This window comes from Onychomys torridus, chromosome 16 (genome assembly GCF_903995425.1).
Source record: "Onychomys torridus chromosome 16, mOncTor1.1, whole genome shotgun sequence".
NCBI lineage: Eukaryota > Metazoa > Chordata > Mammalia > Rodentia > Cricetidae > Onychomys > Onychomys torridus.
Window position 1 is genome coordinate 50,303,101 of NC_050458.1, and position 110,601 is coordinate 50,413,701.

The following is a 110,601-nucleotide window of genomic DNA, read 5'->3' on the forward strand; positions in this document are numbered from 1 at the left end:
CACCTCTGATGTCATGGCTTTGGCCAACTTCTGCAGATGGTGGACATTCTGTCTCTTCTTGAGGACTGTTACCCATACCCACCCCAGGGTTGGCAACAAGATGGCCTGTATACAGCACTGGTGAGTGCGGTTATTACAGGGAAACACTGGGGAGGTTTGCCGGAGGGCAGACAAGAAGAGACCCCAGTGTACTCAGGGTCAAATTCCAGGGGCTATCTGAACTCTCTTCTCTGTTGCCCTGGATCAAGATCCCTAGGAGTGGAAGCCATGGCCAGGCCTAATGCACCTCACCCCATAGACCTGCTCTAGGGGTGCTATAGACAGGGTGGAGAGGTAATGTGTAACAGGCTAGGCGGGCAGGGTCGCAGGAACATTAGTTATTTTGAATGACTTCTGCATACTCTTAAGCGCAGGGGATTCTGCTGCAGAGGATGATCACTTCTGAGGTGCAGAGTCAGTGCGGGGGTGACATTCCAGTGGTCCGTGGACACTCAAAGGCCTATCCAAGCTGGGACTCTGCTACCTCTTAAAAGTCACCTGGCCCAAGAGGGCACACTGTCCTAAGTAGGGAGGTGTCAAATGTCATGACATAAGGAGGATGCACTCTCTCTCTCTCTCTCTCTCTCTCTCTCTCTCTCTCTCTCTCTCACTCACACACACACACACACACACACACACACACACACCACATTTTAGTCAGTGGCCAGCTCCGTATGTCACAGGCCTCCCTGAGATTGTGATGGACCAGGAAAGTCCTGTCACCTAGTGATGTCATAGCTCAGTGTTTGGGGCAACACCATATGAACAACCCTGGTGCTGTCAGTGGGATAAAAGCTCAGTGTGTGTTCCACACATGGAGGGTGTCCTCAGCACACCAGGCTGAGCTCTGTCGGAATCTCACTGCGCTGAAGTCAGCCTCACCTGGCTTGTGTTTACAGCATCTCTGGATGGCACTGAGAGAATGACCTAGCACCATCTAGGGCAGTGGGAGATGTCTGCTTCAGGAGCACTGACTGCCCCAGGCCTGATGCCAAGGCCATGCGTGCCCCTGACCCCGGAAAGAGACTCATCCCCAGGATGAGGATGTATGTGTCCTCTCCACCTGACCACCATGTTGCCCAGAGGTGGAGACTTCCTGGGGCCTAGAAAGCATCTTGGGGACTTCAAGGCTGCAGGGAACTATAGGCAGAGCCCCTCCAACCATGATACTTTCCAAAACGTGGTGTTGACCGTTTCTCATAGTTAACAAGAGTGTCTCATAAGATTTGCCAGAGAGCTGTGAATGACAGATAGTCAGTTGGAACGAGCAACACCTGAAAGCAAGTCATTAGGAACAGGGGGTATGCTAGGACTCTGCACTTTCTGCTTAGTCTTTCTGTAAAGGCAAAACTACTCTAAAGAGAGATTGAGTCTACTCGGGAGGCAGAGGCAGGAGGATCTTTGTGAGTTCAAGGCCAGCCTGGTCTACCAAGCAAGATCCAGGAAAGGCACAAAGCTACACAGAGAAACCCTGTCTCGAAAAACCAAAAGAGAGACAGAGAGAGACAGAGAGAGAGAGAGAGAGATTCTAAAAAGTAAAAAGCTTGAGATTTAGCCACACAGGACAGCATTAGGAACCCTCGTACAAGTGCAGCACAGATGTTCCTGGGAACAGGTACATGTGAGGGTCAGACAGGAGATAGGAAGACAGTGTCAGGAGGCCATGTCTTTCTTGTCAGGCATGTACCCTCAAGGGGTCAACAGCCAGAGGGTGTCCAGGCTTTTGGGTGATGTCCACCTTCTGGATGGATGGTTACACGGAATATGGTTTCTATCTCTCTGGGCTATCCATTGGTTCCATATCATTAGAAAATTCCAGGAAAAAAAAATAGGCTTGGTGGAAGGGAAGTGGAGATCTCAGACAGGACAAGATGTGTGCTCCTCACTAAAGGGGACTTTGTCCCTCACAGCTGAGACCCAACTGCAGTTGACATATGGCCTCATTCACAACTCTGGTCCTGATTCTGGCTGGGGAAAGGGTCTCTTTGCTCACAAAGATAGCTGAATTTAGGGTCAGCAGCCCTCCAAGGATGAATCACAGTGTCTTGGAAGGTTGCCTTCTGATTCAGGAAACACCTCCTCCACACAGTCTCAGCTCACCCCAGAAGCCAGGGAAATGTCATCCCTGCCATACCCCAGAGTCTCCAAAGTTAATGGTCTCAGTTACTAGAAGGGGAAAGGTAGGCACCTGAATTCTCCCAGAGCACCTCTTCCAGGCAGCTCTGAGTTCCCCCAGGGCACACTACATCCCTCCCTGGTGGTGACAGGGCTAGGGCTGGGCCAGACCAGGCGGTGACATCACGAAAAGAGCTTTGCCAGTACTTTCCCGACCTCGGAAACCCCAGCATCCCGCTCCAGGAACTGGCCTGCGGCACTGGCTTTGGCTGGCTGCCCCAGGAGTGTGGCAGGGAGGCCCGGAGGGCCCCCCCTTGCTCCAGAATCTGCTCCTTCGGTCTCTTCCCTTCCAGGGCCTTCCAGGGATCCTGGGCCAGTGTGAGAACCAGCAGGGTCAGCTCCTCCATCCCACCGCTGCCCTCTCCTTTACTGCAAGAAAAATAAACAGCCGTCCTGCCTCTGAGACTGGAAACCCCGTCACTGTGCGGCCTCTGCTGAGCCCAGCTGTGGGCTGACTCATAGCCTGCCTGGGTGGGGGCAGCACACAAGGGCCCAGGGTTGCCCCAGGAGCCCCTCAGAGACCTTGGGACAGGCCCATGCCTCTCCTGACCTCACAATCTTGCCTATGCCTGGCAGGCAAGAGGAAGTGTCCATCCCAAGACACCTGGGCTGAGCCACACAAATCTTGTATTCTCTCCGGCCAGGCCCGACCTCTTCTCTCTCCAGTGGCTTCCTGGCCTCAATCCAGAGGCCAGTGCTGTACCTCTGACTGTCTATGGTGTGGTCAGGAAGGAAGGCTGGAAGAAGAGGAGTTGATGTGGTTCAGGGTCTCCTGAAGGCCACGGCCGGGCTTCACATGGGGCAGGAAAACACATGAGGTATAACGATGGTTAGCAAGGGTGGGAAAGGGGCCTATGAGCCCCTACCATCCACCATCAGGTTATTGCTCACTGTACCACCATTGCTCTGGCTATCACTCCCTCTTCATCCCTTCTTCCCACCCTCCTTCCTCCTCTCCACCTATAGCCTTCAGTCTCACCAGCTAGTAAGATGCGATGGGCAGCTTGCGCCACCCTGTCACCATGTTGGGCAGCTCTTGTCCCTCAAGCCAGTGGTCAGCCGACCTAGGTGGGAGAAAGAGAAAGAGAGGGGCTTCCACTCTGCCAGCTGGCATCATTGGAGAGGTGGGCAGCCTTGACAGAGATCACGGGGTGTCAGCACAGGACAGCATGCCTCCTTGGGACGACACTGTCACTCCTGTCCTGAGCAGGGCTGTCTGGAGCTCCGGGGCTCCCCAGCTGATGGAGGAGCTGGAGGCTCAGCAGAGGTCCTGGTGGGGCAGGGGCCGAGCAGAGGGCCACTGAAGCCCCGCTGGGTTCCCACGCTGGACAGCAGGGCAGGTGTGGCCTCGGGGTCAGCGAACGGCAGGAGGTACGGGAAAGCCGGTGTCTGGCCTCTGGGGCAGGGACATCAACCAATTAACCTGTAATCGCCCAGGGAGAAGCTAAGAGGATTTGCCTTTTGTCCGGCTAATTATTCTGCACCAACACTTTCCCTTTCCTGGGAGCTCAAGCCCTCTGCAGAACTTTAATTAAAAAGAAGCCACTTTCTCAATGGCTCCCAGGGTGGAGGTGCCCGCCTCCAGCCTTTGCTGATGGTCCGGGCACCTTCTCTGAGCCCCCACACCCAGGACTCTCTTGCCCACCCCACCCCAAATGCTGTCAGGCCCCTTGGGTCCCCTCTAGCCTTACAGCTTCCAGAGTGAGACTCATCCACTGATGACTGTGTGGACTGGTGGGGAGATGGGATCTTAGGGGGCCCCTGGAATCCCACACCCCCTGACAGCAGAACCATTGCTTTCTGGGCACCTCAGATCTGTGTAGGGGATGGGTGGATGCAGGCATGATCTTCATGTTTAACAAATGATGTTGAAGTCTGTGCATGTTCCAGGACCCGAGCAGAGCCCATAAGCCCTCATCCCCACCAGTCCCTAGTCCTGCTGAACACCCGGAGGATTGAAGGTCCATTTCTCCAGAGGAATAACACACACTTTGCTTCTTGTGAGCAAAGCTGTTCTGGGTTCCTCAGGACCTCTTGCAGCCCTGATGTCAAAAGATGACTCCCCTAATGAAAAGACAGGTCCCCGGGGGTGTATAACTGTCTTCTCCATTTCCCCCAACAACTTCCCTTTGGGGTGTTAGGACTCCAGGATTGCCAGGAGCTGCTGTGACATGTCCCCCGCCCCCGACAGAGGCTGAGGACCTATGGGAAGCTGGACTTCCAGGGCCTTTTGTCCATCCCTACAGGCTCTCCCCGAGATGAAGATGGTCCAGCAGGAGACATACTCAGCTCATCTTACTCAGGGTAACTGTCTGGTACCCGCCATTCATGAGCAGAATAGGCAGAGGTTACCTTATACCTCGTGTGCCTCCTGAGGGTTAATGTGTGCAGAAGATAACCCCACTTTATAGATGAAGAAACTGAGGCTTAGCATACTTAAGAGGTGGGGGAGGACCAGGTGCTGACCTTAAGGCCACGTGTTCTTGCTATGCCTTGCTCTATCCCTGGATGGCTGTTCTCTGATTCACCAGGCCAGCCTAGAGTAGGCTTGAGGGGAAGGAGGGATCCTGTTCACAGCCCCTGGAGCTCTCTCCAGGGTACCTGCTCCCTCTTTTGTCTGTAGAGCACTGGCAGCCTCCTGGCGGAGGCGATGCATGGAAGTGTCTTCATGAATGAAAAGGAGTTAACTGGATGGTCGCTTTGAGCAAAAGAGAGCCAGCCAATGGATGGGGAATGTTTGTGTGTACGTGTGTGTGTGTGTGTGTGTGTGTGTGTGTGTGTGTGTGTGTGTGTGTGAGAATGGGTACAGGTGCCATGGGGAGGTGGGAGGAAGATGTGAAACATCTTGCTCTATCACTCTGCCGTCTCTTGAGGCGGGGTCTGTCACTGAATCACAGCTAGAAGGGTCAGCAGCCCCAGTGACTGCTGGGTCTCCCTTCCAGACAGTGCTGAGGTTACAGACATGCACACAACACATCTGGCTTTTAATTTAGGCTCTGAGAATCCTTGTGCTTACACAACAAGCATTCTTACCGGCTGAACCATCTCTTTAGACCATTGGCGGTTAGGCCAATGGTTTAGACCATTCTTTGAGACAGGCTCCAGCTACATAACCTAGGTTGGCCTTGAACTCTTGGTGATCCTCCTGCCTCAGCCTCCCGAGTGTTGGGATCACAGGTGGGTGCCACCATGCCTGGGTCTTTCTTTCACTCATTGGGAGGTCTGGGGCATTTGCTGCTGTGACCCTCTAGGAGAGACTTTCCCACCAAGGAAGCCATTAGCAGTTCTTTCTTCTGGAGGTTTGGTCTGTCCTTAGATACATTTATTTTCCAGGATTCTCTGGCTGTTGAACCAACATGTGGAAACACCATGCATTGGCTCAACACCCCACATTCCTACCATGCTTTAGGCTCTGTCCTGAGCAGTTGCAATGATAAACCAGTCACCATCCCCAGCACAGCAGAGACAATGGCTTCAAGAGCAGCCCGTGGATACAGAGGGTAGCCTAAAGGTGTCTAAGAGGACTCAAGGTGGTGGCTTATCCTAACCTCCACATTCTTGAGGTCTCCCTGAGTGGCAGCAAGGACAGAGAAATGCAGAGACAAGGGACAGATCACTTTTGAATGGGGGAGATGGGAGCGACTGAGGTGAGCCTTGATTCTCTCTAGGGAACAGCACGGGAGGTTATTACAACCTTCCCTGCTCCATGGGGGGGGGGGGTTCAGGAGGTGAGGAGGGGGTCGGAGGGATGGGGACTTGTTACAGTTCCTGATGGAGGTCAGATAGTCCTCACTCAGAAGAATAGGACCGAGCCACTAGCTCCTGGACATACCCTTGATACCAACACTGTACAACCATGATAAACTTGGCCTGGCTCAGGGCTGCACCCTTTGCTAGCCCACAGGCCCAGAGATGCTCATCCAGCCCCATGTATGTGACTCCTTCCACTTATCCTCATCATGCCCCTACCACCCCACCTGCCAGGCTGTGTGCTTTGGTCGTAAGCCTTGCTTTCCTCCCCAAACCCAGATTGTGGAGGCAGCAACCAACAGCGTCTGTCAGACGCTCTCAGTCCTTGACTGAGGGGGAGCCTGGGTGAGAGTCACAGCCTTCAGGGAAAACACAGGGCCTGATCCCCAGGCTCAGGAAGGTTCCCCTAGACAGTGCATGCAATTCTGTTCGGATTGCTGAGAGTTACCCAGCATTTCCTAGGAGATTCCTGACATGATCTTAATGACTCCCACACGGAAGGCCAGAGACAATATAAGGACAGGCAGTGGCAGAGGCATCTAGTATAGGGACAATGGGGTGTGTGAAGATGTCCCTGATGGTTGCACCAAGGCAGCCACATACAGGGACACCTTAGTTCCTGAGCTGAACAGGGCAGACACACTATTGGAGTGGACAGATTTCTGCACTGTACACATCTTGACTTCAGACATCTGCCCCAGCAAAATAACTGCTGCTTTGAGACCCCAGAGAGTGGCCACTTATGCCAGGGTCCCAGAGAGCAAAGGCCTTGTCTCCAAGGTGGTCTTTACACGGGTTCTCTTAGTGTGGAGGTTCATCTAAACTTCTCACACCCTCCCTGAGGCCAGAGTGCCTTTGGCACCTCAGTCTTGGCTGGATCCTGGGAAAGATACAGGGTGATCCTCATTATCAGACCTCATCTGACCCTCATTCTCCTCGACTACAGCTCAGGAAATGAGCCATGGGGTGTCAGCCTGATAAAGGATGTCTGCATCCCAGGCAGCCTTGGGAACCGTTGAGACTTCTTCTGATCCCCTGTATTCAAGCAGGCACTCACTTCAGGCCCCAAACCAGCCATCTGCCATCCAAGTCCTTTTAAGAATAAAAACAAATATTTGTTAGGAGTGTTGTATGTGCTGGGGTTGAGGTTGTTGTTTTTTTTTTTTTCCCCTTGAGGCTAAAAATAGAAGCGTCTTGGGTCCCATCCCTGTGGGGAGCCCTCCCAACCCACGGCCTGGTACAAGGTCTGGTTTGGCCTCTGCAGTGTGCCAAGTTTGACTTCACTGTCAGTTGGAGGAGGAGGAGTTTGGAAAATGGTGACAGGCTGAGGTTGCCCATCTGGGTGGTTCACAAGGAGATTTAGTTCCACAGGGCTGTGCACACCCAGATGTGTGAGGGGCAGAGGGACCCAGGGAGGTGTTTGAACACCATCTCCCAACAAGTGATGGCCTAGCAAGACCAGGCGAGCCTGGTGAAGGAGGGGCGCTCAGGGTGTGCAGCAAAAGCCAGTGGTTATGCTGGGCTGGTGTCGGGGAGGACACAAAACCTGAGGAGAAGTCAGGAAGCTGTGGCCAGTTGCCTAGAAGGATCTACATCTTCAGGCTGGACCCAGTGAGTGGCTCTTCAGAATGCAGCTTGGTGCACAGTCCAGGGACTTCAGAGGGCCTGTGAGGATGGGGTGTTCTTCTCAGGAAGTAGTCCTGGGGAGATTCCTGAAGGGAAGGGGCTTAAGTCTGCTGTTCCCAAGAGGCCCTAGTACGTTGGACATGCACTCCAACTGCTAATCCTCCAGGCTGCCCCATTGCTGCCCTGAGCCTTCGACAGTCTCTAGAGACAACACTGTCCTTGTTCCGACACCGTCCTGGGTCCCGGCATCTCTCTACCATGATCTCGGCCTAGAGAAGAAGTGCTCACAGAGGAGGAGACTGAAGCAAAGCGGGGTCTGTGTCACATAGCCAGCCATGATGAAACCTGGCTCCGAGCTCCACCCAATCCAGAGTCCCTGATCTCAACCTGTCTCCAAGGCCAAGTCTGGCCTTCTACCTGCATATCACAGAGGCTGAAGGAGGTCACATGTCTACAGTCCCAGGCCTCTCTCTGAGCAAGAGGCAGCCCCCCCCATCCCCCACTCTTCTCCATCCCCTGAAGGTGATCCAGACGTACATCCCAGGGATAGCTGCTAGCCATCAGCCTGCCTTGACCTTGTCCTCTCTGGGATCCATTCAGAGCCTGCCTACCCCGCTCTTGGAAATCACTTTGCCTGCAAAATATGCACGGAATCCCACTATATCCCCTGTGGCCACACCACACCTGAACCTTTGCAGTAGACCCCACCCTCGCCCATCTCAAGGCCCCCTTTTCCTTTCCTTCAGAACAGCTAAAGGGTCCCACAGGTCACCTTCTTGCCCTTACAGTCCAGCCACTGGGAGAAAAGGCCAAATCTTGAGCCGGAACTTCCTGCCATCTAACTGCATGTTTATCCCTCCCCTCTCCCAGGCCTCGGGCCTTCCTGGTCCCCCTGCCCGGTCCTCCTGCCTGGCATGCCATCTACCATAAGGATACGCCTCCTTATCTCCTCCAAGCGTGTGCTCAGCCCCAGTCTTGCAGCCTGTCTCCCAATTCTACTTAATCCATCTACCCATTCAGCCCCTAGGCGCCTGGCCGTGAACTACACTGACTGATCCTCCTCAGGCTACCCTGTGCTTTCTGGGTCTCCAGAACACTGTCCTGGCTTTGCCCTGACTCCCTGTGGGATCATGGGTAAGGGGAAGAAGGTGAAGGAGCTTCTGGTGCTGAGACCGACCTGGCAAGGTCAGGGTCAGGGGTCATGGTCAGACTCCCCAGAGCCTCTCAGCACTGTCTCCCTGACCTAGCAGAAGTGAGATTTCGGATGCCTTGTGCCTGAGCATGCAGTCTCATAGGACCTCAGAACCATGCAATCAGAACAGCTCTCTCCTTCCTGCAAAGATCAAACTACGCTTGACCTTCTAGTGACAGTTAGGCTCAGCAGACCTAGGAACTGTGGCCTGAGGTCATCTCCAGTCCCAGACTAGACCTCTTGGTCCATCCCAAAGTCCCCAAGATGAGAGACACCCACAGACCTTGATGTCACAATGCTTCCCAGTAGAATGGGACCTTAATACGGTGGAGTGCCACTCCCTGTCCTGTTCCCATGATGTCCCCAGTGACTCAGCTGTTTCTGCGGCTGCCATCCCCTCCACAGTGCTTGTCATCGAGATGGAATTGATCCCTCTTGTCTGGGGACTAGGGAGGGGACATGGAAGTGGGTCACCCTTCCACATGTCGGGACCACTGATAGACTGGCAGGCACCATCCCATCCTTCAGTGTGGTTGACAAGAGCTCACGGCCTTTGACAGTGGCCTTGCTAGTGTAAGGGGCAGGCTGCTCAGTGCTGCACTCCCCACCCCACTGACTCTTAGTACACCTCAGCACCTATGTCCTCCTCCTCCCCTCCTCCACCCTGGCTTCTGGTGTCAGCCTCAGGAGGCCACTGTAGAACCTCCACAACCCTTGCTCCCCAGTTTACCCTGCTGCCATGGGAGGCTCCCCACTCTCAGGAGGGACCACAGGAGCAGTCTGCCTCCCTTCCCCGAGCCTGAGACTCTCTGAGGGAAGATGCCCATCTCGGACTCAGCTCTGAGCCCTCACAGTGGTCCACCGAGCTCCAGGCACCAAAGACCTTGTCAGTGAAGAAATGAAAGGCTTGAGACAAACATGGATGCTATGTCCCATGCCCCACAGATAAAGCTGGAGCTCAGGATCCAGAAGCCAGGGAAGGGTCATGGGTAAGGCTCCTAGCCTGCGTTGCAGTAGCAGGTGGAGCCAGCAGAGCCTCCAACTAAACGTAGCTTCTGCAGGGAGTTGGGGGCTGGACCTCAGACAGCTCATGCCAAGGGCTTCTTAGGAGTTCAGCCATGGCTCTTTACAGGGCTCATCCAAATATCAGGGTCCTTCCGTCACCCTCCAGCCTCAGGTGAACAGGATGCTCACCCAGGAGGGACCAGCTGTCTAGGAAGCGCGTGTTTCTGGCCCCTGGAGATGAGCCAGCCAGGCTGCCCTGCTGCTGAACCACTGCCTGTAGGTGGAGCGAGAGAACTCCCAATGGCCTTACCTGTAACCTCCTTGAAAGGCCACGGGAGGCTCCATTGGTCTCACAAAGAGCTCAACAAAAGAGGCCACTAGGCAGCCTCCCTAACATGGGCTCCTTTTGTCTGGAGGTGGGGTAGGGCCATCTCCAGCTTAGCCCCTCCCCAGTGCCTTCTTCAGACAACCTGCCTCCAGGCTGTTCCTGCCCATTGCGGTGGCATCAAGCTTATGGCTCCCTGGGACCCAGGACTCGAGTTCTGTCCTGGGATACACAGTTGAGTGGCCCTCAGTCACAGAGTCCTTTGGGTTCAAGGACTTGAAGAATAAATAGGTTCAGTCTCAGTTGCGGCCCGAGGAGAAGGACAGAGGTGTTGGTTCGGAGGCCCCCAGTGGCGTTAGCTGTACGTCCTGGTTCTATGGCAGGGATACTCAGGAATACGAGGCAGGGTCTGCCACTCTGTTCAGGGAGGGACTCCTGATTTCCCTTCAAACAGCCAGAGACCCATTTCCATCCCCCTCTCTCATTCTCTTATCCCCTGCCTCCTTGCCTCTCCTGGTCCTAGACCTCAGCTCCACCCATCCACCCAGAACACCTCCTCTTCCTCCCTTCATCAGAGAGGGTGGCCCACAGCAACTCCCTCTTGACCTCTCTCCAGCTCACTGAGAGATCTAACCTAGGTCTTGCCTGCTTCTTAACCTGGTCTTTGCTGCTCTGTTCTTTTAGAGGACATTGTGGGGGTTTCTCCTCTGAGATCTGCCTCGGCCATTCCTTTCCCATTGTGTGGTCTTAGACCATGTCTTTGAGTTGGCATTTTGCCGGGTAGAAGAATATGAGCTGGGGAGAAAGAAGACTCCAGAAGATCTGGGTTGAAACCTTGGCCCTGGCTCTCATCTAGATGTTTCCCCATAATTCCTGGGTCTTGATTAACTAACCCATCTGTGAATGAGAACTTGCATGGGAAGGGTTGTTGGGAAGCTGTGGGGAGCAGTAGACTGTCTAAGAAAGGCTTGGCCTCCGGGGGTGTGCTTGAGATTCAATAGACTCCTTGGCTTATGAGGAATCAGCCTGCGTGGGAGACAGAACATCCCCTTTACCCACCTATGAGGCAAGAGTGAAGTCAAGGTTGCTCAGGTGGCCGGAGAAGGCGGGTGTGGGTGTGAGATGGGAGATAGTAGGAGAATGTCCCAGTGGAACACAGTAGGGAAAAGGAAGCAGGCAGGTGGCCCTGAGCTGGCTGGACCGTCATGCACATGGTCAGGGTGTCCTCAGAGGAAGAGGAAGCCTGGGGGTTGGTACTATAGATCATTTGTCTTCTGACACCCGAGGAGGGAAGATGTTAGATGCTTCCTCCTCCCTGCAGGCTGCCTCCACTCGCTGTGAGCACTTGTTTCTGGGCTCTTTCCTGCCTTGGAATTGTGGGTATCACCTGAAGTAGAGGATGGGGCACATGGCTCGAGCCCTAAGAGGTCAGAACTCAGCCTAGTTAAGGTAGGACTATAGGCATGAAGGAGCAGGGATGATGGGGGGCAGTGGGCTGGCTTTAATACAACTCCAGGCTCCCCAGTAACAGTGTCCCTAAATATTTTCTGGAGTCTACGTGATTCTTGTTGCTGGGCAGCCTCTGTGTTCTTGGGGCACAGAAGGCAGGCCATTCAAGGAGGGAAGTACCGGGCATGCTAGAAGAAAGGCCCCTGGGGTGGGCAGTACCCAGAAAGGTGCAGGGTTGACTAGAACTGAGGGGAAGGGGGTGTCACTTGAAGGATGACAAAAAGCTACTGGGGACACCTGGGCTGGCCCAGGTGAATGCTCTCACAGTGCCTTAAGGTAGAACCGGGGGCCAGGCCGGGCAGTGCGGACTCCATGCCTCAGGCAGGGCCCCCAAGGATGTGTGCCCTGGCCCTGGGAGGCCGGGTTGGGATTGAATTGCAGCCAAGAAATAAGTACAGTCTGGGCACCCGGGCCAGGGCATTCTCAGGGCTCCTTCCTCATTCCTGGCCCTGTGGGAGTAGCCGGACCCTGTGCTCCCTTGCAGCCGCCACTGGGGATTTGATGACTGTCTCATGGGGACCCAGGGCTTCCTGCCAGCCTGCCCAGCCCTGGCCTGCGCCCCAGGCATGCTTCAGCCTACAGATCATCAAGCCCCAGCCTTGGGCCACCTCTTGCTCTGATGGAGAGACGGAAGCCGTGCCTCAGGGAGGATCATCCCAAGGCTTCCCATGCATCAGGAAAGAACAAGAGTCAGATGTAGGATCCTGCATACCCCCTTTTGAAAAGCGAGCTGGAGACTCCTCCAGGAGACTTGGATCTAACCATGTTCTGTGGGTGCCTCGCAGGGCACATGGCTGGCTGTTGGATCAGCAGTTGCACCCAATGCCAGGCTTCTCGGGACGGCGGGCAGTGGCCAAACCAGCCCTGCCACATGCCTTCTGACCCTGGGTAGAGATGCCATTCACTGTGGGCAGCGCGTGGTCACCACAGATTGTAGCCAGGCAATCAGTTAGGGTTGCAAGCCCCTAAGGACTCTGGGCTCAGGCCCTGTGAAAACATGAGGCCCCTAGAAGCTCACCACAAACAGATGGGGAGACCCAGGTCCTCAGGCCTAGGAATCTGAAGTCGGAAGGGAATGGAAGTAGAGACAGGGCCTTCTACCCACCCCTCCAGCGGAGGGCATACTGGGCCCAGATCCATGGTTAATTCCTGGATATCAGACGGTTCCTTAGGCCTTGTGTCCTTTGCAGCCTGAATCCTTTTAGAGAAGGCCTGTGTGTAAGCATATATCCAGGGATTCTTGCTGGCTGCTAAAGGCAGGCGAGCCTGATGGTCCCAGCTGAACCTGGCCATGGGCCTCAAGAGCAGTATGGAAGGAAGCAGGCCTCTTAGGAAGCAGAGGAGGTGAAGGAGATGGGAAAGACTAAAGAGCTCAGCTTTGGTGCAGAGTGTGTGTCCCCACCCTCAGGGCAGGAACTGCAGGGGCGTCCCATGGAGACTACACACATTCACGTTTCTGATTCCAGCTTTTATTGGGGCCAGGTGCTCCCCTCCAGAGAGGGCAGCAACACAACCCATCAGAAGTAGGGCACTTCAAGGACATGTGGTGCCCGGCCACCTCCACCCCAGCACACAGCAATGGGACAGCCAGTGCCCTGCCTGGGTCCACTAACCACCTCTCTCCCCTAGGCAAGGTCTGCGGCTGACCGAGTGCAGGCGCAGGTGCCTGGCAGCCCAGGGACAGTGCGAATCGCCTCAGTGGCATCAGGGGCCCCCGAGGGTCTGTTTCAAGCAGAAGGAGGAGCCTGGCTTGGGGGACAGCAGCCAAAGCCATCCCCCATCCCCTCCGGTACCCAGTGTAGGTCACAATAACTTAAGAGATATGACAGACGGGGGACGCTATATAACAATATAAGTTAACCAGGCTCCTCACAGGGGACACTGGGCTATGGACTTGGGCATCCCAGGACTTAGGATGAGGAGATGGGGCTGGGATCAGGGTGGGGCATCTCCAGCGGCCCAGAGGCTTGGAACATCCTGACATGATAGGGGGACACACAGCTGGATGCAAGGCAAGGGTAAACAGGGGTCACTTTCCCCAGGTCAATGTTCAGGCCACCTGGCTTGGGGGCCACCAAACCCCACATTCCCCTGGACTTCTGCTATGAAAACCTCTTAGTGTAAGGAAGGCTGTGGGCAGTGTGCTACCAGCCCTGGCAATTCCTTACCTCTGCCATGTGTAGTATAGGAGAGGGAGGGACATGCCCAGGTCGGAGCTCTTGTGTCCCCATCTGGAAGATCCTGAGGAAAGAGGACATCAAGCCTCCCATGGACCCCTGCTTGAGGGTCCCATGTCCTCATGATGTGAGGACCCTCAAGCAGGGGTCTGTGGACAACAGGCAAGGGGCCTGGTAGACACAGTTCTAAATTCTGGATGCCAATTCTCTGGCATCAGGGTCAGAATGGAAGGACAAACCCCACGGTACCAGAAGAGGAAGCAGCCTCTCATCACCTCAGCTACTTCCAGAGTTTGGGCTGGATGGGGCTTAGGGGTACAGTTCACAGAGCCATGGGGTCTCCAGTAAATATTCAGCTTGCTCTGTCTCCATCTGTCATGTGGGGCCACTGTCCCTGACCTCTCCTGAACTTGTGGGGCAGTCTTGGGGATCAGGGTGGCTCCAATGTAGAAAGGGATTTGTAAACTGGAGGCTGAGGCTGGCAGCGGGCTGGGAGGGGGATGGGCTAGGAAAAGGAAGAGGCATGCCTGGAACCCGACACTAGCCACCTTTGATTTGCACGACAGTTTCCAAATGGAATGGAAGATGGGCTGTCCTCTGGGGCTGTCTCAGGCCTTATAGACCCAGCAAGCCCCTCCCAGGGTGCTGCTGAGGAGTTCCCCCCACCAGCCAGCTTCGAGCCAACCCTGATACCCCTGGGTCCTTCCAAGCAGTAGAGGACCCTCCAGGGAGGTGCCAGGAGAAGTGAGTGAAAGGGGATGGTGGTGGGACAACCTTGAATCGAGTTAGGTTTGGCTACCCGGTCGTTAGTACTGAGTCCTCATCTGATGCTAAGAAAACATAAATAATTTTGTCAACATCCATCCACACTGTCCGGGGCTGGCAGGACACAGCCCAGGAAACAGTTTTGAGTGTGACTGGTGGGTGTGGCCTTTCTGTGTCCAGCCACCAGGCAGAGAGGTGACCCTCAGAGTCTCGTGGTCACCTTGAGGTTCAATTTTCCCCCGGAGAGAAGTAAAGGAATCTGTCTCCATTGGGTACCAGACTGTTGCGTTGGCCTTGGATGCTGGGCGGGCAGGGCACTGCCTGTGCCTCTAGAGGGGACAGAGCAGGTAGGAAGGAGCCTGGAGTAGCCCGAACTCCCCACCCCCAACTCTATCCTCCTGTGCCCACAGCTGGCAGCTCCAGAAGCGAAGAAGGATGTGCAAAATGGCGAGGGCCGCGGGGTGGGTGGGCGCCGTGTGCGCCTGCGCGGCAGCCTCACTTGCAGGTGAAGACCTCCGTGCGCTCGCTGCACGTGTTGCACTTGACGAAGCAACACCAGTGGAATTTGCAGTTGCACTGCCACACCTTGGTGTACTGGTGCGTGTTGTAGCCGCGGCCGCAGCACATGGTGTCGCAGCCGTCGGCGCCGGGAGAGGTGCGGTTGCACAGGCGGCCCTGCGTGCCCACGCTGCCCGTGGCCGCGTCCTCTTCGCAGTAGTTAGGCGACTTCTCGATGTACACCAGGTCCGTCTCCATGGGCTTCTGGTAGCTGCGCAGCTGCTTGATGCGCAGGAAGGTGGGCTGGCGCAGGCGGCTGGCTCGCACCACCTCCACCTGCACGGCTGCGTTGTATTTCTCCTTGAGCAGGTGGCCCACCTCCCGGAACTTGGGCAGCGTGGTCCAGCAGGTTTTGGTGGTACACGAGCCCGACACACCGTGACACTTACATTCAAGCTTCATGCGGTCCTCCAGAACCTACCAAGTGACAGAGTACAAGCTCAGCGGGGGATGGAAGAGACTGGGTGCCCTCCAGTCTCCTCTATGAGCTCATTCATTTAAGCTGCTAAAAATGGGTTCCCATGTGCGCATCCAGTAGAGTGTGGTGTATTTGATCAGACTTATTTGGGTAAATCCAGCCCTAATGAGGAAATGGGACCGGGGCCACTTTCAGGGCAGCAGGTAGAAACGCTGTGCTGGGAGAGGCCCAGTCACAGCAGGTGATTAATAAGCATGGACGGGCCCTCCGTGTCTCCATCTCCCTGCCACCGCCTCATGCCTGGTGCAGGGCCTGGCATGCAGTCAGAGCTTAACAGCCAGCTGCTTAATGACAGCCTGGCGTGCCAGTGATGGAGGGAACTGGGAGGGTGAGGGCACGGGTCAGCGAGGCCCAGTCGTGCCATCCTCTGGGAAGCCCACAGCCAGGCTTAGCCGGTTGTTGTTCTTTCTCCCAGAAGCATGAGGGCCCGGGATGGGTGCAACCCTGTGTTTTCCTTGGGCCTCCCTCTCGCCCAGGAAGGCTGGTTCCCAGAGCCAGCCCTGACCCCAGGTACTCATTTACCCAGATCGAAAGGGCCCTGCCAGCCGGCCTGATGAAAGATGGGGAATTACTGTTAACTGCAGCCCTGTGGCTGCCGAGGGGCTATTTGTCAGCTGTCCCTGCTTACTGGCCTCACCTCCACAACCCGGGCCTTCCGGCATTTGGCCCCTAGCCCCACCCCCCAGGGTAGAACTCACTGTCAAGGGCACCTGTTGTCAGCCCCAGCTCTGCCCTAGACAAGAAGCTTCCACAAGTGAGTGAGTGGATGGATGGATGGATGCATGCATGGATGGATGGATGGATGGAAACAATGGGTGAAAAGAAGACTCTCACAGAGACTGCTTCCATCTCAGCATCTTCCCTGGACCTCCCAGAGGACCTCTGGGACACATGGTCCAGTATAGTAAACACAAGGAAACAGACTCACGACTCCCAGGGCCTGTGGGAGCTCACAATCTTGATCCACGATCAGGAGACAGAGAGAATGCTGGGAATGCTGAGAGTCTTTTGAAACCTCAAAGCCTGACTCAGTGACACATCTCCTCCAATAAGGCCACACCTCCCAATCCTTCCCAAACAGTTCCTGTGCTGGGGACCAATTATTCAAACATATGAACCTATGGGGGCCATTCTCATTCAGACTATATCTGTGCGAAGCAAGCCAGTGCATGCAGTTACCTAATGGTACCTGTGGGGCTTCCTGGAGAGGTTGATGCTTATGGTGGGTGTGGGTGGAAGGATAGGCAGGGGGCTGGAAGGAGCATTCTAAGAGGGCCTACCAAAAGATACAACAGTGCGCTAAGAATTCAGAGGAAGATGGAGCTTTACATCTCTCATTGTTGGACGGACCCTGGGCAGGTATCACCATGGTTGTTCTACAGCTAAGTGAATGATGGCCTGTAGCAAGGACCAGAGAAGCTGGTCAGGAAGAAGGGAGGGGCTGAAGTAGGTCTGGCTTAGGTATCATGTAGAGAGGAAGGGGAACAGTGTGGGGTTCAGAATGGGTCGAGTGGGTGGGCTAGAAATGCCTGAGAGTCAGGCCGGAGTGGTCTCATCCATACTTGGGACCTGTTGCTTACATTCCCTTGTCCATCCTGGTGACTCTCCTGCCCCTGGTTCAGCTCTGTTTGGCTCTGTTCCCTTCTACTAGTCTCTATCAATCCTGGTAAGTGCCCTGCCATGGCCACCTGCCCACCAGTTAGCTAGAATGGCCCTCCCAGGTCCCAGGTAGGAGCAACAGGTCACTCAGGGCCTGGCTGATAACTCTCCTCCAATGGCTGAGACCAGTGGGGGTCCAGGTTGCGGCCATGCTGGCCAGGTGTCAGCTACCACTGTGGCCTGTCACTGCGGCCTGCTGGACACCCCTTGCCCGGGCCGTAGCTCCTGAGCCTCATCAGAGATCTGTAGCCTGCTGTTCACTTCTACCCGTGTGCATGAGGACATCAGATCCTGCACAGCCCTACCGGTGACAAGGGCAGATGAAGTTGATTGGGCAGGTGTTTGCAGAGTGAGGGGCCGAATCCTCGCTTGGCTGGGTCCCCTGAGCTGGAGCCTCGCCGGGAAGTGATCACAGGATTCAAGAATGTGCCGTTTCCTTCTCCAGAGCCCTCGCCATCAGGGCGACAGCAGCAGTGGCGCCAGGGACAGGCAGGAGCTTGGGACACGGAGAGCAGCCCAGGCGCTCAGGAGACACCTGGAGGTTTGCAGAAAGGGTCTCCTGCCTGAGGCTGACTGCTCTGCAGTCCTGGTTCCCTCCAACACACAGGAGTGTGGTGATAACTGCACCCAGGGGGAAGGGCCAACATGGAGGACCCAGGGCCTTGGAGTATCGCTCCTTTTGACTAGGCGAGGGGAGTCATGAGGCTAGGGCCAAAGTCCTTTAGAAGGGTGGATAGCCCAGGGGAGTCTAGCATCCCTCTATCCCAGCGGGGCAGCCCTGGGTGGGGAAGGTGCCTCACATTCAGCCTAGGAGCAGCTGAGGTCTTGGGACAGGCTGTCCATGGGGCTCTCATGCACTTCCCGTTTCCTGAGCCTGTGGGTGGCCCGGCCTCTCCAGGGATCTTGGAACTGTAGGGACGTGGCCTTTTCCTGCTGTTCTTTGTGACTCTGGGCCCAGGAATGGCTGTGGGTCTTGCTGGCCTCAGAGCAGCAGCCACACTCTGGGCTTGGTGTGGATTTTCCTCCCAGAACTGTACAATGGGACTAATAAGCTAATACATCTAATAAGCTCACCCAGGGCCACTGTCGAGAACCCTTGGTTAGGACATGGCCTGTGACCAGCTGATAGGGTGCTATTCCCCCAGCTCCCAGCAACAGCTTCCAGCCTGGTGGGTATCAACAGAAGGACCCCAGTGCTGTCCTGACCCTCCCACAGGAACAGCCCTGGCCATCACCATGTCTGAACAGAGGAAAGAAAAAAAACCATAGGTCCCGCCTTCTCAGGCATTCACTCCATCTACCTATTACCATTGCTCCACACTCTGGTGGGGACCATAAAGGGGCAAAACTGTTGACCTGGCTCCCTCACAGTCTCTTTCTGCCCAGACACCAGAGGGCACCTCTCTCTAGTGACCGGCACAGCCCATGAGGTGTCTGGGGAAGAGAAGCAGGGCTGGGTTGGTGGCCGTGGTGAGCTGGGCTCTGAGCTCAGCCCATCTCACGCCAGCCCATGCAGACTCCCAATCCCTGTCTAAGTCCGTGCAGCCTGAGGAGAATGGGGAGTGAGAGAGTTGGAGGCTGCTGCCCAGGACTCCTATCACAGGGAATCTTCTAGAAGTGCTATCAATAGAACCAGACCAAAGTGAAAAGGAACTGGAACAGGGTGGTCCACAAAGCAGTGAGTGTCCTCCTATGAGACAGAAGAAACAAGAAACAACAGAGCCGGGTGGTGGTGGTGGTAGTGGTACACACCTTTAATCCAGCACTCGGGAGGCAGAGGCAGGTGGATCTCTGTGAGTTCAAGGCCAGACTGATCTACAGAGTGAGATCCAGGACAGGCACCAAAACTATACAGAGAAACCCTGTCTTAGAGAGAGAGAGAGAGAGAGAGAGAGAGAGAGAGAGAGAGAGAGAGAAAGAGACAGAGAGACAGAGAGACAGAGAGACAGAGACAGAGACAGAGAGAACCGCCCCACAGAGGCCACACAGTCAGCAGCAGAAGCTGGAACAACACACAGTCACAAGCCAACAAATGCTGGGCCCCGGTCAAGGTAAACAGGACCCTGCCCCATACTCTGCCTCCCGGAGCCTTTGGAGAGAGCGTGGCCCCACCACACCTTGATGATGCCAGTTTTCAGCGCTAGAAGGAGTGGGAAGGCATGTGTCTGTGAGTCTGGGGTGCTCTGAGACATCTGTCTGACGCCCTAGGGTAGGTTCAGACCCTGCATTGGAGCAGCATGATAACCCAGACCCTCAGCCCCGCACGCTAGCTAGTGCCAGCATCACGGTGCTTGGAAGAAAAGGCTCACTTGTAGCCACCAGCTGGCTTTCGGGGGAGGAGGGGCCACACCAAAGTGTGCTGGCAGTTTCAGGGGACGGGGCCACTAGAGGGGCAGCAGAGGAGTCTGGCAAAGTATCCAGCACCTATGGTGCCGATGGGGAGAGACTAAGGCTCAGCAGAGGGGTGGGGTCAATTCCTACACAACTGAGGACAGAGGTGGTATAAGCACTGTGGCCTTTAATCTAGAGGAGGCAGTGTCTTGCTATGTCGCCTTAGCTGGCCTAGAACTTACTATGTAGACCAGGCTGGCCTCAAACTACTAGAGATCTACCTGCTTCTGCCTCTTGAGATTAAAAACATATCCCACCACATCTGGCTCTTTCTCTTTTTGAGACAAGATCTTGTTATGTAGCTCAGGTTAGAGTAAAACTCACAATCGCCAGGCAGTGGTACCACGCCTTTAATCCCAGCACTCGGGAGGCAGAGGCAGGCGGCTCTCTGTGAGTTCGAGGCCAGCCTGGTCTACAAAGAAAGTTCTTGGAAAGGTGCAAAGCTACACAGAGAAACCCTGTCTCAAAAAACCAAAAAACCAAACAAACAAAAAAACCCCTTCACAATCCATCTCAGCCTCAGTGAATTGTGCTGCCCATACCTGGGTACCACTGATCCTCTAACACCCTTTTCCTATGGCCTCCCTGTTCCTAACCAGCCTCCACCTTTCCTGCTCTCCCACGGCCTGTTCTCCATCTTGGTTCGTGACACTGATTTCCTTCAAACCCCTAATATGATGTCTGGGCTGTTCGTATGCCCTTGTCTCCTCAGCCAGCTGCTGACAGGACTCACCCTTCATCCTTCATTTTGGTCCCTGGTCTCACCATCAGCCTCCGTCTCCCCTAGCTCCAGGGACCACTGATGTCTTAACCTCTTGCACCTTTTTACCAGATCAATCCCAGACCTAATCTGGAGATAATCCTAGCTGGTCCTCACATAGCCCTTTGCCTGGAATCCTCATCCCCATGAACAGACCAGAACTCAGGCCTGAGGGGCTCCTTGGCCAGCTCTGCAGCAGCTCGCCCTGGGGCTCACTGTCCTTATCTGCAGATGGGGGACGGTGGAATCTTCCTCACAGAGAAAAAAAAATATCTGCTCAGAAACAAGCCACTGAAGAGACTCAAGGGGCTCCTACAAGGGTCCAGACTTGCCCATCCTCCATGTTAGAGCTTTAATTATGTGCTAGGAACCAGCGTTTATCTGGGGATGTGTGGCTCTCTGTGAATGCACTGGAGGCCACAGGGCCTCTCTTCTCTCATCTGTGTGTCAAAATAATCTAACAGCCCCCTCTGGGGGACACCTCACATCAACCCTCATCCTGTTTCTATGCCAGCTCCTCCTTCCTTGGGCCTGACTCATCCACCTATCCTGCTCCCATTGGCTGGAACTTCTTTCAGCCATGCCCCAGGATCAGCCTTGCCTTTCCCCTGAATGTCCTTCAAGACCCCATTCCTAAGCCACCTCCTCCAGGAAGCCCCTGTGCCTCCCCCTGAATGCCTAGGTCCTTTATACCCTTAGGTGATCCCAGACACTCTAGTCAACTGGATTCCTCTCTGCTGCTTGGCACAGGAAAAGGACAAAGTGCTAACTGGATAAATGAACGAGATACTGGTCTCGGCCACATTCTCCGAGGGGGAGACTTTTCTTTGCCTGGAAAGGCCAGTTCATCCAAGAAGCCCCCAGGCCCTGCAGGCATGGGTGCAGCCCCTAGAGCCCAGGAGCCAGATCCAGTCCATGTTCTGCTCGGCTGGCTGCCCTATCTTGGGCCATCTTGCCGCCGTGGCGGCCGCTCCTCCTAGCACATTATCTGGGGCCCTCATCTCCCTGCGGCAGCCGGGCTCACTCTGACTTCTTCCCTAGGTGTGTCCTGACCTGATTGTCCTCCATGCCTGCCCTCACACTAGTCCGCCCATATGCAAACCTGACTGTTTCTCCAGAGTCCACAGCTGACGCTACCTGCCCATCTACAGACAGTAATCTCCCTTCTTCCTCTGGCCTCAGCTGTCTGGGTTTTTCTGTTTTGTTTTGGTTTTGGTTTGGGGTTTGTTTATTTCTTTGATTGATTAGCCTCTAGATCCAGGGATGTGGGCTATTATGGCCTAGGGGCTTAGCCCATCTGCAGGTCCCCAGCCAGGCCCAGCTCATGCTTGACATAGAAACGGGTCCCACATGTCCAAATCCTAGATGTTACACCTGTAGATGGGGCAGGAAGATTGCCTGGGGTTGCAGAGAGATTCAGAAGTAACACTAAGAGGACTCGGTGCAAGTACCACCCGCCACGCCCCTATACCCGCCACGCCCACTATGTCCACCACGCCCACTATACCCGCCACACCCACTATGCCCACCACGCCCACGAGTGCTACCTTTCTGCCTGCCTCATTGTTGTGGAGGTTCATGAGACGCCTGGCATTCTTCTTGATCTCACGAGCATCCACGAAACGTCGGGAAAAGTCAATGCCGTAGCGCACATCAGCCGAGCAGCCTCCCCACTTCCAGCCTTCCGCCTGGTTGTAGTAGCCTTGCTTCTCACGGTCACAGCCGCAGTTGCTCAGGTTGCCCTGGCTGCAGGCAGCGGTAACCGCATGTGCCACGCCTGCCGCGGTGATGGCGTATGTGAAGGCAGCCTCACGACTCCCTGTGGAGAGAGACGACGGGTATGGGTGATGAGGCCGTAAAGTTCTGAGCCAGGTGGTCACAGGGGATGTTGTCCATCTACTGTATGACCCTGGGCTCAGTACCTGCCTTCTCTGAGCTTGCAACTCACCAAACTGGGGCTGATGAACCCCACCCTGAAGGGAGGCCATAAGGGCATTTGCATGGTATTTGTGTCTTCAGTGACTCACCAGCACACACCACTGTCATTTTCTGTCTCCCTATTCCCAAAGGACGGGCCATTTGTGTTCTGGGCAGAAGGCGGTATTCTGGGCCATGAGCGAGTACAGAGTCTCTGTAGTCCTAACTCCTCAGAGCTCAGGGCCTACCTCTGCTCATCTTCAGTCCATTTCAGGCCTTGGCCTCCCAGGTCTCCCTCTCCTTCCAACCTCTGGGCAGCAGCCACGCATCACTAGCCACCACCCAGGTGTAGTCTAGGCAGGGCACCCCCCTACCCTAACATTTTCACTGGTTCTCCGCTGCAGAGCTACGCCAATGACTGACAGAACTGAGACGGGAGGCCAGGCGGCGGTGGCGGCGCACGCCTTTAATCCCAGCACTTGGGAGGCAGAGGCAGGCGGATCTCTGTGAGTTCGAGGCCAGCCTGGTCTACGGAGTGAGATCCAGGACAGGCACCAAAACTACATAGAGAAACCCTGTCTCGAAAAAACAAACAAACAAACAAAAAAGAACTGAGAAGGGAAGGCCCCCATCCCCCACTCCACCCCTGCTAACACCTGCTTGGCTTCCCCGGTTCTCTCCCCATCCTATGTCAGGGATGATGACTCAAGCCTTCTGGGTGTGGCTCACACCTCCTGTAGATTTACTGGTCTTTGGGGTAAGATCCCCTTCTCCTCTTGAGGCCTGGCTCTAATGCCTTCTCCTCCAGGCAGCCTTCTCGGGATGATATCCCCACTGCTCAGATGGGGACCCTTTCTACCAGGTTAGCCCTATAAGGCTCCCTGAATTCTTGTGGGTCCAAAAGCTCCTCAAGTGGGCAAGTTTCCTGCCCTGTTTTCTTCTTTATCTACCACAGCCCCAGGCTGGGCTGTGCAAGCCTTCCCTCTTGAACTCATTTTTCTCAGGTCCCTCCCCGTTCACCCACTCTCTATTTCTTTCAGGATCCCAGCTCATGGCGGTGTGTGGGTGCCCAGCAGGCTTATGACGGCCACCTCAGGAACCTAGGGTAAGCTCCAATGAGGGATGGCTCCCTACCATCTCATCTACAGACAGCAGGGTCAAGGGTCAAATATGGCTAGGGTGGTGGAAAGCCCAAGACCCAGCCTTAGCAAGGCCCCATGCCAGCACCTGCCTGTCCCAGCCTGTCCCTGGTACCTGGCTGCAGGCCCTGCTCCCGGAGGCTGTGTCTGCTGTGACCCACCACTACAGAAAAATGGTTCCAAGTCAAGTCAGGTCCAAAAACCACACCAAGAACCAACTCTTTGCCTGGCTTAAGTCTCCCTACCTACCCACCAACCAGCTTGGAGGGGGGGGGGGTACATGAGGGCATCTTCCTTCCAAAGAGGAGCTCCCGGGGGGGGGGCTCTTCCCTCAAGGTGAGGACAGGGTGAAGCCCACTGTCTGGGGCCTACAGCAGTCTCCACTTCAACCTTCTGTCCTGCTTGGCTGCTCTCACCCCCAGCCTACCCTCTCTTGTCAGAACACAGTCCCAGGTTCTGTGGGCTCTGGGTTCTGATTATGATAGGAGATGCAAGAGATATGAGACAATCCTTAAGCTCAATGGACTCTGCCCAGTCCTGTATAGTTAGTGTTGTTCTCAGAGGCCCCTGTCCTGTCCCCACACTGGTAGAGGCTGGCCAGGAGTTCCAGACAGAGCAGAAACTGGAAAGTACAGGAATCTATGTCCCCAGACCCTAAGGAAAGCCAGAGGTTCCCTTTCCCCTCCAATCAGGCCTGGCAAAGTCAGCTGACGAACTGTTGGGGGACAATGGAGGTGGCCAGTCCAGGGTGGGTCTTGGGGTACAGGGGGACTAGATAGCCACTGACCACAGGATGGGGGCCCTGTGGAGGCCAAGCTGACCTCCAATGCAAGGGCCTAGGAAATTCAAACCATTGTACAGTTTTGCAATAGGGGTAGACAGCGGTGGGTGTCATCCACCACCACCACCACCACCACCACCACCACCACCACCACCACCACCACCACCACCACCCAGGCCCAGGCAACACCAGAGATGTTCAACCTCTTCCAGACCAATCAGAAAACCCATCTTGAAGCCCCAGGCAAGCAGGCAGGTGCCCTGGCTGGCAGGTGTGTTTCAGGATGACCCAAGGCGTCTCGCATGGGTCCCACTTTGGGCCTCAGCTCTCACCTACTTATGCCCACACTTGCTCTGACTCAGTTACTCAGCAGTTACTCATCAGGCTGCCACTCCTGCTAAGGCCGTTTTTTATTTGGTTTTAATGAGCCAAGCCCTCCGTCTGTTGCCATGGAGATGGGGGGGGGACGACAAGAGGCCAGCAGTAGTCTGTGGAGAACAAGCCATGTGAGGTCAAGCAAGAGGGGCTGGAGTGGTCTGAGGGTCCCTGCAACTAGTGTGCTGTGATATGTTCGCTTTTGAATCTTGAACAAGCCCTGGGTGCTGGCTCAGTGGGCTTGGTAACTCGCCCCAGGCTGTGACATGCCCAGGTGTTGAGCAGGGAGGGAGGGGTGACTCTAGGCTTCCCCATCCCTCCTGGGGCCTTGGCTGGGGCTGCCCAGGGCCCTTGCCTGCTTCCTCCAGGACAGAATAGTTGAGAACTGACTCAGAAGGGCCCATCCTTTTCAGATGTAGACAACCTGGGCTCAAGGACCTAGTTCAATACCATTGATGGCTCCCAAGATCTCCGAAATGACTTCCAGTGTCCTGGCCTAGGTCCCACTCTCCAAGGCCTGATAATGTGCCCTCTCCCACCATGAGCTGCAGCCCAACATGGCCAGGGTGAATAGTGGCTCATCTGTGGATAAGTCTAGTCACCTTAGTACAGAAGACCTATTTGTGAAGAAAGGAACCCCCAGCTCCCTGTCTCCTGCCTGGCAGGCAGCGGCAAACTCTGCCTTTAGGGATTTCCAGTGTCCCCATGTCACAGGCAGCTGGGGCTATCCCTGCCCCAGAGTGTATCCTGGAGGCAGGGACAGCTTCCTCTGGGCAACAACAGGGTCAGTTTTCTCACACATCCCACAAACCAAGGCCCTCTCTCTCCCAAATCCTCAGACACACACGGGTGGATCTGGGCACTTCATTTTATCTTATCTTGCCAACAACCCCGAGAATGGGTCATTTTAATCGGACACATTTCTCAGATGGGAAAACTGAGCCTCCTAGTGGTAAACTATTTGTTCCAGACAGTGGTTGCTGCCTGGGCTCAGGCTCTTTCAGGAGACTGTTGTAGCAGAAGGATGGAGTAGATGATGACATCATGCCCAAGCTGTTGTGCAGACACCAGCTGTCCTGAGAGGATACTTGGCTCCCGGAGACCTAGGAGCCCTTTGGGATCTGAAACTATTCCTGCACAGGTCTGCACCATAAGCACTGGAACCTCCAGTCTCCCTGGAAAACACCAGAGATGGTTAAGTAGGGCTTACAGTGGCCACCCTTTATTCCTGGCCTTTCAGGGTCCCTGGATGGTTTTCTGAATCGTGATGGTCCTTGAGGGACCAAGCTGATACAGAGCCCCCTGTCCACAGTGTTTGGTTACATCAAAGGAAGCGCCATTAGCTGAGGGGCCCTGGCCAATAAAGAGGAAAGCAGAGAGCAGTGTGCAGAAAGGCTTGGGAGAAGGGAGACAGACAGAGGAACACTGCGGGGGTGAGGGTGGAGGGGTGTGGGCAAACCACAACCCCTCTAGAAGCTTGCAGGACTAAAATGTTCCCATCTGTCTGGAACCAGCTATGGGAGCAAACAGGACCAGCGACACTACCCCATCACCACGAAGAAGAAGAGGGTTGAGGGTAGAGGAACCATAGTATGGCCAGACATTTCTCAGGGTTCAATAAAGCTGGCTGGGAATACCCTCCTCCAGGCCTGGTACTTAGAGCACTGCCCACCAGTCTCCACTGCCTTCATCCTAAGTAAACCTAGGTTTTTCAAGGCATCAGGTTCCGAGACCACTACCCTATAGGTGGACCACAGCTGTAGAGCAGAGGCTGGCCCAGCCACAGGGGACTGCCCAGAGTTAGGTATTCAAACTCTAGCCTTCAACAAGCACATGGGCTCCCCACCCCCAGCTAGCACAGGCTGGGCTCGAAGTACAAAAGATACAGCCCCTGCTTGCTACACACCTCCAGTGTCAGACTAGAACTGAGTCTTCAGTGCCTACTGTCCTCTCACACTGACCCCCAGGGAACACCACTAGGCAGAGACAATGGGCCAGCTGCCCAAAGCAGAGGCAGGACAGGGCCCCCTGCCTCGGGGCAGAGCTGGGGCTAAGCTTACCCCCAGACCTATCAGTCAAACTACCTGCCACTTCCTGGCATCTACACAGGCCACACACTATTTTTAGAATGCTATAAAAGCCAGAATTGAGCTCACAATGACCCCATGAGCTACACTGGGGAGGCCAGGCTACAAAAGTCCTTGGCTGTCTCTCAGAAGAGGAGCTGGGGATCAGGAAATCAGTTCTGGGAAGGGTCTTGAGGACTTTCCAGTAACATACCTTAAGCAAGGAGACCAAGTGAGGCCCAGAGAAGGATGGCATACAGCCCCATACCATAAAGCAGCTCAGGATATGGCAATCCCAGGGCTCACAGGTGGAAGTCACTGAGGTCAGAGGTCAAAGGTCTGGAGTTACCCAGAGCCTAGAGTTCTCAAGAAGTCCAGATCCTAAAATTGGCTATTTGGGTGATGCTGGCCCAGGGGCTTTTCTGTGTCCCTGTGACCACACACAGTCCCCAAGACAGGCTGGCCTAAGCTCCATACCCACATGTTACACACACAGGTTCTTTGTGGTATACACATGCTTGAGCCACCCCATGTAGTGTGTGTGTATCACAAGTCCACACACATGTATTTGGGTATACATGAGCTTCTGTTTGAACTCAGCACCTGGGAGTGCACACGAAGGTGGGTGCCTGTGTGACCTATATTCAGGACCAAGGCAGCCTCACTCACCTTCTCCTACCAACCTTGCTCCCTCCTTTTAAAAAACATCTTCAAGTCATTAAAAAAAAAAAAAGAGAGAGAGGCAACCAATTAAAAATGGACAAATGGACAAAGGAAGGGTATGAGCATGGCCCAGTGGAGGGTACTTATCTAGCATGCAGGAGGCCCCAAGTTTCATTGCCAGGATTGAAAAAAGGGGGTGAGGGAGTAGAGAGGTGAGTGTGGGTGCAAAGAGACATTTCTCAAAAAGAGCATGAAAATGCCCGATAAACACATGAAAAGATTCTTAGTGTCCTTAGCAAATCTAAATCACAGTGAGATGCAGCTCCTACCCACCAGGGTGGCTGAAATCAAAGACCACTAATATCACATGCTGGTGAGGGCCTGAAGCCTCAGATTCCTGGACTTACCTGCGGGGGGGGTGTGTGTGTGTGTGTGAAATGGGAAGCCACCATGGAAAAGTCTGGCAGGTCCTTGGAAATGTAATGGTTGAGCTACCTGATGCAGTAACTGCACAGCTAAGAAATGAAGTCACACCACAGAATCCCACACATAAACGCACGGAGTGGCTCAAAGTGGAAACATGCCAAGCACGCACCAGTGGTGGAGAAAATGCGGTATACTGGGGCTAGAAAGGTGGCTCAGAGGTTAAGAGCCCTTACTGCTCTTGCAGAGGACCCAAGTTCATTCCCAGCACCCATGTTAGCTGGTACAACTGCCTGTAACTCCAGCACCAGTGTATCTGACATGTCTGGCCTTCCTGGGTGCGCGCACACACACACACACACACAATTTTTTTTAAAAAAGAAGAAAATGCAGTCTCCATATAACAGACTATTATTCAGTCTTCAAAGATAAGCAACATTAGTGCAAAGTCTTGGGCCTTGAAAACATACGAAGTGAAGCCAGACACAAAGGCCCCACACTGCAGGTGCCCATTTACAGAAATGCCTGCAGCTAGCCAGTCCATAGAGAAGTGAACTGGGGAATAGTTAAGACACAGAGTTTCTTCTGGGGCTGAGAAAATGTCTAAGGTCGATATTGGTGTGGCGCTGTGGGGACCCCAGACCTGCAGTACCACCCACGGAGCTTTATGGCTGCAGCCTGTCACAGAAGTACAACATCTGATGGTCTGAAGGGTTCCACACACCTGGTCCTACTCAGTCTGAGTCCTCACAGGGCTCCATCAGCCTCAACTAGGTCCTCAGCTCTCCATTATGACATGGAGCAAAGAAGAAGCCAGTGACTAGCCTGAGGGCACACAGCGGATGAGCCTGGAGTCTGACCTGGGAACCCTGAGCTCTCCATGCCTCTGAGGCCTAAGTGCCAAACTGGAAAACTTGCACCCTCTGCCTCCTGCCCGGGACCCCATACACCTATGTCAACCCAACAGCTCGCTCTCTCCATCATATGCTATGTCGCAGTCTGTGTGTCCCACACCACCAAATGCAGCTAGACTGACCAGAGCCCTGGGGAGACATCTACATGTGCACCCCCATCTGGCAAAGCTTTTCAGAAGGCCAGCCACAGGAAAGGACAGCATGGTGGCGGGGGATGCTGTCCCAGGACAGACAGGTTCCTGGCTGCTGAGGCAGAGGGCAACAGTCAGACTGTGCAGGGGTCAGCTGGAGGGCAGTGGGGGGCTAGGAGAGCCAGTCCGGAAATGATACTGAAGGTGAGTCCTCAATGGTAGAAAAGAGAACAGGTAAAGGCACAGGGGATAGCCAGTGCCTTAGGCAGGTGGACCATCAGTGCTGAAGTCCCGAGGAGGAGAGAACCGAACACCGAACACCCAGAGTTTTTCTCAAGAAAGCAGTGACGATTCCCAGGGGCCCCACACCATTGCTCCTGGGAGAAAATCAGGAAGGTGTAGGGCTTTCTTCTGAGAAGACAGGGCATCCTTGGGGGTGTGGCTCTGAGCTGAGCTGAAGGGAACCCTCTGGCCAACTGTAGGGATTTGGAGGCATCAAGGAGAGGCAGGTGCAAGGGTTTCTGTGGGTGAGCCAGTGGGATGAGCAGGGAAGTGGCGGAGGGGATAGAAGATTCCTGAAGGCCTCATATGTTGGAGGACATCACCAAGGGGGGGATCAAGCCTAAGGGAATCAAAGGGAACCTTAGCTTGGGTGGTTTAAGGAGTCTGAGGACAGGAAGGGAAGAGGAACACGAGCTTAATCTCAAGAAGACAGCCCTGCTGTGCTCACCCCTCACCAGCCCCAGGAAGCACTGGGTCTGTGCTATGTGACCCTGGCCAGCCCCTTCACTCTTAGGCCTCAGTGATCCTGGGTGCAATGGGTCCCCTTTAAAATCTCCTTTAAAAGGTAGCTGTACTCTTCTGAATCTTCCAGAAGAATTCCTAGGCTGCAGTGGGCAGGCATATAAGACAGTGAGCCTGGGCAGTAAGACATGGATAGTGATTTCCTACCCAAGATCCCTTCCCTCACCTAGCCTACCAGGTCCCCAGCATCCTCAGAAGTCTAGAACTGAGCAGGCAGGATACTGTCTCCAATAGGATTCATCAACACATTGAGAAACTAAGACCCACAGAAATAAGGGCATCCCTGGACCTGTGGGTAGCTCCATTGGTCAATGGGTATAGTGCCTACATTACAGGGACCTTCTCTAGACAGGGCCCTGAGTGGCTACTGGACACAGGAGTTGGGAAGGGGAAGCTAGGAAGATAGAGCATCCCCAGTTATGTCCCTTATGGGTGCCCAGGCGCTAGCTTGGCTTCTCAGCCCAGCATGGACTCAGTCACCAGAGTCTAGATGTAAACCCTGCCTCAGTGGGTCTCAGGCCTGCACCTTAGTACACAGAGTCTCAGGCTGGGGGCATCTTTGTACAGCAGGGATGGGGTGGAAACAGGGATAGTGAGGTGGGCCATCACACAGATACCTCTGACCCCACGGGGATCTACAGGCTCTGCCTGGTGCAGGTTAAGCAGGCTGCCTTGCACCTCTGTCTACTTGTGCCCCAGTAAAATGAGGTATTATCAAACACCCCTTGAAGAGGCCTCTGATAGAGATAACTGGAGAGGCATTGCATGTGCCAGGGCCAGAGTACCATGGAGAAGATGGGTAACATACTACATGTGCTACAGATATCACCCCTCTCAGAGAGGGTCTGACCCTGGGCCTGCATAGGTGCTATATATTTCCATGTGTGAGTGAGGAGTATGCATATGTATGTATGTGTGTGTGTGCGCACATATGCGCACATGAACTCGCACATGTGTATACACGCACAGAGATGTATATTAATTTTGTGTGCATGCATAAATGTGAATGTAGGTATATACCTGTGTGCAAGTCTGGGAATCTGTGTTTGTCCATGGCATACATCTATGAGCATATACAGATGTATCTGTATTGATGCATATGGTGTGTGTGTGTGTGTGTGTGTGTGTGTGTGTGTGTGTGTGTGTGTGTTTCCATGTGCCTATCTGCCCTTCTCTATCTCTCTGGGTCCCTCTGTCCCCTCTGGCTCCCACCCCACCCGGCCCCACCCAGCTTGGCTGAGTCAGTGTCTCCGATCCACTGTAAGCTTCCTCACTGCGGTTGTCATAAACAGAGCAGCAGGGAAAGGCTTGCCAGGTCCGAACACGCAGGCCTGCCTGCGCCCCAGGCTTTTGTTCCGACCCAGGGTGGCCCGCACATGCTGCTGTGCAGCCCTGGAGATAGTGCCCCAATTGGGGGCATTGAGCCCAGAGGATAGGACCTGGCTATACAAGGGAACGTAACGTTGGAGTCCAGGGGTCTGTGTCTCTTTTAGGTCCCATGGAGCTCCTGAGGGAAGGCAGACAGCCCCTGGAGAACCATGGCCTCTCATCCATGCTGCCCTGGGACAGTGTTAACCACCCTCCATTTCTCCTTCCCTTGGGGCTGCTAACAACAACAACAAAAAAAAAAAAAAAAAAAAAAAAAAAAAGCCAATGCCCTGGGGAGAAGTGGGATTTGGGCCTCAGCCCCTCCTGACACAGGAGGAAAAACTGAGGCCCCAAGGACCTGAGGCTATACACTCAAGGTCACCTGGGTAAGCTAAGCCACTGGCCCAGGAAAGATCTCCCCCCCCCCACCCCCCCAGGCCTGCCTGACTATACTCCTGACAGGGCCTGCCAACGAGGTGCTAATTCCAGTCCTGGACAAGTTCCAGGTGGCCTCTGAGGGGCTGAAGGATGGCCCAGGCCACCACACCCAGCTGCTGAAGGCTACGGAGCTCAGTGACTATGACAGTGGTCTTCTGGGAGCAGCCCTCCCATCTGTGAGCTGCCTCCAAGCCGGGATAGAGTCCAGGCAGGAGACTGGGGCCCATCTGCATCCCAAGCAAGCAGCTGACTTTCAAGTTCCCGAATGTCCCTAGAGTGCCGGCGAACAGGATCCTGGGCCTAAGAAATGTCTGTTCTGCTGCCTTGGCTGGTCCTGGTATTGGCTCAATGGACCATATATGAGATTCTCAGACCAGGTGTCTCAAAACCCTCAAGGTTAGGGTCCCTCTAGCCCTGTCCACCCCACCCCCACCCCAGTTCACTTAGGATGCCCTAGGCAGAGTCCTGGCCACCATACTGCAGGTGTTCAATGCTAGCATATTGAACCACCCCAGGGTCTGATAATGGCAGCCACTGTCCCTCACACCGCCTTGACTCATAAGGCCCTGGGAAAAAGACCATCAGATCTCAGTTCAAATGTTCTCTTTGCCCTGGCCAGGTGAGCCAGGTCACTTCCATCCCTTCTGAGAACACTGTCACCAAACAGAAATCTCAAGCAAGCCATAGGTATCTTGGGAGGTTTCTCAATGGTCACAGTAGGAAAAGTATAAATAATGTGGGATGTCAATGTGGGCGATGTTTTCTTTAGCCAATATTTGCCAATAGTATCATCCTAATATACTGTAGGATAATGGGACGCTTACTTTTGGGGTCTGAGCCCTGTTGTGTCTTACACTACTGTGCACTCAGTGGAAGTATATCTGCCAGCAGAGGCCTCCAGCTCTCAGGAAGTCAGGGCAGTCAGTGTCCTTCTGGGGACAGTCTCCCCACCCCACAGAGGCCCACTTGCAATGCTCTGGAAGGGCAACAAGTACATGTGCTGAGGAAACACCCTCCCTCCGCAAGGGCCCTCCATTCTCAGATGACCTAAAAAAGCCAATCTACCCCCTCAGCAAGGGCCCTCCATTCTCAGATGACCTAAAAAAGCCAATCTACCCCCTCCCCAAGGGCCTCAGCTGCCCTCCTGCCGCAACACTGGTGGACCTGGCTATAGGGACACTGTCCCTGTAACAAACTCACTCATAAAGCCAGCAGGAAGGAGTCAGCCTTGGTCTGCTCACGTGAGCTCAGATTAGGGGTGGCCCTTATGCCTGGTCATGTCTGAGACCAGCACATGATGGGCAGAACTCTGCATGCTGGAGCTGGGGACTGCAAAGCGCAGTCCAGGCCAGCTTAGTGGGTCAGAGGCAGTGGGCTCAGGAGGAACTGGGGCTCATGCATGCTTAGAATCTTCTGGATGCTCTGAGCTCTTTCAGGGAGGGGGCTCATGGCATTCCACCTGTCTTTCCGCACCCTTCAGCCTCAACTCTCCCATACCACCACCCCCAGCTTGCCCCCCAAAAAGCACCTGCCCTTCAAAAAACACTCTCTGCTTCCTGGCCTCAGGGCCTTGGCACATTCTGTTCTCTGCATCTCCTCCCTGGGCTCTCCTCTGGGGAAGGCTTTGCTGAAAGTCCTGGCTTGATTATGGTGACTGTTAGCAGCTCCCACACTTGCAAGAGGACCCAAATTTCTAGCAGCTTCCCTGGAATATACAGGTATCCCCACACATATTCTCCCACACCTCACCTCTGTCCTGCCCTGTCCCCCACCTCCCCCCCCCCCCACATCTCAGGGCAGAGTGGGGCTGTACTTAAAATGCATCAGCCCCAAGTTCATTCTCAGTCCATGGAAGAGACCAGTTGGAAGAGCTCTGGGCTACCACCCTCTCTGGAGTCTGCTGGAGTCTGGTGGGAACAGCACCAGACAGGCTAGAGAGCAGAGTGTCAAGCATGGGATACCACACATCGGGGAATCTAAAGACTGTCTTGATCTTCTCAAAAGAACAAAGCCACTATCAACCTCAGTGTGCCACACAAGGCTACTGTCGTGGTCATCACGAGAGTATTGAGCGTCCCATCCATGGAGGTATACGAGACACCGCAAAGGTGTTGGAGAAGAATTGCAACTTCACAGAGGGGTCTTGCTGTCTTAAGAGGGTTTCCCTTCCACATTTACGTTTCTTTAGGACTGGCCCAAGGTCACAGGCAAGGCCTAAAGGGGGCTGTCCCACCATCCAGACCATTGCCCCTCTCAGGGACAATCATTAATTGGCCCTGCTTGAGAGGCTGCTCCCACGAGAGCTCCCCGGCTGCCTGCCAGGTCGGAGCTTGGCTTCCGGGCGTGTCCAGGCACCCAGCAGGCCTCTCAAAGTGGCCAGCTCACAGTACAGCCTGCTTGCTGCTCCTGCCGCTCAGCCGCTGAGAATGGAGAAGGAGCCTTCTCATACATACAGGCAAAGCCCCTGCGGTTCCCGCCCCTGCTCCATCAGTTCGGCCTGTAGCCAGAGCTGCCCTGCTTGAGTGCAACAGGAAGCTACAGGAGGCTACGGCAGGGCAGCAAGACCCAGGCTGGGCTCCAGAGAGCCTGCCCATCCCAGGGCTGGAAGGGCTAGGGACAGGCACAGGCTGACCCAGCTTGAGGGTGTGGAAAAGCCCCCCAGGAGGGAGGCAGATGAGCTATAAAGAGGTAGAGCAGAGGGAGAGGCCTCTCGGGCTGAGAAGCGAGACAGGGAGGGGTCTGGCTTACTTGGGCAGACAGAAAAAGCCAAATGTGGCTGGGGCTCTGGTGGGAGAAAAGTAGGGTGAGGGCCTCTGGGCTAGGAAGGTAACCTTGCCTTAGGGCAGTAGAGAGTTACTGCAGAGATTAAACATTGCTGGCTTTTTGTTGTTGGCAATGGATTTGAAACAGTCTCATACAGACTAGGTGGGCCAGATGGGGATGACAGGACCATACTGCAGCACCCTGGTTTAGGAGGTGCTGGAGAATCGAACCCAGATCCATTAGTGTACTAGGCTAGACATCTACTCACAGAGCAGAAAGGAAAGGACACAGGGTGGCTTCTGTCTGGCCCAGTAACTGAGGCTGTGGAGGCCAGGAGACATTCACAGCTTCCAGAAGAGGGCCAGAGAAGAGGCTTCTGCAAGGGTGAAGGCGTAGAGGGGTGGAGAGTGGAAATGCCCCCAGGTGGTCAGGTGGGAAAGGGGAGCTAGGCACAGCACATTTGAGGAGCCCGATGCCACGCAGAAGAGCCAAGGTGTCTGTGGGTCAGTGCGACTCAGAACATCAATGAGCTTTCAGGGCACTGTGAAGAGAGTCACCCATGTGTGCCTCGGGGATAGGACATACCTTATCTAGGGCAAGGCAGAGAACAGGTAGAGACGGAAGAGAACCCAAACTGATGAGTCAAGTGGGAGCCAAGGAATGGGACAGTCAGCAACACAGGCCACTTACGACCTGGACAAGAAGCTATGTGGAAGCGGACAGTTGTGGGCTGGGGTATAAGAGAGTCCTTCCAAGGACTCTGAAATGTTCTGGAAGGCAGGATGAAGTTCCAGGTTCTCCCGAGGAGAAGCACCTGAGGCAGGAATGGTCCTCTCAAGAGCAGGGGGCACGAACAGTGGGAACTACAAACTTGGACAACAGCCACGTTTGCAGCCTGGTCCCCAAGGGAGCAAGGAGCAGGAAGGGCACCCAGGGAAGTCCCCCACCTCGGCGGCCTCCTTGCTGTGGGCAGAGCTGTGCCCTCCCGGCTGCTGGTGGGCCCAAGGCCACTTCTCAAGGACCAGCTATATGCTCGTCAAAAGGTAACACCGTATGGTAAAGGGACAGCTGTGGGGCCAGCATTGCTCCTGAGAGGACAGTGGGTAGAGAGAGTCACTGGGATACTGGGGAAGGCTCAGGGCTGTCACATGTCTCTCTCCTTGTGTCTTGTGTTCCCAAAGTTCAAGCCCCCACTTCCCTGAGGCTTGCCTTGATTGCCAGATGAGGTGGCAGACTCCGGGTCTATACCCCGGGCAGGCTGAGTGACGGCAGACGACCTTAGAACAACACTTTCCTCCCTGTGGGTCGGGTGCTCACAGATGCCTCCAAACATGGCACCTGGGTAAGTGGGTGGGAAGCCACACAAGGCGGGTACCTCTGCCCACTACTGCCCTCCCCACCATTCCCCCAGCTGGCACCTGGAGGGAGTGATCTGCACTTGGGTGGCAGAGCCCCAGGGAGGGGGCGGTGCCATGCTCCTGGCTGCACTAAGTGCCACCCACAGGCTGCTCACCACAAAGGGGCCCTCGGGAGTTTTCCCCTACACTATCCCCAGTCCCATGCTGGCATTGGCAGCCCTGTAGAGCTGGCTCCTGCCTGGGTCCTGTGGCAGCTGCAGCCCTCTGGGGTATGGGGGACGCCGTGGGCCCGAAGGCTAGGTAGCCAGCAAGCCTCAGACTGTTGTCTCATCTACAGGGCAGATAGTCCACAGGGCAGCCGGAGTCCTTGTCTCTGTCCACAGGCAGCCCACAGCATTTATTGAGCACCTACTGACTTCAGGCATTGAGACCCAGACAAGAGCCTACTGGCTCGGAGCTCACACTGCAAATGAGGAGACCAAGGCTTACAGTAGCCCTGAGAGACACAGCCAAGGTCACACAGCTGGATTCAGGTCTAGATACTTTCTGGAAAATTCCTTTTAAACCTCTTTCTAATCCTGAATGGGGTCCTCCCTGGGACTCATTCTCCTTATCTGTAAAATGGGCACCATGTAGCCCAAACAATGCTTCAAGGACAGGCACCACCATGTACCCCTAAGGGCTGTGCCATCAACAACCCCGCCCCCCCACATGATCATCATCTTCAAATGGAAGACCATCCCTGCTCTGCCCAGATACATCCCTGTAGCTCTGTGCGCTGGAATCCCTCAGCAAGGAGCAGGTGGCATCTCATGGTCCTCTCTGGGTGGGCTGCAGTGCTAACCCCATGTCAAAGCCTCACACATTCTCCCTGCTTTCCAAATGGAAACCACAGAAAGTGGAGCAGGGGCCTGGGTCCTTGAAACTACAGAACAGGCCCACCCACTGCATTGACTCCCTAGCCTCTGGTTCCTGTCTACATGGGTCACTGTGGCCCACCTCACACCCAGGCTGTGTGGGTTGTCTGACCTGGACTTGGATTGGCTGGTGGGTGACTTGGCCCCCAGCCCACAGGCCCAGAGACACCCTTACCTACTCGGAGCTCTTGACCGAAGACGGTCTTCTCGCCCAGGGCGGAGCAGTTCCAGCGGCCAAATCGGAACTGGTGCTGGCACTCATTGATGCCCATCTGCGCCCCCTCCCCGATCACAATGATGGCATCGGGTCGGCTCTGGCAGATGGCACGCTGCCGTGGGGCCAGGCCAGGAATCTTGTTGCAGATGATGTTGGCTCCTAGGGCCACCACGGACGACAATGCTCTGTGGAGGTAGAGAGAAGATAGGTGTTGAGAACCCCTCAGGCAGTCTGCTGTCCCCTACTGGCACTAAACACCTCCCTCCATGGAGCCCCACCAGCCCTGGAAGTGTTAGAACCACAGACGAGCTCACACCTGCAGAAGCCATGGTCCCCAGGCCTGAGTCAGACACACACATTCTCCAAAGCAATGTCCCACCTGGGATCTGACTGCCTTTGCACAGTCCCCAGGTGTTTTGGAGCGGCACTCCCAATTCCCAGACCATTGGGCTTTCCTCTCTTCTCCTTCTGAGCCCAAAGGACACAGCCTCTAGCTCCTACCTGTGTGTGACCTTAAGCAGACACTCTGAGCCTTCAGAGTTTCACATTAAGGGAATGGGCAGAGACACCTGCTGCCCCCAGCATACAAACAGACACACCTGAAATAGTGCCCGCTCCACTTCCAGAGGAGTGGGTGTGCTGGGAACAGACAGGATCTGACATGAGGTGAGCACCTACTGTGTGCTGGGCTGGGCTCAGAGCCTACGGCTGCCTTTGTAATGACTCCTGGCAACTCCCAAGGAGGAAGCCTCTTGCCAAGTTCACTCTGAGCTTAGAGTATTATCAACACAGTTGTTTGTTTTTGTAATGAGGGGAAATTCACATAACATAACATTAACCATTTAAAAATGTACAGCCCCGTGGCCTTTAGCACACACACAGTATTGTACAACCTCCGCCTCTATCAGGTTCCAAGCTTTTCTCAACGTCCCAAAAGGAAACTCTGTACCCATAAGCAGGCACTCCCAGCCCCCCCTCCCCCAGCCCCCGGCAGCCACTAATCTGCCTCTGTTCCCACGGGGCTGCCGCTCACTCGCTCGGACAGTCTGTGGAATCTTACAATACGTGTGGTCTTTGGAGCCGGATTCCTTCCACTCTGTGAAATGTTTTCAAAGTTTATCCGAGTCACAGCATACATCAGTGCCTCGTTCCTTTTAAAGGCTGAATAATACTCCATTTGCACAGCGGGCCCTCACTTATTGATCCATGGCCCAGGGAAAGACACCCAGCCCCACCTCTCAGCAGTGGCCATGAAGGTGCACAAGCCTGATATTGTCTGAGTTTCCGATCTTTTGAGCACCCACCACTGGGGATGGACTTCCTGGGTCATCTGGCGATCCTTTGACCTCCTGAGGAATTGCTAAAGGGTTTTTCCACAGCCGTTTTACTGATCTTTTGGTTCTAGGTACTCAGAGAAGGAACATCAAGAGAAAGCAGAGAGCAGCTAGTCTTCAGGTAAATGGCCAGGGCTCGGGCTCAGCATGTGTAAAGCCCAAGGCTCAAAACATAGTAACACATAAGCTAGATGTGGCGGCTCATGCCTGTAACCTCAGCACACTGGAAGTGGAGGCAGGAGAATCAGTTCAAGATCATTCTTAGCTACTTAAAGCTTGAAGTCAGTCTGGGCTACAGGAGACCCTTTTGTTGTCAAAAAAACAACAAAAAAAGTCCCAGGCTTTAAGACAACGGACTGAGCCAGGCGGTGGTGGTGCACGCCTTTAATCTCAGCACTCGGGAGGCAGAGGCAGGCAGATCTCTGTGAGTTCGAGGCCAGCCTGGTCTACAGGGTGAGTTCCAGGATAGCCAGGGCTGTGTGCAGAAACCCTTTCTTGAAAAACCAAATGATGATGAAGATGATGATGATGATGATGATGACGACAAAGCAGAGTTGAATTGCTTAGGAAGGGAGCAGTGGTGAAGAGGGGCTGCAGGGGCCCCCAAAGCTGACAACTAGGCCCTGGACCTTTGGCAAGATGGGGACCATTTCCTGGCCACTGCCTGTGGAAGTTCTCTGAGAACGCTGTGTTTTTCCAGGCTACCATACTCCCCCGGCAGCTGGGCAGTCCCCGTGTGGCCTGAGCCCCCAGCATGTGCTACAACCTCAGTGACACTCAATCTCTGTGTCCCGCCCGCCTGCTCTACCTGCTAATCTGGCCAAGAGCCCCCCTGGGTCTCCCGTGACACAATGGGGTGAACACGCCCCAGGCTGGCGTTGAGGAAGGGCATCTGGGCGGGTGGGGCTGGGAGCGGGCTGGAATCTGGGGAATCTAGCCCAAAGTAACTGTAGAATCCTCAGAAACCGAGCTGGGGAAACGAGATGGATGGGAACGCCACCAGGCACCACCATGGGCAAAGCAGTCACTTTGGTACCAGACCTTAAGGACACTCCTTGTTCCCAAGTTTCTCCAACAGGCTTGGACCTCAAAGTCTCAACTGCCTACCTGCGAGAGAGCTCAGATCATCAGGCTAAACTGTGGGGGCCTTAAGGGGACACAGGGTGAACTGGGGGCAGCAGGAAGTCACTGCAGTGGCCCCCAGCCTACTCTCCCACCTACAGGCAGCCCCCTCTACCACCCAGATCTGACCACATCACTCCCCCTGCTCAACATTCATCCATAGCTCCCCACTGCCCTCTGCTTAGAAATACAAGCCTAGGGGATCGGCTCTGAAGATTGTTCCCTTCTACCTCCACTGTCCACCTCGACTGTATCCACATATCCCTCTGTTAGCATGCTGCCCCTTCTCTCTGGCTCCATCTGGAAAACTCTACTCCTCTTTCCAAGTACATCCCTTCCATAAGCCCTGGCATCAAGGAGAGGAACAGCAGGCATTTGTTCTGAGAGTCTAAATCTCATCCCTCTGTGCCCTGCGGTTCCTGTCTTTACACCACCTCCCAAGGGTCAGTGCCTTGAGAACAATGCCAAGTCCTAGTTGAATTTGTGGCCCAAGAGTGACCTGCAGAGGAAGGGCCCTCTTCAGCTCCCATAGAAGAGAGGAATAAAGGAAGGAGCAGACTAGACGCCTGAGTAGCACACAGGAAACCACTGCTGGAATTCGGCACCCAGAAAACAACCCCGTTTTGTAAAGGATTTGACACGTTTCCCCAGAGACTCAGGAGAAGCAAGCAGTGAGATGCAACCTCACACATCCTTCCAGGAATGCAAACCACTGCGCGCCCACCAGGATCCCTGTGAGCAAAACCAAGAAGCTGTAAAAACCGGGTGCGGGCGAGGAGGTGGGGGAGCAGAGTCCTCCCGCTCCACAGTCGCTGTGGGCAGCAGCAGTTTGGCAGAGAGTTAAAAGTCACACAACAAAGCTGCCCGGAAATTCCATTTCTTGGCATAGATCCAAAAGAGCTGAAGACAGGTGTCGAAACAAAACCTTCTGTATGAATGCTCCCAGCAACACTATTCACAGTAGCCAGAGGATGGAAATAACCCAATTCTCCATCGACGGGTGAGTGACCGAAAACAAAATGTGGTATGTCCATGCCATGGAATATTATTCGGCCATAAAAAGGAATGAGGCATGCATTCATGCCCCAATATGGAAAAAGTTCGAAAACATTATGCCATGAGAAAGAAGGCAGACACAGAATCCCAGATGTCACCTGAGTCCGTTTAAAGGTAATGTCCAGAATGGGCAAACCCACAGAGATAGAAAACATGTGAGGAGGGGGTGGGGGAATGGAGACTGGCTGCTGAGCAACTGTGGAATTCCCATCTGGGCGATGGAGCTATGTAGGCTGATGGTATTGTGGCGATATGAAAACATGAGATGCCACCTTTCTGTGGCTTAAGATGGATAGGGCAGTGAATTTCATTTGATGTGCCTCTCAACCACAATTTTTTAAAACAACTGCAATGCACAGGACTCTACACACTTCAATGTAAAGGACCCACCGGAGGTAGGCCATCGCCCCATGTGGGTATTGGTGCCGCCAGAACAGGAATTCCAGCCCCTCAGCCCAGTTTGTGCCCATACACTCTCACCAGTGTGTGAATCACAGGCTATAGTGACCAGGTACAGTCACAATTTGAAGACGACACAAACTTGTCTTCCTTTGTGCTAGCAGGAGACCCGCTGACACTACTCAGCACTCCCCTCTGAGACCAGGCTCTGTGGGGTCTCTCCTGACATCCCAACCCCACAAGGACTCTGCTTTGCAGGGGCAGGGGTGAGTGCTCAGAGGGTTTGGGGAGCTTAGGAGGCCTCCAGTCCCACTCAGAGCCTGCACTCCACTTTCAGAGCTCAGGGGTGGAGGCTTAACTAGGTGTTGGGAAACCATGCAAAGCTGGTAAGCCCTGGGAGGAAGACCTGAGAGTAGGTATGAAAAATCAGGCCTTCTTCCTATTTCTTTTTCTCTTTGAGACAGGATTTCTCTGTGTAGCTTTGGAGCCTGTCCTGGAACTCACTCAGTAGACCAGGCTGGCCTCGAACTCACAGAGATCCGCCTGCCTCTGCCTCCCGAGTGCTGGGATTGAAGGCGTGCGCTGCTGCCGCCACCACCACCTGGCACCTTTTCTTTTTTTTTAATCAGAGGTTTTATTTATTTATTTTAGTGCGTGTATATGTGTGGATGTACCACAGAACATGTACGGAAATCCTTGGTCAACTTGTGAGAATCCCTTCTCTCCTTTCAACTTATGGGTCCTGAGGATCATGTTGTCAGGTCTGGTAGAAGCACCAGTATCCACTGAACCATCTCTTCCATCCTTTTTTTTTTGGGGGGGGGGGGGGGGGACAGGGTCTCACCCTGTAACCCAGGCTGACCCTGTACTCACTCTATAATTCTGCCTCAGCTCCTTCAGTTGGGAGTTGTAGGAGAGTGCCACCCTATCAGGCTAGGCCTTTTGAGTTTTGTTCTCAAAACCCAATCTGAGCGACCTCCTTGCTGAAAAGCCCTTCATTCATTCATTCATTCATTCATTCATTCCTTCACTCATTTGGCTTATGGTGGAGAAACCTGGTTGCAGTTCTCCATACCATAATCCCTGGCACCACGGATCAGATCCCAAGCTCCTAGAGCAGGCTAGACCCTGGCCAATCCAAGCTTTTGGGACAGAGGAGTGGGCTGCAGGCAGAGCCTGTGAGTGGGAAACATGGTTGAAACTCTAAAAACTAAGCAACTGGTGCCAGCAGAAGGCTAGTGGCATGTGGGGCCTTGCCGAGGTTGTTGGCAGTGGGATGAGAGCATGCCTGGCACCCTCAGCAGGCCACCCTGCAGGTGGGCCCCGGCTCTCATCCCACATTGGGAAAACCCTCTTCCCAGCCAGCAGCTGCCTGCTCAGGTGTCCAAGTGACCAGACCAGGAAGGCCTGTGAGCAGAGGAGCCTGGCTGGCAGGGCTGTGTGCCTTTGTGGTTGACTTTTTCCGTGGAAAAATTCTGTTCTGGGCTTGTCCCTCAAACTGCTCAGGGGCCTTAGGACATGGGCAAAGTGCCAGGAACGGTGGGCCACACTGTGAGTCTACAAACCTTCCTCACCTCTGCCCTGGATCCGGCTCCTAGCAAGAGCTCAGAGGGGCTGTAGATAAGACCTCAGGCTCAGGCCAGAGGCCAGCAGAGGCCAGGGGGACCTGAGTCTTGGGATGCCCAGCTCTGGATTTAGGCTGGGCATCATGACAAGGAGGACTGCCCTGGACAAAAAGACCTTTCTATCTACCAGATGCTTAAAGGGATGGGACTGTCTTCCTGACAAGGGAAGTGAAGGGCAGAGGAAAAGAGCTCAACCTTACAGGCACTGCCCAGTGGTAGACACCAGGCTACCGACACCCAGTCCTCTAACGCGGAGCCTAAGGCCACAAATCCTGCTGCTGACAAGCTCTGTGGGAACCCTGAACATGCATCTTCATGGAGGAGTAGGGAACACTCAGGTGCATTCCCTAACCTCTCTATGCTTCAGTTTCCTCCTCAGTAAAAGGGGTGTGAGAGCATCCTGGACACACGGCAGAGCTGGTGACGAGACTCGCTGGGGGCACATATGCACTCACACCACAGCTAGTATGCGGTGACATTTTGTGTGTGAGGTCATCTCTAGCCTCCAGGCCTGAGGCTGGGGTCACTCTGGTCCTTCACTGGACACACATGGTGGACACACTCCTGGCTCCATCAGTCCCTCTGGGATCAGCAGGGCACAGTACCTACAGTGGGAACCTGAACCAGTGAGCGCTCACTGTGGCCTCCACGCCCACCCAAGGGGCCATCCTCAGGCTTCTCCTCCCTCCAATCTAGCCATGGTCCAAGAACCGAGGGAAAACAGTGTCAGTGACCCAGCCATGCATGTGGCCATGCATAGGGGGCAGACCCCTTCTTCAGCCAGGCCTCACCCTGGGGTCTCCTTCAAGTAGCCCCCCTTTCCAACGTCCTTGGAGAGCACCAGCTTATATTAAAAGGCTGGGGGGAGGGTGCTCCCTAGGATCAGGACTGAGGTAATCTTGTTCTTACTTGGTGTAAAGGACACTTACACTTCCTTCAAGAAGGAGGCCCTCCAAAGCCTGCCCCCACCAGGGGGCGGAGCAGGAATCTCTTCTAAATCCTCCATGCTGCTAGAGTTTTAAAGTGCTTGAGTCAGAAAAGACCTACTGTGTGCTAGCCTGAGCTCCAGGTCCACTTAATGTCCCTATATGAAAACATCAGGGGCCAAGTATGATACAAATTGTTATTCTTCTCCCCCAGAGGCCCAGAGAGGTTTGGCTTCCTGGGCTGGCAGGCAGGCAGGGAGTGAGGAATGCAGCCCACTGCGCCCCCCCCCCTCGTGCCTCAGTGGGTGAACGAATGAAGGATCTGAGAGGGAGGGATGAAGGCCTCCAACCAAGCGTCTCAGAGGCACTGACACACAGCAGAGGCCCCTCACAGGACAGCGACCTGGCCCGTGGCTCACATGCCAAGCTGAGTGAAATGTGGGGGGGGGGCACCCTCAGTATAGTGGGGCAGTTAATGGCTATAGGGGAGTTATGGGGTTCCCTCTCTTCATCCTGGGTAATAGATCAGTGAAGCCATGCCATTTACCTTGTCCCTTTCCACTGAAATGGCCAGAGAGAAATGGTGTCATGGCTAGCTGCAGAGATGACCAATGGAGCAGTCTCTCCCACCCAGAGGAAGCTTCTGGCCCCCTTCAAAATCCATGGATGTGTCCTAAGGTGGCCACAGAGCTGGGTTTCTCCACCCCAGTATTCCTTTTAAATCTCTACCCACAAGAACAAATGATAGCAAATACCCATAATAGCAGTGACCTCTGCAGGGCTCTTCTCTTTGGCCCAAGCCTTTTCCACACGGGACCAGGCTGCCCCCAGGCTGCTGGGCTGGGACAAACACACAGGAGGGAAGTCATGGGATCCAAAGACTGTTTAGAACCAGAACTGGAACTGAGCCCACCTTGACCTGGAGACACTCAGGGACCTGGCACTCCTCTCTGAGAAGTAGGTGCCTCTTAAGAGCTCCCCCAGGACAGGCCCCTTAGCCCTCCTGACTCTCCACCCTCACCTGCTCCAGCTCCTGGCCTAGCCTGGAGCCCTGTCTGCACTGCATGCAACCTGCTCCATCTCAGGGCCTGGCCCAGCCCTCCCAACCTCAGACACAGCCTCCCGAACAGCCGCCTTCTCGCTCCATCCTCCCTATCCTATGGTGCCAGCATTAGATCTCTCTCTTCTCCCCGCTGCTGTGCCCTGCTTTCAGATCTGCTCTCCCACCGCACACACACCTCCTCCAGCCCCCTTGGGATCCCTGCACTCAGTGTGTGACCCTAAGTCCCGTCCAAAGGCCATTTGCAGCAGGCTCTGCCTCTCGCCTGCTGCTGAGTCCCCAGGGCACGTATTCCCCACCTCTGCCAGGTAACTGACTAGTCTTAAAAGGGCACTGGGTTTGAAACACCCACTCCTCATGTTTTCCTGCTCCAGTCCTAACTCTGGAAGGTAGGGACAGGCTGGTCTAACTTCCCTCTGGGCCCCCCAGACTTGGCCCAGCCAGCTGCCCAGCTGCCCAGCTGCTCAGCAACTCCAACCCACGCTCCTGGCCCAGGGCACTTTGTAATTCTTCCTTCTTGGGCATCCTCCGGCAAAATATTTGAAGAATGTTCTAATTATCTATGATTGGCCAGGAAGGCGGGCCTGGGTCCACTCATCCAGGAAGTAACTCAGCAAATCCCCTGGAGGGTGGCGCTGAGCTCTCCCTCGGGTGGGCAGGTGTGTCCAGGGCTTTTCCAGCCACTGAGGGGCCCAAGGGCTCTTTCCAGACTCTGGAGCACAGAGGGGTACTCAGGCGGTGGCAGGTGGGGGGTACTGGTTGGGAGACAGGGCTAGAAGAACCTCAATGTTCTTGCTAGGTAAGTGGGGATAGGAATGTCTCCCCAGTGTAGACTAGCCTGAGCCCCCAGATCAGAGTGCCCCTGACACACAGACATTAGCTACACTCTGAATTAGATAAGACTGACCAAAGAGAGCTCACCCAGGCCAGAACTGAGCACAGCAGGTCCCCTTGGCAGGTCTTTAGAACAGAACTGGCTGGGTGGTGGTGGCGCACACCTTTAATCCCAGCACTCGGGAGGCAGAGCCAGGCGGATCTCTGTGAGTTCGAGGCCAGCCTGATCTACAAATCGAGTTCCAGGAAAGGTGCAAAGCTACACAGAGAAACCCTGTCTCGGGAGGGGGGGGGGGGGAGAGAACAGAACTGGTCAGAATGGAACCCAGCAGGTGCCAAGGTTGCTGCCTTCAGCCCCCTGTCCTCCCTCTGGTCCTCCTTCAGCCTTCCCTCTGCTGATAAGCCCAGCTCAGAATCACGGGCAGAGCGTGCAGCTCTAGAGCTGTGTTCTGTTTCTCCCCGTGTCCCTCCCCATCTCTCTCTCTGTCAGGGTCTCAGGTAGCCCAGGCTAATCTCAAAACCACTAAGTAGACAAGGACAACAACAAACTTCTGATCCTCCTGCTTAGACCTCGAAGTTCTGGGGGTGCAGGTGTGCACCACCTCAAAAGGAAAGTACCTGGACCCAGGTGAGGCCCTGGAGGGAGTGTCAGAGGGCAGGTCTAGCCTGGCCATCTAACTGGCCCTTTAGAATGCCCTGACACTGAGCCTGCGCCTATAAACAGAAAGCCAGTCACCCACCCAGTTCGGTTCCCACACTGTTCTAGCCATCTTCACGGTGGCTCCTCGTGGTGGACCTTGAAGCCCAAACTCACAGAGGGGGAAACAGACAGAAATAAAGCTAGAAGGGCCCTGAGGTAACTAGGAACTGGAAATGGCTGAGAGCAGGTACCTCTAGGGCTCTGCCTAGGAATTCAGCCACCCCAAAGCCCCTTCCCTAACCTGCCTGGGCCTCAGTTTCCCATATCAAAGGCTGAAGGCAGGTACCTCTAGGGCTCTGCTTGGGAATTCAGCCACCCCAAAGCCCCTTCCCTAACCTGCCTGGGCCTCAGTTTCCCATTTGAATATCAAAAGGCTGAGGTGAAAGTCAGGATACCTGAGGCTAGACCCTAAAGAGGGCTTCTGTGGCTGTGGGGACTAGGCTCCAGTCCTGCGCAATCTCTGAATCTTTCTGACCAAGCTGGGCCAAGCTGGGCCTCAGTCTACCCATCTGTCAGGAGGGTGTACACTCTGCCATGGTTGGGTCTGCTGTAGGTAGCCCTTCCCCTACAGCATGGGTCCCAACTTTCCAGGCCACTGCTCCCCTCAGCTGCTCCTGGTGTTCCCAGGCAAGAGAGCAGAGATTCTGCTGAAGGTTTTCCCACCCTTCTACATAGCTGGCATTCCATCCAGGCTTCCTGGGACCCCACCCTGGAGAGAAAGAAGGCAGTCTGGGAGAAAGCAGACAGTGAGCAGGAGGCCTGGGTAGGTTGGGGCTGATGGAGATGGGAAAGCCACAGCCTCAGAGTGGTACAGCGAGGCATGGGCAAAGGGGTCAAGGGGGGCTGATGGATTCACTGAGCCCTTACAGGGGTCATTTTAATTCCAATGACCTCCAGCTTCAGACATTTCAGGACCTCTCCTGGCACACAAGGCCCACCGTAACCTATTGGACCAAGTCTTTGCCCTGGGAAGGGCACCCTGCCCCTCCGACAGTCAAACAGGACTCCATACCCAGCTCACTGCCTCCACCTCCAGGAAGCCTGCCTGACCCTGCTTCACTGTCACTGCTGGCATGGCCATGTGTGCCAAGCCTGGCACAGGAGCTGAAGTGGCTTCTCTCTACTCTTACCCCTGGCTTTTCCCTTTGCTTCCCACAGTACAGGTGGAGATCGCCACATCCAGAGATGCCAGGGCCCCTGAGGCTGTGAGGCTGGTTGAAGCTCAGCTGGAGCTGAGACCCCCATCAGCCCAGCATAGCACTTACTATACAACCTATGTGATATGGGGTGCCCTGAAGGCATGGCTGGCCAAGATGCCAACCCGAGACCCAGCAACAGATGGACAGGTGGGTGTAAAAGGTGGGAGGGAGCTGGCAGGGCCCCACTGGCTGACTGCCAATTTGGGAGTCTGAACACTGGATGGCTGAACCAGCACTTCCTGGGACACTCTGAGAATATTCTGAGTTTTAAGTTTGGGGACCAAGTCCCACACACAGAGGATAGCAAGTCACCATCTGTCTATAGACCTCAAGGCAGGGCTGAGCTCTTACCTAGTATAAGGTGGGAGACAGAGCCTAGAGAGGATGGGGCCCACTGGCCACACAGCAGCCAGGGCAGTGTGAGCGTCAGCCAGGGACCAGACCCATCCTTGCTGTCTGCTGTCATCACAGCTGGGGCCCTGTCTGAGTCAGAAGCCCCCTGGGCACTGCTCCCTGATCCCTCACCTTATGGCTTTCTCCATGACCCAAATGGCCTCCCCAGCCAATTGCCTTAGAAATCGAACGCCCTGGGAAAGGAGCCACTCAAGCCTAGTGGCCAGCCTGGCAAGGAGTTTATTATTCCCATTTTCCAGAGGAGGCTCAAAGAAGGACAGTGTTTTGTCCAAGGCTGAAGAGCAGCTTGGCACAGATAAAGCCAAGTTGTTGCCTCTGCGTCCTTGATACCCTCCCACCAAAACTATGGTGAACCCGTTACTTCCCGCTACAGGAATCCCCACCTTGAGCCCCAGGGGAAGATGGGGCTCAGTTCTGCCTGTACACCCCGCCCCTGCACTGCTCTGTGAGGGGTCCAGAAAGAAACACTGACCTGTAAGCTGCCAAAGGGCAACACCGGCCTCTCAAACTATGCTGCTTTATAGGCAGGGCTATCAATCACACGAAAGGAGGACTTCCCTCCGGTGGACTCATTATCATGTACTCTACTGCAGACACACCAGGAAGGCAGTGCAGAACCTCAGGCAGGGGGCCAGGAGCCCCCCACCACAGGTACCACAGCCTGAAAGGAAGCTGTCCAGCCCTAAGACCTCCTGCTCCCGCTGCAGGAGGATAGCATAAAAATCTAAGCACTTTTTCCTCTGGCCATCCTGAAGGCTGTGTCCATAAGGTCCCTCAGGCCATGAATCTCTGTCCCAGAGCTCTGGCAAGGTAAAGAGAAGCTAGAATTGTCAGGCCCTGGCTAGTGATCTCTCCACACCACCTACCTGCCCAACCAGCTCTAGGCTCTCTCTATTCAGTCTTAGACCATGATGTATCTTAGCTCAGCCCATCAGAAGGTCACTCTGGGAGGCTGGCATGCTTAATCTGGTGTTCTACCCTGTGGCAGCACCACCGAAGGGAACACCAGCCCTGCTTGGTCTACAGGAAGGCCACACCAGCACTTTGGCCCACAGCAGCATATATGGTGGCTTAAATTCATCCCTCCCCCAAGAGCCAACCTGGTCTATAGTGACACACATGTCCCAGGAAAACAGAGATGATGGAGACAGCAGGAGGCAAGGGGGCAAGTCTGTTTCCGGGGAGGTGGGGTGGTCAGCGGCACTTGGAAAGTCCCAGCACTCCCTGCCAGAGGTGAAGTCACCCCCAGAAGACCTGAGTCCCCTCCCGGAAGGTGTTCAGCCAGCCCTCAGTTCCTGTTTCAACCTGTGTCCCCCAGGTTGGTAGGGATGACTTCTAATGCTTCTCAGGTCACCCTATACTGGAAGTCTTTCCTTGTTCACCCCTACTGAGGGTCAGGGTGCCTGCTGTAGGGCTCTGTGTGAACTCAGAGGAAGGTGGACTGGAGGGCTGAGATAAATTAAGGGCATGTGAAGAATCAACTGAATGGGCAGGGCTAGCTAGAGGGCGGCTCTAGAACCTCTCTCAGATGGGAAACCAAGATCTAGAGAAGCCAAGGGTGCCCCAAATCCAGGCCCAGCCACATCTGAGAGCATATCATCAAGCACATACTAAACCTACACACAGGTCCCAGGCTGGCTTGTTGGCCCTACTTTTCTTCCTGTTAAAGCTGGCCTCAGATTTGCTGGAGCAGAGCCAAGACAAGCAGGGACATCTCCACATCCTCTGGGAGCATCGCATCTCTGTCCCCAGGACTCAAGCAAAAGCTAGCCCCCAAGTTGTTGAGGAAGCCTTTGCTCAGGGACCAGCGACTCCTGGTCCACAGATCCTTGCAACCAACTTCTCTCGTTGGACTCTTCATAAAATGTAATGGACGTGAGAGAGGTAGCAGTGTTGGTTAGACGCTAGAGGCAGCATGGACAAACCTGGGTTCAAATCCAGCCTCAGGTGCCCGGACCTGAGACACACCTGGCCCTGACGGCCCCACCCTCACATCCCTATGCCAGAGGTAGCTTGGTTTAGCCCTGTGCCAGCAGCCTGGGAGCACAGAGACTCAAGAGCAGACTCCAGACAGGCTGTGCATGCCAGGACCACAGGACAGGTCCTTCTGGAAATGTGAACCCTGGGGCTTGTGTTCCCAGTCTGGAGTCAACAAGACAGCTGGTCCATTCTCACTCTGAAGACTATTGTTTGAGACAGGCCTCAGTATGAAACCTGGGCTGGCTTTAAACTCATGATCCTCCTGCCTCAGCCTTGTATGCCAGGATAACAGGTGTGCAACCCCAAAAGGACTTTTAAAATCTGTTTTACCCTCAACAGCCTGCTCCTGGGAGCAATCTGGAGTCCCACTTGTCTTCATCCTTCCAGGGACCAGGCCACATGTAGCAGCTTCACCTGGGTTTGGTGGCAGCCTTCTGAGCACAGAGAGATCAGGAAGCCCAATGGGAGAGGGTTCTGGAAGGTGATAGAGGTGCTTAAGTATCACCTGATAGGACTCCCAGGAATTCTGGCTTTTCTTCCACCTATGTGCTATGTGCATGCCTGGGTGATCACCATGGTTCCCAGCCATGCTCCAGCCCTTGGAAGGCTTCCCAACCGATAGCTGTAGTACTGGCTAGTTTTTATATCAACTTGATACAGGCTAGGGTCATCCCAGAAAAGGGAATCCTGATTGAGAAATGCCTCCATAAGACTGACCTGTAGGCAAATCTGTGAGGTAGTACCTTGATTAAGGATTGATAAGGGAGGGCCTATCCCACAGGGAGTGGCCTCAGATACTGCAAGAAAGCAGGATGAGCAAGCCACAAGGAGCAAGTCAGTAAGCAACACTCTTCCATGGTTTCTGTTTCAGTTCCTGAGTACGGTTCTTCTTGCCTCAATGGTTTTCCTCAATAGATGGGTCTGGGATCTGTAAGCCAAATAAACCCTTTCCTCCCCAAGTTGCTTTTGGTGATGGTGTTTATCACAGCAACATCAAACCTAACTTAAGATAGCTACCGTGGCCACGCCGGGGCCGCTGCAAGCCAGCATCTCCTACTCCCAGGCTCAAGCATGGTTGCAACATATCTGCACTGGTGCAGTCATTCAGCCACACACCTAACTGCTTACACTGTGGGCCCAGAGCCCTGGATTCCCTGGTATCATGCTTACAGCTACTTGGATGCCTCCAGGACCAGGAAGCTCTTCTCCCAGACAGCAGCAAGTCTGGCCCAAGCCTGGGGATCCATACTCAAGGGCAAGGTGACTCTAGGTGGGTAGGGGGCTGGGGGGAGGGGCAGACTGAGCCAGAAGACAAGGAAAGAGAGGGAGCCTGGAGTGCACCTGTACCCACCCCCACCCATCGGCCAGCCTGAGGGGAGGCCCCCAGCCCCACACCAAGGAGAGAGGACAAACGGCCGTTTTGTCCTTGGCCAGCGGGCGGCCTGTACTACACAATGACCCTTTCATCAGGCTGAGGGAGCCCTGGGCCGGGGTTTCATCTGACAAGGGAGGGCGCCAGCCTCTTGTCCCCTTGGGAGGGGAGCTGAGCCCTATCCCAGCCGGACTCAGGACTGTGCAAAATGGAGGCCTCCGGGGAGCCCTGCTGAAACTGTTTCACCTGCCTGGGAGATGGAGAGGTTAGTGGACTGGCTATGGGCTGCACAGAGGGGCCCTGCTCTGGGCACTTCCCCCTGACCCTCTGCTGACAGACAGCCTGGGTTTGAAATACCAGTATCCATCCCAGCCCCTCTGCTACTACCAAGCTCAGAAACACTGGCTCAAACCTCAGCAGGGCATCCATGTCCACCAGGATACCTGCAGCAACATAACCCTGGTCCACGTGCCCCTCCAGGCCAGCCTGAGGCTTGGAGGCTCTGCAGGAGAGCTCAAGGGTAGAAAGGTGGCAGAGGCAGAAAACGTCATTTCTAGACATCTCCCTTCCTGGCAGTCACCTGCCTCATTGCACCGGTGACTGCGGGCGGTGCCACCTCCCTGCTCTGGGATGGATCACCGCAGGGAGAGCCAGCCATGTAGGGGGCTAGAGCCAGGAGGGCAAGATGATGACCCGGGGTCTGGGGGACCTCATCTCTCAGGACGCCGCTGGTACTGTGTCTGCCTCTCCATCTCCATGGGGACCGGTGGGTGGATGTGTTGGACAGCCATGTTCTCTCATTCAGGAGTCTCTACTGCGATCTTCCTTAGTTTGGCCAACACTCTTCAGTCTTTAGAAATCCTGTTCAGATCCACCTGCAGAATGCCCTCTAATACACCCAAAGAGCACACCATTTCCTCCTGAGTACACTATTCCCTCTACAACTCCCTCCGTGTCACTAGAGGCCAATCCCACCCCCTTCCTGCTACCCAAGATCCAGCCACCTGTCTCCTAACTATCCCTTACATCGGGATCTGCACCGAACACGGGCCCCTGAATCTTCTCTGAGCGCTCCAGGCCGCCCTGAGGTTTTCGTGACCTCCACAGAGTCTCCCTGAGCAGAGGCGTTAGCTAGGGTCAGGATACAGCCAGGAAGGAAGAGGTAGCGCTGGTATGAAAACCCAGATTTGGCATGCCTCATGGTCTCCAGGACTCCAAGGAAACCAGGTTAGAAAGGGTCCCACGCTCTAGCTTCCCCCACAGCCAAAGCCCAAAGAGGCAAAGCCCTCTGCACACACAGGGGCTGGGAAAAGTCCACCCCAGCCTGTACCTCACTCCCCTCTCAGCTACTGAGTCTTACCATACCACAGTGGGTTTGGGGGTGGTTTTCTGTGGTTCCGGGGGCTCCAGCTGGCAGGTTTCCTGGGAGTTACGCTTGCCCTCGGGTGTTCCAGTTCTAACTCTGTTGTGCCAGTATGGGGTGTCACATGCTTTCAAACCCAGAGACAACTGGGTCTGACCTGAGACTCCTTTCCCCTGTGCCTGGTGAGGAGACTTGGGCCCAGACAGACATCACCCTCCAGGTGACCTGTCCATGTTGGAGTCCTGTGACCCACACTGCCCCCCTGGACTGTGATGCCACAGGAGCAGCCTGATTCAGCGCCCATCTCACCAAGGGTCATACCCACAGGGCTTTTAGGACTGTGGTCAGCACCACCGGCGAAGCCACAACAGGAGTCAGGAAGAGGCCTGACAGGGCCTGGGGAGGACAGTGGTGAGCACCCTCTGCACCCCCAAGCCAGGTGGTCGGTGAGTAACCATCCTGTCACCCATGACTCACTCGGCTCCCCAGAGCAGGCGGTTACCATGACAGGCTATACCGGAAGACATGGGGGGGGGGTCATCACAGACAACTACCACATCTAGGACAGGGAGGCCAAGAACGGAAGGGACCTGCCCTTACAGTAGCCCAGGCTGGTTCTGGCTCCAGGCTTGGGCCTGGCCCTGACACCAGCTGACCCAGCACTCCAAACCCTGCTTGTGGCCTCACCTCCCATTTGCCTTCCCTTGGTCCCTTGTGGTTTCCCCACTTGGCCCCCACCCTCCAACATGGGTAGAGGTGGTCAGAGCTACTCTCCAAGCTGGGTCATACTTGGAGTCTGATGGGAGCTCAGGGCCCTTCCAGGCCAGCACACCCGTCCAACATGATCAGCAGCAGGGGCCCAGGCATGTGTCTGGGATTCACTGTGTTCGGATGATAGCCCAGCATGGGGAGCTGGGAGAACAGCCCAGTTGAAAGGGGCAGGATCAACTCTTGGCCGGTGTCTGTGATCCCAGCAATGGGATGCCTTCTGGAAAGTTCTCTGGAACAGAACACAGCCTCCACTCAGGGCCCCTCCTCGCTGTGGCATCCTCTGGGACATTCCTGTAGTGTTAGGAGTGGGGTGTCTCACGCTGACCCCTACCACCTTCCCGTTAGCAGAGTTCTGCACCGACCAGCTAACCAAGTTCTGCCACAGGGGAGCCTGAACCGTGGTGGGCTAAGGCACCATGCTTTCATTCTAACTGTAGAGGCATGCTCCTTCCTAGGCATCTTAGGCAGCCAACCCTGTGATACCCAACAAAGTGAGGAAGGCCCAGCATCACAATCATGGGCCCTCTCTTTCTCTTTCCCAGGAACAAGGTTTATGAAAGGCCGAACCAGCGCTTTCTCCCCATCTTTCATAGCTGAACCCCAGGCAGGGTTGAGTGATGAGGAAGGGACCTCGTCTGCCTTACCACCTCCCACCCCAACCCCCACTCATGTTGGCCCCAGCTCTGGCCTGGACACACTTGAAAAGCTGCTCCCTTGAAAGAATTTCAGCCCCCCAGAGCTGGCAGCATAGTCAGGGACAAACCTATGTGGGTTCAGATGGTGGAGGTCACCACAAAGCTGGAGTGGGTCCTCCAGGAGAAAACTGGAGGCCTCAAAGGTACACTGGCTACCATCTGCCAGAGCACCCTGCAATTGCTGTGTGGCAAATCATCTTACCATCCTCTCCTCTCAGACCCAGCTCCTGGCTTCCACCCCTGGACACCTCCCCAGGAACACCAAACCTCAGCTGCTAGCTTTCCCAAATGATTTCTCAGAGTTAACTGCAGGCTTTTCAGCAAGGCTTAAGACTGAGATGGCCAGGATCTGGGGAAGGGGAGGCCTCAGGAGCCCCAGAAGCAGGAGCTTTGGGGTCCTTGGCTGATCCATTTCAAGGAAGGACATCAGAAACAGGATTCTTTTGGCCAGGTCCCCACTGATCAGGCCGGGCAAACGGGCCCTGCGCCCTGCCCCGGGAGGCCTGCTACTCCCCACCCCAGGCGATGCCTCCGCAGCCAGGGCTGCCGCCGGGCTTGGAGCGCTCCCTCTGCCCGGACCTTGTAATTATGTTCCACAGCCGGGGAAACCGCGGGCCTCGCAGCATCTGGCTGCGGTTGCGAACTTTTGTTTCAAGATGCGCGACTATTTATAGAAGGAAAACTGGTAGGATAGTAATTTCCTAGGAGCTGGAGGAGAAATTGGCCGCGTCTTTATTAAAAGGGGTGGGGGCGGGGCAATTTATCAGGACTGTGGCCGCGGGGCGGGGAGGGGGTGGTGCAGGGAGCGGGAAGGCGGCTGCTGCCTCTGGCCGCGTTAGGCGACCCCGGACGTGGCCCGCGTGTTAAGGAGGGGGGGGGGGAGGGGAGGAGAGGGAGAGGGAGCGCTGGCTCTGAGGTTTAATCAGTAGCATCCAGCTTCAATTCCCCCAAACGGCGGTTCCATAAATCAAACTTCTTTTTAAATCGGAGGCCAGAGCATATGCGTCCTATTAGGAATCGGGCGAAGCTACCGCTGTGAGGACGCGCCCCCTCGGCTCGCAGGACCGCCTTGGGCCCTGCCCCAAGCTTCCCATAACCTGGTGGGCGCTGCCCAACCCCTGCTTTGCGCACTCTCTAGGCCTTGATACCTGGGCGCTCTGCAGCCTGAGTGCGCACAGCGCGCGCCCTCCTCGCCTCCAGGGAAAGCATCTAGTAGAACAGGGGTCAAGGCCTCCAGGCGCAGCAGGATGGCACGAGTGACCAGAGACTTCGGGGAACAACCTTGGCGCGCTATCTGGTGGGGCGCAGCATGCACGTGTCTGCCAGTGCTGGGAAGTAGATGTGTGCATGTAGCTCTCCTTAGTATGGCACGCCGCATGGGTTAATATGGCCTAGGGAGAAGGTCTTCCGCTGATCCAGGATCCTGCTCGGACGCGAAGGAAATCTTCACGCCGACTGACTCTTGCGCTCGGTGCATACAGCCTAATCTGCAAGAGCAGTCGGACCGCTCTAGAGCCACCTTTTCTCTGACCCCAAAGCTAAAATCTCTCATTGCCACAGCTGCCCCCACCCCCCAGGTGTTCTACATCGGCGGCTGAGGCCAGCAAAGTGACCCAAAAGTCCCCAGCTTCTGTGTACGCAGGGCACCCATCGCCGCACCCCGGGACCCTCTTGCCACCTCCCCCGCCCCCCTCCTTACAGCAGTAGTGGCTAGGGGCTACCCTCTCGCCCACCCCACCCGCCATCCGCGGCACTCACAGGTAGCTGCCGCTGGACAGAAGGAGAAAGATCTGCGGGCAATAGACGGAGACCAGCGCGCTGCGCGGCGACAAGAGGAGCATGATGGGCCGGCGCGCCTGGCTGGGCTGGACAGGCCCCACCCGCAGGGCTCCTGAGCCAACCGAGGCTGGGGTCTCCGCGGCCCTCCCTGATGCAGGGCAGCAGCGTTGGGCGCTAGGGGCCAGGGCTCGGGGGCCGGGGGACAGTGGTCGCCCGTGTCTCGACGCCAGGCCCGCACATCGTGCTGTATCTGGGGCAGCAGCAGGCGCTGGGGCTGGAGTTCGGGGCGGGGGCCCGGCGGGGGACAGTGGGCACGCCTTAGCGGCTCTCTGGCCCTCTGTCCGTCTGTCGGTACGAACGGGCTCTGTCGCTCACTCTGGCTCAAGTCTCCAAGTCTCCCAAAGCGCGCAGCTGCCATTGGACAGGCCGCCCCTACATCCGCCTCCTCAGCGGGCGGGTTTTTTTTTTTTCCTTTTTTTTTTTTTTTTTTTCAAGGGGAGGTTGACCAGAGTGTGCAGCGGGTGCCGCCCCCAGGGTTTGCCCAAGTTGCCTTGGCCGGGATACCCTCGCCACAACCTTTGGCTAGAAACACCGCTACGGAGAGCGCATCTCCGGGAGGCACTGCGCGGAGGCGTGTGCGCCTCTTAGGGGCTGTGCTCAGCAACATGTGCTCATGTGTGCATGCATGTGCTTGCATGTTCCTACAGGAGCATGGGCGGTTTAGGAGCCCGCAGGTGTGTGTGCACAGATGCCCTGTGTGTGTTGCCCCTCTGCCTGCATGCAGCTTGGTTAGGGATGGCTGGGTGTGGGTCCCTCTCATTGCACCTGGGCCAGCCCTGCTCTGGAGCTACAGTCTGGTGCCTAAACCACCCCCTTCATGTACCTCTTTGGAGAAGGCAAGAGAAGGCCCCCAGAGAGGGCACTCACCTCTAGCTTCTTCATCTTTTGCTCTTTTTTGAGGAGTTGGTTGGAATGGGTGCGGAGAGAGTCTTCTAAAGAACTCTCCCTCTTCTAGTAAATACTTTTCCGAGCCCACAAACAGATTTTGAGTCTCATCTCCTGCTTCTGCTGAGCCTGGCTGTATTAGAATGCACTTATATAGAGGCAAATGTCAGCTGTGAGAAGTCTCAGAGCAAGGGGTTGGGGGTGGGCTGCAGGAAAGGGTGTGTGGTACAATTGTGGTCCTGAAGAGTGGATCCTTGGCTCCTGGGCTTGGCAAGGCTATTCCTGGGCATCCAGGAAGCAGGAACCTACCTCCCTTACCTGCAGACCTCCCTGTCCTTTCTTTGCCCCTCTGGTTCTCCTGACCACAACAGCATGAACAAGCCTAGGGCAGGGCTGGTCCTGACATCTCAGTGACCTTAGCTGCTCCCTATCCCACCTTGGCCTCCTTCAGGACAGCAGCTCCATCTGTGGGGACTTTAGGTCAGGCATTGTGACTCCCTGATGCCATTATGCTTGAAACTTACTGAGAATCCAAGGTGCTTCTGGGGTTTTGAGGGCTGAATTCTGGTCCCTGCTGTTATGGGAGGTAGGCATGTGGGATGAATGTACTGGGCGGGATTTCTGGAGGCCCCACTGCACGTACAGACGTGCAGCAGAGGCAGATTTGGGGGCTGAAATCACAAAAGACCCCCTCCTCAGAATAAACTATCTGGGGAGGCCCCAGGGTGGCTCCTACACCTTTGATCTCCTGGTCATTGGTGGGAGCCACACTATTCCACCACTGTTACTTAAGGTCAGGGCAGAAGCCATCAGAACTAATGCCTCAGCCGCCTCAAAGGAGGTTAACATCACTCCACCATTTTCAGATGATGGTGAGAGACTGCTCTGGGGTAAGAGTGCACAGAGGTACCTTCCAGAAGTGATGAGATGCCCCCTCCAGAGAGATCTCAATGCCCTAGGCTTCCACACCATCTATCCCTTTAGGTCACATGGTGGCCCAGCAACCTCTCCTGCCTACCTAATGGAAGATACACACACACACACACACACACACACACACACACACACACACACACACAAGGAGGAGAGAGAGAGAGAGAGAGAGAGAGAGAGAGAGATTGAGATTACAAAAAGGTCCAAGCCTCTCCTTTGCAGGTCCCAGGGTGAGTCTCTGCCTATCCGTCATTCCTTTTGGTCTTTGGAGTTTTTTTAAAAACTCGGGGAGGAGGGGGGATTTTCTGGAGGGCAAAAAGTTCCCCTCCTGGGCTCATGTGCAGGGCTGGGACCATGAAAAGGAAAGCTTGTTCAGTCCCAGAAGGTAGTGGTCGTGGGCATTAGGAGCCCTCCCCCCCTGCCCCCCAGAATAGGCTAGAAGAGAGAGACCTTGGGTCTCTCTCATCCATTCTCTGCTCAACACTGACCACCATGCTGTGCATAACAGCCGGAGCCAAAGTCAGGCTTCCAGCAGCTGAAGGAAGATGTACACAGATGAAACCCAGAAATCCAGGGGGACCCCCAAACTCGGGAACCCAGGTCCTTCTATCTGACACCTTTTCCCATTTGCTGGATAGGGGGCTCTTTCAGAAGCCTCTTGTTGAAGGACTGGTGTTAAGGAAGACTGGCCAGCAAGGGAACCCCGAGCCGGTAGAGTCGGACACCCAACTCAGAGGCCTCCGTGCCAGAGCCAGGTAGCTGGGACCAGACTGAAGCCTCTCTCCCCAAAGGGCCGGGGATCCGATCCTTTGCAGGCCCAGGAGGATCATTACAGACTATTGAGAGTCCAGGAAGCCGTGGCCTGCTCAACCCGCCCCCACCTCCAGCAGGCTCAAAGCCGGCACCCCTCACCTTCATAAACAAACACCCAGGGACACAGCCTACCTACACAAACCTACAATAAACACAACCACCAGCAGCCGCAGACACTCCCGCCCAGGACTGCAGGAATAAAGCTAGGACCGGGGACTTCCAACCTTGCCTCTGAGGCCACCAGGCTTGGTCCCTGCCCCTCTCCGGGCCTCAATTTCTTCACCTGTAAGATGGCGGAGGTGCAAAGGGCTGGGAGGGGTGCTGATCTTCAGCTACTGTTTCTACCTCTCGCTTGGAAAGCCAGTCTCCCAGGTACCGGAACCTGCCCCTCCTACAGGTCTGGTCACTGGCCTTCCCAGGGCCAAGATGAGGCTGGCCTCCCAGGCCGGGCGGCGCGTAGTAGGAGCGCGGGCGCGCGGCGGGGCGCAGATGCCCGCAGGTGCTCGGAGTGGGGGTGGGAGTCTGGTCCGGGCCACCGAGAGTGACTAAGGCCCGCGAGGTGCACTGCGCTCCGTTCGGTCACACTGCCCCTCCACCCCCAATCCGGGGAGGCCGAGACAGATTCCGTCTAAAGGAGATCGCGGCTCAACAGGTAAGGACTCGGCTAGGTTCAGGAATGTGGAAATACGACTCGGAGCAGCTACGGCGGCGAGCAGCGAGTGCTGCCCGCCCGGAGCCCGCCCGGCCGCGCCAGGGGGAGCGCGGCGAGAAGGGGCCGGGCGCAGGGCCCCGGGCGGGCGGGGGCGCGGGCCCCGGACGGAGCCCCGAGGCTGCTGCGCCAGCCCCGCGGCCCATCCTGAGCCAGCCGGACGAGTTGTCAAGGTAATTTCAACATGTCCGGGTGATGGATAGAGACGCAGGGCCGCAGCGGGTGCGGGGGCCCGCGCGCTCGCGGCGGGTGCACGCTCCGATCTCCCCCGCCCGGGATGCCCCCCGCCCCCCGGCTCGGCGCGCCCTCTGGGCGGCGAGCGCTCGGCCCGGGCTCGACGCCCAGCGCAGCCCGGGGGAGGGAAGGCGCGTCCCACCCCCGGGGCCTGGAGCCCAAACAGGTGAAAGTACGCGCCCGGCACGCTCGCCGCTACCCGCGAGCCCCGCTGCGGCCGTCCGCGGGCCGCGCTGTGCCTGCTGCGTCCTGGGCTCCGCGCCCCTCGGGAACACTCCTGGCTCGGGGTGGGGGGGGGGGGGGTCGGATGAGTCTGCGAGGCTGAGGCGAGGGCCGGCCACACGGGCCACTCAGAAACGCCCTTCCCCCCAACTCGGGTCCCTAGGTCTGCTGGAGGAGGCTCCCGAGGCTGCCGGCTCCCCTTCTGCCGCCCCCGCCCACAGGAATACTCACCCGAGCTTCACGTAGAGGACGCCAAAGCAGAGAAACACGTAAAAGATCCACTTTCGAAAGTTTCTGTGCATGATCCAGGGAGGGGGGCTGCGCCATAGACAGCTGCGGCCGGAGGGGACGCGCGGGCGGGCAGGGGCCGGGCAGGGGCCAGGGGGCTGTGGGAGAAGCACACTCAGCCGGCGCTTCGGCTCGGACGGCGGGCGACGCGCGGGCACCCGGCACGCGTTGCCACCATGGTGAGCCCAGGGCGCCGCAGCCGCCCCGTGCGCCCGGGGGGGAGTGACCCCGGCCGGGAACCGCGACCTCGGAGCCCAGCGGAGTGACCGTGGGGCTCTGCGAGCGCAGGCCGGGGCCGAGCGCAGCGAGCGGGTGGGTGGGCGGGCGCTGCCTCCACTGGGCTCAGCCGCCTGGGGCCGTGCGCGCCTCGCGGTGCGCCGCGGCGGCCAATGTGTCCGCACTTGTCCGCCTCCCCAGGTGACTCGCGGCCCCGGCAAGCGAGCTGCGAGCAGGCGAGCGCGCCCCAGGTAGGAGGATCCGCCTCCCGCCCGCCCTCCTCGCTCACAGCGCGCTCTCGCGCGCGCGCTCCCGGGCTCTCCCCTCCCTTTTCTCCTCCCTCCCCCGTGACACACGAACGCATCTAACCCCGCGCCCCCCCCCCCCCCCGCCCCAGGCCAGCTCCCTTCCGATCGCCCTCCCAGGACTGCGTGGGAAGGGGGGAGGGAGGGGGAGAGTGCGGCTCTGTAGAGACACCTGCGCTCCTCTGAACTAGGGAGGGTGGGGGTAGGGGCGGGGGCTAAGAAACTCGCGCGGGGCCTGGTGGTCACTTGGTTTCCAGTTTCTAGTCGAAGAGGGAGAGACCACCCACCACCATCTCCTTTCTAAGGGCAGACACCCCCTCCCCTAGACATTACTCACATGGGGGCTTCCAGGGCCACACACACCCCGGATCAGGCATCGCTGCCTGCCCAGCAAACTCCGCTGAAAAATCAACGCCCAGCACTGCAGAGCTTGGGACTTAAAGGCTGGTAGGCACACGAGCCTGCCCACCATTAAGAGTGGCACCCTGACAGAGACTCAGAGAAGGGTATCAGAAGGCGTCCCTGGAGAGTCCCAGTCTGGGGACTCTCTGTCTCTCTCACTCTTCAGGGTTGTCTGATGCGGGTCTCAGATCTGATTCATGTTGATAGGCCAGAGTGGGAAGTTAGACTAGCCTCGGTGCCTGGCACATCCTATGTGGGTCTGGCTTGATTCTATTCTGGACAGGTGGGTGCCAGGGACCCTGCCTGCCAAAGCCAGGTCTGTCCTATCTCAGTGGACCAGCTAGTAACCAGATACCCGCTGGGGGGGGGGGGGGCCCAAGCCGGGTTTCCAAGTGTCTTCAACCCGGAACAGCATCAAATGGAGCCATTATGACAGAAGTGCTCAGTCTTTAAGGACTAGCCAGTACCCAGTTGCCTGGTGTGGAAATAAGGAGAGTATGAGGTGGTTCTGTCCTCAGGCCTGCATCGCCCAGCTCGGCCAGGAACCTCGATCTCAGAAGCTATCTTCCCTGCCCCTAATCCCCTTTTAATCTCTCCAAATCCTCTGAACTGTTGCCATGACCTGGGAAGAGCCACTCCTGGCCCCCAGGTTCAGAGGCCAGCAGGTGCAGCTATGCAGAACGTTTTGGATTGGAAGACCCTGTAGAAAGGAGATTTTGGACATCACGAGCAGGGAAACTGAGGCACAGACATAAAACAGCAGTATCAATCCCACACCGCAGTCTCCTGAAACCAAGAACTCTGGACGTCGCACAACTTCGTGGGTAGGGAGCTGAGCTGGGCCGGATGGCGGGAGCGAGCAGAACTACCCCGGAGCTTAGCAGGCGGATGCTGCCACCCCGTGGCGACAGGGAGTGACGCTTGCAGCTGGAGCTGGACTTGATGTGCTTAGGGGTTCCCCACCATGCCTGGGAATCTGGGGGCCACTCCACCCGTCGCCGCCAACAGCCTCAGTCTTGGAGTCGGTTAGCGAGACAAAAAAGATTTGTGTGGCTGCAGCGGCGGGGGTGGAGGGGGAGCTGAAATAGCGAGATCATCCCCACGGGTGCTCCATTTGGGGTTTTGGGATTCCCACCCCACCTCCAGCTGAGTCAGATCCGGAGGCCTAAGGGTTGGTCTGCGATTCTCCAAGAAGGATGTGGCCGAGAAAAGTGGGTGCTTCTGTTGGTTGATGGGGATCCGACCTGCTTTTATGCCTTAGTTTCCCAAAAACATAATGCCGAGTTGCTAAACATAGCGCGGAGAGTCTGCGGCACAGCGTTATGCTGCCCCCTGCCGGCATCAGGTGGGAAGCGACATCGCCTAGGCTTTCTAGGGGGCCAGTTACCACCTACCTACCATTTGACCTTGCTGTTTTAAGAAGATGGTTAAGGTTTGGCTCCAAGATCCCGCCACAACTACTTGTGGGACAAGGTGGAGACTAACTTTTGCTGGTGGTGGGGAGCTTCTCTCCACAGGGCTAGTTTGGGATTGGTGTGAAGAAGACATAAGTCTCCAGAGTCAGGACAGCTTCAGGGCCTGGTTTTCCGTGGGTTCGGCCAGGCTGAGCATCCTTACCTGTATGACTGCAAAATTTTCAACATCTTCAGCCTGGAAATACTCCTCCTCCTCCTCCTCCTCCTCCTCCTCCTCCTCCTCCTCCTCCTCCTCCTCCTCTTTATTCCTATGCTCCATGGTGTTGTTCTGATGTGTCCACCTCCAAATGAGTAAACAGTGATGGGTGGATGCATGTCTGGATGAATGGGTATGCGGGTAGATGATGCATGAGTAGATGTATGCATACATGAATGCAGGGATGAATGGACTGAGAGGTAGGTGCATGGATGGGTTACATGGATGCATGGGTAGGTGGATAGGAGTGATTGATGATCGATGCTTTCATTCCTAGATGGATGGTGTCTTAGGTGGGATTTCTATTGTGATAAAACACCATAACCAGAAATCATCTTGGCGAAGTTTATTTCAGCTTACAGTAGCACATCACAGTCAATCATGTAAGGAAATCAGGGCAGGAATTCAAGGCAAGAAAGAGGTAGGAACTGAAGCAGAAGGGTATTTGCTCAGCCTGCTTTCTTGTAGCACCCAGGACCACTAGCCCAGGAGTGTATACAGGCACTGCCCTCAGTGAGCTGGGTCCTCCAACAGCAATCACCCACCAAAAAAGGCTCCATCAGCCTGCCCACAGGCCAGTGTGGTGGGGAACATTTTCTCCATTGAAGCTCCCTCTTCCACAATGACTAACTTGTGTCAAGATGACATAAAATAAGCCGGCACAGTTGGTCCCTTCTCAGCATCACTGTTTGACTAGATTTTTCCCTTTCTCATGTCCCTAAGGTGGCATAATATTAATTCCACAATATAAAACACTCCAACTTTGTTTTTGTTTCTGTTTGAGTCAGAGTCTCTTTATGTAGCCCTGGTTGGCCTTGAACTCACAGACATCTACCTACCTCTGCATTCTGAGTGTTGGGATTAAAGGTGTGCACCACCATGCCTGGTAAACATTCTAATTCTGAAAAGTTCCACAGTCCTTAAAAATTCAAACGCGTTACAAGTTCAGTCTCTTTAGATGATTATCCAAAATTTCTTTAAAAGTTCAAAGTCTGTCTGAAATATGCAAAGTATCTCTAAAATTCCAAAGTTTCTCTAAAATATCCAATAACTTCAGGCTCCTGTAAAACCAAAAACCAAGCTAAATACTTACTCTAAGAGGGGAGAAGCAGGGCACAGTCACATTCAAATAAAAGAAAACCGAAGTCCAACAGTGTAAAGTGATTGACATCTGGGACCCACTCACGATCCTCTGGCCTCCAAAGGCCAGCTGACCTGTGACACTTCTCTGGCTCTGCCGTCCACAGCATACACCGCTTGTCTCTTAAACTCTGACCAGCTCCACTCCACTGTCCTTTGCTGTCCTTGGCGGTCATCCTGTGATACTGGCATCTCCAAATGCTGGAGTCTCCCTGGCAACTGGGCTGCACTTTTTCTAATGGGCTTTCCTGGATTCTCATCAGGGACTGTGACCCTACCACACGATGCCAAACCTCAATTCTCCATGACCCCTTCGATCCTGGGGCTTTACTTCAACTGAGGCAAGTGCTGATGTGTGGATGGGTGGGTAGATGGATGCAGGTATTTATGGCCTCTCCTGGTCTCTCATGGTGCCAAGCCCCTTCATGCCTTCAAAGCTAGTACCTCTTGGGAGACTCTTACACATTATCAAGTTCAGCTACCAGCACAAAGTACAGCTTTGGCTCCCTCTGAACCACAACTTCTGTGGATTGACCTTGAGGAAACATTTCCCAGAAAATTCATCTTCAGTGATGCTGGTCTCTTAATCACAACTGATTCTTCAGCTCCAACTGACCAGTACCAATTGTCCTAGCAAAGAAAATGTTTTACTTTAGTGGTTCTTAATCCAAAATATCACATAAATGGCTTGATACAGCCTTTGTCTCCCTCTGAAACATCACAAGCCAGGCTTCCCTTGCCTGTATTGCTCTCAGTGTGCATTGCGTTCCAAGTTCCTGCAACTGAGCTCTGAGCACTCAATGACTTTCGCAGCCCAAAGTTCCAAACACCTCCACAATCCTTCCCAAAACAATATGGTCAGGTCTGTCAGAGCAATACCTGACTCCTGATACCAATTTCTGTCTTCCTTACAGTTTCTATGATTGTGATAAAACATAACCAAAAGCAGCTTGAGGAGCAAAGGATTTATTTCAGCTTAGAGTTCTGCATCATAGGTCATCATCGAAGGAAGTTGGGGCAGGAACCTGGATTCAGGAACTGAAGCAGAAGCAGAAGCCATGGAAGAAGGATTCTTACTGGTTCGCTTCCCAAGGCTTGCTCATCCTGACTTCTTATAATAGCCAGGATCACCAGCCCAGGGATGGCACAGCTCACAGTGATCTAGGTTAACATTAGTCATCAGCCAAGAAAACACCCCATAGACCAATCTGGTGGGGGTGTTTTCTCAATTGAATTTCCCTTTTCTCAAATGTCTCTAGCTTGTGTCAAGCTGACAAAATTAGCTAGCAAATGGATGGATGGGTGGATGGTTGGATGGATGGATGGATGGATGGATGGATGGATGGATGGATGGATGGATAAGTGGGTAGATGGATGCATGTAAGGGTAGATGCATAGATGGATGAAATAATACATGGTTGGATAGGTAAGTGAGACATAGATGGATGTGTGCGTGCAAGGATGAATGAATGGGTAGATAGGTGGGTGGATGGGTACATTAATGTGGTGATTGAGAAATTATGGGCAGGTGGGTGATTGGATGGATGGTTAATGTATGAATGGGTATGTGGATGAATAGACACATGGGTGGGTGGGTGGATGGATGGATGGATGAGTAGGTAGTTAAATGGATGGATGAATGAGTGGGTGGATGGATTTGTTGTGGGAGCATGCAGGAAGTCATCCCCATGTGGACCACTGTGAGCTATGAAGATAAATTAAGTCTAGGTACTTTGCCTGGGACATTCCCAGGTTTCTTGTTTGTTTTTGTCTGGTTGGTTTTTTGTTTTGTTTTGTTTTTCTTTTGTTTTTGAGATAGAGTCTCTCTCCATAGTGTGGGCTGTCCTAGAACTTGCTATGTATAGCAGAATGGCCTTGAATTCACAGAAACCTGCCAGCCTCTGCCTCTTGAGTACTGGGATTAAAGGTGTATGCCACCAGGACTGGCAGATTTAAGCACCGAAAGTTCCCCATCTCAGGAACTCGTCAGTTCTGGATAACCACCCCAGACCTCAAATAAAAGTGAAGAAACCAGAATTCTCAAGTAACTGATTTCTCTGGGACCCTCGCAAGAAGTGCCTGGAAATGATCTCACAGGAGATGAGGGCATATGAAAGGTAATGTAGCTCACATTTAGTTGGCAGGCGTGGTGTGTAGCATGAATCTTAAAGAGTCTTATTAATAAAACAAACACGGAGTCAAGTATGGGGTCAGTGCTAGAAGATCAGAGAAGCAGAACAAGCCACAGCCACCTCACCTTGCCAGTTCCTCAGCTGATCCTGTTTCCTCAGACTGGAAGCTTCTGAGTCCTCATCCAAATAGATCTCAGCTGAACTGCTGCTCAAGAGCCTAAAAGCTTAACCAGCCTTAGTTCCTGATCCTCACGCCTTATATACCTTTCTGCTTTCAGCCATCACTTCCTGGGATTAAAGGCGTGAGTCACCATGTCTGGCTGTTTTCAGTGTGGCTTTGAACTCACAGAGATCTAGGTGGATCTCTGCCTCTGGAATACTAGGATTAAAGGCATGTGCTACCACTGCCTAACCTCTATGTTTAATATTATGGCTGTTCTGTTCTCTGACCCCAGATAAGTTTATCAGAGTGCACGATATTTTGGGGAACACAACACCACCACAGCTGTGTGCTGGGACTCTTGCCTGTGCAGCTCCTCTGAGTCCTCACAAGACACCACAAAACAAGTTTCCCTTATCCATAGCAGAGTGCCTCGAGTCCAGTCTAGGTCAGGCAGGGACCTGGAATATGGAGGAGCAGATGGATGCATGAAGTAACTGCATAAAAGCCCACCTCCGTCTCTCCTGACATCTCTGTCCTCTGTGTGCTTGGACACTCCAAACTAGTTTCTGCCCCAGGACCTTTGTACATGCTGTCCCTTCCAGCAGTGTTCTTCCTCTGGATCTATCTGGTTCTGTCCTCCGCTAAGCAGTCCATATCAGAGCCCCCCCTCCACATCCTTCCCCCTCAAATATAGCCATTGGTATTCTTTAATATGACTCTGGATACTCCTTTTGAAGAAAGATGCCATTGTGTTATCTGTCTGGCTTCCCTTGGCATATAAGCTTCACAGGGACGGACCATTGCAACGTCTTGTTTATTGCTCTGTCCTGCCTGGAGGCATAGAGTAAGTGTTCTATTAAGTGATTATTTGAATGAACAAAGGGGTGAATGAATGATTTTGCAGGAAGCAGCAGGCCCATGTGACCTGCACTGGTCCCGGTTGGAAAGAGAAGGACCTGGCCCAACTCCCCTGAACCCTGAGGTTAATCACCCCAACACTAGCATCAGTCACACCTGCTTGTTGCTGCCTCCCCCCAACCCCAGCCCCAGCTTCTGTGTGGTATCCGGTGAAGGACATTTGAGTGATGTGGTCACTGACATTTCCTAAAAATTCAGCAGCTCCAGCTCCAGGTGCCCTGAGTGTGCACTGGCCCTAGATGAGCAGCTGGTACCACTAAGCTCAGGCAGATGAAAGGACAGGAGAGAGTGGTGGGCGGGGCCCAGCTCACGTGGCTGGGGTAGTATATGCCAACTTGACACAAGCCAGAGTCCTTTTGGAAGAAGGAACCTCCACTGAGAAAATGTCCCTATCAGACTGACCCGTGGGTATGCCTGTGGTGCATTTTCTTGAATCACAATTGATGTGAGAGAGCCCGGGCTGTTCACTGGGAGCAGTGCCACCCCTGAGCAGGCAGTCTCAGGTGGTGTAAGAAGCAGGCTGAGGAAATCATAGGGGAGCAAACCAATAAACAGAGTTCCTCCATGGCTTCTGCTTCAGTTCCTGCCTTGAGTTCCTGCCCTGACCTCCCTCAGTGTGTGTGTGTGTGTGTGTACATGTGCCTGCCTGCATGAGTGTGATCAGGATGTGTAAGCCAAATAAATCCTTTCCTCCCCAAGTGGCTTTTGGCCATGGTGTGTTATCACAGCCGTAGAAATCGGACTGTCACCCCTGCCTGTCAAGCAGAGCTAGACTCTTGCCACCATTGCCACTCAACCTCTTCATGGGGCAGAAGCAGAGGGGAAGTCCCGGTAGCCACTGCTGGGAACCCGGGTCCAGTGAGAGGAAGGACACCAAGGACAGCCAGAGGTCAGTAGTGAGGCATTGCGGGGGGAGGACTAGGTGATCCCCAGAGGGACTGAGGCAGATGGGAGCAGGAAGAGAAGGAGGGCGTGTGGTAGGTTCTTCAAGATGCCCTGCCCTGGTTCCAGGAGTGCCCAAGACTGTGGTAGCCTGTGAGACAGGCGCACGTAAAGTCACAGTCTTTTGACTCCCTCAGAGCTTAAACCCTCCCCAGGCTGGGTCTGAGTTCCCGGGTTCATAAAAGTTAGGTTTCCAGCAGCTGTAGCTGGAGGGGCTGTGGGAAAGACCCAGGAGGCAGGAGAGATTGACTGAGGGCAGCCTTGAGGAGGCGCGGCCTCCTGGAGAGAAGGCCCAGGGCCTCTAGAGATTGAAAACTGTTGGAAACCATCAGGGAAAGTGGGAACCTCAACCTCCCACAGCAATGAACAGAGTTCTGTGCCTGCAGCCAGGACTAGCCTAGAAGCCCACCCACCCACCCACCCACCCCATACCAGCTCCCAGCATGCCAGGCTGGACTCCTGATGGCGCAGTGGTTAGAAGCCACACACTTTGTGGTGAGTAGAAAACCAATGTGGCAGGGTTTGGACACTTGGAAAAGGAAACAGAAACTCAAACCCCAAGATGGTGTAAGCAATGGCCGCTGGCATGAGATAGGACTTAGGAAAGAGGCCGGCTCCCAGACATGGCCTGCATGCCAGGCTGAGGAGCAGGAACTTTGTTTTCTGACACAGGCGAGCTACTGAAGATTTCTGGAGAGAGAGAAGGACATCAGAGTTGGGTCCTGGATGAAGATCCCCCTGCTTACCTGACAAGCCAGGTTCTGGGGTTGTGCCTCAGGAGTGGGGGAGGGGAGGTCCTATATTCATACTAGGGGCCGGGGGGGGGGGGGGGGGGGGGGGGGTGGAGACAAAACCTGATTAGGAAAGGAACCTGGATCATGACATCAATGACTAGTGGTTCCGAGTCACCTTCTAGCTCCTGGCAGCTTGCACGACTGCCCTATCCTATCCTATGCGTGAATGAGTGTGTGTGTGTGTGTGTATACGTGCCTGCCTGCATGAGTGTGTGTCCTGCTCCAACCCCTATAAGGCGAAGGACAGAGCCTCTAGGGTATAAAGATAGGGAGTGAAAGTTGGGGAGCCTTCCCTAGGCTACACAGGCAGAGGTACTGGTTCTTGAGGTATGATGAGCCTCCCACGGAGCAAGCCCAGGAGTTGACTGACCAAGAGCCGGAGAGGGAGCCAGCCCCTGGCTAGGATAGTAATCTCCAGGAGCCGGCACTCCTGCACTGTATGGACATGGCCACCAGGGGGTGCCCTGTACACAGATCTGCTGCCCCTTTAAAAACATGCCCTCTGTTTCTAATGGAAGTCCCTTCTCAGGCCCAGAGAACCGAGAGCAGAGGGCAGGCTCTTGTCTACTGTATCCTGATCCTGAACCCTGGTCCAGCCTGATCTGGCATGAACTGAGAGGTCTCTCTCTTCTAGGGTAATGCAGACCAGGGCACTGGGGTGTTCTAAGTGTGAGGACACAGGGCCCACCAGGCATGGCCTATCTTGATACAGGAGTTTGTCTACCATGGCTCCTTGCTCCTAAAGTCAGGGATGCTCAGCTCAGACCCCCAATGCTTGATTTTCTCCTCCTTGGCAAAGGTGACTGGGTCCCACCCTTCCGTTCCCTTCCCTTGCTGGTGATGGCTGCCATGGAGACACTGTGTGTGTGGGTTGCAAAGGAACAAAAGCCCCTCCCAGCCCAGCTCAACCCTGGAAAACATGCTTTTAATCGCCTACTGGGCTCCTGTGTTGTTTGTCTATCAACTTGACACAAGCTAGTGCCATGTGGGAAGAGGGAACCTCAGTTGAGAAAATGCCTTCATCACACTGGACTGTGGTAAGCCTGTGGGGCATTTTCTTGATTAACGATAGATATGGGAAGGCCCAGCCCTCTGTGGGCTGTGCCTCCTGGAAGTGGGGCATGTGGTACTGGGTTGTATTTATAAAAGCTAGTTGAGCAAACCAGTAAGCCCTGCTCCTCATGGCCCAAGTTTTCAGTTATTTTCCTGCAAGTTCCTGCCCTGCTTAAGCTCCAGATCCAACTTCCCCCAAGAGATGGACTGCGACCCAGAAGCCAAACAATCCCTTTCCCCGTCCAGGTTGCTTTTTGTCATGGGTCTTTATCACAGTAATAGAAAGCAGATTAAGTGACTCCTCAGAGGAAAGAAATGGGTACACAGCCGGGTAGTGGTGGCGCACGCCTCTGATCCCTGCACGGGAGGCAGAGCCAGGCGGATCTCTGTGAGTTCCAGGACAGGAACCAAAGCTACACAGGGAAACCCTGTCTCGAGAGGAAGAGAGAGAGAGAGAGAGAGAGAGAGAGAGAGAGAGAGGGAGGGAGGGAGGGAGGGAGGGAGGAAGGAAGGAAGGAAGGAAGGAAGGAAGGAAGGAAGGAAGGAAGGAATAAGTACACAAGGCTAGACCTGAGCATTCTGGAGACACCCCTCCCCAACAGGTATCCACCACCTAGAAATGCTATCATCCAATGACTGGTTGTGTGGTCAAGACCTGAGTGTCCAAGTGCCTGGGCACCCACATGGCGCTCAGCTGCCTGTTCAAGATGGATTGCTCACAGCACCCAGAACATTTTTTGCTGGATTGTTCTTTGTTTTGTGTCCTGTGTCATTCAGCAGGGTCCTGTTCTCCTCTTACCACACACACCTGTAGGCCCGTCTGGGAGGCATGACACCCAAGTGTCTGGGTACTTGCTAATATCTTCCTTGGAGATGGAACTGGACTGTTGAAAGTCACCGGTCTAAGCTATAAAGCACAGTGCTTTTGGGGCTGGGAGACCCAGATCAACTGTGTATGCCCAATACATACCCTGGTGACCAGGCTGGTGCCAGGGCTTAGATATAGCCAACTTTCCAGTTGCATGCAGCACAGACATCCAAGAAAGCAAGTGACACCCCCTTGTACCTCTGGCATCCCATTGATGCCAACTCTGTTTGGCCACACCTACCTTCGAGGGAGGCTGGGAGCCAGAGCCTAGGTTCACCTGCTGGCTAGGACCAGCTGCACTAGGTGATCCAGGAAGGAACAACAAATTCTGGAGGTTAGCTGGTATAGTTGGATATATATATATATATTCTTTGGGACCCGCCACCCAGCTCCCAGCTCCCAAATAAATACACAGAGACGTATTCTTTCTTATGAATGGACAGCCTTACCTTGGCTTATTTCTAGCCAGCTTTTCCCTAATTATCTTGTTTCTCTTCTTCGATGTTTTGCTTCTGGGCTTTTACCTTTCTTATTCTGTATACCTTTGTTTTCTTCTTACTCCATGGCTGGTTGTGTGGCTGGTTGGCTGGCCCCTGGTGTCCTCCTCTCCTTCCTTTCTCACTCCTCCCTCTTCTTTCTTCCTATTTCTTCTCTCTGCCTGCCAGCCCCACCTATTTCTCTCCCCTGCCTAGCTATTGGCTATTCAGCTCTTTAGTAGACCAATCAGATGTTTTAGACAGGCAAAGTAACACAGCTTCACAGAGTTACACAAATGCAACACAAAAGAATGCAACCCATCTTTGCATCACGAAACAGATATTCCACGGTCTAAAAGAATGTAACACGTCTTTAACTACTGTTCCACAACAGTCTGGCAGCCTGCCTTCTCTCTTAGATGCTGTCCCCACCATGGCCCTGTGTCCTTCCATTGCTGACACCCTTCCCTGCCCTTTATCATGTTCCCATGATAAACACCTCAGAGTTCAAAATGGCCTCAAGAGAGTTCCTCCATCACACCTGCCTTCCAGGATGTTGGATGAAGTAAGGGCCAGAGAAGGTGTGTAGTTACTCTTGGTTGTCAACCGGACTGGATATGGAATGAACTGAGAGACGTGCCTTGAGGAAGCTCTGGGAGGGCACTTCCAGGGAGCATTAACTGAAGTAGAATACCCTCCCCCAAGAGTGGGCAGCCCCTGTGAAAGCAGCCCAACTATGAACAGGTTTGAGGGAAATGTAGTGCTGCCTGCCTGCCTCTGCTTCCTACTGATGAGTGCATCCACCCTGCTGCTGCTGCTGCTGCTGCTGCTGCTGCTGATGATGATGATGATGCCACCTTCCTTTGTTGCCATCAGAACCCAGCTTCTTTGGCCTTCCAGTGTTAACTGAAGACCAGAAGCTCTCAGAAAGTCCTCCAGCCTGTGGTTGTCAGCCACGAGGCTGTGGCTGAGGCATCCAGCCTCGTGGGTTCCCCATCCTCTCAGGTTGCAGATGGCCACTGATGGCCTACCCAGGCCCTGCTGTGTAAGCCCCTAATAAATCCCTTTAGTGAGGTGAATTCATTCTGTCCATGCTGTTCTCCTAGAGAGCCCCCAGTAAGCAGGAGGACAGCCTCTCTTCACCCCTAAATGTCCCTGACACTTCCACTTCTCGGTGACTAGAAGTTGGCCAAATGGCCACACCTAGCCATAAGCCTGTTTGGAATATGCCCCCGTCTAGCTGAGCATGATTAACCCAGTGGGAACTGGAGCTGTTACAGAGAAGGACGGGAGGCAGACATGTCCACTTCTTGTACCCTACAACTCTCCTTGAAGTCAAGGTCCTGGGTCTCAGGCAGCCTGTGGATGGCTGTTCTTAGACTTCCCTGCTGGGGACCTCTGAGTCCCCTGCTGAAGCACTGAGGGAGTAGAGTGACACCATCCTCCTCTGTCATCTCTGACTACTGGGGTCAGTGCTGTCAACATGGACCTTGTTGGGGGTGTGGGTGCAGCTCATGGTCCAATGCTAACACTTTTCTTTCTCCTTGACTCTGTTGACTCTCATGTGTGTTTCATGCCTCTTTGGTCAAGTGTGAGTGTGTGAGCATGTGTGTTTGTGTGTGTATGTGCATGTGTGTATATATGTGTGCGTGACTGTGTGGTGTATTGTGCATGTGTGTTTGTATGTGTGTAAGCGCATGTGTGTTTGTATGTGTGTGTGCATGTTTATATATGTGTGTGACTGTAGTGTGTGTGTGTGTGTGTTGCCTGCATGTATATCTGTGTACAATGTGTATGCAGTGTCCAGGGAGTCCAGAAGAGGGCATTGATCTCCAGAGACTGGAGTTACAGACACTTGGGAGCAGCCATATGGGAGCTGGAAATTGAATGCAGGTCCCCTGGAAGAGCAGCCAGTGTTCTTAACCACAAATCTCTCTCTCCAGCCATTAAAGTGAGTGATACATTTGTTGACCAGCTCCCTCTGACACAAGCAGCTATCTTAAGGGCCTTTCCTGTTGGATGTTTTCTAATCAGAACAAATGGATGCAGACTCCTTGAAGCCCACACTGTCCACCACGTCCCTGACTGGAGGAGGCTAGGGAAGTCTCTCTCAGAAGGGCCACCCTCCTCGTCAGTGGAGAGTATGAACAAGCTTCTAGCTTTTCAAGAGAGAGTACTTACTCATGTAGGCCAGGGGCCTCCAGCCTGTAAGAACCACATGAGGAGGAAGGGAGGGAGGGAAAAGAGCCCTGAGTTCCTTATAGGCCATGCTAGCTGTGGCCACAGAGAACCAGAGCCTTTGCCCTTTGGAGATGCTATAGAAACTGACAAAAGCCAGGGTAGTGTCCATCCCAAGGAGGTGCATGTGGGTAGGGACAGGGTAGTCTCTCCTTCACCTGAGCCCTGGAGAGCGAGTCAGGCAAGTTGATGGACAGAAGTCTTCCTGGGAGGGACGGGATAAAGGTGACCTTGGCCAGTACAGAGGACATGGATCTCAGCTTCACTCCAGTGTTGTTGAATGACGTCCACTGAGCAGCTTTGATCTTGTGACTTGCAAATGGGTAGCAAAGGCCCCACAGGGCCCCTGCACACTTCCCTAGGGCACCCAGCAGCCAAAACCTCTTACTTGGACCCATTCCTGTCCCTTCAAACCATGAAGACATCCCCCAGGGTCTTTTATTCTTTGTTTCTTGGCACATTGTCCAGAGCACCCTCCACAGAGCTGGAGGCGCCATCTCCCCGAGAACCCTACCAAAGCAGCCTTCCATGGTCTGCCCTTATCTCCACACCCCACTGCCCTCCTCCTGTCTCAGCCCTTCTGAAGCCCCAGGATGTGGTGATACTTTATTTGTATATTAATAAAGTTGCCTTGGGGTCAGAGCAAGCCATAGCAGAAGCTGGGCGGTGGTGGTGCAAGCCTTTAATCCCGGCACTTGGGAGGCAGAGCCAGGCAGGATCTCTGTGTGTTCAAGGATACAGCCAGCATGGCGACACACGCCTTTAATCTCAATACCAACCATAGAAGACCTGGAGGTCTGTACAGACAGGCAGTGACAAGGAGGTCATGTGGCTGGGTTTACAACCAATGAGAAGGCAGAACAGAAAGTCTATATAAGAGACAGGACATAGGAAGTAGCTCTCTTGCAGAGAGGAAAGACAAGAAGCAGTGAAGGGCAAGGTTTTCAGCTCTCAGCTATTGCTCTGACCTCTTGGTTTTAACTCTGCAATTGGCTCTGTGTTTCTTATTTAACAAGACGATTAGTTACATCTACACCAGGAAGCCTTGGGGATGGTGACCATCTATACAATACCTTGTTGGACTCTCACGTTGAGTCAGAGAGATACCTGCCTCCTGTGTATGTGAGAGAGAGACACAGCATGGCAAGGGAGTTGTGTACTTCCCACTGCTGGCCTCTAGTGGTGGTGATCGTAGTGGTGAGGATGATATTGGTGGTGGTGATGGAGATGGTAGAGGTGAGGGGGATTGTGAAGGTGAAGGCGGTTGTAATGGTTAATACTGATAAGCAACTTGACTGAGAAATGACTAGGTGTGATGATGTCGATTTGACTCAACCTAGAATCACTTGGAAGAGAGTCTCAATGTGGGATCATTTAGATCAGATTAACCGGTAGATGTGTCTGCAGAAGACTGCCCTGATTGTTAATTGATGTGGGACATCCAGCCCACTGTGGGCAGCACCATCCCTTAGGCAAGGAATCCGGCCCATGTTAAGTGTAGAGAGGAACCTGAGCATAAGGAATCACGCACACGTTCATTCTATCTGCTCTTATCTGTGAGTGCGATGTGACCAGCTGCTTCAAGTTCCTTCTCCCTGACTTCCCTGTAATGATGGACTGTGACCTGGAATTGTAATGCATTTCTCCTATAAGTTGGTTTTTGTCAGGATAATTTATCACAGCAGCAGAGATGAAACTGAAATGGTAAGGAGTGAGCAAAGCACATTTCTGGGTGTTTCCAGAGATGATTAATATGTGGAGTAGTGATTGAGGGGGAAATACCTACCCTGAATGTGGGCAGCACTATCCTATAGGCTAGGGGCCTAAATGGAATAAAAGTGGCAATGAGGAAGCCAATCAGTGCATCCTTCTTGGGTGAGTATGTTTCTTGTGGCTGCCATTGCCCATGATAGCAGACTCCAGCTTCTTCAGTCTTTCAATACAGACTCATACCATTGACTCCAGGGAACTTCCAGGTCTTCAGTCTCAGTCTGGGACTGTATCCTTGACCTACCTTGTTCTGAAGCTCCCAGCTTTTCCGGCTGAGCAGCTGCTGGGTTTTCTGGTTCTCCTGAATGCGGATGGCCATTGATGAACCATCACCCAGGCTCTTTCTTGAAAGTCAATCCAATAACTCTCCTTGATAGCCAATACATGCTCTACTGGTTCTGCTCTTTGAGAGAGGCTTGACTAATCACAGCGATGGTGATGACAGTAGTAGTCATGGTAACAGAGATGATGAATGATGGTGACAGTGGTGGTGATGTGTGATGATGTGTGTGATGTGATGATTTGTGATGGTGATGATGTGCGATGTGGTGATGTGTGATAGTGATATCTGATGATATATGATGACGGTGGTGGTGGTGATGATGTGTTATGGAGATAGTAATGATAGTTTTACTAGTCAGGTGATAAAACACCTGATATAAACAACTTAAAAGAGGAAGAAATATTTTTGCTCACACATTCAGAGGCTTTAGCCCTTGCTTGACTCTTTACACTCAGGCAGAATGTTTTGGCAATGGAAGCATGTGGCAGAGGATGTAAACATGAAGGGTCTCTTCTGTCTTAATATTACAGTTCAGAGATGCCATGACCAAAGTAACTCTTAGAAGAGAAAGCATTTAATTAGGAGCTTGCGTACAGTTTCAGAGGTTTAGTCCATTGGTGGGGAGCATGACAGCATAGATGCAGATGCCAGAGCAGTAGCTGAGAGCTACATCCTCAGAGAGAGAGAGAGAGAGAGAGAGAGAGAGAGAGAGAGAGCAAGCGTAAGCCTGGTATGGGCTTTTGAAGCCTCAAAGCCCACTGCCAATGGCACACTTCCTCAAACAAGACCACACCTTGTAGTCAGAAGGTTTTTCTGATCCTGCCCAGAGAAAACTTTCAACTACATTTGGCTACCCAACGTATTGGCTCGAGTTTCCACCTAAAACTTGAGGGAACTTAATAAAAGATTCTAAAACGGAGCTAAAAACAGCTTCCTGAATGTGTCTCTGAATGAGCTACACTATGGCAGGTTTGTAGCGTGTGAGATTGAGCTACAGCATGGCATCGAGGTACAGAGACACAGAGGTTTCTCCAAGCCATGCAGTGCACTGCATGGTGGATTTAGCTTTTGCTAGTACAGACCCCCCCCCCCCAAAAAAAAAGGTTTCTGGGCTACAGCTCCTTAATGGAGGCATAGACCCACTGCTTCTCATAGTTGGCAGTGAGCAAGGCTCCCAGAGCTAGCAGTAAACATACCAACACCATATTGGGAAGCTGGGGTGAGTCAAGTGAGCAGCCAAGACTGCCACTTTTTGTCCTAGCCATGCAGTTTAACAGTTTAAAATCTCTCCTGGTCAGAGAAGGATTATAGATTCACAACAAGACAGATTCAGATGGAATAAAACTCTAAACTGTTTACAGTGTTCTGCTTTTGTTTCCACAGAAGATGAGAACCTATGGATTGCTTCCAGCCAAGACCCTCTGAAAGGTCTCTGATGACATCATGGCCTAGATGATCCAACATCCAAAATCAACTTCAAAGCAACTGGCTCAGAGAACACAGCATCACAAACTACTCCAGTTAGGACTTGATCATAATCCTAAAATTTTCTTTGTGTCCTCATAAGACTACTAGTGCCCACAATCAGCAGGAAGTAGCCTAGAAAACTACGCCCACATTCCCAAAAACTGAATTATGGATATTTGCCTTTGTTAGAGATTGGTTACAAATTGTTATTGGTCATAGTCAATATCTTTCTAAAAGAAAAAAAAAGGGATATGATATAGATATGATAAGGTGAAAGGGTAGATTATTGAATCTACTTTTTTTAAAAAAGATTTTATTTATTTATTATGTACAAAGAAGAGGGTGCCAGATCTCATTACAGATGGTTGTGAGTCACCATGTGGGTGCTGGGAATAGAACTCAGGACCTCTGGAAGAGCAGCCAGTGCTCTTAACCTCTGAGCCATCCCTCCAGCCCCTTGAATCTACTTTTAAAGAGCAATAACTTGTTTAAAATTACTATAGATTTTAGTTTATTACAAATGTAAAGTTAATTGTTTTACTGTATGTATATTTCTACTCTTGTTTAAGGTATTATGTTTGTGCAGCTCATTTGAAATTATAATGTATAATTAAGAAACAGATTATTAGTCATCTATGATAAACAAACTTAGTCATGTTAGTTAAGTTTTTTAGGTATACATAGATATAGTTCAATTAGGTTTGTAATCTTCAAACACTTCAAAGACTTACAGAACATAGCATTTAAAATATTTTAAAAACTTAGACTTTTCTGGACAATGAGACATATCTGCTCCTGGCAGCACCAATTCCTTCAAGGAAGATGATGGGCATCAAAACACTCCATATGGAGTTTATCTCTTTCTTGACAAAAATAGCCATTTGGGAAGAAACTGTTCTTACATGGACTGATTGACAAAATGTTGTATCTACTGGACATGCAGGACCCATAGGAAGGTGACCACTGAACTTTGCAAGACAAGATGGTCCTTCAGGTTCCTGCTTTGCAGAGGAGACTGCCAGATACTCTATAGGACACACAGAGAAGCAACTAAAAAAACTCTATGCCTGTAGGCTGAATATGGATGCCCCAACATTGCAGAAGAATTTTTGGGTGATTGTCCAGACAGCCAGCTGTCTCTGTCATTCTACAATTTTGGAGGTTACTTACAGTGTACTTCCTGTTTACTTAGGTATTATTATATCCTTCTGGGGTCTCTGATGTAGTTGAAGACTATAACTATAGTTATAGTTGTAATTTTCCTTGGTTATGATAAAAGATAAATTAGATATGAAATTTTAGAGTCACAAATGTAGGGTAGATGATAGAATATTTTCTTTAATTTTGCCAAATACAAATAGAATAGATATTATAACTGTAATTCTTACTTGATAACTGTTCTATTACATGTAATTTTACTATGTTAAAGTTAAAACCTTCCTTTTTGACTAGACAGAAAAGGGGAAATTCTGTGGGATAATGCTCTTGTACACTGGTTTAATAAAATGCTGCCAGTAGCCAGGCAGGAAGTATAGGCGGGGCAAGCAGACAAGGAGAATACTGGGAAGAAGGGTGGTGTCAGAAGTCTCCAGTCAGACACAGAGGAAGCAAGATGACAAGGCAGAACTGAGAAAAGTCACCATGCCACGTAGATAAATATAGATAAGAATTATGGGTTAATTTAAGTGTAAGAGCTAGTCAGTAATAAGCCTGAGCTAATGGCCAAGCAGTGGTAAATAATATAAGCCTCTGTGTGTTTACTTGGGTCTGAGCGGCTGCAGGGCCAGGCGGGACCAAAGAAACCTTCCAACTACAACACCTCCTAATCCTTCTAATCCTTCCAAAGAATTCCACTCACTGGTGATTAAGCATTCAAATGTATGAGCCTGTGGGGGTCACTCTTATTCAAATCATCACAGGCTTGTAGTTGAAGAAGGGCTAAATCCATCCTGGCAAGAACTGGCATGACAGAAAGAACATGAGGAAGCTGGTCACATTCAGTCTAGGTCTGTGGCCCGTGAAATGGTGTCACACACATGCAAAGTGGGTCTTCTGCTCAGTAAAACCTTTCTGTAAATGCCTTTGTAAAGATACCCACAGGGTTGTTTCCTATGTGTGTTTAAATACCGTCAAGTGTTACGGTGATGGTGATGACAGATGGGTGATGGCAGTGGTGGTGATGATGTGGTGCTGGTGATAATGTTGGTGATGGGGAAGACACTGTTGGCAGCGGTGGTGCTTTAGAGAGTAAGATGGGTGACAGTGTCTTCTGTGGAGTCTGGTTTGCAAGCTGGATCTGTCCTCCGCACATCTGGGAAAGACCCATCACTTGGACCCATTTTCCATGGAAGTTATAGAGAGGGTCGGATGATTCAAGCAGCTCTAGCTCCTGGCCAGCTCCTACCCTGCGGCCCTCCAAATGTCCTTGACCTTCATGAATCTGCCCTCCAAATGTCCTTGACCTTCATGAATCTGCCGAGCTCTGGATTCCTTCTCTATGGCCTGACAACTCCCAATAGCTCCACCAGAGGGCACTCTGCAGCAGGGAACAGGCACACTGGGTCCTGGCCATGGAGCAGGCAGGCCATGGAGCTGGAGCCCATACTCCTGAGGCAGGGTAACCAGTGCAGATCCTGGACTCTCCAGGGTCTGGCTGTCACACAAAGGCTGTGTGACCATCAAAGCCTTTGCCTCTCTGTCGTGGTGCCTACCTGAGGGCTCTAGGGGACCACATTAGTGCTGGCAAGACCCAAGCAGGGACGTGATTTCAGGAACAGGGCTGGATCCCCATGAATACTGGTAGGGTGAGTATTTGAAGCTACAGTTCTTGGGGCCTGAGGGCTCTACAAGCTATGGCTTGTACCCCTGAGGTTCGGGGTGCTGGAATGGGAACAGCAGCAGCCAACCCAGCCCACAGGGAGCTACCTAGGGGCTGTGTAGAATGGTCATCCATGAATTTGTCTCCGGACATTCAACTCGCCCACGCCCTTTTGGCAGCCGTGAGCCCTGGTACTTAGGAGTCTGATCTGGCCCCTACAGTTACCTCTCCAGGACTCGGGTCTGGAATTGAGCTTGCTGGCCTCATAGTAGTGTTCCCTGTTGACCTTTCTCAGGGCCTTCCTGGGGTGGCCATTTCACAGTCTTGCAGCCACCGTGTGAGTGTTGTTCTCCCCCCCCCCCCCCTGCTAGCTTCTTTTCTTCCTCATGGCGTTTTATTATTGTTGTATCATTCACTATTGTTACTATAACAGCCTAGTATGTGGGAAGTGGTATCTCACTGTGCTTCCATTCTTTGTAAGGCCAGGCAAGTGGGGTGCATTCTTTCCTTGAAAGTTCATAGCCAGGGTTTGAGGCTAGACCTTACAGCCATCCTCACATCTAAGAGCCCAGGGCCAAAATAGCAGAGATGGATGGACCCCACTGGGCACGGCAGGCCCGCCAGGAGAGCCCAGAACATCCTGGAAGCTGCTGAAACCAACTTATTCAGCAATCTATCAACCCTCTGTGAGGACCTACTAAGTGCACTTATTCAGCAATCTATCTGTCTTCTGTGGGGACCTACTAAGTGCACAGGTTTTTGTTTTTGATTTTTGTCTGTTAGTTTTGTTTGTTTTTGTTTTTCGAGACAAGGTTTCTCTGTGTAGTTTTGGTGCCTGTCCTGGAACTCACTCTGTAGACCAGGCTGGCCTTGAACTTACAGAGATTCTCCTGCCTCTGCCTCCTGAGTGCTGGGATTAAAAATGTGTGCCACCACCGCCCGGCAGTACATGGGTTTTATGGTAAGACCTTCCTGGGCAGCTTCTGTCCTTCTAGGTGTTTCTGAAGGATGAAAAGACCAACAAATGAGCAAGCACCGTGAAATGTGCTATGTGGGCTCAGGAGGTGCCCATGCCAGGCAGGTGGGCAGGGACAGAGGAGGGGAGGGCCCAGTAGAAGGGACAGGAAGCCCTTGGACAAGAATGCCTGGGCAGAAGGGACTCAAGCAGGGAGGAGAATAATGTGGACCATAGTGAGGCCACTGGAGTAGACCAGGATGGGGCAATCTCAACAGACCTAGATAAAGTGCAGAGGGCATGACCGTGCAAGGGCCCTGTGGTAGGGAAGGCTTGCAGGGTCTGAGGCTATGGCTACCAAGAGAGAAGAAAGACAAAGCTAAGATTTCCGACCTCCTCTACTCCCTTCCATCTCCCAGGCACTGTGCCAGGGTTCAAGGCTGGAGGAATCAGTTTGAATCACCCTCGAGGTTCCTCCTACTGAAGTTCTAAATCACTGTGCCTGGGCAGTGGGTTCACTCGGGGACACAATGGCTCCTCTTCTGTGCTCTGTCTTCCTGTGTTGCTGGGGGATGGATGGTCCTGGCCCCGGGCCACCCGCCAGCACATTGTCTGCTTGTCTGGCCGGAAGCAGCTGCTGCCCAGGGCGGGTGGGGCCTGGGTGGACTGTGGACTGGGAGGCTGCAGGGCTGCAGAGGCAGCCTGAGCCCTGAGCCCTCCCCAGTCAGTCAGCCATGCATGGGGTCTGGGATGTGGAAGCTGGATGTGGGGAGAGGGGTGCTGGCCGCGGTCCTGTCTTTCCATCTATTCGCTTGCCCAGTCCCCTGAGCAACATCCCATCACCCAGCCTGACAGTAACCAATTGGAGGATTTGGGTCACTTCTCAGCCTGGGCACAGCACAGAAGACCAAAGGGAACAGCCAAGCCCTAATCTAAGGAGAAATGTCTCCATCCGAGAGGAACATGTCCAGCCACTGCATCCATGGGAATTTGGACCTATACCCTGGGGTGAGGATGCTAGGGTATAGATGTGCCGCCTGAGAACTTACAGGTCTCCTTCTTCCATGGCTCCCGCCATGAGTCATGTTCTTTCTGCCCCCATCTCTTCTCCTTCCCTCCCTCCCTCCCCCGCTCCCCATTCCATGCACCAAACTTCAAAGAACACTTTCTGTGTGGACAATTATAAAGAAAAATGGTGGGTCTCAGTTGGAAGAAACCGGCTGTATTCATCTGTCCACTCTGACCATCTGACCTCATAAGATAAAGTGCTGCCCCTGCCCCAGTGTGGTGTTTGGTCTGAAGGCACCTGTTCTAGCAGGGGTGCTCTAGGACCACAATTTGGTCACCATGCCTGTTAAAGGGCCAGGACACTCTGGGTCACACACTCATGATAATAGCGTCTATGGGTGTCCTTCTCTCCTGCCTCTCACCTGATCCCACAGGGCACCCACACACTAGTGTCCCCAGGCATGAAGTCCTGGCCATCCCTGCCTGACTCTCAGCATGCTGTTGTTCTGAGGGCCTGAGCCTTGTCTCATAAGTACTGGGCTAGGCACTGGCTCCTTACCTCCATATACAGCCATTATTTGGGGGCACAGACTCATTCTGGCTAGGGCCTTGTTTCTAGAATCTTCTGTTAATTTCCCTTCATATGTTGTCTGTCTCACTTTTCAAAGTATCATTTAGATTAAAAGCTGACTGGAGTTGGCTGTGGTGGCACATGCCTGGAATCCCAACATTTAGGATCCCAAAGCAGGAAGATCCAGCCTGAGCTACATAGTCAGGCACTACCTCAGAACTAAATCTTTTTTAAAGGCCTGGGGGTTTGCCTCAGTGGCTGAGTACTTGCTTGTAATGTACAAGGTCCTGGGTTTTTGGGGGGAAGACAGACCAGATTCTCTGCTTTGCCTCCACAAACACCTGGGACTCTGCAGCAAGGGTGGGTAGGGTACCAGTCTTGGGTACAGATGTCCATCCTCCATGTCAGGTGCACTCATGGCCATACCCACCTGGCAAAAAGGCCATTGGCTCTCTGAATGGTCTCCTGTGTAAGCACTGTGGACACCAGTGAGCCTAGCAGGCCCTCTGCCGTAACCCTTCACATTCCTCAACATCCCAGAACACAGGTCCACTCCCCTGTGAGAGGGGGCCACTGAACATGAGGGTCCAGGCCGCTAGAAAAGATGAAATAACCATCAATGAACAGGCTAAGCACAGCATGGTGGTATACATCTGTAATCTCCACACTAGGGCAATAGAGGCTGGATGACCCTGAGTTCAAGGTCATCCTCAATTATATAGCAAGTTTGAGGCTAGCCTGGGCTAAATCACACACACACACACACACACACACACACACACACACACACACACACACACCATCTAAACAAAACAAGAGTAAGGCTAGCCAAATCGGTGAGCTCTGGGTCCAGTGAGGGAATTTGTCTTAGAAAAGAAGGTGAAGAGGGAGAGAGGTGGACGCCCAACATTGACATCAACCTTAGCCTCTACGTACGTGTGCCCACACATGCATGTGCAGAACCACTCACACCAGAGACAGAGGCAGAGAGAGATTACAGAAATGACGCTGTCCCTGCCATACAAGGCCTGCAGGGAACAGGTCTTCGCCATGTAAATTTCCTCCATTCTCTCAGCCTCACAAGATGCTTTGGCTGCTGAGGACCCTGACTCCAAGATGAGTAGGCACAGGGGCTCTGAGCTTGGAGCTGAGTATTCCCCAGGCACACTTAATTGGCTTCTGGAAAAGGGTGGGATTCTACAGCATTACAGGAAAGGGGCATGGAAAAGGCAGAGGGACAGACAATCTGAGAGGGAGGAATCAGAGTTCCTTTGTCCAGGGAGGATTTGGAAGCAACAAAGATGCCACAGGGTGAGTATTTAAAACAGAAGTCTGGGGGGAAGAGGAAAGAATGCCGGCCACAGAGCTCACCAGTTTGAACCTTTGCAGCCAAGGCAAAGGGGGAGGTGGTAGCTTGTGGATTCCTATTTCATGAGGTTTTGATTCCAAAGCCTCCATCTGGGGGAAGGTGCCAGGGAGTTGGAGCATCACAAGGATGACATGGTCCCTTTGTGACAATTTATCTGGTTGTCAACCAGACTGGGTTAAGAAATCCTTAGTGGGGCTGCAGCAATGACTCAGGGGTTAAAAGCACTTGCTGAGGACCAGGGTTTGGTTCCCAGTACCCACACAGCAGCTCACAACCATCTGTAACTCCAGTTCCAGGAGACCCAACACCCTCTTCTAACCTCTCTACATATATACACATGTAAGCAAACACTCATTTTTTTTTTTTTTTTAAAGCTGGGAGACTGGCCTAAGACTTTGGATTACACCTGTGGATCTGTGGAGCCCTTTCAGAGGATTGACATTCAGGACAGTGATGCGGAGCAGAGGAATGCCCTACCTTGAACAGGGGTGACTCCTTCAAGCTCTGAAAGGGCTTAGGCGAGTGTGAGCTGATAAAGTCTCTTTCTGTCCTGAGGAGTTCACCTCCTCAGCTGCTGCCACCCTACTCCAGCTTCCTCAGCCCCTCCCTGTGTACTCCACATCAGCCGCTCTCCTGGGAGGGCCCAAGCTCTCAGCCTTGGGTTGAGTCTGCCCAGGTGTTCTGCTGCCGGAACTGAGTTCTCTGCCTCTCCAGAATGTAGAAGGCCACTATTGGACTACCCAGCCCCTCTAGTGTAAGCCAATCTAATAAACCTCTTTTTAAAATAGTTTATTAGCATATATCCATTATAATAAGAATGGGTTTCCTTTTGATGTCTTCATACATGTGCGTCATATATTTTGATGATACTCACCTCCTCTTATCCTCTCTGCTTCCATGCCTATGGGGCCTCTTTCTTGTCTCAGCTAGCATCCCTCTACTTACTTTCTTTGATGAAAGTCAATGGGTATCATTGGAATTGTTTACAGAAGCATATCTCACCAATGGCTACCCTGTATCAGGCTTTTTCTTTTAGGCCACCAACCAGAAATATTGTTAATTCTGAATGTTGGGCCTAGCTTAGGCTCATCCACAGCCACCTCCGCTCCCAGCCTTGCTATGGTCCAGGCTGCTGGCACATGAGGCCCTGAAAGCCTCACTCAGTGTGGCTGTCTCCGCCTACCCAGTGACCCTAACATTGCTGGAAAAGCCAATGCCTCAGGCCTCACCCACTGCCATTGATAAAAGATGCCACTCTGCCCCCACCCATCTCCTTGAGGTCCTTATTCCTTTCTCCCTTAGCAGAAGATAGCTCCATGCAGGCCAGGGACCAGGATGTTGGCAGCATTAAAGCCAAGGGCTCTGGGCTTTGCCTGGAGCATGGCACACAAGCTAGGCATCCAGTCTGCCCACTACACTCACTGAAGCTCAGAGCAACCACATCTCAGTAGTGGCCAAGATACCTGGCACCAGTCTGTACCATGGGGTCTGCTTCAGGAACTGTGCCTGCTGTGTAAGAGAGAACCCCTAAACAGACCCTTACAAGAGCCAGGGTTGTGTGTGTGTGTGTGTGTGTGTGTGTGTGTGTGTGTGTGTGTGTGTGTCTGTGTGTGGGCAGGGAGGGGGGATTACAGGCAAGTTCATATATGTCCAGGTGCATATGTATGTGTGTGTATGTAGAGGACAATGGTCAATCTTAGGTGTCGTTCCTTGGGAACTATTCACCTCACTTTTTGAGCATGGGTTCTCCTTAGCCTGGAGCTCTCCAAGTAGGCAAGGTTGGTTGGTCAGCAATCCCCAAGGAGCCTTCTGCCTCCACCTCTCTATTGCTGTCATTACAGGATCTGGTCACCACGCTGGCTTTTTATGGAGGCTCTAACATGTGCCAAGTACTTTACTGTGGTGGTATTGTGTTCCCCAAAATATTATGCACCCTAATAAACTCATCTGGGGTCAGAGACAGAACAGCCACTATATTTAACATAGAGGATAGGCAGTGGTAACACACACTTTAATCCTAGCATTCCAGGGGCAGAAATCCGTCCGTTCAAGGATACAGCCAAGCATGGTGACTCACGCCTTTAATCCCAGGAAGTGATAGCAGAAAGAGAAAGATATATAAGGCGAGAAGACCAGAAACTAGAAGCATTTGGCTGGTTAAGCTTTTAGGCTTTGGAGCAGCAGTTCAGCTGAGATCCATTCTGGATGAGGACTGAGAAGCTTCCAGTCTGAGGAACCAAGATCAGCTGAGGAACTGGTGAGGTGAGGTAGCTGTGGCTTGTTCTGCTTCTCTGACCTTCCAGCATTCACCCCAATAACTGGCCTCAGGTTTGATTTTATTAATAAGAACTATTTAAGATTCCTGCTACACTTTACCCTATGCCAGCAGCCACACTTTTAACACTTATGACTCTGCTATGGGTTGCAGTGAAAATCCCCGGTCTTTGGTCCTCCTGACTTGGGGCCTCAGCTGCAGATAGTCACGGCTGGAGTCTGGAGGTGTTCTTACTCAGGATTGGCAAGGTAATGGCCCCAAAGTGGCAACCACATATGAGCTGGATTCCCTCAGTACCAAGCCAAAAGCTCCTCCAGCCCAGCTCTGTACCCATATCACACCTCTGTGGCACCATGGAGCTGCCATAGTCCCTACCTGGGGGCAAGGGCTTAAACACAACCCTTGATGGTATATGACCGATGTCAAAAGAATCAGAGGATGAAGGGTGGATGGTGAAGTAGGTCCCCGCCTCAGTGGTGTTGTGCCCTCTGGCTTCTGTGATGAATAACCTTCATGCCTGGTCTCCCTGATGAGGACCATTTCGGTGGCCAGGCTGGCTTCTTCAGGGACCTGGCAACTGCCTCTGTGGGGTTTCCAGATCCATTTCACCCACCCAGGCATCTCCCAAAGGCTGACCTCGGCATCCCCAGACCTCTTTATATGGAATTTCACCTGGTCCTAGTCAGTGGGATGGGGTAGCTAGCTACTCAAGGTTCCCCTATTAGAGGCTGCTGTGCTTGGCCAATGCCTAACCCTCTCTGTCAGCACTCCAGCCTCCCCATCCCCCCACCCCAGGCCTCCAGTACTGTCTCACCTACAGCCCACTGGCTTGCCCACAATGACTTCTGTAGAAAGGGCTATCTGCTCAGGAGCAGTCACTGTGTGAGCAGGCTCTGTGAGGGCAGGAGTGCATGTGTTAACTCCAGAGAGACCAGGTCCTGGTTAGGAGGACGGCGCCAGCCCAACAGCTGAACAAACACTGTCGGTCTTGTTTCCCGGCACCCTGCAGTCTGGCTGCCCCACCAGACTGGAGGCCCCTCAAGGCCAAGGGCAGCCATGTCCCTCTGTGAAGATGACAATCCCCTCCCCCTCAACTTCCCAGTTGTGCTCCTGGGTCCCACAGCCAGACTCTGTACCTGGCACACAGCTGAGGGGCTAGCTGCCCTTATGGCCCATTCAGACCTAGCTTCAACTTTGTGGCCTTGAGACATTCTCCCTGTCCCTCAGTATTTCCAATTGTAGAATGAAATGATAGCACCCATTTTTGTCCTAAGAACAAATAGCAGTTGCCAGCAGTGAGGGACCAGGCTGATGGAGTCCCAGAAGTTTGATGAAGCCTTGGCCACTCCCATGCCCAAGAATGGACCATTTATTTGTACTTAAGAACAGTCAGGCTAGAGAGATGGCTCACCATTCGCTGCTCTCCCAGAGGAGCCAGGTTTACCTTGCAGCACCCAAATGGTGCCTCACAAATGCCTGTACTCCAATTCCAGAAGTTCCAACACCCTCTTCCGGCCTCCCCAGGCACCAGGCATGCATGTGGTGCACAGACATACATGCAGGCAAAATACTCACACACATAAAAATAAAATTAAAAGGACAACATTCAAAAATTTTATTTAAAAAGTAATAAATGGAAGTCAGGCGGTGGTGGTGCATGCCTGTAATCCCAGCACTCGGGAGGCAGAGGCAGGCGGATCTCTGTGAGTTCGAGGCCAGCCTGGTCTACAAAGCGAGTTTCAAGACAGCTAGGACTGTTACACAGAGAAACCCTGTCTCGAAAAACAAAAACAAAAACTAATAGTAATAAGTGGAGTTGGAGAAGTGGCTCACTACCTGAAGGGCTTGTTACTCTTGCAGAAGATTTAAGTTTGGTTCCCAGAACCACATAGTGGCTCACAACTTTTTATAACTCCAGTTCCAGGGGATCTGATGCCTTCTTCTGATCTCTGCAGGCACTAGGCATGAACATGGTGCATGTACATGCATGCATGCAAAACACTCGTGCACATACAATAAAATTTAAAAATCAGAAAAAAATAAAAAAAAGAATACTCCTCACTAACTGTGGAGGCCATATCTGTAATGCCAGTGCTTGGCAGGCTCCGCGGCAGGGGAATTTTGAGTCCCAGGCTGGCGTGGGCTACAGACTGAGACCTTGTGCTGATTAGTTTTGTCACTTTGACGCAAGCTGGAGTCATCTGGAAAGAAGGAATCTCAACTGAGGAATTGTCTCCATTGGGTTGGACTGTAGAGACGTCTGAGGCATTTTCTTGATTAATGATTGATGTGGGAGGGCCCAGCCCACTATGGGCAGTGCCATCCCCTAGGCAGGTGGTCCTGGTCTATATAAGAAAGCAGGCTGAGCGAGCCTTGGGGAGTAAGCCAGTTAGCAAGTGTTAACACCTCCACAGCTGGTGTTTCAGTTTCTGCCCTAAGCTCTTGCCCTGACTTCCCTCAATGATGAATTGTGATCTCTAAGATGAATCAAACTCTTGCATCCTGGAGTCATTTTTATTTTTATTTTTTAATTAATTAATTTATTTATTTTGTCAATGTTTTATCACAACAACAGAGATGCAAACTAGGAAAGACCCTGTCTCAAAACAAATAAACAAACAACTACCTCTCCACTGATGGCCAAGTGGAGATGCAGAGCCTGGGAAAGGAGCCTAGGGTAGGGGCAGGCAGAGTGTGGGAGACCCAGCAGCAAGGCATTGCCCGACTTGGTAGGAGGTGAATGAAAAAGACATTGAAGACAGGCAAAGGAAGTAAGTCTTCACTACCCTCTCCCTTCAGTTTGTAGAACACAGGGATGCCAGTTCTGTGTGCTCAAGGATCTGCACCACAAAGCCCTCCTCCCCTAAGGGGTCCCAGTCATCATCTTAGTTAGAATTATGAGGTGTAATTTAACCCCCAAACAATAACTTCTGCGCTTTGGGAATTGCATCTAGCATCTCAGGACCTCTGATAGCTAGGCAGCTCCTGTCCCGTTGGGTGCCTTGGGCTGGATTAGAGGATACAGGCCAGGGCATGGTAATACACACTCCACAGGCTGCCTAGAGCCCAGATCTATGTGCACCAGGCCCATGGGCCACAGAGATATGGTCCCTTTCAGCCACCAGCCCTCAGACTACTCAGTGCATCTCCTGCCTAATACAGCCCATGCCAGGGCTCTGGTATGCTCCAATGGAGTTTCCATCCATCTCCTATCCTCATTGATAATGCCATGAAGGTCTAGGTAGGGACTCTATCCCCAAAGCTCCTGGCGTGAGTCACTTCCTGTACCAGACTTCCCAGGAGGGCTGACATGTCCACCCCTCAGCTCAGTCAACTCCAAGAGCTTGTTCACCTTGACTCCTGGTCCTCAGCCGTAATGTCAGCCAGCATCAATGACAATGACTTCTAGGACTGCTAGTTCCCTGTATGTATTAATCCATTGTCTTCTAGGAAGTAAGGACTGTTGCAATGAAGGACAGAGACATCGAGACTGCTGTTCATTGATACACAGCTGAGATGGGCAGAGGCCTGGAGAGGGGTTGGACTAGAATCCCCACTATTGTGCCCCTTGCCCTGGTACACACTGGATAACCTACAAGCCACTGGACTAGCAGTCACAGAGGCCCTATTCCTTCTGCTGGTCCTACCATGCTGTCTTTCTACGTCAGAGCATCTCGGGGTCATAGCTTCCCCCAGAGACCCACCTCATGACATTCTCATCCCCCAAGTATCTCTTCCTTCAAAAGGTTGAGAAGAGGAAGTAACATAAAGATTCAGTGTCCTTCTGGGCCCTCAGATATAGGTTCTCTGGACCTGCAAATGGGAAGTTCTGGGTCTTCACAGCCTGGTCCTCTGTCTCATCTGTTAGGCCAGTATGGCAGGGCCTTTCCTCCCTGGCCTCCAGAGTCAGGGGCATGACAATGCCCCAGGCTGGTGGGGAAGGGTGTCTCAAACCTCCCTCTGAGGATTCAATGCCACAGACACTGGGCTGGTGAGATCTGTGTCTGGCTAGTCCTGGGCCTTGACAAGTCCTCTATCACAGCCTCAGTTTACCTTCTGGTGCAATTGATGCTTGGTGCCTGTGGATGATGATCTTTCTAGTTCTAGTGTGATGGCACTCTATGGGACCCTATTATTCCCTGAGCCAGGTGTCTTGGTAAGGGTCAGGGGTGGGAAAGAAGTTTGGCCACAGGGCCCAGGCTATGTCGGGAGTGTTGGGAGGCAAATGTCCCAGGGATGTAGAGAAAGAAATGGGGAGCACTCTGGAAAAGCACCTAACAGGTCTTAGTGAATTTTTTAATGTGTATGGGTGTTTTGTTTGCATGTGTATTTTTGTACTCTGTGTGTTCAGTGCCCACAGAGGCCAGAAGAGGGTGTCAGATCCCCTGGGACTGGAGTTACTGTAGTTGTGAGCCACCATGGGGGTGCTGGAAATGCTGGAAGAGAGGCTCTTAGCCACTGAGCTATCTCTCTCCAGCCCTCTGGCACATCCTAAAAACTGACCAGTCCTGCCAGGCAGTGGTGGTGCATGTCTTTAATCCCAGCACTCGGGAGGCAGAGGCAGGTGGATCTTTGTGACTTCGAGGCCAGCCTGGGCTACAGAGTGAGATCCAGAAAAGGCACAAAGCTACACAGAGACACCCCGTCTCGAAAAAACCAAACCAAACAAACAAAAAACTGACCAGTCCACCCCTAACCCTGATGATGATATTGGAGGCATTGTGCTGTGTCTCTAGGGGCCAGGCTAGGCTGGCTGACTTGGCTTGTAGCCTGTTTTAGATGTCTTCAGCACTGGCTGGGCCTCAGGGAAGCTGTCCTCCGTTCTGAAAGCCTGCTGCTGCATGATCAGGTGAAGGCCAGTGTGTGGCCAGCCGTCCCGTGCTGCTGTTGATAACTCAGGGGACACAGGTGCAGCACCACCCCAGCCTCATATCTGTCGCCAAACACTGGGAAGAACCAGTAAACTGCTCCTTCACATCACTGTCACTGTTAGGAATTAAAAGACATGAGCCCTGGCCTTCTCTGTCCAGCCCCCCAGCGCTGCCGCCTGAAGCTACCGAGGGCTGCTGACTGGTGAGTAAGCGCTGTTCTCTCTCTGTTGCTCCAGCGCTGCGTCATTTCCTGTAAGCCTGACCTGAAATGCACACTCCTCAGACATAGGTGTCAATGATATCCTCCTGTGTGGGGGGTATCACTCACAACCAGAGTTCCTGGAAACGGTACCCTAGCCCTATGGGTGCCCATCTTGTGGGTGCCCAAGGTCCTGTGGATGGCTGTGGTTCTCTGAGTGTCAGTGACCCCGTAGGTTCCCAGCCCTGTGAGTTCTTGTGGTTCTGTGGGTGTCTGTGGCTTGGTGGGTGTCTGTGGCCCTGTGCATTCTTGTGACCCTGTAGGTGTCTGGCCCTGTGTGGGGAGGATGATGGTGGTCATGTGGGTGTCTTGGGTGGATGACAGCCCTGTAGTGTCCAAAGCCCTTACTGAACTGCCATATAGCCTCATAGCCACTAGGGGGCAGAAGAGGGATCAGGCCAACCTTCCAAGGCGACCTGTCTTTCCTTGTAGAGCCAGGGCTTTGTGCAGGCAAAGGGGGAGGTGGGGGCTGGGAGTGAGCAAAGAAGGCTGAGCAAGGTCACTCCAGGCCAGCGGAGAAATCCTGGCTTGGATCCTGGTTCTGCTGCTACCTCCCACATGACTTCACCAGCCCGGCCCTCATCTGAACATGCAGAGAGCACTGGGCCTGTGCTCCAACGCGGAAATTAGCTTCCTGCCCAGAGAGGCTGCGCCCACACAGCTGCAGGTTTGGGCCGCCAGACCTGGGGAGCTCCAGAGTCCTGTTGAGGCCTCTCCTGCCTTCCTGTCTGCAGATGGGAAATTGAGACCCAGCCAGGGCAGGGGGGCTTGGATGACATTGTACAATAAATCCACATCGGGGACAGGACCAGCTGGGCCTGCAGACACTGGGCCTGCCTGCTTCACAGAGTCTTCTCCCAGCCTATATCCTAATCCCACACAGGTCCTGCAGGGCTGGGGAAGAAAGCTGTTCGCTAGCCCTGAAGGCCTCCCTGTGCCAGCCCCAGGTGCCAGGCACTGTGGCCAGCAGCCTCAGAAGTCAGAGGTCTCATATTGTTTTCCAGGCCTGAGGTGTAGGTGCTTCTGGGCTGTGTGGGTATCTGGGACCTCATCACTAATGCAGGGCCTGGCAGCCATGTAGCTCGAGTGGGTGAGGGAGCAAGCCTCCTCGGGACTTTCAGAAGATAGTCTATCTCTGCAGCTTTTCTCTCCCGCAGGATGAAGGGTGGATAGCCCAGCAGTTGTCCTCTGGGCCAGCATCCCCCAACTCCAACAGAGAGGACAACAGTCAGCCTTAAGTTGGGCCTGAGTTCCGGGAGAATGAAGTCTGGAAGATGGGAGCAGGTCCCCCCCCCCTACTACTCCCAGACCCAAGAGGGTGGGCCAGGAGACTTTCCTTGGACCCCAGAGAGTCAAGTGGGAGCAGCTGTGGACATTTACTGGGCTTAGAGTGTGGCACTCTCTCCCTCCAGACCTCGATTTCCCCATGTGTTCAACAGCTGCTGTGTATGCAGAGCAGAGGTTCTGAAGAGAACTGCAGGGCTGCAGGCTCAGCCCAGGAGAATCATGAGGCTGCAGGCTCAGCCCAGGAGAATTGTGGGGGCTGCAGGCTCAGCCCAGGAGAATTATGGGGGCTGCAGGCTCAGCCCAGGACTGAGATAGTCCCAGCTCAAGGATGGGAGGTAAATGAGGGTCTGGGATCTCGGGCCTGGTTTTCCTTTCAAGCCACAAAATAGAGCTTATTTTGTGCCTTGGGCAGGTCGCCCAGGCAAGGAGGCCATTGACTGCCATCCTCCAGTCTGCAAGCAGCGTTACCTCATCGGGAAGCCATTCCAGAAAGGAGCTACAGGGCCCCAGGAGCGGGAGTGAAGAGGGCTTTCCAAGAGACTCCTGGCCACCCAGGAGCCCAGCCAGGGTAGACAACATATCCCTGGTGCTTACCCAGGAACCGCTGTAGGGAGGTGACCAGGCTGGGTGGGACTGAGCAGGCAGGAGGGACTGCCCTTCCTGAAGCCAGCAGCTTCCAGGTAGGCACAGCAGATATTTAAAGAGCTGGAACCAAATGGATCAGACATGAGAGGAGCCAGGGACAAATGAAGGGCAGAGTTGCCCAGCCCTGACCCTCTCTAACCTATGTCCCCTCCTACAAAGTGCAGAAGCGTTAGGCACAGTGAGCATGTGACTGTACCCTGCTGCCTAATGATACACATCCGAAGCCCAGCCCTGCAGCCAGCCACAGGATCAGAACCGAGGAAGGAACTGCAGGGACAACTGGAGGGGGAGGAGGTTTAGAGGTGACCAGGAGAACCCCCTAGCCCCTGTCCCAGCAGCAGTACCAGAGAAAACTCTTGGAGCCTTGATTTTTCTCATCTGGAGAATGGGGCAAATAAGCTTCCTGCCCTAGTAGCTGAAAGACGCCTGAGAATACAGTTACTGGCAGACTGGTGCTTAAGAGGGTACAGAGGTAAGTCCTCCCCTGCCTGGGCCAGGGGGCTCCTCCTAAGATGAACACAAACTTCTGTCCTTGCCTCAGAGGGAGTAAAACTCTGTCCTCCAACCCCAGTTGACCACGGTGCTTCCTGCACACGCCGCCTTTCCACAAAGCCTGCCTGGAAAACATCCATACACCCTGCAAAAACTCTGGAAGAGATTGGTCCTGTCAGTGTTACCCTCAGAACCAATGAGGTGCAGGCAGGGGCATGATGTGGACACAAGTCCAAGGTCAGGCCCATCACACTTGTGGCTGTCCTGGTTACTTATTAGCAAATAATCTAGGGCATACTAGTGGGCAGGAGGTGTTGCTGGGGACAAGAATTGTATGTTTTTGTGCCTGAGGCTTCAGAGTGACCTTAATGAACGGTTGAACATTCCAGGAGGACAGGAGAAAATTAGAGGCTGGGGTGGAAGGGTGTTTTTGTTTGTTTGACTGAATGATTTTGTCTGCGTGTATATCTGTGCACTATGTGTGTGCAGTGCCTGTGGCGGCCAGAAGAGGGCATCAGAACCCCTGGGACTGGGTTATTACAGACTAATTGTGAGCTACCATGTAGGGGCTGGGAATTGAACCTGGGTCCTCTGGAGCAGCAACCAGTGCTCTTAACCATTGAGCCACCTCTCTGGCCCCTTGTGCAGCAGTTTTAATGCAGCTGTGGAGCCCTTGATGGACCCGTCAGCCTTCCTCCTGAGTACAGGAAGCCTAGTGAATTTGGAGCCCCAGAGCAGGGAAGGTCTGTCAGGGGATGGTCCAGGATGCGGCATCTGTGCTGGAGTCCTGAGTGGCCGTGCCCGCAGAAGTCGTGGGTGCTGAGGATGCCCGAGCTGACCCCGGGATCTGTGTGATCCCAGGGCACCTGAAACCCTTGGCTCTCTCTACACCCAACCCAACTAGTGAGGGGGTGTGACAGGGGTGAGGGTGGAATGGGACAAGGGCAGCTGGGGTAGGGCCAGTGCAGCAGGAGGTCTGAAGAGACTGGGAAAGCAACCGGGCAGAAAGTGGGGCTGGGCAGGACAGGTGGCCTGTGCTGTTTCCATGGCTCCCAGGCCTCTGCCTGCCCAGCTCAGCCTGGGAAAAACAAGCTGGGCACTGAGCAAACAGTGCCTGTGGCCGCTGGGACAAAGGCAGGGCTGTTTAGGTGCTCATGGCAGCCAAAGGGCCTCCTTGGCGGAACATCAGTTTAGACTGGGCCAGTCCGGGCTGAGCTGCCACGCCCTGTAATGGCCTGTCTCTTAACCTCTGGAGTGCAAGCTGGAGCTGTGGGCTGGAGGAGGGGAGAAGAAAGGGGCCAGGCAGGACCCTCCTTCTGCATTCTGGGGGTATCGCCATTGATCTGGCCTTTCAGGGCATAAAAGACAGTCATGTTATGTCCCTGGTGAGGAGCTAGCAGCCCTGTAGGAACATATGAGTTCCCCCCACCCCCAGGGGCATCTCACAGAGTGTGGGAAGTGCATTTTTCGCTGCCACTGGGGCAGATGCATCTTTGGCCCCAGGCCAACTGAGCTGGAAGAAAGCACCCTTTGCCCAGACAGCATTCCCAGCATCCCGTGGTGTTATACCCAGCTGCCCTTGGATAGACATTGTGCACTGGCTAGAGCTTCCCTTCTCCTGCCCTACTGGGATCCCCTCCCGTGAGAGAGCCCAACTTACATACATGTGGGCACTAGTGCCTCAGGGCCCAGCTTGTAGGAGGACGGGAGCAGGAAGGGGCTCATTGACGGAAGGGTCTCTGCAGCAGTCTGGTTTGTGGGTAACCAAAGCCTTCCTGGAGTTCAGAAAGACTGAGCCCATGTCATCTCTGGTTCCCTGCCGAGATGACACAAGAGAAGTTGGGTCTGGAAGATACACAAAGGTGTGGGGGCTGGCCTGGGCCTTTAGGAAAGGGGGTCTATATTTGAGGAGCTAAAAAGGGTGACCAGAACAAGGGGAAGGGGGTACCAGACAGCAACCCTCAGAACCCCCAAGCCCCATAGAAGGCACTTTCTGTCCCTTGCTTATGCCCCCACAGGTTCCAAGATTCAAGAGCTTCTGGTACCTTCCCCGCTCAGGGTTAGACTACCTAACAGGATAGCTGAGGCTGCAGCTGATGCAGCTATGGTGTGACCTCGTGACCCCAGCCCTAGTGTGACTGAGAAAGCCAATGATTTCCTGAGCAGGGAGATGGTCAGCAATTCTTGTGGGCAGTACCGGGGATGGGAACAGGATGAATGCTGTGTGGACACTGTGGAACTGACCCTCCAAAATGACCCTAGAGCTGTCCTCAGCCCAACAGAGTGGGCCCTGGTTTCATTCCTGTCACACCAGTCACCTGGTGGCCTGGTCCAGTGTCCATGGCCTGGTTCGAAGTCAGCTTCTACATCTGGAGACCCACCCTGCAGTGTCCACAGTCAGGGCTGTATGCTGGAAAAAAAGGCTTGTGGCTAGGTTGGGAGGCTTGCAGGCCTCTGCTGGGATTCTTCTCACTGCCTGACACCCCACTTACTCAGACCAGAATGCTGAGGGCCGCAATCGGCTCCCTTCACCCTGGCTTGCTAGAAGCTTCTCCATTTCCACACCCTCACCCCGACCTTGAGTCTGTGGTCACCTTGGTCCCTTCTATAACGCCCCTCTCTCTGCATCCTCTGCATTACCCATAAGCCCTTCTGCTCCACTTTGACACCTGGGCCTCCTCAATAGCCCTCACCAGAGCCTCACCAGATTCTGCCCGGCTCTCTCAACACTCCTCCCAGCTCAACCCACAAGGTTCAGCCCAGGGCTCTGCCCATCTCAGAGCCACACCTAGCTCAGGGTTCTGCCCAGTTCAGCCCTAGGTTCTGTCCAGCCATGACCCCGCCCAACCCAAAGCCCTGTCCAGTTGTCCCAGGGTACCGGGACAGTACCGGTACAGGTCAGTCTGGGGTTTCCCAGTTTAGGACTTACCTCTCCAGCTTCTCTGTTGCCTCTCAGGCTTTGGCTGGTAGATTTGTCGTCTTGCCTTCGCTGTTCCAGGGCAGGAGGTAGGTTGGGTCCCAGCACACGTGGAAGGAGCGTGCAGATGCAGGAATGAGTGGGCTGACACATGAATCACACTGGTGACAGTGGAGATGGTGGAAGGGGCCCTACCCAGGTCTTTCTATAGCTTGCTCTTAGCATTCCATAAGGGTGAACCCTGTGCTCTGAGGCCATAGCATCAGTTTAAAACGTCTTTGAGCTCTGGAGACACTTGAACCCCCTTGAGGTGGACCTGGGCAGGTAGTGCCCTGCAGGACTCTGCCTGTCTCCAGGAGGGTGCACCTGAGTCAGACCTGGCATGCTACGGTCCCTGCAAAGACCAGCAGCCACTGTGCTCGCTTGCGGTCAGGATGCAGCTCCACTGAGCCTTGTTGGAACTTGTCATGTAGGGAACTCAGGTGTCCTTCCAGATGCCTTCCCACGGCTGCCACTGCCCATCAGATTGTCACACGGATGAGTCATGGGGGTGGGGAGGATGTCCCTTGGCCTCCAGCAAGTCGCTGCGTGGCCTACCAGCCTCAAAGCAGCATCTCCCGCTTTTGCCACAAGCCCACGCCCATGCCCTCCCCTGCGCGTTCCCACCTGTTCCCGGGGATTACTGCCTTTCCTCCCTCCACCCTTTTCCAGCATCTGCTACCTCGCCCTTCCTTTCCTCTGCAGCCCGAGACTCCCTAGTAAGGGACACACCCCTGAGGTGGTGTTCCCCTCCAAACCTAGCCACTTCCCCATCCTGCCACCACCCAACAGCCCAGGACCCACCTAAACTGGTCATCCCCAACCTGCATTTCAGACCACTTCAATTTGGGATAGTTGCTGCCCTCCACATGATGGCTCCCGTCAAGGTCGGCAGCGAGCCCCCACCTGCTATAAGCAGCCTCAAATCCTTCTGTGTGCTCCTGCTTCAATCCTTGTTAGCTACTCAACCCTGCACTTGGAGATCACACAGTCCTTGGAGAACTTGCATTGTGATGCTCAGCCCTGCACAGCCTGAACCCCAAGTCTCCTGTAATGTGGGGAGAAGACTCGGGAGAGTCACAGAAGGCCTGGGCTCCCAGAACCCTGGTATTGGGAGATACCAAGAGTGCCTCATGCTGGCTCCATCAGACCTGGATCCACCAGGCCTCCTGGGGTTGCGGCTGTCACACATCTAGGACAGAGAATATGCCCCCCAACCCCACTCCAGTGTCCAACTCCCTGTCGTGAGGACTTCTTGGGGTTCTGAGGGACAGATACTCTAGACTAAGGGTTACCTGGTGATCTCACTTGGTGACAATGCTCAGTCTGACAACACCCAGGCCTCAGCCCCCATCACCCCGTCCTAGTCACAGCCAATCCCATGGAGCCTCCTCCAGTCCCCAAACCAGCCTAGACCAGAGTCTGAGCCAGGAGGGACCTGCTGAGAGTGAACTTGTGTAGTGCTGACTTCTGCTTCTCCCCTCTTCCAGAAGGCCCTTTCTTTTGTTTAGCAGCTGGGCTCATGTTTAATTGGTTTTTTTGTCTTTTCTTTTTATACTTCTATACTACATGCTGTGAATGCAAATTCGTACAGACACAGGGTGATTTTTTTTCTAGAGGTCAAATTGGAATTCTCATGCAAATAGAAAATAAATCCACCTAAGATTTTATTTCATTCACTGATCAATAAGGGAACCAAGAAGATGCTGGAACCAGTTCAGAGGGGCATTGGAAAGAAGGGTTGTGTATAGCGACTTTGATGTACATACACATAGAGCCCATTGCTTTCCTAGAGGGAGGAAAGGATTGCTGCCACAGAAGAGGATGGGGTTCTGACTCTGGGAAACACTCACTTGCTGCTCTGGCGCAGGAGGCTAGCTGCCTCGGTCTTCCAGAGCTCCACTTTCTGCAGAGCTGCGGGACTGCTTTGCCAATGGTGTAGAGTCAGAACACACCCATGGGACTGGAACATTTCCAGAGAGTCTGCGGGGCAGATGTCAGTGTCCACAAAGGGAGAGAGAGCCAAGCAAGGCTACTTCCAAGTCTGTGACATCTTTTCCTCCAGACGTTCACATCGCTGTCTTCCGTCACAAAGAGATTTCGGTGTCAATTGTGATCCTAGCTTAAGTTTTAGTCTTTGAAATTAGACTTTGTCCTAACTGTATTGGCAACTGGAGTTGTGTCTCTCATCAATTTCCTTCCCGTATCCTTTGAAAACATCTTACTGGCCAGCAGAGATGGTCATGCTTATTCAATCATGTAGCCCCTCCCTCCATCATCTTTTGATTCTGCTTATACCATATATATATATATCACTGTTTCTTCTAATAAGCTTCCTTACTTAGCCAGGTATTTCTCAATCTTTTGTCAATATTACCTGTATATTTCCCTGGTATATTTATGGTATTCTGGAGCTTTATGCCACAGCGTCACTTCTTCCTAGTTCTCCATTCTGATTATTGGAACCACCTCTTCTAGTGACAGCCCAATGATTTTTTTTTTAAAGATTGCTTTAAATTTCACTTTATTATTTGGTGATACATCCTCTGTGACATGACTTTCTTTCTTAGTCTAGTGGTTATCAGGTTCATCTTCTGAGGCTGGAGGGCCAGCCATGGACAAGGTGGACACCAGCACCGCTTCTGTGGAACTTACCGTCTGTTCAGACTTTGTTGGCTCATCCCTTCAAACTTCAGTGAACAGTGAGCGCCAGCCGACATTGTGGACACCAAAGGGTAGGAAGTAAGCTTTGACCTGAGAAACCGTGTCCTTGTGTGAAAGGACTGTATGAGTTAATTTTCTATCACAGTGATAAAATGCCATGGCCAAGGCAACTTATAAAATAAAGCATTTAATCGGGCTTACAGTTTCAGAGGGTTGGAGTCCATGATGATGGAGCAAAGGCATGGTGGAAACCACAGCAGGAAGCAGAGGGCACATGGGGAATGACCTGAGTCTTTTGAAACCTCAAAACCCACCCTCAGTGACATACCTCCAACAAGGCCACACCTCCTAATCCTTCCCAAACAGTTCCACCCACTGAGAATCAAGTGTTCAAACATATGGGTCTATGGGGGCCATTCACACTCAAACTACTCTAGGACCAAGAGGGTTGCTTGGTCCAGGAATTGCTATTGGCTGGCTCCTCCCCTCCCGCCATCTCTACACTCTTAGGCTTTGTTGAATGTAAGGCCCTAGCTCTAGCTCAGGGCGATTCATTTACCAGGAGGTAGGTTACAGTGCACTCATCCGAGGCCCCAGCTGCAGCCGTGCAGAGGTGTCTCACACAATCAATTCTACTAGAGATGACAAGAGATGAGCTTTGAATTTAGATAGCCGTATGTGTCATGAAGAAAGCGCAGACTCTGATGTGGCAGGGGTGTCTGGTCCACACTGTCTCTTGATCATCCTGGCCTCTTGTTCTTGTGAAGCAAGAGGCAGAAAAACAAGTCAACACATAGGACATTGAGCCTGATTCTCAAGAAGAGCTGGGCTTGGGGGTCAGGGAAGAGTCAGACTCAGAACCAGGAACTCACGCCAGTGCCTCTTGGTGTTTTCAAGCCAGTGAGCAGCCAGTGGCCGTGACCGTGGCCAGCCAAAGTAAGGAGACAGAGAACTCAGAATCCCAGAGACAAAGGACTGGGGCCCCATTGCCCAGTCATCAGACATAGTCCTTACATGATAAAGGGGCAGGGCCCTGCAGCTCAACCATCAGATAGGATCCTCCTGAGATAAAGGGACAGGCCCCCACAGCCACTCCCACAGAGCAGCTGAGCTGCTCATCTAGAGTATGTGTGGAAAAAGAAGTGATTAGTGTCCATCACGGCCTCAGGTCTGGTGTCATCGTGATAACTGGAACTGCTGGTCACCACCTCCAAGGTGGCACAGTTGCTTCCCAAAGGCACAAGCAGATGACATTGGTGAAGGAATGGCCTGCAGTGGACAACTCACGTAGGCCTTTTCAATCCCAACCCAGCTAGAGGGTACACAGCCAGTCTCACAGTGACTTTGACTAGCTGAGGACCTGGGCATCTAGACTGTTCCTTCCTGGGTCTGTGGTGGCCATCTCCAGCATCCCGTCCTGGTGCCTCTCCAAAGACACTGCGATGCTGGTAGAATATGCACTGCACTTAGACTCACCCAGATGTCAACATCAGTGTATTCTTCGATCTCTCTTTACCTACTTTTTTGAGACAGCATCTCCTACTGAACCCTGCTGCTTACCTGTTTAGCTAAATTAACTGGATAGCAAATCACCGGTATCCCCCTGTGTCTACTACTTCAAGGCTGGGATTACAGGTGTGAACTACCACGCCCCACTGATATTTGTTTGTTTTGTGTGTGAATATATGTGTGTAGGTGTGTGCAGAGGTCAGATCCCCTGAAGCTGGAGTTCGAGTCAGCCGTGAGCTGCCAGACAGACATAGGTGTTGGGAAGCAGACTTGGATTCCCCGGAGAAGCATCTAAACTCTGGCCCATCTCTCCACCCCCATCCCCAGCTTTTTACATGGGTTCTAGGAATCTCTTTAGGTCCTGGTACTTGTATGGCAAACTCTTAGTTGACTGAGCCATTTATTCAACTCCTCAAGTTGTTTCTTGCTGCTATTTGGACAGAGAGATGAGAAAAATAATCAGTATAAAGGGTAATTCTCCTGCCTCAGGGACTGACCTAGTAAAGCATCCTTGAGTTGGTTTACCTTGAACTCTCATCCCTGACAGAAAGCCCAAAGGCCAATCTCTGTCTCAAGCTCTGCTTTCAAAGAAAGATGTCTAAGGTGTGTGCCATCCTAGGAAGAAATGACAGGAAATGACCCGGTGAATTTAGAAAACGATCATCAGTGTTGTGAAGGAATTATCTGGGCTCTGTATCTGTGCTATCCAGTGGGATAGCAATTAGTCAGCCACATAGGCAGACACAAGTGTGCTGGTGATTTACATTAAGGTGAAAGGAGAGTGGAGGGATGGCTCAGCAGGAAAGCCCTTCAAGCCTGATGATCTGAGATCGATCCCTGGAACCCGTGCCGACAGCTGGATGTCATGGCACACGTCTGTAATCCCAGCATTCCTGCGGTTAGCTGGGAAGCAGAGTCGGATTGTGAGCTGGAAGCTCCGGACGGAGCCAGCCAGCCCCGAGTGTAGCAGAGCAGTGGAACGATAAGAAAGACCCTGCCTCGGTCAACTCCCGAACATGGTCTTCTGACTTCTACACGTGCACTGTGGCCCACGAGTACACACACACCACCACCACCATTCTCAATCCCTGCTCCCTCCCTCTCCCTCTTTCTGTCACACACAAATCAACTTTGGTTAAAAATGAAATGGAATAAGATTAAAAGGCCGGGCGGTGGTGGCACACACCTTTAGTCCCAGCACTCGGGAGGCAGAGCCAGGCGGATCTCTGTGAGTTCGAGGCCAGCCTGGTCTACAGAGTGAGATCCAGGACAGGCACCAAAACTACACAGAGAAACCTTGTCTTGAAAAACCAAAAAGAAAGAAAGAAAGAAAGAAAGGAAGAAAGAAAGAAAGAAAGAAAGAAAGAAAGAAAGAAAGAAAGAAAGAAAAGAAAAGAAAAAAGAAAGAAAGAAAGGAAAGAAAGAAAAAAAGGAAGGAAGGAAGGAAGGAAGGAAGGAAGGAAGGAAGGAAGAAAGAAAAATAAATTACTTTCCCTGGTCACACATTTCATGGGCTCAGTAGTCATATGAGGTAATAATAGCTACTTTGGGGGCAGCAAAAAGAGCATTTGGGTCATTACAGAACACTCTTTTGGACAAGTCGCTCTAGACTGTTCAGACCAGTACCTGCTGCTTCATGCTAGACTGCAAGTACTAGAATCGTTCTGTGTCCAGTTTGACTCTCTGTCCCCTGCAAGCGGCACAGAAGGCAGACAGGAAGTACAGATGATAATAAGAAGGAAGGGACATGGGAGTCTGGCATCTGGCTGCATGTTAGGTGGCTGCTGGCATTTCCTGAGTACCTACTGCATACCTGGTGCCATCCCAGACCCTCACCCTGTGTTGTCTACTAATTCCTCACTACCCTATGGTTGTTGTCTGAGTCTACAGAGGAGTAATCCCAAGCTGGGGTGGAGGGGTAGGTGAGGCTGCATCCTGGGGCTAAGCACAGCCCTCTAGCTACAGCACTGGTTTCTTAGTATTTCCTAACAAGGGCAGAAGATTGCCTTGGGCACAGCTCTGTGTCCATGCTTCCTGCCCTCTCTCCTGGGTAGGAGAGGCTCTGAGACCTTGCTGTTGTTGCCACTGGGGCAGCTGAGCCAGAGACCCAGGCCTACAGTGCAGCTGCTAAGGGAGATACCATGCCACTGACTCCACACAGGCTCCACCCATGACGTCAGCATCACCACAGCCAGAGTGTCCTGTGAACTGGCCCAGGTGACATAACACCGCTCCTTTGCCTGAGATCTGCCGAGTTTCCCCCCTCACTCCAGGTACTCACAAGGAGCCAGGATGGAAAGATTGACTCTCCCGGAACCCGGAGTGTGGGATGGCTTTTCCATTGCTAATTTCTGAGGAATCCAGTGAAGTAGTGGAAAGACCTAGAAGGCGGGAGGCTAGGTTCTCGTGCTGGCCTGTCCTGGCTTCAGACCAACCCACCAGGGCCGTGGCTGCCACTTCCATCTGCTAAAAACTGGAGATTCCAATGCTGAGGGTCCATCCAGTTCTACCTTACGCAAAATCAAGAGTCACGAGACTAAGGCGTATTGGGGCAGCTGTCATGACAGTGTGGTCTTGGCTGGCTTAATAATGATTGTCTTTGGTGGCCACAAATTCCATCCCAGCATTTGTGTGGCAGAAGCATGCAGACCTCTGAGTTTCAGGCCAGTCTGGTCTACATAGAGATTCTCAGGCCAGCTGGAGCCAGGCAGTGAGACCCTCTGTGGTAGTCTGAATGAGGGTGATCCCAACAGGCTCATATGTTGGTCCCTAATTGGTGAAACTCTTTGGGAAGGATTAGAAGGTGTGGCCTTCTTGGAGGAGGTGTGTCACTGGACTTAAGATGTCAAAAGCCCCTTGCCGTTCCCAGGGTGTTCTGTGCCTGAGGATCGTGATTCTGAGATGTGAGCTCTCGGCTGTGCCTGCTGCCACTTGCTCACCTGTCATCATGGACTCTAGCCCTCGGAAGCCATAAGCCCCAAATAAACTCTGCTATAAGTTACCTTGGTCATGCTGTTTCATCACAGTCAAAGAAAAGTAGCCATATATACGAAAGAGAGAGAGAGAGAGAGAGAGAGAGAGAGAGAGAGAGAGAGAGGCTAATAGGGTTCTCAGACTTTCTACACACACCCCTACTCAATCCTGGGGGAAACTGAGGCCTGTTAAAGAACAGCTGCTAATCTCTTGCTCCTATCCTGGGCCCTGACCACAGCAGAGCAGAGCAAGGCTCCCCAGCATGTGTAAAAAGGGACACCAAGACCTCTTTACTCCAAGAGCAGCCTGGTAGCCCAGGGAACCTGCCCTCACACCATGTCTGTGCAAGATAGGTAGGCGGGGCTCACAGACCTTACCAGACAAGGACTCGGAGTCTCTGAAGGACAAGTGACAGGTCACAGTGACAGGCAGTTGCAGGATGAGCTGGGCTGAGGCTCGGTCTCACATCAGTGGAACATGCTGGAATCTCTTGACCAGGAATGTGTGCATGAGCATCAGGCGAGGCTTTCTCCAGTTAGTCAAGTGACTGCAACAGTCTGCCTGGAAACTGCTGTGGTGCTTATAGGGGACTTTGGTACAGCCTCCCGGTGCAGCTCTGCTGAAGTCTGTTCTCCGTGCAGAAGGACTAGGAGTTAACAAACTGTCACTTGTGTAATGGAGGCCCCACCAGGGCCCCCACCCCCACCCCCCATTACATGTAGGGCACAGCCCAACAGAACTTTAACCTGGGCTTCAAAACCAAGATTGTGAGTGCAAGGAGGAGGCCCTAAGGAGAAAATATGGACAGAACCCAAGCAAGAGCTCTCTGCAAGAGGTGGGTAGCGGTCTTTATTAAGTGTGTGCCCACATGTGTTCATGGTGTGTGGAGGTCAGAGAACAACTTCCAGGAGTCCACCCTGTGGGTCCCGGGGATCGAACTCAGGTCCCCAGGTTTGGAGGCCAGTGCCTTAACCAGCTGAGCCTTCTCTCCCGTCCCAATCTTTATCTTCTTATTGGTCATTGGAGGACTTAAAATACGATTCTTATTCAAGGAAAACGGGCAGAGCAGGAGCGAGACCTGGTCTCAAACTTTGGGATAAGCTCATGACCCCGCGCAAGACGCGCAGGGGAACAAGGCGCGCAGGGCTGAGCGGCCAACTGGGCGGAGAGTGGGCTTCAGTCCCGGCCCTGTGCCCACGCAGCCGGCTACGCGTACGCGGGCACAGCGCGGGCCGGCATCGGCATTCCCCGCAGCACTGCCCGAGCCGTTCCCAGCCCGCGGCGCCGCGCGGGGACAGCGGCGCATTGTTCCCCGGGACACCCCGGGAGGCGCAGCGCCCTCGGGGCTTGGCGCGGCCCCGCCGCGATTTGCATGCGCTCCAGTCACAAAGGTTCAAGGTCAGGAGCGCGGGGCGGCCAAGCCCCGCCTGGCCCAGGCGCTATTCTTCGCCCCGGCGGCGGGAACCCCTCGCCCGGCCGTCCCAGCGCGTGAATGGCCGAGCGCCGCCGCCGTCTGAGGCGCTTTGTGTCTCGGCCCGGCCAGCTGGGCTCGCGCGGGACGTGCCAGCTCGGCCGGCGGCGCCCCCGCGCCAGCGCCCCTCGCCCATGCTAATCAGCCTGGCAGCGCGTCTGGGCGGGCGGCCCGCCGCTGGGAGCCCCTTGCGTCTCCTGCCAGGCCCCTTCCCCCAGGATCCCCCTGCTGCCAGGAGCCCCCCGCACCCCTAGCTGCCAGATGCCCTCCACCGCACTCCTCCTCCACGCCTTGTGCCAGGAGACCTCTGGGCTGCCAGGAGTGCCCCGGCCCCGTGGGAAAGGCAGGCCCACGACGGGGGAGCGGCTGGCCAGGGAGCAGAGGGGGCCTGACATCACTCCCATGGGGCCTGGGACGAACCTCTGCCTTAGTTTCTGTTAAACCCTGAGGCAGCTTGCCCTCCAGTCTCCAGAGGCACTTCTGGATCTAGTCTGCCTCCCAACAGAGGACCCCCTGCCGGGAGGCCCAGAAACAAGGACACTAAAATCTAGGCCTGCTGTAGGTGGAGCTGTGTTGAGGTCCCACTGTGTTGAGCAAGTGTTTAGGGTTAGATAGTCCCAAATCCTCTTGGTCACCACCATAATCATATCTCCTGCTCTGGTCCCAGGGTGTTTCGACAATCCCCACTGTCCTGGGAATGCACCCCACTTCCTCCCTGGGGCAGGTTGATTCCCTGAGGCTCAACAGAACTCAGGACAGAATTACTGATTTCATTATTGGGTGGGTGGATGCCAGACGGGGCTGGTCATGCTGGATGGTAGCAGATGGGGACAGGCCACGACATTAGGTGTTTCTAATACTTGGAAAGAGACTGAGCCTTTCTGGGGGCAAGAGTGGGCCTCTTCCGGGTGGGTGCCTTTGGGTTCCCTTTTGCCCCGAGGAAGATGCCCACCTCTGAGCCTCTGGAGGTGCCAGGAAGCAAAAGCTCTCAGTGGATGGGTGGGTGGTACCCATCTGATGCTAGTGATCCCAGGTGTCTGCATCACCTGTCTGCATCCACGTGAAGCCTGTGGTTCCCGGCGGCACCACAGGCACAGGCTCTGTGGAGGAGACTTTTCTCATTCAAATCAGCACTGCCCTCTAGACGGGCTCCCTCATACCCACCCACCCTTTGCCAAGGGCTGGGATACTAGCTCTTTGAAGGTAGCAGCTCCCATCCTGTCCTCCCTCCTCCTAGACTATGGCTTTGCGGCCATGTTAAGGAATTTGGCTCTAAACTCAAGGACAACAGGGAGCCACCACAGACTGTAGACAGGAAGTAGTGACTCCACGGTGTGTTTGTGACAAGTGCCCCTCAGAGGTCTCTTCCTACCTGGTGCACAGGCTTCCGGGTCCCCAGGAGAGCAGATGAATCTCCCGACTGTCACCTTGCTCTACTATGCCCTCCTCCATGGCCATTCTCAGAGAATGACCCAGGTAGGAAGGCAGCAGAGGACATTGGTCTGTAAGAAGGTATGTGTGAGAACAAGAGGATCAAAGCCTGGATTCGTGTGACCTGACTGTCTGTACCAGATGTGAAGAGTGTGTGTGTGTGTGTGTGTGTGTGTGTGTGTGTGTGTGCCCCCTCCTCTCTCTCTCTCTCTCTCTCTCTCTCTCTCTCTCTCTGTGTGTGTGTGTGTGTATGTGTGTGTGCCCCCTCCTCTCTGTCTCTCTCTGTCTCTCTGTCTCTGTCTCTGTCTCTGTGTGTGTGTGTATGCCCCCTCCTCTCTGTCTCTCTCTGTCTCTCTGTCTCTGTCTCTGTCTCTCTGTCTCTCTCTGTGTGTATGCCCCCTCCTCTCTCTCTCTCTCTCTCTCTCTCTCTCTCTCTCTCTCTGTGTGTGTGTGTGTGTGTGTGTGTGTGTGTGTGTGTGTGTGTATCTGTATCCCACATGCTCATCATGAGCATGAAGCTCTCCCATCAGGAGCTGGTGGCCTTTGACTGTTGGAAATAAGTATTCTCAAGGAAACACATAAAGAAAAAAGTAACAGGACAAGACAATTTCTTTTTGTGGAAAGGGTGTGCCACAACCCAAACCAGGCTGACAAACACAACCTCAGAGGGTTAGGTGATAACTCAAAACGCTTGCCTTGGAAGCACAAACGCTCACAGAGCTGGGTGTTGACTGAGCCTGGTGGTACATGCTTTTCATCCTCCCAACACTCAGGCAGAGATGGGTGGGTCTGAGTTGGAGAACAGCTTGGTCTACCTAGCAAGTTCCAGGCAAGACTGGGCTACATAATGAGTAAGATCCTGTCTCAAACAAACGAAAACCCTGAGTGTGGGAGTGTCCACTGTCATCTTAGTGCTGAGGAATTGGAGACTAAGCAAATCCCTGAGGCCTGCTGGCCAGCCAGCCTAACCTAGTTGGAGAGTTCCAGGTCAGTGAGAGACCCTGCTCCCCTGCCCAAAAAAAGGCATGTGTAGGGGGATCCTGCCTGAAGACAGCTGACATATATGTACATAACACTCTCCATGGTATCCCAAATTTCAAGTTGTTTCTAAATGACTATGAATTTGATAGGGTTTTTTGTTGTTGTTGTTGTTTTGTTTTGTTTTTGAGACAGGGTTTTTCTCTGTGTAGCTTTGCGCCTTTCCTGGAACTCGCTTTGTAGACCAGGCTAGCCTCAAACTCACTGAGATCTGCCTGCCTCTGCCTCCCGAGTGCTAGGATTAAAGGTGTGTGGTACCACCGCCCGGCGACTATGCATTTGAAACTGGGAGGTCAGAACTGGTCTGTGAGCCATATTGCTGTAGTTGACTATCGTCAGTCACTTGCTTACGCAGACTGGTCCTAGACCACAGCAGGGCACCTACGGTTGGCCCTGTGCTGGGCACTGAGAACAGTCATTATTCCTAGGAAACTCACAGCCTGGTGGGACCCAATACAAAGACAGGCTGTGGCAAAGGCAAGAAGAGCCAGCGATGCTCCTGTGGCATCTCATGGCTGAGGGACCCATCTCCATCATCCTGGGAAGCTTCCTGGAGGACGTGGTGGCTGATAGAGCAACTAGCAAGAACAGCCTGAGTTACTATTGTTAGTCTCAGGAGGAGCTGGGATTCTGATCCCTAGGAAGGAAGAAACAGGGAGGAAAGGTCTGTGGTTCTCTAGCAGAGTCTCTGTGCTGAGGGGACTTGGTGCTGGGTATGGGAAATGGAGGTGGTGAAGAGGCCAGAGGGAGAAGCAAAGATCAGCCTGCTTGAGAATTCTGAACCAGAGGATCTTAGACAGACAGGGGCCACAAGATTTTTTGGTTTTTTGGTTTTTTTTTTGGGGGGGGTCCTTCAGTTTGGGGCTCAGAAGAGGCTGTATAGGGAGAGTGGGGGGTGTGCCCCGGCAGGGGTGGAAGAAAGCTGGCCACACTTTGTTCTTCAGGGTGCCCAGGGCCTTGTCCGTGGCCAGGTTGGACAGATATCACAAGTCAGGGCACATATGAACTGTCTCGGACTCCTTGGTGCTGTCATGATGAAGAAAAGTGTCTTCTGGCCACACTCACTCTTTTAGGGGTCTTGCTTACCAGCCAAGGTAGAGCCAAGACTTGCCTCTGCCGCCCTCCAAGTGAGAGTAAGAAGGTGGGCCTGGGAGTGCAGGAGAGCGTTGCCTAAGCCAGACCTGAGAACCAGCCCAGCCCTAACTTACAGTAATAGGGACAGGCAGTAACAGGCTCAGTAGCCTTGGGGGCAGCTAGGGCTGGAACCAAGTCCTTTGAAGCTCAGAGCCCCAATTCTCCCTGGCCTTCCGCCTTCACGATTGCTCAGCAAAGGTAAAGCTGAAGGGGTCTGTGGTGGACCACAGCCTCAGGCAGGACCAGTTTCCAACATGCTGTTCCTGTCCCCACACTTTCTCAGCTGACTGGAAGGCCAGCACTGAGGAGCCAGAGGAAGGAGAATCCCCACCTGGTTGAGGCCAGATTGGTCCCTACAGAGATTTCCAGGTCAACCAAGGCCGCACAGCAAGAACTTGTCTCAAAAACAAAATGGGGCTGGGCAGTGGTGGTACACGCCTTTAATCCCAACACTCGGATCTCTGTGAGTTCAAGGCCATCCTGGTCTACAGGGTGAGATCCAGGACAGGCACTAAAACTACACAGAGAAACTGTCTTGAAAACCAAAACCAAAACAAAACAAAAATTTGTAACAGTATTATTAGAGGCTGGCTAAATGGCTCACCAGGTAAAGGGGTAAAGGGGCTTGCCACACAAGCCTGACAACCTGAGCTCACATAAAAAGCCTGATGTGGTGGTGTGTGCCTGTTCTCAGCACTCCTACTGTGAGATGAGGGTCAGAAACAGGAGAACCAGCGGGAAGCACATGGGCCAACTTGCCCGGAGTATACCGTGCTGCAGAATTGAGGGGCCCTACCTCAACAAGGTGGAAGGAGGGACTCCTGGAAGTTGTTTTCTGACTTCCTCACAAATATTAATAAGCTTTTTTTTTAAAAAAAAAAAATGAACTGTTTCCACAGCATTAGGCACACTCGCTTTACCCGGAAGCCATCCTCCTCCATTCCCACACCTTCTCATTACCCCAAGCTGAAACTCTGATCTGTTCAGTAAGAACCCGGCACCTCCTCCAGCTTGGTAACCAGAGCCAGGTACCTCCCAGAGCCTGGTAACCCATTCTCCTCTCTGTGGACTTTCCTGTTGTAGCAGCTCATGACTGGATACTTTGTATTTGGCTTTCCTCACCTAGCCTGTTTCCAGAGTTCAATCCTGCTGTAGCTGATTGGAGGACTTCCTTCCTTTCTAAGCCTAGTAATGTCCCTTTGCAGGTACTTATCACAGCAAGCTTTACCCACTCACCCATCCATGACTTTGGGGGGATGTTTCTATTTCTCCCTTTCATCTTCTCCAAGCAGAAGCCACCGTCAGTCTGTCTGTCAATATTCCTGCTGTTTCATATATACTGACACACGGCGCCGAGAATGGCTGGGTCACATGGTGGCACCTATGTCATTTTCAACTCCTACTAGCAACATGAGCAGGTTGCTGGTTCTCCACATACTTGCCAACACTTCTTAAAATTTTCCACTTTTTCGAATTGTGTTCCATACATTTATATAATGAATTGTAGTCATTTTCACCTCAACATTTATTTTTAATGTCGGTACTTGGAACCTTAGCGTGAGGCGTTACTTTGCAAATTTGGTTTGGTTTTTTCCCCCTCTTGTTAATTGGCCACAATGAGCATTTTGTTGATTGTGTGGGTCTTAGACAGCTATGCAGCCTTTGGAAAAATTCAAGTCCTTTGCCCATAATTAAATTAGGTATTTCGTTGTTTTAGTCCTTTATATAACCTTGACGCTAGCTATCTATTTTGGGATATAAGTGACTTATCACTTGTTGAAACATTCATTACCTTCTAAATTTAAAAGGATGGAAACAAGAAGGCCTAGTATTTGTGTCTTTGATAAGTGCCACAGACGTGAGGGGAGAAAGAGATGAAATTGGCAAAGCCAAGGCCCAATAATGAGATGTGGGTTAAATAACACAGGGGGTCCCCATATGGGGCTGCATGTAGCCACAAATGGGGTTGCCATCGGACCTTCACAGCAGTACCAGCGGCAAAACGACAAAGGCAAGGCAGCACTTAAAATGTGTCCCCATTTTTGTTTTAAATACACATAGAACTAGCCGGTCGGTGGTTGCGCACGCCTTTAATCTCAGCACTCAGGAGGCAGAGCCAGGCGGATCTCTGTGAGTTCGAGGCCAGCCTGGGCTACCGAGTGAGTTCCATGAAAAGCGCAAAAGCTACACAGAGAAACCCTGCCTCGAAAAACCAATGCGTGTGTGCGTGTGTGTGTGTGTGTTTCCGAGACCGGGTTTCTCTGTGTAGCTTTGCGCCTTTCCTGGGACTCACTTGGTAGCCCAGGCAGGCCTCGAACTCACAGAGATCCACCTGGCTCTGCCTCCCCGGTGCTGGGATTAAAGGTGTGCGCCACCACCGCTTGGATTTTGTTTTGTTTTTAAAATACTCTCTTCAAGTTCCTAAAAAAATTATCAAGTTTTTACATTTGTGTTTGTTACCAGGATGCAACCCAAGGCTTCACATATGCCCGGAAAACACTCTGCCAACTGAACTACATCCCCAGAACAAGAACTAGGTATTTTTGAGGTATCCACAAGTGTTATCCCAGTCATGCAAGAA

At 53.4% G+C, this 110,601-nt stretch overlaps 2 protein-coding genes across 7 annotated transcripts; one reads left to right on the plus strand and one right to left on the minus strand.

Moving 5' to 3' along the window:
• Positions 1-13,074: 13,074 nt before the first annotated feature.
• Wnt7b (Wnt family member 7B) lies at positions 13,075-59,942 on the minus strand. 3 transcript variants are annotated; one of them, XM_036208241.1, is made up of 5 exons: positions 55,292-55,356; positions 54,682-55,020; positions 36,642-36,868; positions 21,957-22,228; positions 13,075-15,538 (listed from the first exon to the last, which is right to left on the minus strand). In XM_036208241.1, the coding sequence occupies exons 2-5, from the start codon at positions 54,909-54,911 to the stop codon at positions 15,059-15,061; spliced, it is 1,209 nt and encodes a 402-aa protein (XP_036064134.1). In that variant the 5' UTR covers positions 54,912-55,020; positions 55,292-55,356; the 3' UTR covers positions 13,075-15,058. The 3 variants fall into 3 exon arrangements, with proteins under 3 accessions (XP_036064134.1, XP_036064136.1, XP_036064135.1); XM_036208243.1 differs by lacking the exons at positions 54,682-55,020; positions 55,292-55,356 and adding an exon at positions 59,400-59,942; XM_036208242.1 differs by lacking the exon at positions 54,682-55,020 and having other exon boundaries at positions 55,292-55,696.
• LOC118597013 (translation initiation factor IF-2-like) lies at positions 50,877-76,236 on the plus strand. 4 transcript variants are annotated; one of them, XM_036208246.1, is made up of 4 exons: positions 57,374-58,885; positions 59,332-59,437; positions 59,874-59,923; positions 63,298-63,543. In XM_036208246.1, exons 1-4 carry the CDS (start codon positions 58,680-58,682, stop codon positions 63,323-63,325), a joined length of 390 nt encoding a protein of 129 aa, XP_036064139.1. In that variant the 5' UTR covers positions 57,374-58,679; the 3' UTR covers positions 63,326-63,543. The 4 variants fall into 4 exon arrangements, 3 of the variants coding, with proteins under 3 accessions (XP_036064139.1, XP_036064138.1, XP_036064137.1); XR_004946773.1 differs by lacking the exons at positions 57,374-58,885; positions 59,332-59,437; positions 59,874-59,923; positions 63,298-63,543 and adding exons at positions 50,877-50,969; positions 52,395-54,307; XM_036208245.1 differs by lacking the exons at positions 59,874-59,923; positions 63,298-63,543 and adding an exon at positions 76,211-76,236 and having other exon boundaries at positions 57,374-59,437.
• The last annotated feature ends 34,365 nt before the right edge of the window (positions 76,237-110,601 follow it).

Excerpts from the sequence above, each read along its gene's own strand:
- LOC118597013 (XM_036208245.1), top strand. The coding sequence starts at position 58,908 with ATGGATAGAGACGCAGGGCCGCAGCGGGTGCGGGGGCCCGCGCGCTCG.
- Wnt7b (XM_036208241.1), bottom strand. The coding sequence starts at position 54,911 with ATGCGGCGTGCCATACTAAGGAGAGCTACATGCACACATCTACTTCCC. Across the intron at positions 22,229-36,641 it reads CGGTCAAGAGCTCCGAGTAG|GGAGTCGTGAGGCTGCCTTC; the intron begins GTAAGGGTGTCT and ends CTCTCTCCACAG. Across the intron at positions 15,539-21,956 it reads ACAATGAGGCAGGCAGAAAG|GTTCTGGAGGACCGCATGAA; the intron begins GTAGCACTCGTG and ends GTCACTTGGTAG.